The 144,179-nt window shown below is 43.8% G+C and overlaps 1 protein-coding gene and 1 long non-coding RNA gene across 2 annotated transcripts; both read left to right on the top strand.

Moving 5' to 3' along the window:
- The first annotated feature begins 27,911 nt into the window (after nucleotides 1-27,911).
- LOC147632304 (putative ion channel POLLUX) lies at nucleotides 27,912-114,180 on the top strand. Its single transcript, XM_086807120.1, has 12 exons — nucleotides 27,912-29,470; nucleotides 29,762-29,830; nucleotides 29,932-30,564; nucleotides 59,715-59,897; nucleotides 60,007-60,066; nucleotides 60,241-60,444; nucleotides 60,575-60,823; nucleotides 63,050-63,148; nucleotides 63,295-63,483; nucleotides 78,897-78,989; nucleotides 113,074-113,340; nucleotides 113,421-114,180. The coding sequence occupies exons 1-12, from the start codon at nucleotides 28,298-28,300 to the stop codon at nucleotides 113,637-113,639; spliced, it is 3,438 nt and encodes a 1,145-aa protein (XP_086663246.1). The 5' UTR covers nucleotides 27,912-28,297; the 3' UTR covers nucleotides 113,640-114,180.
- A 236-nt stretch (nucleotides 114,181-114,416) lies between these two features.
- On the top strand, nucleotides 114,417-114,922 carry LOC147632303 (uncharacterized). Its single transcript, XR_015267186.1, has 2 exons — nucleotides 114,417-114,553; nucleotides 114,772-114,922. It is a non-coding gene; the product is annotated as an uncharacterized LOC147632303 (long non-coding RNA).
- Nucleotides 114,923-144,179: the final 29,257 nt, after the last annotated feature.

Genomic DNA, 144,179 nt, shown 5'->3' with positions numbered 1-144,179 from the left:
GGTACACCCTTCATCTCCTTGTAATTCCACGCGAAATAATCTTTAAATTCCCTAAGGAGTGTAACAAGCTCTTTTACTCCAATTGAAGTCATGTCCTTAGCAATATATACAGGTCTGGCTTCCTCCCCTGGTGCTGCAATATCAACTTCCTTGACTTCAGTCGGGCATCGTATGATGTGGATAGCCCATCTTCCTCAACCCTTTTTGTCGTTAGTCGGACCACTTTCCATTCATCACAACAGTGTAGGTTTTGAAGTGGTATGGTACTGAAAGCAAGTCTGGTTTATCCTCATTCTCACTTTTTGTTTTAGCCATAACTTTTTTGGCCTCTCGCTGAGCTTCTGCCCCATAGCTTTGTTCCATTTTCATAAGCTTAGGTGTTCCTGGCTCTTGAAGGATGACTTTCTCTTTATGTTTCCCCTCTAGTGATATCTTACTCAATTCCTCACCCCAATCCTTAGAAAATGCATCGTGTACCTTAGTGGCTTCGAGGTATCTCAACCACTTGGGATTCATGGGTTCCCTTTGTAATAGGGAATTTTGTCGGGCAATATATCGTTTCTGTTTTTGCCATCTTCTGAGGCGTTGAGCATTGGTATGGCCTTGTATTACAATCCCTTCTATGCCAGAGGCCTCCTCTTCTGATTCTTCATCAATGGTTTGCCAATTAACCATACAAACAAAGGTCGTGGGAATATTTCCATATTCCACATATTGGGTCCCTCTGGGTTGCATCACATCTATGTGGTAGCTAGCACATGCATCTAGTTTTCACTGATATTCGGAGGAGGAAGTGATGCATACATTTTCATTTCCTCTTCCTCTTTGGAATCTTCCATCGAAGGCTAGCATATTTGTACGGATGTGGTCTGCTCAATTGTGACCAAATCATTAATGAACAGTTGCCCTTCCATGGGGTGTGCTCTCCACGTTCTGAGATCTATCTTTAAAATTGAATCCCTACGCACATACACATGATCTAATGCCCAATCGTGCACCAATTTGGATTCCCTCATGAAGGGTCTCCCTAATATTATGTCATATGAGTCTGGTTGGTGCAAGAAGTCCGTTACCACAAATGTATGATGGTAGCGAAACGTAAAGAGTTTAAGTTTCACATTCTCCAAAAGTCCAATGGGTCTTGAAGATGTTCCGTCAGCCATTTTAATGATTAGATATGCTCTTCTTAGATATGGTTTTCCCTAGTTTTCCTAGCAACGTTTTGTGATGATCCTAACCCCCACCCCACCATCCAGGATAGCCAATGCCTGGTACCCATCATGAGTGATGAATCGAGATTATGGCATTTATGTCGTCACTGTCATAATAAGGTTCCATTTGATTAATTGGTATCTTGACGACTCTGGTTTCCCTTGTGCGTTTTAGGGTTCTTTCTGCCCGAGGTGGCAAAACATCCTTTGTAGTGTTAGCTGGCCTTAGTCCACCTTCTACCCATTCCTTTATGTATGTCCATAGGGTTGGTAAATTGCGTAGCATTTGCCCCAATGGCATTTGCATAGACGTGGATGCGAGGCTTCCTATGTCTCTGGGTTCTCTGGCATTTAAGGGTTCCCTTCATGTGTGTGTATCATATCCATCCCTAGGGAAGGAATGGATGGACTCACCCTGCCCATTTTCCTCAAACATCTTGGACATTGTGTTTGCTTGAGATCCCTCTTCCATTTCTTCTGGAATTGGAGTAGGTACGTCCAATTCTCTATTCCTTGTTGGCTCGTTTCTTGGATACATTATTGTATCCCTGACCCAGTTAGCCGTTAGCTTGGCTTCATGAAGCCGTTAACATTCTTCTACTAAGGCCTTGGTGTCTTCAAGCTTCCTTATCTCCTCTTTGGCATTTGGGTACTCATCGACTTCTTTAGGGGTTGATGGTCTTTCCCTTTACTCCTCTAGGTCAGGCTCTTTGTGGTTGATCCCTTGATCCCCTTCTTATCTCGATTGGGTGGATCTGGTGTCGATCGTATCTTCTTCGGATCCATCTTGGATTGTGACCCTGGTGTCACCCTTACCCACTTTTTTCACTCTTCTATGGCCAATTCTGGAAATGGTCACATCTGCTCGGTTCTTGACCCCTAATTGGACTCGTGTCAGGACATTGAGTGGTGTGATATTTCCAGGCTGCACACTAATGGTTCAGATGGTGGCCAGATTAGAAGTGGAAGTTAAACCACTTGCACGGTATGGAAAATCCTTGATCAAATGATCAATACCACATTTAGTACAAGTAAGTACTGGCATGTCATTGGGCGGAGCAGTCAATTGTTGGGGTTGGTGCGTATGAAGCACATTCTTGTTTGGGCACTTAGTGATTCAATGCGGCCCACCCCAACCAAAACATTGTAGCAGTTCTCTCTCCTCATGTTTGAGTTCATGTTCTTACCCTTCCACTGTACCTTGGTTTGAAACACAGGTACTAGCGTGTTATTCTGTAGACCATAGAATTTAGGTGTGACCTCCACAGCTTCCTTATGGTACTCTCCACTAAGTTCTACTTCACGTACCATATCAATATCTTCAGATGGCTCTTTAATCAATGCTTGGTTGATTGAAGAGCCATCTAAGTTCTACTTCACGTACCATTTCAGATGGCTCTTCAATTAATACTTGGTTGATTTTAGCCTGTGATGGTTGTGGTGGTAGAATAGGTGGTGGTAGAAGTGAAGTGTCATGTACTCGAAACATCCCCCTAAGCAAATAGGAAGAGTTGGGTTGTCCTGTAGCTGCAGTGATTTGTCCAGGTGGTGTTGGTAACACCAATGGAGCTCTAGGTGCCGGCAGCTGCTGCTGCGCAACTCTTTGGAACCTTGGATATCTACACATTGAAGTGTCATGATTCCCTAATTTTACACAGTGTGCACAATAGAGTAGTGGCCTTGCTCTTAACTGTGGACATTTGGTGGTTGTGTGATTCAATCTGCACATGGAGCACCACACTAATTCCCTACGGGGTTAAAGATGGTTATGCCCATGTCCATATTTTTCTCTTCCCTACATTACCTTTAATTTCTCTTCCCTGCTTTACCTTTAATTTCTCTAGTACTACGTTACTGAGCTTATCCACAGTCATGTTTCAGACTTGCTTGCTCTCTCCGAGTTCCAATCTCTTGTTTGGTGACTCGAAACACACAAAGTTGTTGTTTGCCAAAGGTATTCTGACATCTTTCGGTTGCGGCGATTTTAGGATTTTATCTTCATATTCAATTGCCAGTTTTGTAACATGCATCTAGAGTGGCTAGTCGGGCTAGTACCAACTAATCATGCATCTTGTGGTCTCTAACTCCTCTCCAAAAGCAAGGCAATAACTTATCATTAGTTAGCCTCTCCCATAATTTGCACCTTGAATTTAAGTGCTTTAGTCGAGACAGATAGTCTCTCATCGACTCCATTTCCTTTTGTTTGATATTGTGCAACTGTGCCATAGGGCTCCATCTGTCCCCGCTTCTGGCAAAGCTAGGCACAAACACATTCTTGAGTCATGTGAAGTTAACCTTATCCTCGGGTTTGAGGGTTCGGAACCACTAATGCGCTTTTCCTTCTAGGGTCAGTGAGAAAGCATGAATCATTATCACATCACTGAGACAGGCCCGCAGGTTTCACATGTGGATTCAAAAATCTCTACAAGTTGAATAGGATCCCCATCCCCATAGAATTTTTGGACGAGCTTGGGATGTGTGGCTTTATCTGGGAGGGTCGGTATTCTAGAGTAGTGCCTAGTTCCCTGACCATTCCTCAGCTCGTTTCTGCGGCCATATTTAATAGATCCGTCCTTGTGGCTGCATTAAGATCGAGGATTGGATCCACCCTTGGTCTTTGAGGAATTGCTCCAACCCTACCTATACCTCATCCTCTTCCTCTTTCTGTGTTGGCTCTTCTAGGTATCTTCAGATGGTCCTGTCACACTGTACCTTGGAATGGCTCATCATTAGTTGCCTCTATACGCCTTTGCAGAATTAAGAGTTCCATATCCTATAGAGGTGTACAGAGGTAACTAATGATAAGCCATTCCAAGGTGCGGTAGTTGTTGACGGTGTGCGCTGGTTAACAGACCCATGCCCGCAGATTACGCTTCTTCATCATGGCTGGTTTGGAGACTAAAAAATCCCTAGGCGATATCAATGATATCATTGGATCTGGTTGGGGAGGGTGGTTTCTCCTCTTCCCCAAACCCAAAGTACCACAATCCCTCATCCATGGATTTTTCACTACTAGTTTCACAACGGTGGTCAGATTCCTTAAGACACTCAAGTTAGTGCTTATTATACTGAGTGGCATGAACCCACACTTTTTTGATAGGAAGATCCTGGGTTATATCATTAGGTGTAAGGTCATCTCCGATGAGTTTTCCAGACCGTAAGTGCATGTATGTATGATTTGATAAGCTATTTTGTTGTCCCAATTAAGTTTTGATCAGATTTTGTTGACCTGTTTTTGAGGCCGTGAGATTGCAGAGAACAGTTCACGGCGTGAAGTGCCAAAAAACAGTTCACGTCGTGAATTATTTTCTGCACTTTCACCTGTTTAAAATTTTTGCTTTTGGAATCAGCATTCCCCCCGTCACCTTGTTATGGATTTCAATTTTTTCAAGACTTCCTTAGCCTTAATCTGACTATACCAAGTTCATGAGTTTGATTTGATTAAGGCATGAGATTGCAAAAAACGTTCACGCCGTGAAGAGATAAGGTTTCACATCATGAAAAGTAATTGGTTCACGTCGTGAATTAAAAATGGTTCATGCCGAAGAGTTCTGAAATAGTTCATGTTGTGATTTGAACGATTTTCTACACATTCACGATACTTAATTTTGTCAGATCTCGTGGTGTCAAGATAAGGCTACCTATTTTGGCAAGGTAATCCCGTGAATTGCGGCGTGATGCCAGAAGTGGTTCATGTCGTGAAGTTATAGAGAAAACGGTTCACGTCGTGAATGATTTTCCTGTAGTTTCACGTGGGAACTTCTTGTGTCGACTAATGTGATTCTCGGTGCAAAAATACTTATCCAACTGTTTCTAAAATGATTGTGCCATGCCAAAGGAGTGTAATATAAGTTCAAGGCACAGTCAATGTCTCCTTATTTTTTTGATTTTTGTGAATTTTTGAAAAGAAGAAAAAGTAGAATACCAACTTGCTCGTTCACGTTCATGATTCTAGTGATGCAAATATCAAAATTAACTAGAAAAAATAGTGAAGCTCTCTTCCAAGACCACTCCACCACACACATGCACAACAAACACAACCAATTTCTCATGATTTTTTACTTCCACACAAATCTTATCCATTCATTTCCTACACAATGCACTACCAGAATGCAAGGGCAATCATGAATCTTATGCAACAATGGGAGCTGAAACTCTAAGAGGAAGGAAGAAACAAAGGTGTTTCCCCGGCAGTGGCGCCAAAAACATTATGGGCTACCACACCTCCAAGAGGGAACTAAATGCATTCACCTAAAGGAAGAGCAATAGAACATAACTGTTGTAGGGCACTTACCAATGCTTTGAACTTGAGTCCCTTGAGGCATCCAAGGTCACTTGTTAAGCTCCAAACCTCCAAGCTCCACCTCCACGATGTCACTGTAGAATCGCTCACACTGTCGCATAAAGCAATCACTCTCTCTCACTCTATGAAACATACAAGCATAGAAGAGGCACAAATGCTAGAATGCTCTCTCTGAATCTCTCTCAAAACACAAAGAAGAGCTCTCAAATAGCACAAAGGGGGATTGTCTCTTTTTATTATGAGAAAATTACTTATATACATTTGGCCCTTATTCACACTTGGGTGCCCAAAACTTACTTAACTAAGGCCTTGGGGTGGCCAATATCTCATAATGTACAACTTTTATAGTGCCTTTTCATGACACTTATTAATGTCCTCAATTGGAGAAGCATACTTGTTAATCCAAAATGGGATTAACACCAAGTAGGTCGGTTGGCCCTATCGACTAGCTTGGCCAACCTTGTCAAAAGGCTTTTTAGGCCTTTTAATGAGGGCTTTCTTGGCCCTTATAAAGGGCCATTTTGGGCTACCCTTTTGGGCTTGCTTGTCGCACACCCCCTTGCAGGCCAAAAGGGGACCATGAGAAGATGAAGAAGATGGAAAGTGGTTGAAGAGAGGAACATGATGAAGTATTAGGTAGGTTTGGATCAGTCCTTCTTCTCTTCATCTTTTGTAGAGTCTTTTGAGTTTTGGGTTGTACTGGATCAATGCCATAATGCAAAGGGTTTTCATATGCATGAATGCCCATATGGGTTTTCATTCACACATGCATCCCAAACACACAAAAAAAAGCGATGCAAAAGGGTATGCAAGATAGTAAATGCAATGCAATGCAAGATAGTAAATGCAATGCAATGGATTTTCACATGAGTAGTTCCCTCATTGGGTTTTCACTTACTCATGTGCCCTTTACAAAGATGATGGATAGTCAAAATGGTGAGGATGGTCCCCCCTCCCAAGAGGGTGATGGTGGAGGACCGATGTCGATCTATGGGCTGATTTTGATGGACTTTGTAAGAATATCGGCATGGTTGTTCGCCACCATCGGAATGTACTGGATGGAGCCTAATGATACTAAGCTCAACTTGTTCCCTCTGGTAAAGTGGCATGTTGGTACAGTTAGAAAAAATAGGATTTTTTATGAGGGAAAATGCACTCTGACTAACAACATAGATGGTAGTAGGGGTGTCCATGGGAATGTGCATCTCCTCTCAAGAAGCTGATGGAGATACATAGCCTCATGGTGGCATCATAAAGGGCCTCATACTCAGCCTCAACTTAAGAACCTGCAATGGTGTCCTACTTCTTGCTAGACCAAGAGAAAGGGTTAGATCCAAGTGAGTACCCACCATGGGAGTGTTGAGAATTGATATCACTGACCCAACCACGTAGAGTGAATCCATGACTGTAGTAAAGTCCAAACATATAAGTACCTGCTAGAGAGCAAATAACCCTCATCTCACTGAACTCCAATGTGGATCCTTCGGAGCATTGAAATACTGACTTAATATGGATGTGCAATAGGAAATGCTAGGTCTAGAGTTAGTGAGCCATATGACCTTCTTATGAGGTTAATCCAGAAGGGACCAGTGCCATTACCATCAATGTTTTTGAGGTTCCAAAGCCTATTTCTAGGCGGGCAGTTTGATTTCCTCTTTCCACGATGTTGGCTCATCATGCACCACATACTGCGAAAAACATAGAGGCAAATGAGGCATGATCCTAGTGGGCCGACGAGGACCATCCAAGGGCGTATCACTCGGAAGCATGCATGAATCCCACATGATCTATTGGTACCAGTGGGATAAAGGGTCCCTGGTGGTGATTGTGGGGAGGAGGAAGGCTCCTCAAGTGGCAGCATAAGAGTCGACTAGTTGGCTTCATGTGGCATAGTCAGGGATTCTTAATTGAGTGGTACGGGCACAGTGGGGAAGGCGAAGTAGTCTCCCTCGTCAAAGATAATGTGTCGACGAGAACAAAGACCTTGTTTGATCAAAGAATTTGTAGGCCTTTGATTCAGAAGAGCAGCCCACAAAAATAAGCAACTCACTCCTTGGCTCAAGATTGCCTCTTGTGTCATTCGAAGTGTGTGTGTGTGTGTGTGTGTAAGCACGACACGCAAAGACACAAAGATGGGAAACAATAGGTTTATTGGTAAGCTGACATTAAATGCCTTACTCTTGCAAGAAAGGGAAAAATTGATGGGAGGCAAAATCACCAACATTGTCATTGTGTGAGAAATCCCAATCAAGACACCCATTTGGTTAGTGACTAACTAAACCCACGTGGTAAAGTATTGGAAAGCATTTGATTTATGCTTCAGGAAATACACCCACATGTACCTTGAAGAGTCATCTAAAATCAGCATGTAGTAGAGTGACCCGTTCAAGGAGGGGGTTGGACAATGCCCACTCAAGTCAAAGTGAATCAACTTGAGGATACCCTGAGCACGATGAGTAGCATGATGTGGGAACAATGTATGATGATGCTTACCCATTTGACATGGCTGGCAAACATCCTTGGTCAATTTGAGGTGGGGTATGGCTTCAACCAACTGGTTCCTAGACAACTCATAGAGCGTGTCATAGAGAAGGTGACCATAGCGATGGTGCCATAGTCTCGTTCAGTGTCCAAAGGAGCTCTAGTCACATAGGCAGGAACCCAATGAAATTAAGAACCCTAGGAAGATGGCTCATATAGAAAAGTAAACATCTTGTATAAGCCATACTTCTATGTTGCTTAACCGTGCGGGCAACAATGAGATGTATAGTCTCGTTGTTGACCATGGGTAGCAACAAGACCGGTAGTCTTATCAATCACCTCGACAACTCGCTTGTTGAAGTAAACTCTATGATCAAGTGGGGTCGCCAGGATACACAAAGTAAGTTGAGGCCCAAGTTAGCAACAAGATAGACATTGTCCAAGTTGCTTGGTTGGCAGCTTGTGGTAGTGTCAAATGGTATGGTGCCAACAGATTTTATGGGCATCAAGGTATTGTTCCCACATCGAACTTCACCCTTAGCAAGATGCTGAGATATGAAAATGTCGGCATTGTATGCCATATGGTGTGTAGCTCCACTGCCGACTATCCAAGTGACTGGATGGCCACAAGGAAGAGTTGGGTGGGCTTCGATGATTGGCACAGATGGATCATCATGTCTGTGGGAGCAGGCCGGCTATAGTATGGTGTGGAGCATTGATGTATGTTATGATGAATGCATTGATAGTTGAGACGTTGCAATGGTATGTTGTGCAGGGGGTAGAGGCGATGATGATTATATTGATTGGTGTTGAGAGGCAACACGCTTTAGCCCAAGAAAGCTCTCATTAAAAGGCCTAAAAAGCCTTTTGACTAGACCAACCAGTCTGGCCAACAAGGCCATCCGACTTGGTCGGGTGAGGGTCAACACTACACCTTATAGAGGGCCATTTTGAGCTGCCCTTTTGGGCCTGGTTGTCGCACACATACTATCTACTCATCTCATAAAAAACATCTCTTCTTAGATGCATCTCACAAGTGGGAGAGTTATAATAGCTATAACCTTTCTACTCCAAAGCATAACTAATGAAGATTCATTTCTTTGCCTTCTAATCTAACGTTGTTCTCACTTTATCTGGAACATGCATATATGATGCAATACACCCAAACACTTTCAAGTGCGATACATCTAGTTTTATGCCTGTAAACTTCTAATCAAGCATCATATGATGAACAATTGCAGTGGGGGTCCCAATCGCAATTGCTTCTGCTTCTACCTAAAAATAATCTAGCATATTCTTTATAGACATCAAGGCACACGCCACTTCTACAATGTGCATATTTTTCCTTTCTACAACACTATTTTATTTGCAGAGTGTATCTACATCTGAATTGTCTCTTGATTCCATGCTTTCTCAAGAAATCATTAAACTCATTGGAAAATACTTTCCCTCTCCATCCGATCTTAGGCATTTGCTCTATATACCTTTTCCTTCTCGACCAAGGCTTTAAATCTCTGAAAGTGAGCAAACACCTCACTTTTGTCTTTCATGAATAAAATCCACACTTTCCTAGTGTGATCTCATCGATGAATGTAACATAATATCTACAACTTGTAATTGTTATAGTCTTGGTCAATCCCCATACATCCTAATGTATAACATCCAAGGTCCTTGCACCATTGATGTGTTGTTTATGCTGGGGAAAGCATGTTTGGTCTACTTACCAAGCTGGCATGCCTTACATACTTTATGTATATTATCAATCTTAAACTTTGGCAAATTTGTAACAATATTTTGTGCCTACATAAACTTCAGCCCTGCTATCTATTCACATGACCAATGTGCTTGTGCCATATGTCAATATGTGCAATGACATGCGCAAACATGGTTGCCTCACCTCAGGCATGTTAACATGGTTGCTTCACCTCAGGCATGTTAACATCTAAAGTAAACATCCTACCATTTCTTTTACCCTTTACAACCAAGCGGCACTGATATTTGAAGTCTTCCACAAAAATCCTTGAGGATTAGACCTCACTTGCAATGTAATGACATGCGCAAACATGGTTGTTTCACCTCAGGCATTTTAACATCTAAAGTAAACATATTGTCATTTCTTTTACCCTTTGCAATCTAGCGACACTACTCTTTGAAGTCTTCCACAAAAATCCTTGAGGATTAAACCTCACTTGCAAACCCTTCTCAACCATTTTTTTTATAGAAACCAGGTTCTTTGTAATATTTGGAACATGGAGTATATATGGCCAAGTACTTCATTTTTCCATTATGCAAAGATAATGGCACTTAACCAACATGCACAATAATGGGATGCACATAATAATCACCTATTTTCACATATCCTGGTTTTTTATTTTTTGCAAATCTCTAAACCACTCAACATGACTGGTCATGTGGTTAAAGGTGCCAGAATCCACATATCAAATATCTTATGATCCTTACACATCTATTGTGGAAATGAGCATGTACTACATCACAAACAATTGCTCACTTCTATCATCACCATGTTTACTTGATGAATAGTTGCCTTACTACAACTTTCCACTTTTGGTATCATTATGCTTTTTCTATAACAATCCTTTGCCATGTGCCCTAGTTTGCCATAATAATAGAACTCTATGCTATTTACATTTTGATTTTTATAGCAGTCCTTTGCCATGTGCCCTAGTTTCCCATAATAATAGTACTCTATGTTATTTGCATTTTGATTTCTTTGCCCTATGCCCTAGTTTGCCATAATAATAGCACTATGTTATTTGCATTTTGATTTCTTTGCCAACCACCTCGGCCTCTCAAGATACCCTTGCCTCTAGAATGGCCTCTTCCACCTATTTATATAATAGATTCCTATTATTGTTAATGTCCATGATTTTTATTTCCAAAATGGCCTCCACCCCGATCTCTAGATGATGATTTGTGTCTACCTCTACCTATACCCGAGTAGAAAACTTTTTCATTTGAATTTTGAGAGGATAAACCTTCTCTAATATTCATCTCCCCATGGATAAGAAGATAAATTAGAACTTTTATGAAAATCAAGAAAGTTCTCTTAAACTCCAATGGAGGTAGTCTCTGAAACTAGTTGTATTTCTTGCCATGACAATTTAAGGTTACCAAAACCATATCATCATTATCTAGTGGTGATCCAATAGAAGGAAGGGCATTTGTAAGCCCTTTACCCTTCACTAAGTAATCATTTATACTTAGCTTCTCTCTGGTCACATTATACAGCTCTTGCTTTAGCTGTATCTTTCAAGCTTGTGTTATACATCTTCACCAAGGTGTCCCAAGCCTCCTTAGGAATTTGTGCATCTTGTATATGCATAATCATAGAATTTTTCACATTGATAAACAACTAATATAACACCTTTCTAGCTCTTTCATGCCATGCTTTATATGTCTACACGCGTATTATAGTGTTAGATTTTCTTCAACAATCTCTAACTCCTTTTCATCACTTGTGGTGATGAACTCCTAATATCCTTTTCCCATGATAAAATTTGTCATCCTGAATTTTCACACCTGGAAATTATTCTTATCTAGATTCTCACTCACAATTTGTGAGATAAGCTACTCAGACATTTTTTGTCAATAAAATACCAAACAGTTCTTGGAAAAAACAATGTATGCCAAATAGTGCTGGCAAAAAAATAGTGCATACTAAACAGTGCTTGCAAAAAACCTTCTGCACTTTGCAGCAAATCTACAATCTTCAACAATGGTACTATAAACATGTTATACTGCCATGTATATGAACCAATCACATAATAGGTATACAACTAACTCAAAGGTCAAGTCGTTGACAAAGGCCAAAATGTGCCAATGGCATAAGAGCTCAAAAATCAAGTCGCCCAAGGCCAAAACAAGCCTAAGGTATGATAGAGTCTGGCTGTAAAAGGCCAAAACGCTCCCAATCATAATTTCTAATAAGGTTCACATCATTATACACATGAACACAATTGATCTTTCACAAACCAACAAGTCACTTGTATCGTAGAGATGGGTATAAGAGCTCATTTGAGTTGCATATGCAGGATGCAGTAGGCATAAGTCGAGTCTAGTTGAGTTAAGAGAAGCAACAGAGCTAAGTTCATAAAATAAACAAAAGGTGAAGTAGGAATACTTTTAGTGAACCTCGCATATGCAGGATGTGGTAGGCATAAGTCAAGTCTAGTTGTGTCAAGAGAAGCGATAAAGCTTAGTCTAAAAAATACTCAAAAGGCGTAGTAGGGATACTTTTAGTGAACCTTGCATTAGAAGCCCAAAATCCTTTACTCACAACTTTCCTTGCACCGCATGCTTGTTCGGAATGTTCTTTTCAAAGCATTTAGGTGTCACACCTAACTAGCACAAGCATTAGGTACTCCTATATCCATTGATCTTCGAAGCACTTGCAAAATGTCATATCACTCACACACTGAACACTTAGACTACAAAACCTCAACACTGAACACTTAGACCCATACTGAGTGTCTTGCATAGCATGACGAAACTGCATGAAGTATGACAAGGGTGCTCACATTACACGGTGTAGAATTAGGCACAAAAAGTTATTAAGAACCAAGCACAAGCACTTCAAAAGTTTTAAAAATAACTTTGATTAAAACGATTACAAGGGCACTAACATTACATGATGCGGCGTGAGGCACAAAACGTTCTTCAGACCCAAGTATTTGCACTTAAAATTGTTTAAAAATAACTTTGAAATGATTCAACTCTCAAAACGATTGTACTTCACGAATCACTGATCTAACTCTAGGATCACTACCTTCAAGGATCACTCGAAGTTTAGATTCGTCATCATGCATCGAGGATTCTACCCCTCAAATCACCCATGATCTAACTTCTTGAATTGTTGGATCACTTAAAGTTTGGGATCAACCCCACTGATCACTCGATCCTACTCTAAAGATCGCCAATGCAACCTTATGCCACATCATCAATTGAGTAACCTATAGTGATCCAACCCTACAATATAGAGCTCTTATAAATGTACAACCCCACTGCCAAATGTTAGTGTAGAAAACCATCTTACGCTTCACTTCCCCCACACATCCCACCTTCCGCTCGTGTATCCAAGCTAGGCACCCAATGTATTCCTAATTCACATATTTGTTAAGGGTTTCTTTTGTTCATAGTGCACACATGGTCTTCTTGGGAAAGTGTAGGAAGATTTGCAAGTTTTGTGTATGCAACCTCTGAGAGGTGCCTTGAGCTATAGTGGAGGCAAAGAATATACACTTTGCATTTTATAGCATCAGCAAAGTTTCAAGAAAGGCCTTACTTCCCTTCGTGGTCGTATAGACATATGATTGTACAATCACACACATAGTATAATTGCCTACCTTAAGGATCAACAATATGCAAGATTGCCAGGATGGATTAGTTCACTACTAGGATTGTCTGCTAGGTTGCATCGATCCGATTGTAGGTTGGACATGTACAAAACCTTCCACACATTGGCTACTTGCCTTGAAGGATTCAACAAAGTAAAGATCTCTCAAGGGTGGCACATTTGGTATGACAGTGAAGTGTATAAAATAGCCTTCGATTTTACCATCATCTTGAGTCTAGTATATGGCTACTATACGAGTGAGTCTGATACCTCCTATCCCATCGTCAACAAAGGACGTTCAAGGAGTATTTCATGATCGGATTTTTCCAATACGGTATTTTGTAACCTTTCTTTGTAAATCCTCTGCTCTGACATGACACCATCTAGAACTTCTCACTCACACTGCTTCGTCATATAGTAACGCTTTCAAATACAGAAGCTAGACTAGGTAGGGGGTTGTTACTTCTTTTATGTACACTTTTTGTAATCCCCACCCTAGCTTAGATGGCCAAAGGCCTACCTTTGTCTCATGAAAGCCGACCATATAAGGCTTGTATATGTGAGAATATGTTTTGGGTAGTCAAGTGACATGAGGGTGTGTAAGGGGACTTTTGATAATACAGGAGCTTAAGCTTAGGAGCTCCTTCCTTCTTGTTTGTCTTGTTCTCTTCTTAATTCTTACATGCTTTCGTGTTATGTTTGTCTTTGGCTTATTGAGTTACTTGCTTGCATGTGTGAGTGCTTAAGTGTGTGTGTGGTTCTTAAGATAATCTTGCTTGAGAATAGTTAGATGTGGAGTATGTGTGTGTGTGTGTGTGTGTGAGAGAGAGAGAGAGAGAGAGAGTGAGAGAGAGAGAGAGAGTAGAGAGGAAGCTTGCTAGCTTCTCTGATTAGATTATGGAGGTCCAAGCAAAGGATCAATAGAGATTGACATCTTGACCACCCTTGAGGTTTCACTTCTCAGCAATGCGCTCTCACTCGACACTAGACGGGTTTATACTCCTTGGTGTTGGCATGCTTATTGAGAGACTACAATTTCTCTACATAGTTATCATCAATGAATGTAACATAGTACATATAACCTACAATTGTTAAATTCTTAGTCGACCCCCATACATCATAATGTAATTTTCCAATGTCCAGGGTCTCTTGCGATTAGGAAATTCCACAGCAAAGGTCCTATGAGTTCAAAAATTTGCCACCAGAATGGCTAGCTCAATTGTGAATTCCGCACTACCACCATCAACACTAGTGAAGCAACGAATGATTAACCCATCATATCATCCGAATAGACAGAAAATACCAGAAAGTTCAAATCGACAACCAATAGCATTGACTCAATTAGGGTCAGCATAATAGTAATATTTCTTCTATTTAAGAGAATTCCCCAAATCTCTAAAGAGAGAGAATCATGGAAAATGTCAAATATTTGACTAGATCCGTAAGAAAAGTCTTTCTTTGTTTCATAAAAATGTGATGAGCATTGGTTCTTGGTAATCACTAGGAATTCTCCCAAGGTAAGTGTGATTGGGATAGAAAGAACATCACTTATTGTATTGATATTGTATCTTTCTATCTTTTAGGATGGCCAATGACATGTGCTTTTATTGAAGTGATGAGATAGTATGCACTTTGCATCAATCCTTGTGGATATCCATCATATACCTAGAAGCCCCAACATCGATGATCCAAAAATCATCATGCTACATTGGATGTTCCACTTCTCACACTTCTTCAAAAAACCGCTCTATGTATGTACCATGATTGGATTCTTCTTTCGTTTTGAGAGTGTCATTCTTGGCAGTTCTCTAATTTTTTATACTTTCTTTGGTTGTGCCCTTTCTTATCATAGTAAAATCATTTAACCTTTTTATTTTTACCTAAAGAGATTTAATCCTTATCCTTCTTCTTTATGTTAGTGGAGAAATCCTCATCACCGCCATTGAAAATATGTTCTCTTTCGAATTGATGAACTGAACTCTGCACAAGTGAGAGGGGTTGATCTAACTCAAACATACAAAGATATAACCAAAACTATCATATTTAGGTGGTAATATGCTAAGATAGCGATGAGCAAGGGTTGAAGATGTCATGCTCATACCAATTGCAATCACATGGTCTTGGAGATCTTTGATTTTGGTGAGAAACACCCTTCACTGCTTCACCTTTATTCAGCTTCCCTTGTTGAAGTTTACTTTTAAAATTCTAAATTCCTTAATAGATTCATGATCTTGTACTAGATTTGTAATGTACTTCATGCTTATGCCATTTTGTAGAGATGTTAAAGCATGGTCAACACACTATCAATAGCATATGGTACAAGATTTTGTTTTATATTAATGTTGACGACGAGGAGTGAATGTTAACACCAATGACGATATTCCAAAGCTCATAGTAGAACAAAACATCCTTGAGATTAAACTTCCATAGAGGATAATTGGTGTTGTTGGGATTTCCATTAACGCTAGATAGTGGGGTCGGGTCTTGCAAAAGATGCCATTGTTAGACAACAACTAAAGAAGTTTTATACCAAGAAGAATCTATGAGAAAATATTTTATACAAGAATTATACATGCAACACTCACAAGAAGTAAAATCTTTCACAACACATAAACTCAAATTGCACACGTCATATAGAGATAAAGAACAATACTATATAATCGATGTAATAGATTGTGTGATAATAGAAGCTAGAGAGTAAACACACAATAATAATTGATGAACTATATGAAAAAGGGGTTGGTTGTGTCTCTATATAGGCATGTATATGCAAGACAGCCATGACTAGACCGTGTAGGTCTATAGCCATAGTCGGTGCCACAGTACTCCACTCATAAAGAACTACTAGAAATTGCTACACACTTTTCCCATTGCCATCATCCAAGCTTGACTTGGGCCCTACAATGTCCAGATAGGGTCTATCAACTCCATGTGTAAAACCATTTAGGATAATGGTTCACTCTAGCATGGCCTATTCAACAGTGTGCCAAATCTTAGTTAAATCCGTCTCTAAACCATATGGTCTCCTAGGCTACCATCTCATATGAATACAAGGATGTCGAATACTTGAATCACTGGCTACTCCTCATAATGGGGATCGTACAAACATGAGCTAGCTAATGCCTAGACATTATAATAATATAAGGGTGGAGCATTGATGTATATCAATAAAGGATTGACACATCAACTATATCAAAGTTTGTTATGAATTAAGATGTACCTAACATGTGGTTTACTGTTAATCAAGAAGTTGATTAATTCAACTTTATCCATGACTAATGTTGATTAACATGTTGATGTGCAAGGATTTTGTGAGATACTTCTTTCATATTCAATGATTGGAGCATCTGCCTTCTTGTTCTTGTTGATAAAAACTCTTTAAATTCTAACATGTGCACTTCTAATATCATTCTTATTCTTGTATAATAACTATTCTTAAAATAAAAATTAAATTTTTATAAGTATAGGATATATTAAAAAATAATTTATAATACTTTTATATAAATAATATAGATTTTTTTATAAAATAAGTATAATAATTTATTAATAATTTAAAAGTACTTTTTATTATATAAATAGCTTATGAAATAGTGTTATTAGTAAACAATAACTTAACATTAAAGAAGTAAGGGGAACACCTCAAAATGATTTCGAAGCAAGTGCTCACACATAAGAACATTGTAACACAATTAATTAAACTCTTTTGTCCTCCACTTTCATCAATGGAAGTACTAATTTAATAAGAAAATGACATGTTCCCTTATCTTTTTAATTTTAAAAAGAGACTTATGTACCTCCTTGCCATGCCTTTTGTATGGTTTTCTCTCTCTCTTTTTACTCACTTACACAAAAGAAGCACCTAAAACAAGTTATGATAGTAATGAACAATTAAGCACTTTCCCTCCTCCCACTAATTCAACTAATGATTCAAGTTGAATAAGTAGGCTCAGCCTAATCACGCTAAGTCAAACCCCAAAATTGTACTCTTAATGCATGTAAGTGACACCATGTAAATTTTTTTTAAAGGACAACCTAAGGTATATGCTTATCTCTTGGGAGTCCATAGTGAATGCTCTAATCAACTTAGAACCTAATGTAGACTAAGGTAAGAGTGCATTAGAGGTCCTTGTCGATGTAGTTAACTATTCCCTTTCATGTTTACATGTTGAGAAAACTTGGCCTTTCCATGTAGTTTGGCAGCTTTATCTCAATTTCGAAACTAAACTCCTTAGAACATGTAATGAAGGGGTATTTTAAATGCTAAGATTTTAAATAGAATAAAAGGCATTATTAGGTCGCAACTATAAATGTAATGAAGGGATATTTTAAATGCTAAGATTTTAAATAGAATAAAAGGCATTATTAGGTCGCAACTATAAACGGAGCCATGGGCTCATGGTTAATACTTTTGGATCATTTTGTATTTGGACTATGGTCATTCTTGGAGTATGCATGAGTACTACCTTTTGACTAGGGTCATTCTTGGACTATACATAAGTACTACTTTGGGCTTTCATGGGAGCTGGCTCATGATCCTTCACGTGTGGATTATGACATGGATTCCTTGGGTATAACTTAGACCCATATATTTGTATCTTTGATCTTTATCTTGTTCATGCTATAGGCACATGTCATGATTCTTGGCGTTTACATATTTTTCCTATTTTGTGTGATTTCTATAATTTCTTGGTTTTCTTGTGAACACCTTGCTTACATTGGTATGAGAGCCTTGATTTGAAAATTTGATTGATGTCACTTGTTTTTTCCATAAATTCTTGGATCTGTGCATACCTTTTCCAATTTTCTTGAAAAATGACGTACTATTTTCTTAACTAGCTTCTTCTAGAAATTGGGGTTTTCCTCCTTCACTAAATGGAATAACCATATGCTTCTCTACACTCTCATGTACCTATCCAAGAATTGCTCATGTAAACTTACACGTGCATCTTTCATAGTGAGATCAATTTTACTTCTATTATCCCTAATCCATCCTTTTGCATTGGTTGAATCTTCTCCATGGCTGGCAAGCCAAAGGGGAGGCTAAGAAAGATTTCCCACTCCATGGAAGATATGGAGGGTGAGGGGATGCAAGGTCAAGAGTAAATCAGTACTACAGAGGATACATTGGAAGAGCATGGTGATGCTTTGGGACAAGAATCAAGAGTGCATGATGAATAAGTTTATGTGGGAAGTGATCAAAAGTTTACTTCTCATACGGCCAATCCTCCTCCAAACCATTTCCAATGAAATGCTTATTCATATGCTTGTGGATAAGTTAGAATCCCTCAATCAAAGCATTCAAGCCATGAGTGCCAACATCACTATAAAGTTTGATGCAATGAAGAGCAAGATGATTGTACAAGATGGGGCTCAACCTACTCATAGGGATGGCAAGCAACCAACAAGGGAGCCTTCCCACCCATGAGGCTACCATGAAGGTTACTCCACATGTTGGCTTCATGAAAGTCCCATGTGGGAGTTTTAAAGAGTGTTCACATTTGTATGGGAAGCCATATAATGCTCCCAATAACTCTATGGGTAATGGTTTTGGTGAAGCCAAGTGGGTTGCAATGCATGCCAACTCAAATCAACCAATATGCGTGAAAGATGATGCTTATGATTCCATGCAATCCAATTTGTATATGCACATGCAAAGGGTTACTTATGGACATTGGATGGAACTTTCCCTTATCTCAAGATGAAACTTTTCCCTTATATCAAAGGGTTGCTTATAGATGTTGGATGGAACTTTTCCCTTATATCAAGAGGGAATACAAATATTTTGACCAATTTCTATCATCCTACACTCAATGGCAAAAGCATAAACCTAACAACAACAAGGATGATTCATATCTTAACACTCCAAAGGGCATGAAGGACAAGGTTTATTTTCCAAATTCAAGGGAAATGGATCAGCCCCCATAATGAGTTGGAAGAGTGGACTATGAAGATAGACACCTATTTTCAAGTTTACCCTTTACCCAAAGAGTGAAGAGGATAGGCTTCAATTTTCATGCTCATCAATGGTGGAGACACATGGTCAAGGAAGGAAATATGCCTCACTCTTGGGAAAAAGAGATATGAATATGACTTTCATCTCACCATTGGTGCTTGATAGGTATATGGAACAATGGTACGAGCTTGCACAGAAGGGTAAGATGGTGAATGACTACATCAAGAACTTCATGAAACTTTCCATGTATGGGGAAGAGCTGAATGAAGGTATGATATTGAGGAAGTTCATTCATGGATTGGACCATCTCATCAAATTGGATATGTCCGCCCAACACCACCTTCTTTGAATGAGCCTTGCAAAGCTTTATGAGCCCAAGTACAACTAATAAGAGCTTCTAAAAGCCATCTACTACCACATGGAACAATGGGAAGAGGTCTTTTCCTACACAAACCTCTTCCATACGCAAGTTTACAATGGTGTATGGGATTGGATAGGCAACTCTCATGCTTAAATTGATGGCATAAAGAAGCCCTTCTCTCATGACAAGAAGCCGACATACACTCCCAAGAAGTTAAAGTGATTGTAGGCTTCAAAGATTCAAGAATTGAGGGGCAAAAGGCTATGTTTTACATGTGGAGAGAAGTGGAGTAAAGAGCATGTATCCAAGGCAAAGAAGGCTAATGTGAGCATGATTATGTGGATTGCCATGCCTTCTACAGAGAACCATGAGTTTCCATTTGATTTGGGTGTGGCAAATCAGCCAATGTATGTTCTATATTGCATGATTTGCTTGCGGGATGCAAGGGAGCCACTACCTTCAAGGCACTACCAATGGAAGAGTGGCTCATATTTTAGTGGATTCAGGGAGCACACATAGATTTATCAGCTCCCACTACCTTCAAGGCACTACCAATGGAAGAGTGGCTCATATTTTAGTGGATTCAGGGAGCACACATAGATTTATCAGCTCAAAATCAATTAAAAATATGAGTTTACAACCCATTGACCTTCCATATGCATTAAGACTTCAAGTGGCAAACGGGGAGAATGAAGTTGCTACCATGTATTGCCCTTCTACTTCCATAGTTCTCTCTCCCCAATACTCTATACAAGCCAACCTCATCATGTCAGAAGTGGGGCCCATTGATTTGATATTGGGATGTGATTGGTTGAGCACTTTGGTTGAGTTCTCATTGAACTTATCTCGCATCATATATACATGAAGCATGGCTGATTTGCCACCCAAAGCTCTCCCTCATCACTTCCGAGTACATTTATGTGTTGCAACTCATCAAGGATGCTGAAAATTAGGGCGGATATCCCCTTGATAAAGAGATGGCTCAGCTTTTGGAGGAGTATAGGGATGTATTTCAATTCCCTAAGTTTTTGCCTCCCAAAAAGGGATGTTGATCGTGCGATGCTAAACCAATCAACAGACCACCCTATAGACTCTCTAAGTTTGAGAGAGAGGAGGTTGCCAAGAAAGTCCAAGAACTCATGGAGATGGGGTTTGTGCAACCAAGCAAGTCCAAGAACTCATGGAGATGGGGTTTGTGCAACCAAGTTAATATTCATTTACCTCTCATGTGTTATTGGTGAAGAAAAAGAATGGCACATGTAGGATGGACATTGATTTTATAGGGATCTCAACAACCTTACCATAAAAACCCGTTATCCCATACCTAATCTCAAGAGGTAAGTGGGACAAGATCTTCAAGTGGTGGATGAGTTACATCCTTTGGATGAGGAGGGACAGATTCAATCTGGACCAAGAAAGGGTAGTGGGAAGAAGGCATAAGGTTTTGAGGAACTGTACCATTCAAGAATTTCTCGTCAAATGGAAGGGGTTTCTTGAAGATGAATCTACATGGAAGCCTTTAGCTTATGTGCATGAGCATGTGCTTATTCTTGATGATCTTGGGCGATTTTTGTGCATTTATAGGAAATTACGGGTTGTTGGAATTTTTGGGATTCCACCTTTTGGTGGCTTTTACACCCACATTTAGGATGCTTATCATGGCATAATGGTTGGTTATAATGGGTGGTGTATAGATATGTAGTTTTCATTTCTTTTTACATTCACATGGCCTATTACATGTGGATTTCTAACCATGTTTTGGGGTTTTGTACATAAGGAGATCATAGGCATATTTTTTGCTTCTATTTGGGCATTATTTCAGGGTTTTGTACATAAGGAGATCGTAGGCATATTTTCTGCTTCTATTTGGGCATTATTTTGGATCATGTATAGGAAATTGTAGCCCAAGAAGAGTTTATGGAAGAAAATATATGAAGCTTGGAAATACATGCTCATAGATTTTGAAGGAAAGAGGCTCATTGTTCATTGATGGTTGCCATGATCATTGGTATATTGCTATGGTGCTTCATTGGAGGTCCATAATATTAGCATATGGCTATGGTAATAGCTTGTATAGTGATTTTGAGGAAAAAATCATGTGGGAAGGAATGGATTGTAATGAAGGAATATTTTAAATGCCAAGATTGTAAAAAGAATAATAAGCATTATTAGGTGGAAACTATAAATAGAGACATGGGCTCACGGTTAGTACTTTTAGATCATTTTGTTTTTGGACTATAGTCATTCTTAGAATACATATGAGCTTTCATGGGAGATGGCTCATGACCCTTCATGTGTGGATTATCACATGGCTTCCTTGGGTATAGCTTAGACCCATGCATTTGTATCTTTGATCTTTATGTTGTTGATGTTATGCACATGTCATGGATCCATGGAGTTTATAATTTTTTCCTATTTTGTGTGATTTCTACAATTTCTTACTTTTCTTATGAGATTACCTTGCTTACATAACATTAGTTGACCTTTTGGTAGGCTTAGCTTAAGCATGGCTACTAGCTAGTCACATCTTTTTTTTTTGGGGTGAGTGAGGGTACTAAAATACATGTCACAAAGGTTGATTCAGACCTTGTACTTCTCATTTGAGAGGCAAGGGTACAACCAATGCGGGCTAAAGCCTAGAAGGTTTTCAAGATACCACATCATTCAAGCTACCACATATCACTTCATCCTTAAGGTCATCATGTAGATAGAAATGCTGAGACCGACGTTGCCAAGTAGCCAAAAATTGAACCCAAGGCATGAATGTGTAGCTATGGTGCACTTTGATGTTCGTTAACTATCCATCCCTCTCTAGAAAATAGGGCACCAAAAGGTTTTTTGCATTTCCATTAAATAAATTATGTGATTTTTTCAAGAATAAAAGTGTTTTTCTAAGATTTCATGTTAGTATGTAATGGTTAATGCTTGAAAAAGTCAATGCAATCATGAGCCTCCTTGCCCTTTCTATTTGCATGCAATTCACCCATATCCTTTCTATTTGCATGAGCCTCCTTGCCCTTTTTATTTGCATGCAATTCACCCATATCCTTTCTATTTAAGGTCTCACAATTTATTTAGTATGTATTAATGTTAGGTTAGGGTTGCACAGAAAATAGAGACACAAAGAGAAACACAACAGCAAGCACACTCATGAGTGAGAGAGATGGTGATTGATGTCACACAAAGAAGATGGGATACAATGTGTGGAGTAAGTGAGTTGGGTCCACAATATCAAAATACACATAAGTGTGGTGTCCTTTCACACCTAATATCCAAGGCGAAAAACCCAAAGGGAGAAAAGTGCCCTTGGTTAGCCCATGTTTACATGTGACACTTCTCATAGCATATGTGGCGTAACTCATAGCATATATGCCAATAAAATCCCCCTATAGTGGCAATGTGAACCTGTATAAGGTCTTAGCAGATCACTTTCTATAGGATAGTAAGCCTAAAGCTTTGCAAAAATCTTCAAACTTCTCTCGAGGCAATACCTTCATGAACAGATCTACAACATTGTCTTCTCTAGAGCAGTAAGATAATGAGATCTCCCCTGCATGAAACTTCTCCCTAACATAGTGATAATGAATCTCTATGTGCTTAGTCTGTGCATGAAACATTGGGTTTCATGCCACGGCTATAGCACTCTGACTGTAAGTGAGTATTCTACTGACACTCATGAAGATTGGTCATCAATCTCCTCAGCCATACATAATCTATTGTGGCTGTAAAGGGTGCCCTATACTCAGCATCACAAGTAGATGTGGCAATAGTGGGCTGCTTTTTGCTTAGCCATGATATGCATGAATGCCCCAAAAAGAAACAATTCCCATTGGTGGATTGCCGTGTATTATAGTCACCAGCCTAGTCGAAATCACTATAAGCATGTAATGGCAAGATGCCCCCCTTGGGATATTACCAACGCAAGATCCAAGAGCATCTGCTTCACTGCTTACCAATGCTTTATATTTGGGCTGTGCACTACACTGGGAAACCACAAATTGGATATTCGGGCGTGTGTTGCATAAGTATATAAGGCAACCCATTTCTTGGCTATAAACACTCATATCAAAAGGCTCTCCAACATCATACATGCTCAATTTCAGTCCTCACTCCATCGGAGTAGACATGAGCTTACAATCTTGGAAGCCAAATTTGTGCAATAACTTTTGAATGTACTTTGATTGGTGTACATAAATCCCCACATCTGTTTGCACAAATTGTATGCCCAAATAATAATGAAACAATCCCAAATCTGTCATCTCAAATGACATTTACAATTCATCTCTTGAATGCTGAAATTTTATCCATGTCATTCCCAGTTACCAACATGTCATCCACATAAAGAATGAGCATAATCAAAGTGCCATGATCCTCTTTCACATAGAGGGTGCTCTCTGTTGGACTATTGCAAAATCCCTGCATGTTGGAGCTTGTTTGAAACCATAAAGTGCTTTTCGAAGCTTGCACACTTTGTTTTCATGACCATGCATCACACAACCAATGGGCTGATTTACATACACTTCTTTCTGCAAATCCCCATTGAGAAAAGCTGATTTTATGTCCAATTGATATCCATGATGGATAACCAATGCAACAACACATCTAACTATGGCCATACGAGAAGTATGTGCAAAAGTCTCATCATAATCAATTTCTTTTTGCTGGGCATATCCTTTGGCCACTAGCCTGGCCTTGTACCTATCAATGGTACCATCAGACTTTCTTTTTAACTTGTAAACCCACTTTGTGCCAATGGGCTTCTTGCCAGCAAGCAAGTCTACCAAATCCCATGTGCTTTTTTTATGGATAGAATCGATCTCATTTTGCATGGCTTGCATCTAATGCTCATTCTCATGAGCCTCTTCAAATGAATCTGGCTTATCTGCATCACACAGTGTACTCATTTTTGCATGGCTTGCATCCAATGCTCATCCCCAATGCTCATCCTTTTAGTCTCTTCAAATGAATCCGGCTCATCTGCATCACAAAGTGTACTCATGCAAGCAACATCTACGTGAGCCGCCTAGTCCTGCTACCAAGTGGAGCTGAAAGTTTGCCCTCTTGTAAAGTACGGAGCAATCAATGAGGCACAACTCTAGCCTCTTTCGTTGCTGTCCACTCTTGCTCTACTGCTTTCTCCACATTTTGAGGTGTAATGAGCTCATGCATGGGCTGATTTTGAGTACCCAAATGCCATCCATTAGGCAAAGTTGATGGCTGATCTATTGAGCCATCAATTCCCAACGAGCGCCATCCTTCAAACATGTTATGTGGGCCCGAAGGTGGCTGTCCAAAAAATTCAGCCAATGGCTGGTCTGAAGTTTCAACAAATAGAACATCTCTACTGTTCAAAATCCGTTGTGTTGAAGGATTAAAGAGATGGTAGCCTTTACTACCATTGCTATAACCCACGAATATGCACTTAGCTACTTTGTCATCAAGCTTACCTCTCAACTGTTAAGGTACATGTGCATATGCTATACATCCAAAAACTCTGAAGGGATTAAAAAAAGGGATCAACTTTAGGTTTCCTTTTGTGTTAAGCCTTATATAGCGTTATGGTTTTCAATGCTTTGGTAGGGCATCTATTCAACACATGTGTAGCACACATTATTGCCTCCATCCAGAATTTGTGAGGCAAGCCTTTGCCTTTAACCATGCATTTAGCCATTTCCATCAAAGACCAGTTCTGTCTCTCAGCAACACCATTTTGCTAAGGAAAATATGGTATCGTGCATTGATGCTTTATGCCTTTTTCTACCATAAATGCTTTGAAAGAAATGGACATGTATTCCCCCCCTCGATCAGTACGGAGGGTATGCACTTTGCAACCTGTTTGATTTTCAGCTTCTTGCGCCACAAAATGCTGGAAACATGAAAATACATCAAATTTTACCTTCAAGGGATACACCCAAGAAAATCTAGAGTAGTTGATAAAGGTTACAAAGTATAGATGCTTTCCAAAAGATGGTGTCCACATAGGACCACACACATCATTGTGCACAAGCTATAATTTCTGGATAGTCCTTGTTGATCCATCTTTTGGGAATGCATTTCTGTGCATCTTACCCAATATGCACCCTTCACATACATGTTTTGGTGGTAGTTCTACATGGGGCATATCTTGTACCATTTTATGCCTTAGCAATAGCATTAAACTGCCACAGTTCACATGCCCAAACTTGGCATGCCACAATTCTGCCTCATGCATGGCAGGTGTAAGAGTGGTAACCACATGAGTATCATGCTCTCTCCTGTCAAACTTGTCAAGCTGATGTAACCCATGGGACAATGTGCCAGAAGTGACCAATGCATATCCTTTTTTAGGAAAAGAGGAGATGGACAACAAGTTCTTCTTAATCCCTGGCACATACAATACATTTGGAAGACATAATTTTGCACCATCTGTGCTGTTGTGAGAATCATCTCACCAACACCCTGAATTGAATAAGAAGAATTGTTTGCACATGTCACTCTCGATGCCTTCAGGGGTAGCCATAAGCTTCTTAAATAAATCCCTCCGTGAGGTAATGTGTGTAGAAGCACCATTGTCAAAGTACCATGTGTCATGTCTTTCATTGTGACACCACTGAGAGACATATGCTCCAATGATGCATCATAACTGTAAGTAAGAAAAGTCCACTCATCTTGCACAAGATTTACAGATGCATCATCTTTCCTTGCAGGTGATGAAGAAGAATCTATAGCCATGTCGCTTTCCTTTTTCTTCTCCTTTGCAAGCCTCTTTCTACACTCATTCAAGTAATGACATGGCTTCTTGCAGTAGTGACATTTGCCCTTTTTCTTGGGCTTGCCTGAATCATTTTTAGCCTTTTGTGAAGGCTGTCTTGAATTAGCCTTTGGCTGAAAACTGTGTTTGGCTTTTCCCTTGCCCTTATCTTAACACTACAGATTTGTTCTTTCGATTTTGCGCATGTAGTAACAAACCAACCAACTCTCCAAACAAGATTGGTTTTGTGTTTCCCCGCGTAGATAGAGTGAGCAATGTGTGGAAGAGTTCAAGTAGGTTTTTGGCAAAGATGATAGTGTCATATAAACACACTCGTTTTCGGAAATGACCTCATCAATATTGAGCAGCTGCTTCCGAAGATCCTGGATCTTCGTAAGATGATCAACCATACTATCACCTTCATTCATGTCCAAGTTAACGGGCATCAGATGTTGGGGCATCTTAGGTAACAGGCAGGAGCTTCGGAGACGGCAGGCACGCCGATGGGGGCCGACGAGAGCAACTAGGCACTTGGTGGAGTCGGATGGCACAAAGACGGTTGGGGATGGTGAGAATGACAGTGAGGGCTGCCGGACGGAATCGATACAGCGACGAAAAGAAGACCCAAAATTTTTGCAAAATGTGGGCTGTGCCACGTAAGCCACAAGCGTCGTGGAGGTTAGTCGACCGCCCCCTCACTGTGGTGTGAGCTCAGCTTGTGGGCTGGGCGGTGGTGGAAGCCTCCCCACTAGCGTTGCCCCCTTTGGAGGTTGAAATGGGTAGTGGAGGCGAGGACAGCAGGCCGACGGGCGACGCTGGAGGGTAGTCGAAAATCGGGGCGATGGTCGGAATGGGCAGCGAGATGGATGGACTGTGTAAGACGGAAAGTTAGAGTCGATGACGACGGAAGGTCTCTGGAAGCCGGGCGTAGGGAACTGCACGACTGTAACCCAGTTATGATACCACTGTCAGGTTAGGGTTGCACAGAAAATAGAGACACAAAGAGAAACACAACAGCAAGCACACTCAAGAGTGAGATGAGATGGTGATTGATGCTCACACAAAGAAGATGGGATACAATGTGTGGAGTAAGTAAGTTGACTCCACAATATCAAAATACAAATAAGTGTGGTGTCCACACCTAATATCCAAGGGAAAAAACCCAAAGGAAGAAAAGTGCCCTTGGTTAGCTCATGTTCACATGTGGCACTACTCATAGCATATGTGGCATAACTCATAGCATATATGCCAATAATTAATGCTTAGAAAAGTCAATGAGATGATGACCCTCCTTGCCCTTTCTATTTGCATGCATTCACCCATATCCTTTCTATCTAAAGTCTCACAATTCTCTATAAAAAGCCTCAAAGGGCTCATTCTAGAGTAGAGATAGAGAGAGAGGAGGAGGAGAGGGACTAACTTCCAAGGATGTATTAATTAAATGCCATGTAGCATTCAATTAATGCATATCAAAAAGCATTTCATTAATACATATCAAAAAAGTTGTGTGAATATATGCAATCATCCAAGGTGAAATCACCTTTCTATGAGGTAAGGTATCCGTGAAGTTTTCAAAGAACCATTCGACTCATCCTCCAAGCGAGAAGAGCGAAGCTGCAAAAACGTTGGCAGATCGACAATTATTTGCTGCTGTAGATTCACCCGTCTGTTTAGAGGACAACTCGCTGTGGAATCTTACAGGCCGCGTGGGGTTAAGGCGAGTGGACTGGAACAGGAGACAGGTAGCATTTTGCGAAAAACACCTCACTGACTAGCTGCCTGTACGGCATCGAGAAGCAATCCGTACGTCCTTCATTGCCCTTCCGTACCGGCTTTCTCATTCAGCTGGCCAATTGTAAATAAGATCTGCCCTCACAGAGGTCTTTCGTTGTATGGGCTTGGAGAATGCCAAGAAATGATGAGTTGCACAACAAATCGCCTAGAGCCATGGATGACTCCACATTATTGTCATCTTCATCACCACCACCATTGCTAGGTCTTGGCCTGCGTTCTTTCCATGGAGTTGAAGATCATTTCACGCTGGGCAACCATCGCCTGCTTAAGAAATCACGCTCAATCTCTGCCTCCAATGCGAGGAATGACTCGGCCATGCCACGCTTTCCAGGACCTCTGCTTCCCACTGTAAGAAGGCTCAACAGCTCCCCTGCCTCATCGAAGCCAGTGACAAGAGAGATCGGAGATGGAGATGCTGAACCACTTGCAGCTGATACAAAGACCGAACCCATCCATTCTGCTATCGAGATGTCCTTGTCTTACAACTCGGACCAGAGCTATCACAATATTGGCGAAGCTGATGCTTCTGTCCCGAAGATGAGTTTAGCTAGCGCTAGCTCTAGACATGGGAACAGAGAAGATTTAGAGCCGAGGACTCCGGACAATGCCACAGCCTTGATAGATGTTGAAGAGCGTGCTACCCTGTGGGCTAATTCTTCAAACCGTTACCCAGAGCCCTCCACTTTTAGTGCATCAACTGGAGCATGGAAATACAGGGCCAGAATGGAAACCGATGGAAATGATTTCTCACTCACGCCACCTGCCAAGTCTCAAAAAACAACTGCAGATCGCAATTTTAGATCGGATCGTTCCAAGAGTGATCAATTCATGGGTAGTTCCCTGCAGGGTCTGAGAGCTGTACAGGAATTCCATGCACACACATCTCAACGGGAAGCCTTTGTCAATGGGCATTTCTCCGACCAGCATGTGGAGGGTTACTTTCAGCCTCTTAGTAGGCCTCAAGTTGCAGCTGCCACAAAGCCTCCTCAACACCCATCTCCGACCTCAAAACAGTCTGTGGAGAAAGCAGGTTCGAAGTATCTTGATACTGGGTCACCAATCAGTTCGAGACGGAGAAGAATACCAGAGAGTTCGAGCTCAAGGCAGACATCCGATGCATGGTTGAGTGAGATTAGACGGCCGATGAAAACCTGTACAAGTTCTACACAAGGGAGTGGCTTGGCATTGCCTCTTTCCAATCCTAAGCCTTCCAAACTAGCATCCTTTGTTCGATGGCCCTTTGGACAAAACAAATCAGTTTTCGACTATGTGGTCCTTCTCTTGGTACCTTGTTAAATATTGCTTTCTTATTAGGGCATTTGAAAACCTCAAAAGGCTTCAATTGTGTGTGATTTGTGTGTAGACTCTCATGGAATTATGATCACACTATAGTTTATGTTAAGTCTGGGTGCTAACAGGAACTTTCCATTGTGTTTGCATGAGAATAGCAGCCAAGTTTTATCTGCTTTTAAAGAATTTGGTTCTCTTTTTCATTTAAATTTGTACACATGAAATGTCAAGAGGTATTTCCTGCAAGGCTGTAATACATTTTTCCCCCCCTATGCTTTATGGCAGCTTGTGATAATTTGCACATCATCCGTGCTATATTCTGTGGCTGAGCATCAGCAGTTTGTGCTTCTAGAGGTAGGAAGTTGGCATCCTATTTTTGTTGTGCAGCTATCCTCGTTCAAGTTTTCTGGGAGGTTGTTTTATTAAAACCAGAGAGCTGGTGTCTTGGCTTGCAGAGAGAGAATGCCAGGCTTAAAGAGTACATTGTTGCTATTTGCCAAAGGTTTGAAAGTGTGGAGAGCTACTTGGAGTCAACCAAAAAAACAACAGATTTTGAGGAAGTCTCTCCTAGCAGGATAGCGTGGAAGTTATCATTTGTCAGTGTTTTGGTTCTATTGCTGTGTGGGTCTTCTGTAACAAGGTATTGTCTAGTCATCCCATACTTGACAAGAAAGCTGCGTGATAAGAGTCCAGAAGAAGAAGTTCCCATCAGCAAGCGTGTAGCGTATCTCGTGGATGTGCTGTTCTCAACCCATCCGTATGCGAAGGCAGTGGCTCTCCTGTTGGCTACTTTACTGCTGATTGGTTTCGGGGGCATCTCACTCTATGCCGTTGGTGATGAGAGCTTAAGTGGTGCTCTATGGCGCTCCTGGACTTATGTTGCAGATTCAGGAAATCATGCAGACAGTGCCGGACTAGGGCCACGTGTAGTCTCTGTAAGCATCAGCATTGGAGGCATGTTGATTTTTGCTCTCATGCTTGGACTGGTCTCAGATGCTATATCTGAGAAGGTTGATTCTCTACGAAAGGGTAAGAGTGAAGTGATTGAAAGCAGTCACACTCTTATCCTAGGCTGGAGTGACAAGTTGGTAAGCATCTATACTACTTTGACTTGCATCAGCAGCTTCTAGCTAATCTTTCTGTAGGATCACTTTGTTCTGTGAAGAGTCTTAATGTTTTTGTTCTATATTTGCACACGTGTGCACCTGTGCACACTTGTGCATGTGTTCCCACATCCAAGTTGTCATATTGCTATTTCCAATCTATGAGGTGCTCTTTTGCTATGTTACCGCAAGAACTATGCATTGAACCTCTTGAACACTAGGAAATACTTAATGAAGTAGCTTATGTATGGGTATTGACGTAAAGATGAGTGATGCTCTATGACACACAGTGATAATCTACCTATCTTATAAATTATTCATGGTTCTATAATTAATCCCCCCCTCCAAAAAAAGCTCCATATATTAGTAGAAAAACAGAACGCCTACTTGAGAGCGGACTACAAATCTACCTATCTTATAAATTATTCATGGTTCTATAATTAATCCCCCCCTCCAAAAAAAGCTCCATATATTAGTAGAAAAACAGAACGCCTACTTGAGAGCGGACTACAACCCTCTAATCAGGTAGAATGTACAAAATAGAAAAAGAGGGGGAGGCTCCCTCCATGGCTGGCTGCTCTTGGAGGGAGGCTGCAACGGGGGGAGGAGGGAAAGCCACAGCTGTAATGTCACTTGATGCCTGTGTCCCCTCAGGTCATGGTTCTATATAACTTATTATAAAGGCTCTGGAAATCTTATCCTTCAATTTTCCTCTCTTATTGACCTTGATAAGAAGTAGTTTATAAGATTGTGTAATGTTATTTCTGCAGTTTTATGAAAATATATCATTGACTTTTGAAGCATGTGGAATTACTGCAAAGTCTCAATGTTTTGAAGTGATGAACTTCTTTTTGCCTTAGTTATGATAATTTATGGCTTTGTTTTTGTTGTGATCTTTTAGAGGTAAATCGTGGACTTCTTTGAGCTTATGGTGTGACACACCTCTCTTTTAGTCCAGTTTGCACTTCACAAACATGACTGTGGGCAGGGCCCATGCTTGTTGGCAAGAGCAAGCTTGGGAAGACGGTCAGGGCTTGCTCTAATCTGGGCTGGTTGAACCGTCAAGCTTGTGAATGGGATCTGCAGTGAAAATGTGCCTTTGTTTTGCTTCTGCATTGTGCAAATTTATTATGGTATCAAACGACTAGGTCCCTGGTGCCCACTTCTGTGTTTTGCTCCCTCTTTTGCATTTTTTGGCGGACAGTGCTGTGTTTTTTCTACAGTGGCTGTGTTCTCTTCTCCTCCTCTCCCTTCTTGATCAGCGTTTTCATCTCCTATTGCTTCTGCCCTGCGTTTCCTCACAGAGTCCAGGTACAATCTGGAGGGGCTGTGTTGGTTGGTGATTGGTGGGTTGCGTTTTTCTGCTGAACCTGCGTTTTTGGCGGACAGTGCTGTGTTTTTTCTACAGTGGCTGTGTTCTCTTCTCCTCCTCTCCCTTCTTGATCAGCGTTTTCATCTCCTTTTGCTTCTGCCCTGCGTTTCCTCACAGAGTCCAGGTACAATCTGGAGGGGCTGTGTTGGTTGGTGATTGGTGGGTTGCGTTTTTCTGCTGAACCTGCGTTTTTTCTTCTATGCCTCTCCTTCAGCCGTGTCTTCTTCCTGGTGTCCTCCTGTCCCTTGCATTTTCTCCTGCTGGGTTTAAAGGTGCTGTGTTGGAGGTGCTGCGTTTTGCTTTCCTAGCCATTTGCAACAGCTTTTGCGAGGAGTGTGGGCTGTTTTATAGTCAGGTCAGCAACAGGAGGTGGTGTGTTTGCGTATGGTGCAGCCAGATAAGTGGCTTCGACAAATCCTCTCCTCCCTCGGCTTCTTTCCCCTTCCGGAGGATGCTTCTGTCGTCGACAAGGCAAAAGATGACTGCCTCTTACTGCTCCGTAAAACTGCTCTTGGGCGTGAAGTAGATCTCCTCGTGTCCGGATCTCCTCCCCAAACTGAGTCACTCCAACCGTGGAGTTGACTCCATCAATCAATCCCCCTCCTGTGTACAAGAGTCCATGATCCTTCGCATGCCGCAGAAACCACAGGAAACGCAATCCTGCCTCCCAAAGAGTCATCTGCAACCATGAGCTCAACTGCCTCATCAGGAAGCTCCCGTCCAATCTGATATCCATCAACCAGATCAATGAACCATTCTACTTCTGAGTCAAAGAGACATCGCACTGCTCACAAGGATCAACACCTGTTACGGTGCAAAACCAAGTCCTGGAAACCTGCTGAAGACCACGCAATGCTTTCTGTGAAACCTGTCAACCACCCCCTCTGAATCCGGAACCACAAAGCCTGGAGTATGCACCTCCTTCTGCAAATAATCAACTGCCACCTGCCTGGCTTTCTCAAAGGTCCCCGTGGAAAGAACATCCTCAACTACAAGAGGTTCTTTGTCCCGAATACTACGAGACATCAGAGCATAAGTTACCTGTTCAGTTTCCTCTGACTGACGAACACAAGAACCACCAACATCAATACTGGAAAGTTCCTGCCAACTGCTACCATCTACTGGCAAGCTATCCACCATCTGGTCCCGGAAAGCCTGCACTTGCAGCGTATCCACACTTAAGTGGCCATTACCAGACTGCCACTCATCACAAACCTGAGGACCTGAGTGCTGAAAGCTTGTAAACTTCATTCTCCACTCTGCCTTCCCAAACCACCTGGCCTGTTGCTTTGTCTCGGAGAGCAACAAAATGCTCATCAAATTCCACTCGTATGCCAGTCTTGCAAACCTGATGCACTGACAACAGATGAAAACCAAGTGACGGAACATACAACACCTGGGAGGAATGCTTCCTCCCTCTGCCATCTGGAACTATCTCCATCCTGCCCTCACTGTGAATTGCGATAGTGGATGTATCCCCAGTAAGAATGTGACCAGAATACCTGCAGAGATCCTGTAAATCTGAACATGAAGGAGTCATGTGCCTGGAAGCACCATTGTCTAGAATCCACTCCCGAGTATCCGTTGCGGAGAATCCTCCAACCTCCTCCCTGCCTGAAGAAAATGAAACATTGGTGTCCATCACCTCAAGGTGCACAAAAGCCGGAGTCTTCATGATTGCTGCTGAGGAATCTTCACCCTTCTCGGTCTTCCGCTTGGGACACTTTTCTCGCCACAATCATTACAGGTCCTCTCTGCCTTTAGTTTCTCGCGGTCAGTAACGAACTTCTTCTCAGAAGACTTCTCTGATGAAGCCTTCCCTTTGCCCGTGTTACGGCCTTTCGACCGTTGGCCAGTTAAGGCCTCCGAATCTCCACCCTGAGGAGGGTTCGTGAATCGTTCCTCCTGGTCCAAGACCATGGGCACAAGCTCCTTCCACGTGATGGTGCTGAGCCTGCCACTGGTAATCAAAGATGAGTAAAATGTTGAGTACTGAGAGGGCAAGTGTGACAGCAACGTTATGGCCATGTCCTCTGATGATATCTCCTTCCCAGTCTGAAGAACTTCTTGCTGAAGAGCGTGCAGCTTGTTAATATGCTCCCGCATCGTCGATGACTTTGCAAGGCTCATAACCCGCATCTGTACTTCCAAGGAAATCCTCTTCATGGGCGATACCCTGTTGTAAAGAGAAGCCAAATGCTGCTATATATACCTCTGGCCAGCGTCATATGCTTTACATGATTGAATACCTGCGGTGTGCAGTTGAGAAAGATAAACGAACGGACCCTGGCGTTGACACGATCCCACATCTGTGCCTATGCCTCCCGTTCCTTTCGGATCGACGGTAACTCCCCTTCCTCTACTTCTGGCCGTGGAACCCCAACAACGACGAAATCAGCGAGGTTGTAAGACTCCAGAACAGATTCCATCGTAACCTTCCATATGCCGTAGTTGGTCCCGTCCAACTAACGGTCCACGGGGAACGTGGGGAGTGTCGGGATCCTCACATGCCTCTCGGCCATCTCAAACAGATCTGCCATTGTGGGGATGTACTCTGAAAAGGGTGGGTGGGTGGGAGCAAAGAAGAACTAACACCTGCAAGTGGCTGTCCAGCAAATCAGCCCGCCGTCCTCTTGCTTCTTCTCTTCCCAGACAGTCCCAATCAGTCCACCAATCAGCAACACAACAGTCCCCCTCTTGCTCACACAAATCCCAAGAACTATCTAGAGTCTAGGCTTTGATATACGCAGCGGAGATGATGACCAGATCTGGGAACACGAGCAAAATGCAATGTCGAAAGTAACAGCACAAGAGATAGAGAGGTAGAGGCGTGTAACTCTGCTCTTTATACACAAAAGAATCCCGGAATGATACAAAACTGCCGAGGGGTGTGGGGCCATTTTATATGGCCCCAATGATGCAGTCGGCCTGTAGAAAGGCAGCCGACAGGACAAAAAGCTCCACGACTTGCTGATGTGTACAGTCGGTCAGCAGCAGGGGTGTCGGCCAGCATCTGTGAAGTCCACGACTCATGCAAATCAGTCGGCCAGCTCTAGTATGTACATTGATGCAGTCGGCCAACAACAAGGTCCTCGTGCCACCACAGGGCAACCACCCAAGCCAAGAAAAATAGGGAAAAAATGGGGGAAAAATCCGGAGAGTGGGGAAAAATGAGAAAACACCTAATAAGGGCAGGCACACCCACAACAAAGGCCCTGGTGTATATGTATAGATAGGAGATGACTTCTAACAAGATCATCAGTAGCACAAAGGCTTGCTTGCAAAGGTGTGGGTTCCCTCTTGGAGGAGGAATCTCTTCCACGTCTATTGCTTGGTGTAGCAGAGATTATGGATAGGATGAGTTCCAAGTTCATTGTTCGAGGTTTTGGGGCGTGATGTGTTCATAGTCGAGTGGGGGATAATGGGCGCGGTGTGTCCGGCAGCTTATCATTCTATTCTTGGAGTTCACCATAGGTTGGTGTGGGAATTCGGAGCCAAGCAGATTTCTTTGCTGTTTACGGTGGCATTTTGTTTCGATGAGTCAGGTTGGCAGGGGCTCTTTCCGAGGTGTATCTGGTTCTGCGCAATACTGGAGTGTCCATGGTTGCATCTTCATCAGCTTATCTTTTTCAGACTTTTGCACACTATGAGTTGCAATTGGGTGTTAGAAATTGTGCATCTCAGTGTGTTGTGAGGGGACTGGACCTTTTATTGGCACACACATGTATTTTTCACATTTATGCTAGTCATGGATTTATGTTGGTCGTGGGCTGCTGTCGGCTAGCTCCATGGGGACAGTTGGCCAGCCACGAGCCTCTCTATATAAGGTCCCTTTCGCTTCTCACTTGTTTATCATCTAACCTATTTATAGGCACTTGTTCTGTACACGATCTGCTGGTTGGTATTGCCATTGTAAAAACCCCATGCTTGATATTTTGGAGAGTGGTATACGATCTACTCGGAGCTGATGCTATTCTCATGTTTCTATGTTCTTAGTATTCCATGATGAGTTTCCATGGACAGTTTTGTATCACCCCAGTGAGATAGCTATGTTTATGTTTTCTTTCTGTTTTATTTTCCATTCCATGATGAGATATGCCATGGACATTATTGTATCACTTTGGTCTCATAGGCCCATTGGGTCTTTAGTAGACGCTTAATATATCGTTCTTTCTTTCTTTCTTTCTTTTTGTCTCTCTCCCTCTCTCCTTTGTTTTGCTTCCGCATCGTGCAACTTTATCAGCTCTAGAGCACCTGTCGGCCAGCATCAAATCAAGCAATAGCAGGTCGGCTACTGGGCAGGGTGTGGGCCAGGTCTGGGACAACATCATCTGAAAGCGTTGTATTTTTTTGTCCATAAAACAGGCCGATAGCCTCTAGTATAAACCGATCAGCAGCTTGGTAAATATAAAAGCAGGCACCTCATTCCGTCATTATTCATTCAGTAGTTCAGCAAAGTCATCAGCGGTTCAAGCATTAGATAGTCATCCCACTCTCTTCAGGCAATCATTGGAGCACCTCTCTCAGCTAGGCCTACATAAGAAAAACTGCAGATTTTATAGCATTTTTACTAGTCATGAAATGTAGGGCTGCTTGACCAACTCAAGGGAGCAGCCCATCTTCTATATAAATATGTCGAAAGACTGCAAGGGCGATGAGACCGAGGAAATACATTGAGAGTGTATTTATATTATATAATGCACGTTAGCATGAAAACATGTAAAAGAAAAAGGTAAAACTGACTACTTTATAATAGATGCTCAAAATAGTTGACCACCACAGAAGCTAGATTCAATGCCTTGAAGAGAAGCACAATTCATAACCGTGTTTGCTATGCAATAAGGAGAATAATGTGTGGGCAAAAGGACGAAAGAACTAGATGTACGAGAGATCGGAACAAATCAACACAGCATGAAAAGGATGAATGAGTGTATGTATGCCGATGAATGTAATCTTGTACAAGAGGCCCTCTGGTGTGAGGTGACTTTGAGTAGTAGACCGGCGACGAAGCAAAGACGAGGTTGGAGCTGAAGCACAGTCGGCGACGAAGGCTCGCGTTGGTGGGTGCGCGGAGGCACTCCGAGTGTCACGTGCATCCCGCACTTGGATGCCATGTAGACATTTCTGTACAGTAGGTGCAGGACCTGGGATGGTGAACTGGTCCCATGTGAGCCCAGTCCGGGACGAGTCAGCCAGGGATCCATCTCAGTCGTCCGAGGTCAGGTGTGCATTGTCCTGCACATGAGTCCAAGGTCAGGTGTGCACTGTCCTGCACATGAAGCAGTGCCAGTCCGCGCTGTGAGTCTCCCTCTGGAATGATGTCAGATGTTCTGTGTATCTGGTTTGCAACTGGATGCCAGGCCTCTGTAGGCATGTAGGTTTGCATGTAGAGATGGGGCCAGCCCATAGGGCTACCCCAAGTTAGAAGATCTTGCACTTGCACTTGTAGTGTGGGCATGGGGGAGGTGTAGAACCACCCCCAAGGGGCTAGGAGGGCCCAGTGCCCACCAGCCATGGCTTGGGCTGGAAGGGCTGTCGGCCAGCCTTAGGGCCTTGGGACAGCCAGCCGGCTGGGCAACAAGGTCTAGAATGGCTGTCAGCCAAGTGTGGGACAGCCCACACAGACTGCCCAGCAGTACAGTACCCTTGCGCAGGGCTGTCCAGCAGTCAGGGGACTCTTCTTGGTTCATGTGCATGGTGCCCAGCAGCCAGGATGCTGCCCCAGAAGGTTGCGCAGGCTGGACAGCAGTGTGAACACATGCGCAGGCTGGACAGAAGGTATTCATAGTGTGAAAACACTTATTTAATAAAACTCAGTCGTGGAGCTCCCTGAAGCCAGCTGACTGGATGATATGAGAAGTATAAAAGCCCAGCCAAGAATTCATTGTAGTCATCTCATAATTCACCAAGTGCTCCAAGCAACCAAGGGCCAGGACAGCCAAGAACATTGCTAAAGCAAAGGGGTGAAGGACTGAAGGTCAAGGGCAGGTTTTCCAGCCAAGAAAAGGTCAAGTACTTTGTATTTGTTTTCAGATTTACATCATTCTAATAAAGCAAATACACCATCCGTGGTGGGGGCCCTACAGAGGGTAATTGGGACCCAATACTGTGTCCTCTCCATCTCCCCCTTCTCTCTCTATTTTTCTGCACATCGTCTTTCAGTTTTGTGCGTTAATTCCGTCGCGAAAAGAGTGCTGATTTCTGAGTTTTGAAGTACCGATCCTTCTCCGAAGCTTCCGCATATTACAGTGGTATCAGAGCTCACTTCAAGGACAAAGATTCAGCAAAGAAAACCAGAAAATTTTTTCGCTCGTGTGGTTGGTTTTTAGACACCGGTGGACTACCCCTGTCAGAGTGACTCGTGTCCCTCGAAGGACGGTTGGTTTTTAGCCTCCGGAAGCCTCCGGAAGTCTCCCACACAGATAGTGGATGGTCAGATTGCATTCCGGAAAGGAATTGCATTTTCCCGCTATTGCGAACTTTGGCGACGAGAGAGAACCAGAACCATGGGACCAGAGTGCACCAGGCAGCCCAGCTAGGGCACCCGGCTTGAGTGTACAAGACATGTTCCAGCAGATGATGCGAGCAATCGCAGACCAGACAACCAAGTTGGATGAGCAGAAGGCGCGGATTCTGGCTCTGGAGGAGCGTTCTCGCTCGCCAGCGTCGCGTTTTCCATCTCCTCCTCCCTCTCCTTCCGTATCCCAGATACCAGATCCTCGTCACAGGGACCCTCTCGCAGGGTCACAGCCGCAGCCAAGCTCCTTGCTTGAGATGCAGATGCGTGCATTGGAGATTCGACAACGCGAAGACGACGCCATGCGACGAGTGGAACACGAGCGTTACCTTAGAGCTTTGGACGCCAGATTGACACCGGCAGCGCCCGCGAATCATTTTCCCGAGAAAATGAATTTCAGTAAGTATAATGGTAAACTCGATCCCACTACTCTGTATTCATGGTTACATCAATTTGAAGCTTACTTTGCCGCAGTTAGGAAATCAGATATTGACAAAGTGATCTTAGCCAGTTGGTACTTGGAAGGTGAGGCCATTCCTTGGTGGACTCAGTGGGCTCATGCCCACACCAGATCAGGTATGGCAGCTTACGGGTGGGACGAGTTCGTCCGTGACCTTAAGCAGCGGTTTTTACCGCCCCACTACCTTGAGCGACTCGAAGATGAGTTCAGGGGTGCGCGTCAGAATGCGCAACTAGTCCTTCAGTTTGCCAATAAAATTTCGACCTTGTGTCTACAATTAGGCTTATCTGATGCGGACAAGAAAGGGCAGTTTTTGTATGGCCTGGACACGCAAATCCAATGGGAGGTGCGTATGTTTAGGCCAGCCACCTTTGAGGACGCACTCTCGCTTGCGCAGAGTGCAGAAATGAAACACAATGGTGGCAAGCCCAAGACTTCCCAGCCGGCTTCTCCCAAGGCTAACGCCTTGGGGGGCAAAAGCTAGAACCAGACGGGGTCTTCCCCAGGACAGAGCCCGGGTGCCTCTGGCTCCAAGAACTCGAACAATGCGTCTAAGCTTACTCCAGACCAGAAACCGGAGGTAGGCAAGACAGGTGGCAAGTTGAGTGCTGAGGAGCTTGCTCAGTACAGGAAGGAGGGTAGATGTTACTTTTGTCACACAAAAGGACATACTTCTCGGGATTGTCCGAAGAAGCCTCCAAAGGCCGCCGCCGCCTCCACAGCTTCCGTGGTGAGCACAGCTCCTACACAGACCCCAGCGGCTACCCCTAGTTCTTCAACCCCCGGTGCTTCAGTTGGAGCAATTATTAGTCGGGAGCTCGAAGATAAGCAGAAGGGCGCCCATGACCAGGAGTATGAGCGCAATGAATTGCTCAAGTCCTTTGGCTACATAGGTGGCCAGAGAGTCGTTGTCTTGTTTGACAGCGGCAGCACGGAGGATGTGATCACGGAAGAGGCCGCTAGGCGTGCCCGTTTCGGGTTGACTCCGGTGGACAAACAAGTTGAGGGTTTTAGCATAGGTATGACAACGAGCGTCAAGTATGAAGCTCTAGGTGCTAAGTTAGTGATTCAGGGCATAGAGTTTGTGCGTGACTTTATGGTTGCCCCTCTTGTAGGAGCAGACATAACTTTGGGTATCCAGTGGTTTCACAAGTTTCTCCCCGATGTCGCTAAGCGAGCAGTCAGGAAAGGCGCACAGTGTGCGATGATTTACATCCAGACAGCCCAGACGGTGGCCAGTGCTTCCGAGAAGTACTCGGTTCTCCATGAAAAGTTCCAGAAGATTTTTCTTCGGGACAGTCTCCCTTCCCAGCTTCCCCCGTCCAGACCGGAGGATCACAAGATTGACCTCCTCCCAGGCTCGGAACCCCCGAGCAAGTTTCCGTATCGCCTTTCTAAGGCAATGGAATCGGAGTTGGACCGCCAACTCCAAGAATTGTTGCAAGCTGGCTTCATCCGCCCCAGCGTGTCGCCATTTGCAGCACCGATCTTATTTGTCAAGAAGAAAGATGGGTCTTCTTGGTTGTGTGTCGATTATCGTGCACTCAACAAGCTGACTATCAAGAGCAGATTCCCGATGCCTCGAATTGACTATATTCTCGAGAGGCTGAATGGAGCTAAGGTGTTCTCTAAATTGGATTTAAAGAGTGGGTACCACCAGGTTCGGATTGTTGAGGGGGGCATCCCCAAGACAGCTTTCCGTACAGAACGGGCCCACTATGAATTTGTGGTCATGCCATTTGGTTTGACGAACGTCCCAGCTACATTTAACCGCATGATGATGCGTATTTTCTGGGAGTTGATTGGAGTGTGTGTGTTCATATTTCTGGACGACATACTCATATTTTCAGGTACAGTTGAGCAGCATGACATTGATGTGGAGAAAGTCCTTAAGTTGCTGGAAAGCAACGAGCTCTATGTCAATGAAAAGAAGTCAGAATTTTATCTGTTCCAGGTACATTACTTGGGATATATAATCAGTGCTGAAAGCATTCGACTTGATCCGGCTAAAGTGGCCGAGATTGTTAACTGGGAAGTACCTCAGACCGCTTATGACATTAGATCATTTGTGGGTATATGCCAGGCATATTCCACCCACATTGACAAGTTTTCTGATCTCTCGGCAGACCTCACCGATCTGCTAAAGGGAGTGAAAACAAGGAGGCAAAAGATTCGAATGACTCCACGAGCGTTGGAGGCATTCCAGAACCTCAAGGTGGCTTTGTCAGAAGCGCCTTGTTTAGCCCTTGCCTCGTGGGACGAACCATTTCAGGTGATCACCGATGCGAGTAACATCGCAATTGGAGGTGTATTGCAACAGAATGGTCATCCGGTAGCTTACATGTCTGGTAAGTTACTGCCCGCCGAAAAGAACTACTCAGTCTATGATCGTGAACTCCTAGCAGTTATACAGGCCTTGAAACATTGGAAACATTTCCTGTATGGCCGTGACTTCGAGGTTCGCACTGACCATCAGGCATTGCGCTGGATTCAGACGATGCCAAGTGCACAGTGGAGTGATCGACAACACCGCTGGAGTCAGATATTCCAGCAGTTTGGTGGCATGATTGAGTACCTTCCAGGAAAGGCCAATCCAGTGGCCGATGCTTTGGGTAGGAAGGGACAAGTATCTGCGATTCAGACCACTAGACTGGACCTTGTTGGTACAGGACTAGAAGACATGAAGCACACGTACGCGGATTCCGAGGAATTCGGTACTCAGTGGGAACAGGCATTGGATGCCACAGGACCATGCCATTTTCTGATACGCGATGGTTGGCTTTACTACAAAGGCCGACTGTGTGTCATGAAATCATTCCGGGCAGCTCTTCTCCATGATGCCCATGACGCCATTACAGGTGGTCATAGGGGCATGAATTCGACTCTGGAGAAATTAGAACGGCAATACTATTGACCAAAGATGAGGCGTGATGTGTTTACATATGTACAACGCTGTGACATTTGTCAAAAGGTGAAAGCTCCTCGTGGAAAGAAGATAGGGTTGTTACAGCCTTTGCCAATTCCTGAGAGTCCTTTCCAAGACATTTCGATGGACTTTGTCACAAATCTGCCTCCCAGTCCGAGTAAGCGTAATACACAGTGTTTGACTATTGTTGACAGGTTCAGCAAATTTGTGATGCTTATTCCTTGCAGGGCCAATGTGACCGCCGAGGATGTCGCCCAGCTATTCATTCGGCATTGGTACCCGATTGGTGGGATTCCTAGGACCATAGTGTCAGACCGAGATGCCAAGTTTACCAGTCATTTTTGGAGGGCATTGTTTGATAATTTTGATACTAAGTTGAATTTTTCCAGTGCATTCCACCCACAGACAGATGGCCAGACAGAGATATACAACCAGTTGACCTTTGATGTGCTGAAGTGCTATGTCCACGATCAGCAAGGTAAGTGGGAATCGTTTTTGCCTTTAGTTCAAGCTGTTTTGAATGACTCTTTTTCTTCAGCTATTGGCAGGACTCCATATGAGGCAGCGTTTGGAAGGCCTTTCCAGTCGTTGTTAACCAGGACTTTGTCTTCAGTACCGGAGGCGAACAGGGTGACGGAGTCTTACCAGGAGATCCTAGAGTCCGTTAAAGACAGATTGGCTAAAGCGCAAGAGGCCTACACTCGACAGGCCAATAACGACCGAAGGGACATGAAGTTTTCGGAAGGAGATTGGGTATATCTTCGGATTATGAAGCAAAGATTAAAGCAGGTGGGCAAGCGATGCCCAAAGTTGTCTTTCAGGAGCTTCGGACCATTCCCCATCCGGAAAAAGATTAATGAGGTGTCTATGCAGTTAAAGCTACCTCCGAGTTGGACTATGCACGATGTATTTCATGTCAGTTGGTTGAAGCCATATGCAGGTCCACCCCCTTCAGAGGTCAAAGACGAAGCGGAACCAGACATCATTGATGAAGCAGAAGTAATGGTTCCAGAACAGATCCTTCTGCACCGTTTCAAGCATGGCTCAGGCCGAAGACTACGACAGTTCCTCACGAAGTTTCAGGACCGAGGAACTCATGAAGCGGTATGGCTCGACAAAGAATTTTTCGAAGACTATCCGGCATTATTGACGGATTATTTGGAGGCTATGCAGCTTCCGTCAAGTTAAGCAGAAGGGGATGTCACGTGCATCCCGCACTTGGATGCCACGTAGACATTTCTGTACAGTAGGTGCAGGACTTGGGATGGTGAACTGGTCCCATGTGAGCCCAGTCCGGGACGAGTCAGCCAGGGATCCATCTCAGTCGTCCGAGGTCAGGTGTGCATTGTCTTGCACATGAGTCCAAGGTCAGGTGTGCACTGTCCTGCACATGAAGCAGTGCCAGTCCGCGCTGTGAGTCTCCCTCTGGAATGATGTCAGATGTTCTGTGTATCTGGTTTGCAACTGGATGCCAGGCCTCTGTAGGCATGTAGGTTTGCATGTAGAGATGGGGCCAGCCCATAGGGCTACCCCAAGTTAGAAGATCTTGCACTTGCACTTGTGGTGTGGGCATGGGGGAGGTGTAGAACCACCCCCAAGGGGCCAGGAGGGCCCACATTGTGCCCACCAGCCATGGCTTGGGCTGGAAGGGCTGTCGGCCAGCCTTAGGGCCTTGGGACAGCCAGCCGGCTGGGCAACAAGGTCTAGAATGGCTGTCAGCCAAGTGTGGGACAGCCCACACAGACTGCCCAGCAGTACAGTACCCTTGCGCAGGGCTGTCCAGCAGTCAGGGGACTCTTCTTGGTTCATGTGCATGGTGCCCAGCAGCTAGGATGCTGCCCCAGAAGGTTGCGCAGGCTGGACAGCAGTGTGAACACATGCGCAGGCTGGATAGAAGGTATTCATAGTGTGAAAACACTTATTTAATAAAACTCAGTCGTGGAGCTCCCTGAAGCCAGCCGACTGGATGATATGAGAAGTATAAAAGCCCAGCCAAGAATTCATTGTAGTCATCTCATAATTCACCAAGTGCTCCAAGCAACCAAGGGCCAGGACAGCCAAGAACATTGCTAAAGCAAAGGGGTGAAGGACTGAAGGTCAAGGGCAGGTTTTCCAGCCAAGAAAAGGTCAAGTACTTTGTATTTGTTTTCAGATTTACATCATTCTAATAAAGCAAATACACCATCCGTGGTGGGGGCCCTATAGAGGGTAATTGGGACCCAATACTGTGTCCTCTCCATCTCCCCCTTCTCTCTTTATTTTTCTGCACATCGTCTTTCAGTTTTGTGCGTTAATTCCGTCGCGAAAAGAGTGCTGATTTCTGAGTTTTGAAGTACCGATCCTTCTGCGAAGCTTCCTCATATTACACCGAGGTGGTAGATGTTTGTAGCGGGCAGCAGAAATGTAGTGGTACAGGCTTTGGTGACAAGGGTGCTGTGGTACCCGAGGGGTGCAGATTTTGGTGACGAGGGTGGTGCAGTACCGGGAGGGGTGTGAGGCGATGGCTCTCCGAAGGTGAGGTGATGTAGACAAACGAAAACCTGCAGATGAGTGGCCTGCAGGAGAAACACATATTTGAGGAGCAGAGAGGGCAGCTGTCTTGGGCAGACGGTGTGCTGCCCAAGAGAGGGCGAAGAGCAGAGAGGGCTGTTGTCCTGATGTCATTGGTGATGATGAGCAAAGAGGGATGCTGTTCCAAGTCGATAGAGAATGATGAGGAGAGAGGGCTGCTGTCCCAAGTTGATGGAAAATGATGAGCAGAGAGGGTTGCTGTCCCGAGTTGATGTCGAATGATGAGCAGAGAATGGGCTGCTGTCTCGAGGTGTGATGAAGAGAGGGCTGCTGTCTTGAGTCAATGTGATGAGTAGAGAGGGCTACTGTCCCAAGTAGAAGATGTGATTTGCTGCAGGTATCAAGGGCTGAGCGCTGCAGGTATCAGATCAGGGAGTGCTGCTGCTCTAGAGGGTAGAGCTGACAGCTCATAGGTATGAACAGAAACGCAGGCGGCTGTTGTGTGCAGGGGATGGGCCAACGGATGCTGCAGATGATAAACGATGCTGCTGTTGTTGCAGAGGTAGTGCCAGCAATATACTGGTTGATGATATGATGTTGTGCTTTATGCTGATGAAGCGATGCATATATATGGGGTTGGGCTGCTGGTCCGCCCACAGTAGGGGCTGTCAACCAGCAGCACAAGACCAAAAATCCCAAAAAAACTCCCTTTTAGGGTTGGTTAAAATACCATTTTCACACACCCCCTCTCAGGCCAAAAGGGGACCATGAGAGAAAATGAAGGATACCAAGGTCCCACACTGGCACACTGGCAGAAGGAATGTATCCCCCTCTGGAAGCGAAGTCTGATAAGTTCTGAGAGGAAAATCGTGATGGCAAAGATGTAGAGGGTGAGTAGGTGTAGATAGGTTAATTGTCTCCCAATGTAAGAGGGCTCTCCAATGAGTAAGAAGTCCCATCCCCTGTGTGGTCCAAATCTGAGTAAGGAGAATCATCATTTGGTGACAAAGGCTGGTCCTCTGGAATCATGGGTAGACGATCCATGCTGTGTGCTCTCGAGGTCTTCAATCTCTTTGCTCATGATTGCTCTGATACCATGTGAGGGCAAAAGGATGAAAGAACCAGATATATGAGAGATTAGAGCAAATCAACACAGCATGAAAAGAATGAATGAGTGTATGTATGATGATGAATGTAATCCTGTACAAGAGGCCCTTTGGTGTGAGGTGACTCTGAGTAATAGACCGGCGAAGAAGCAAAGACGAGGTCGGAGCTGAAGCACTGTCCGTGACCAAGGCTCGCGTCGGTGGATGCGGAGGCACTCTGAGGTGGTAGATGTCTGTAGTGGGTAGCGGAAATGTAGTGGTGCATGTAACCGTTCCCTACAGGAGGCCTACAAATCGGAAGACAAAATAAGAGCACCAACAATGGACATTATTAGCAACATTAAAACTGAAAATGACCAATAACACTTGACACCAACACTGGGGCCGGAAAGCCCCCCCCCTCCCCCAATACATTTGTATTTCTTGGAGTATTTATATGTACAAGTGTCATGGGCCAATAGGTCAGATTTGTCCTCACATGGAGTGAATACAACTCAAACAATTGGGTACTTGTCGATGAAGTCTGGACAGTCGAAGGAGTCCCAAGTCACAGGCACACTCCCACCTTCATTGGGTGCACACCTGCCTTTCATTGGTCTTCCGGGACCGTGCACCAACAGGCACGCCCGTACTAGCTCAGGCAAAGGGGTACACCGCGGAGGGAACATTGCCTGGTTCTCCCAGATAAGCTTTGCTTCCGGATTCCCTAGTGTTTCTAACCTTCACTGGCTCACGGAAGCTGCATAGCCTCCAAATAATCCGTCAATAATGCCGGATAGTCTTCGAAAAATTCTTTGTCGAGCCATACCGCTTCATGAGTTCCTCGGTCCTGAAACTTCGTGAGGAACTGTCGTAGTCTTCGGCCTGAGCCATGCTTGAAACGGTGCAGAAGGATCTGTTCTGGAACCATTACTTCTGCTTCCTCAATAATGTCTGGTTTCGCTTCGTCTTTGACCTCTGAAGGGAGTGGACCTGCATATGGCTTTAACCAACTGACATGAAATACATCGTGCATAGTCCAACTCGGAGGTAGCTTTAACTGCATAGACACCTCATTAATCTTTTTTCGGATGGGAAATGGTCCGAAGCTCCTGAAAGACAACTTTGGGCATCGCTCGCCCACCTGCGTCAATCTTTGCTTCGTAATCCGAAGATACACCCAATCCCCTTCCGAAAACTTCATGTCCCTTCGGTCTTTATTGGCCTGTCGAGTGTAGGCCTCTTGCGCTTTAGCCAATCTGTCTTTAACGGACTCTAGGATCTCCTGGTAAGACTCCGTCACTCTGTTTGCCTCCGGTACTGAAGACAAAGTCCTGGTTAACAACGATTGGAAAGGCCTTCCAAATGCTGCCTCATATGGAGTCCTGTCAATAGCTCAAGACAAAGAGTCATTCAAAATAGCTTGAACTAAAGGCAAAAACGATTCCCACTTACCTTGCTGATCGTGGACATAACACTTCAGCACATCAAAGGCCAACTGGTTGTATATCTCTGTCTGGCCATCTGTCTATGGGTGGAATGCACTGGAAAAATTCAACTTAGTACCAAAATTATCAAACAATGCCCTCCAAAAATGACTGGTAAACTTGGCATCTCGGTCTGACACTATGGTTCTAGGAATCCCGCCAATCGGGTACCAATGCCGAATGAATAGCTGGGTAACATTCTCGGCGGTCACATTGGCCCTGCAAGGAATAAGCATAACAAATTTGCTGAACCTATCAACAATAGTTAAACACTGTGTATTACGCTTACTCGGACTGGGAGGCAGATTTGTGACAAAGTCCATCGAAATGTCTTGGAAAGGACCCTCAGGAATTGGCAAAGGCTGTAACAACCCTATCTTCTTTCCACGAGGAGCTTTCACCTTTTGACAAATGTCACAGCGTTGTACATATGTAAACACATCACGCCTCATCTTTGGCCAATAGTATTGCCGGTCTAATTTCTCCAGAGTCGAATTCATGCCCCTATGACCACCTGTAATGGCATCATGGGCATCATGGAGAAGAGCTGCCCGGAATGACTTCATGACACATAGTCGGCCTTTGTAGAAAAGCCAACCATTGCGTATCAGAAAATGGCATGGTCCTGTGGCATCCGATGCCTGTTCCCACTGTGTACCGAATTCCTCGGAATCCGCGTACGTGTGCTTCATGTCTTCTAGTCCTGTACCAACAAGGTCAAGTCTAGTGGTCTGAATCGCAAGGGAGACTGTCCCGAAGAAAAATCTTCTGGAACTTTTCATGGAGGACCGAGTACTTCTCGGAAGCACTGGCCACCGTCTGGGCTGTCTGGATATAAATCATCGCACACTGTGCGCCTTTCCTGACTGCTCGCTTAGCCTGCAAGTGGCTTATGAGCGCAAAGTTCGGAATACCGGGCTCACACTTAATGGTCACCGGGGTGTTTGACACATTCCGATTGATCTGGAACGTGTGCTTGTCCCACTTGACATCAGGAAGAAACTTGTGAAACCACTGGATACCCAAAATTATGTCTGCTCCTACAAGAGGGGCAACCATAAAGTCACGCACAAACTCTATGCCCTGAATCACTAACTTAGCACCTAGAGCTTCATACTTGACGCTCGTTGTCATACCTGTGCTAAAACCCTCAACCTGTTTGTCCACCAGAGTCAGCTCGAAAGGGGCACGCCTAGCGGCCTGTTCCGTGACCACATCCTCCGTGCTGCCGCTGTCAAACAAGACAACGACTCTCTGGCCACCTATGTAGCCAAAGGACTTGAGCAATTCGTTGCGCTCATACTGCTGGTCATGGGCGCCCTTCTGCTTATCTTCGAGCTCCCGGCTAATAATTGCTCCTACTGAAGCACCGGGGGTTGAAGAACTAGGGTTAGCCACTGGGGTGTGTGTGGGAGCTGTGCTCACCACGGAAGCTGTGGAGGCGGCGGCGGCCTTTGGAGGCTTCTTCGGACAATCCCGAGAAGTATGTCCTTTTGTATGACAAAAGAAGCATCTACCCTCCTTGTTGTACTGAGAAAGCTCCTCAGTACTCAACTTGCCACCTGTCTTGCCTGCCTCCGCTTTTTGGTCTGGAGTAAGCTTAGACGCATTGTTCGAGTTCTTGGAGCAAGAGGCTCCCGGGCTCTCTCCTGGGGAAGACCCCGTCTGGTTCTGGCTTTTGTCCCCCGAGGTGTTAGCCTTGGGAGAAGCCGGCTGGGAAGTCTTGGGCTTGCCACCATTGTGTTTCATTTCTGCACTCTGCGCAAGCGAGAGTGCGTCCTCAAAGGTGGCTGGCCTAAACATACGCACCTCCCATTGGATTTGCGTGTCCAGGCCATACAAAAACTGCCCTTTCTTGTCTGTGTCAGATAAGCCTAATTGCAGACATAAAGTCGAAATTCTATTGGCAAACTGAAGGACTGGTTGCGCGTTCTGACTCGCTCCCCTGAACTCGTCTTCGAGTCGCTCAAGGTAGTGGGGCGGTAAAAACCGCTGCTTAAGGTCGCGGACGAACTCGTCCCACACATAAGCTGCCATACCTGCTCTGGTGTGGGCATTAGCCCATTGAGTCCACCAAGAAATGGCCTCACCTTCCAAGTACCAACTAGCTAAAATCACTTTGTCAGTATCTGTTTTCCTAACTGCGGCAAAGTAAGCTTCAAATTGATGTAACCATGAATAAAGAGTTGTGGGATCGAGTTTACCATTATACTTACTGAAATTCATTTTCTCAGGAAAATGATTCGAGGGCGCTGCCGGTGTCAGTCTGGCGTCCAAAGCTTTGAGGTAACGCTCGTGTTCCACTCGTCGCATGGCGTCGTCTTCTCGTTGTCGAATCTCTAATGCACGCATCTGCATCTCAAGCAAGGAGCTTGGCTGCGGCTGTGACCCCGCGAGAGGGTCCCTGTGACGAGGATCTGGTATGTGGGATACGGAAGGAGAGGGAGGAGGAGATGGAAAACGCGACGCTGGAGAGCGAGAACGCTCCTCCAGAGCCAAAATCCGCGCCTTCTGCTCATCCAACTTGGCTGTTTGGTCTGCGATTGCTCGCATGATCTGCTAGAACATGTCTGTGACACTCAAGCTGGGTGCCCTAGCTGGGCTGCCTGGTGCACTTTGGTCCCATGGTTCTGGTTCTCTCTCGTCGCCAAAGCTCGCCATAGCGGGAAAATGCAATTCCTTTCCGGAACGCAATCTGACCATCCACTATTTGTGTGGGAGACTTCCGGAGGCTACCGTCCTTCGAGGGACAGGAGTCACTCCGAAAGGGGTAGTCCACCGGCGTCTAAAAACCAACCACATGAGTGAAAAAATTTTCTGGTTTTCTTTGCTGAATCTTTGTCCTTGAAGTAGGCTCTGATACCACTGTAATATGCGGAAGCTTCGGAGAAGGATCGGTACTTAAAAACTCAGAAATCAGCACTCTTTTCGCGATGGAAATTAACGCACAAACTGAAAGGAGATGTGCAGAAAAATAGAGAGAGAAGGGGGAGATGGAGAGGACACAGTATTGGGTCCCAATTACCCTCTGTAGGGCCCCCACCACGGATGGTGTATTTGCTTTATTAGAATGATGTAAATCTGAAAACAAATACAGAAAACTTGACCTTTTCTTGGCTGGAAAATCCTGGCCTTGACCTTCAGAAGTCCACCCCTTTGCTTGGCAATCTCCTTGGCTTGACTGGCCCTTGATTGGCTTGACCACTTGGTGAAAACTGAGATGAATGATGGGATTATGGCCTCCACTATTTATACTCCTCCTGAGGAGCAGTCGGCCAGCTGAAAAAACAAGCTATGTCCCACGACTGGTGAAATTCAGCAATAAATGCTGAATTAAATCACAAAAAATACTACCTTTTTTCCTAACAGGCTGAAAGTGATGCGCTTGCTTTTGATTGGCTGGACACCACTTTTGTCCACAATCCCAAGGCTGGGCAGCCTGTAGGGCATGTATGGGGCAGCCTGTATGGGCTGCCCCATACATGCCCTACAGCCATATAAAGGCTGTAATCTCTTGGAGATTGCCTTATCTGTGCCCTAGGGCTGTCCTACAGCCCCTCCATGGCTGGTGGGTTTAGCCTGAGTCTGCCTGGCCCTCATGGGGGTGGTTCTACACCATTCCCATGCCCACACTCAGATCCGGGGTAGCCCTATGGGCTGGCCCCTTGTCCTAAACATAATCTACTCAGTGATCTGGCATCCGGTACCATACCAGATACACAGAACCACTGACATCATTCTAGAGGGAGACTCACAGCGCGGACTGGCATTGTTTCATGTGCAGGACAGTGCACACCTGACCTTGGACTCATGTGCAGGACAATGCACACCTGACCTCGGACGACTGAGATGGATCCCTGGCTGACTCATCCTGGACTGGGCTCACATGGGACCAGTTCACCATCCCAGGTCCTGCACCTTCTGTACAGAAATGTCTACGTGGCATCCAAGTGCGGGATGCACGTGACAGCATTAAGAAAATTCAGCCTATCTTGAGTCAATACATCCACATTCACATTACTTTGTTCAATTTTGTCATGAACAAAAACCAAGTACGCGGAATGACTCTTTTTCATTGCCTTATTAATTTGGATGTGAGATACAACTGGGATGGAATCCCCTTCCTTGCCCGCATCAATAACATGCATGCAGCCTCTATGCATAAATGTGATCCTGTTGGTTTTATATTCTTTACGAGGCTCAAGCTGATGATGCCAAGGCTTGCTAAGTAACACATCACATCCATTGAGTGGGGCAATCAAGAAATGCTCATGATCCAAATAACCCTGTATATGAATGCGTACCTTTCCAATAAGAGGCGTGACCTGCACCTCTCTACCAACAAAAGCTGCCTCTGCTTCAATTTGGGGTCCCATGTTCCCAACCTCTATGCCCAAGGCGGCTGCCATGTGTGTAGAGATGAAATTATCTGTTGCACAATCATCAAACATGAATAAGGCGGACTGATCCTTGATTTGTCTCCAAGCTTAGCATACCACTCTCTTTTTGCCATCATGCTCGGTGGTGCCCTGCACATGGGGTATGGCATGCACATTTGCCTTTGGTGGCTTGTCTTCATGCTTTTGCTTGCGAGTAGGACATTGCTTAAACATGTGCTCTTTACTACCACAAGAAAAGCATTTCCCCTCTTTGGCATATTACTCCCTTTGCTCAGGGACCCAGGGTCAAGCCAAACTTGTTCTTCTTTGGTGCAATGTCTTTGGATGGGGTTCTTTCAGCTTTACCACCCTTTTGGGCTTCTTGAAAGCTCTTTTTAGGTGGCTGTCAACCTTTTTGTAGGTTTGGGACAGCTCTTTCTTTGCCCTTAGAACCTCCCTGATCTTGCTTAATTTTAAGCACCAATTGCTCTATAGCAAGTGTAGATGCTATGAGCTATTGAAAAGTGTGTTTCGGGTGCAATTCAATGCCCGAACGATAAGCTGTTTGCAATCCGGAGCGAAACTTCCTCTTTCTTTCATCTTCAGAGAGTTGCATAAAGAGAGTTACCTCAAGCAACACTTATTAAAACTTATTGACATACTGCTGCACACTTTCATTGTCTTTTTGCTTAAGTCTATCCCACTTTTGGGTGAGAGTTTGCTGCGCATTAGGAGGCGAAAATTGGGCATAAAATCTGTTCTTAAACTCTTTCCAAGTGCAAATGGGATCTTTCGTGGTCTTTTCAGTGATCCACCAATGGGCAGCTGTCCCTTCTCGAAATGATGCAATGTCTCACCACGAGACAACTCAATGGGCAAAGTCTTTCGGCTTGCATGCCGACTACTCTCTCCATGCACAAGGTCATCATGTCGCCCACTAGCTTCAACATGCACATACTTGTTGCCTCCTGTCCCATGAGGAGTAGATGCATAGCGAGAAGTGACTGATACCTCTTCCTTGTGTATAAAAGACCTCAACCGTTGAGATGCTGGGTCTCCCTACTTCAAACGAGGTGGATTCTTGAATACTAACTCTCCATCCTCTCCTTCCTTGAGATCACCCTTGCGGATGAGATAAGAGAGTGCCAACTTCCTTGGCTTCTTGCCCACTTCACGAGCCATGGACTCAAAGGTCATATCCACCATAGCATCAGCTTTCCTTGCTTAAATGACACTTTGTACATGGGGCTTTTCATGCAGAAATTTCAGCTTTTGCTCCTTTGTCTGCAAAAGCTTCTTCATGTGCTCCAATTCAGCCCTCAAGGCATTGGGCTCATCCTCATGCAGAGACTCTTTTCCACGGGATGGCTGTCCCATGAATGCACTCTCATAACCTCTCTCAAGAGTCTTGTGCCTTCCAAGCAATGCATTAGAATCACGTGAAGCACATGATTGACCTCTTGAATCTGGCACCTCCAAAGGATTGCCTTGGCTGTCCATTGAGTCAAGTGTCCGTGTATGCTTTCAATCTCAAAACATCGTGTCTCCTCTTGACTGTAACCGCTCCCTATAGGAGGTCTACAAATCGGAAGACTACACATTTTTAGAGCACTTAACTAATACCAACAATGGACATTATTAGCAACATTAAAACTGAAAATGACCAATAACACTTGACAACAACACTAGGGCTGGAAAGGGCCAATCCCCCCCCTCAATACATTTGTATTTCTTGGAGTATTTATATGTACAAGTGTCACGGGCCAATAGGTCAGATTTGTCTTCACATGGAGTGAATACAACTCAAACAATTGGGTACTTGTCGATGAAGTCTGGACAGTCGAAGAAGTCCCAAGTCACAAGCACACTCCCACCTTCATTGGGTGCACACCTGCCTTTCACTGGTCTTCCGGGACCGTGCATCAACATGCATGCCCGTCCTAGCTCAGGCAAAGGGGTACACCGCGGAGGGAACATTGCTTGGTTCTGCCAGGTAAGCTTTGCTTCTGGATTCCCTAGTGTTTCTAATCTTCACTGGCTCTTAGAAATTTTGAGAGCGCAGTTAGTACTACCACTCAGGGAAAAACTAACCAAACTAGAAAAGCTTCTTGAGTATGGTTAGCATAAACATGCTTTGTTCTTGCTCTCTGTACAAAACTTAAAGAAATCTTTGAACTTAATTTAGCAAATTTTAGTTTTACACAAATAAGAAATACAAGGCACCTGGTATAGCTTGTAGCAGGAGTCAATGGAGATGCATTCCTATCACCATGCAGTCAGGTCCACCTAGTACAATAAGTACAGGTCCTGGTATGGCAAGTTGAGGCCTGGTACAACAAGTACAAGCTTGGTACAGTTCATGTACAGTAGGGTACAATCAAGTACAACAAGGTACAATTTGGTATAGGCTAGTACAATCTGGTACAAGCTAGTACAACAAGTACATCTTGGTACAATTTGGTACAACAGGTATAAGTGCAGTCTGCAGGCAGGTATAGGGCAGGTACAACACACGTGTGCAGGTACAATAGTAGTACAACACACGGGCAACGGGTACAGGCAGTCGTAGAGCAAGTACAACAGCACACGGGCAGTAGGTACAGGCAGTTACAACAGTCATACAGCAGCACAGGTACAGGCATGTACAGCAGTCGTATAGCAGGTACAACAGTCGTACAACATGTAAAGCAGCAGGTACATCAGTCGTACAGCAGAGGTACAGGCAGGTACACCAGTCGTACAATAGGTACAAGCAGGTACAGATTGGAGGCGGGTACAGAAGGGGTGTACAACAATTGGCTTTTTCCTTCAACCAACCCCTTCCACCATCCAGAATTCCTCCCCATGCAATAGTTGCTTTAAGTATTATTAAACTTTAATCAAAGGTTAGTTTATGGGCACCCACACTATAAAGTAAATGTCCAGTCCAAATTTTAAATGTGTGAACACATTTACTAATAATATTAAAGTTAACCATAGCTTATGGATTTTACATTTTAAAAGGGCCGAAATGGTAATACTTACCACCCGTTCACACGCCACACCAATGTGTCAGCAAGTAGCACTCCCACGATACACTGGGGACGTTCCCGTCCAATGTACTGGCACGGCAAAACAAGCAAACACACGCAAACAAATCATGCGAAAACAAATTTATGCATGCAGTCATAAATGCATGTGCATATGTAATGGACGAAATTGTCAGAATATGCAGCGGAGATGATGACCAAATCTGGGAACACGAGCAAAAACGCAGGTAGAAAAACAGCACAAGAGAGAGAGAGATGTAGGCGTGTAACTCTGCTCTATATACACAAGAAGATCCCGAGGAATGATACAAATGAGGTATGGGGACTGAGGACCTATATATACCCCCCTAGAGGGCAGTCGGCCAGCATAAGGAAAAGCCCACGACTGATAAAAAAGTCCACGACTGCATAAATGCAGTCGGCCAGCAATCTGGTGCCCAAAACTGATCAAAACCAGTCGGCCAGCAGCAAGAGTGCCCACGACTGATAAACACCCAGTCGGCCAGCACTGTACTGCTCTTGGCACCCTCTGGCAGCCCTCCCAAGCCTCAGAAAAATGGAAAAAAATAGGGGAAAAATACGGAGAGTGGGGAAAAATGGGAAAACACCTCATAAGGGCGGGCACACCCACAACAAAGGCCCTAGTGTATAAAACTGGACAGGAGATGACTTCTAACACCCCCTCTCAGCTCCTGGCTGTGTAACCAACCACTGGGAGCTGGGGTGCCGCCTGAGCAAATCCTGAGAGCGACTTCGTGAAGAGGTCCACAGTACTGTCCTCCGTCGAACAGAACTCCAGCAAGATGTCATCAGCAACGATCTGTTCACGAACAAAGTGCCTCTGGATGACCATGGGTTCCTCCAGTGGAAGCCCAAACCTGCAATGTAACCTCCTCCTGCTGCTTCGTAAAACTGCTCCTGGGCCTGAGGTAGATCCCCTCGTGTCCGGATCTCCTCCCCAAACTGAGTCACTCCATCCGCGGAGTCGGACTCCATCCAACAATCCCCCTCCTGTGTACAAGAGTCCATGATCCTTCGCATGCTGCAGAAACCACAGGAAACGCAATCCTGCCTCACAAAGAGACATCTGCAACCATGAGCTCAACCGCCTCATCAGGAAGCTCCCGTCCAATCTGGTGTCCATCGACCAGATCAATGAACCATACAGCTTCTGAGTCAAAGAGACATCACACTGCTCACAAGGATCAACACCTGTTACGGTGCACATACAAGTCCTGGAAGCCTGATGAAACCTGTCAACCACCCCCTCTGAATCCGGAACCACAAAGCCTGGAGAAACCACCTCCTTCTGCAAGTAAGCACCTGTCGCTTGCCTGGCTTTCCGAAAGGTCCCCGTGGAAAGAACATCCTCAACTACTGGAAGTTCTATGTCTCGAACACTGCGAGACATCAGAGCATAAGTGACCTGGTCAGCTTCCTCTGACTCATGAACACAAGAACTACCAACCTCAGTACTGGAAAGTTCCTGCCAACTGCTGCCGTCTACTGGTAAGCTATCCACCATCTGGTCTCGGAAAGCCTGCACCTGGAGCGTATCCACACCTGAGTAGCCATTACCACACTGCCACTCATCACAATCCTGAGGACCTGGGAGAGAGAGTGTTGAAAGCCTGTAAACTCCATTCTCCACTCCGCCTTCCCAAACCACTTGGCCTGTTGCTTTGTCCCGGAGAGCAACAAAATGCTCATCAAACTCCACCCGTACGCCAATCTTGCAAACCTGATGCACTGACAACAGATGAAAACCAAGTGCCGGAATATACAACACCTGGGAGGAATGCTTCCCCCCTCTGCCATCGGGAACTATCTTCATCCTGCCCTCACTGTGAACTGGGATAGTGGACGTATCCCCAGTAAGAATATGACCAGAAAGCCTGCAGAGATCCTGTAAACCGGAACGGGAAGGAGTCATGTGCTTGGAAGCACCACTATCGAGAATCCACTCCCGAGTATCCGTTGCGGAGAATCCTCCAATCTCCTCCCTGCCTGAAGAAAATGAAGCATCGGTGTCCATCACCTCCAGGTGCACAAAAGCCGGAGTCTTCATGATTGCTGAGGAGTCTTCACCCTTCTCGGTCTTCCGCTTGGGACACTGCCTCCAGTAGTGGCCTTTCTCGCCACAATCATTACAGGTCCTCTCTGCCTTCAGTTTCTCGCGGTCACTAACGGACATCTTCTTAGAAGACTTCTCCGATGAAGCCTTCCCTTTGCCTGAGTTACGGCCTTTCGACCGTTGGCCAGTTAAGGCCTCCGAACCTCCACCCTGAGGAGGGTTCGTGAATCGTTCCTCCTGGTCAAGGACCATAGGCACAAGCTCCTCCCACGTGATGGTGCTGAGCCTGCCACTGGTAATCAATGACGAGTAAAATGCTGAGTATGAAGAGGGGAAATGTGACAGCAGCGTGATGGCCATGTCCTCCGACGATATCTCCTTCCCAGCCTGAAGAACTTCTTGCTGAAGAGCCTGCAGCTTGTTAATATGCTCCCGCATCGTCGACGACTTTGCAAGGCTCATAACCCGCATCTGTACTTCCAAGGAAATCCTCTTCATGGGCGATACCCTGTTGTAAAGTGAGGCCAAATGCTGCCATATACCTCTGGCCAGCGTCGTGTGCTTTACATGATTGATTACCTGTGGTGTGCAGTTGAGGAAAATAAACGAACGGACCCTGGCGTTGACACGATCCCACATCTGTGTCTGGGCCTCCCGGTCCTTTCGGGTTGACGGTAACTCCCCTTCCTCTACTTCCGGCCGTGGAACACCAACAACGACGAAATCGGCGAGGTCGTAGGACTCCAAAACGGATTCCATCATCACCTTCCATATGCCGTAGTTGCTCCCGTCCAACTGACGGTCCACCGGTAACGTGGGGAGTGTCGGGATCTTCACATGTCTCTCAGCCATCTCAAACAGATCTGCCATAGCGGGGATGTACTCTGAAAAGGGTGGGTGGGTGGGAACAAAGAAGAACTGATACCTGCAAGTGGCTGTCCAGCAAATCAGCCCGCCTTCCTCTTGCTTCTCCTCTTCCCGAACAGCCTGAAACAGTCCACCAATCAGCCACAAAACAGTCCCCCTCTTGCTCACACAAATCCCAAGCCCTACTAAAGCCTAGGGCTCTGATACCATGTCAGAATATGCAGCGGAGATGATGACCAAATCTGGGAACACGAGCAAAAACGCAGGCAGAAAAACAGCACAAGAGAGAGAGAGATGTAGGCGTGTAAATCTGCTCTATATACACAAGAAGATCCCGAGGAATGATACAAATGAGGTATGGGGGCTGAGGACCTATATATACCCCCCTAGAGGGCAGTCGGCCAGCATAAGGAAAAGCCCACGACTGATAAAAAAGTCCACGACTGCATAAATGCAGTCGGCCAGCAATCTGGTGCCCAAAACTGATCAAAACCAGTCGGCCAGCAGCAAGAGTGCCCACGACTGATAAACACCGAGTCGGCCAGCACTGTACTGCTCTTGGCACCCTCTGGCAGCCCTCCCAAGCCTCAGAAAAATGGGAAAAAATAGGGGAAAATAACGGAGAGTGGGGAAAAATGGGAAAACACCTCATAAGGGCGGGCACATCCACAACAAAGGCCCTGGTGTATAAAACTGGACAGGAGATGACTTCTAACAGAAATCTTCCTTTCATGAAACTTGTACAAAAAGTTCCTGTCGGGCACAAAACTGGCGCGACAGAAATATGAATATATGTCTTGGTCTTACTATGGAGTGACAATCCCCTAGGTAAGACGCCATCCTGGCCATACATGGGTGGCACCAACAGGCTCCCGTCCATACAGCATGAAGTAGGTCACACATGGATGGCACAAAACTGGTTTCCGTCCATGTGACACAGTACTGGTCACACACGGGTGGCACGAATCTGGCTCCCATCTATGTGACACTAAAAGATTGGCCCTTTCACATGGACACCGGCGTGGCCCCATGTGAACATGGCACAAATCTGGTCGCTCTATGGAGTGACAATCCCAAAGAAGTGGCTCTTGAAATGGAGATGGACCAAATGGTGACAGTGCAGGCTCTGGTGACAAGGGTGCTGCAGTACCTGAGGGGTGCAAACTCTGGTGACGAGGGTGGTGCAGTACCTGGAGGGGTGCAAACTCTGGTGACGAGGGTGGTGCAGTACCTGGAGGGGTGCAGGGCTGGATGTTGAAGGCACGTGTCGATGTGAGGCAATGGCTCTTCGAAGGTGAGGTGATGTAGACAAACGCAAACCTGCAGATGAGTGGCCTTCAGGAGAAACGCAGATCTGAGGAGAAGAGAGGGCTGCTGTCTTGGGCAGATGGTGTGCTGCCCAAGAGAGGGTGAAGAGCAGAGAGGGCTGCTATCCCAAGTCGGTGGAGAATGATGAGCACAGAGGGCTGCTGTCCCCAGTTGATGTCGAATGATGAGCAGAGAATGGGCTGCTGTCCTAAGGTGTGATGACGAATGATGAGCAGAGAATGGGCTGCTGTCCTGAGGTGTGATGAGCAGAGAGGGCTGCTGTCCCAAGTCATGTGATGTGCAGAGAGGGCTGCTTTCCCAAGTAGATGTGATCTGATGCAGGTATCAGATCAGGGAGTGCTGCTGCTGTAGAGGGTAGAGCTGACAGCACACAGGTAAACGATGCTGCTGCTGTTGCAGAGGTAGCACTGGCAGCAGACTGGTTGATGATATGATGTTGTGCTTTATGCTGATGAAGCGATGCATATATATGGGGTTGGGCTGCTGGTCGGCCCAGAGTAGGGAATGTCGGCCAGCAGCACAAGACCAAAAATCCCCAAAAAAACCCGTTTTAGGGCTGGTAAAAATACCATTTTCACACAGAATAGGGCAGTTATCATACATGGCAGTGCCAATAAGCCATAGCTAAGTGGATGGAGCAGTATAAGGCTGTAGAGCTGTGGGTGATCCATCTTGTAAGTGTAGTGCAAAATGATGGGTTTGAAGTGATGATTGCAACTATTAGTTAATCTTGTGGCTAACTCTTTGGTTCTATGAGAACGGCTTTGGCAACAGGTGTTTGTAAAAATCAAGGATGTCTGGCAAAACGTTATGTCATTGTGATGTGGTGGCAGACACACCATGAATATGCGGGTTTGGCCATATAAATAGGGCTACCATGCAACCATGTTTTTGCATGTATCTTTGTTTATGTTTTGGGTTTTTAGATCCCTTTCTTTTGAGTGGCTGAAAATCGTTTTCTTTCTTTGGCTTTACTAGTATGGATTGGATACAATTCAGTGTTTGGTGGAACATTTGACCTCTCTTTTCAACCTTCTTTACTGAGAATTGAGTGACGCTATTTTTTTTCAGGTTTAGTGATTCAATCATTTCCTTGCAGGGATCCCTTTTGAAGCAGTTGGCCATTGCCAATCAAAGCTTGGGTGGAGGTGTAGTTGTGGTGCTTGCTGAAAGGGACAAGGAGGAAATGGAATTGGATATTGCAAAGCTTGAATTCGACTTTATGGGAACATCCGTTATTTGCCGCAGTGGCAGTCCTCTCATTATGGCAGATCTGAAGAAGGTCTGCTTCATCCCAATAAGCCAATTAAATAAAGTGATACAGTCTAACTTTGAAGCTGTTAGCCACAAGGATCAGTTACATATATATAAATATATATATTTAAATGCAGGTTTCTGTTTCAAAGGCTCGCTCTATAATTGTACTTGCTGAGGTTGAAAATGCCGATCAGGTAATTTTCATACTTAGTATCAATAATAAATAGTTTGGACATATGGTATGTTAGCAAGAATGCTATGGTTTTCTGGATTTCTTGTGTGTGCATGGGTGTTTCCGGTAGCACTTGTTCATCAGCTCATCATGGAAATTCTTTGACAGTGCAAGATTGTGCTATTTTCTATTGCAGAGTGATGCACGGGCTTTACGAGTAGTGCTAAGTTTGACAGCCGTGAAGGAAGGTCTGAGAGGTCACGTTGTTGTAGAATTGAGTGATCTTGATAATGAGCCACTTGTAAAGCTTGTTGGTGGGGACATCATCGAAACTGTTGTTGCACACGATGTTATTGGTCGCCTAATGATCCAGTGTGCCCGCCAACCAGGGCTTGCTCAGGTCAGCAGCGTTTCCCTCATCTTTGCTTGCAGCTTCCATGGTACATCACGTATGGCAGACTACACATGTATATGAAAGCCTTAGTACATAATCACTTTGAAGGAACGTTGATTCCTTTTTGGGGTTGCAGATTTGGGAGGATATTCTTGGATTTGATAATGCTGAGTTTTATCTCAAAAGATGGCCATACTTGGATGGCATGCGGTTTGAAGATGTTCTTGTAAGCTTTCCTGAGGCTATACCATGTGGAGTCAAAGTTGCTGCTGAAAAGGGGAAGATAGTTTTGAATCCTGATGATGATTACACCTTAGCTGAAGGAGATGAGATTCTTGTTATAGCTGAAGATGATGATACTTATGCTCCTGCCCCCCTTCCACAGGTCTTAATCTTCACATATGCTCAATGAGATCTGAACTTTATCACGCCCTTGATTAGATGTATATACGAATTGGATTGTCAGAGAAAAAGATTGAGAGTGCTTTGACTTTTTGATTTTTGGGTTATTTATAATGTAAAGAAGAAAAAGAGAACTCGCAAAAGTTATTAAATGCTATCTCACGTGGGCAGGAATGTATACTTTGTCGCTTTTTTCTTTTGTTGCTGTCTAGGTGTGTGTGCCTGTGTTTTTTTGTTTGGAAGGGGAGGGGACTCGGGAGGGAGGAGGGGGGGTGTGGCTTGGGCAGCTCTTTTGATGCTTTTTGGAGGAGACGAAAGAGAAGGGAAAGGGAGGAACAGAAAAGAGAGGAAAGAAAAGGAGTGGGAGGTGCACAGGAGGCAGGTGTTGGGGAAATGGCTGTGAAGAGGGAAACGGTTGAAGGGGGGAGAATGAGCTAATTTGGAAATGGAGACCGCTGAAATGGTTGGACCCAAGGACTCTTGTAACGGGTCTATTAGTCTGGAGACCCTCTGTTTTTTGGTGTTTCCCAATTCTAAGAAATGAGCACTTTTTGTTATGCGTTGTCTCAGACTCTTATGGCTCTTGCACAGCAGCCTTCTAAGTTCATGCGGCTCTTTGAAAACCAGAGATCCTTCTGCTCTGTCTTGCTTGTTTTGCCTTCTCTTTAAGCATTACTGATTTTGTGCATCTGCCAAGAATTTCATTTAGAATCTTTTGGTACCATACCTTTGGGAAATTTCAAATTTTTGCTAGGCAAAAGTACTCTGCTCATGCCTTCAGCAAAGTGCTTATGGAAGACAGCCCAAGTTTTTGTCCTGTAAGAGTATGAAGCCATTTGCCATAACTGGTTGTCCTGTTGAAGCAAGGATGGAAGAAAAGAAAGAAAGATTTTATTAATGAAGGGTCTAGGAGACCAAAAAGATGTTACATAGAACACAAAAAAGAAAAAGAGTTAGGAGAGAAAAGAGAAGAATATATAATTTAGCAGGTTGAGAACTTCTTGCATAAAGGAAAGTGGGAGGCTGGATTGTGTTAGCATATGGGTGTGCTGATGTGGTAGAACTTAGGATTTTTGATGATAGGGCGAGTTGAAAACCAACTACTTTCTTTGGTTTAAACACTTGCTAAGCGATCGATAGAAAAATACAAAATTTACAACAAATTTTTTTTTTTTGGGTAAAATTGAGTGTTTATTGTTGATGATTGTTTACTCAAGGTCGAAGGTGGCTGCTCTTTGTGCTGACCTCTGGTGCTGCTCAATCATTGATGTTGTTGCCTGAGAGGCTGGATTTTTAGCTGCTTTTAATGTCTTGTTCAATTTGCCTCTGAGCCAGCTCCTTATCAGCCTTAGAGTGAGGATTCGTTCTTTTCTTGATTGTGCAAACAATCCGTGTGCTTTTCCCAAGCCTTACATCACTCTGACCCTTTCATGTGTAACTAGGCTTATGAGAATCGGGCATTGCTATCCTAGAAGACCATGCCACAGTACATCGGAGGCAGTAGTGGATGTGTGAGAAAATAACCTTGTGTTCCTTGACTTTCTTTTTGGAATCAAGCTCACGACTGGTGAAAAGTCTAACCAGTGTGAGCGTTCAGGAGTACTCAAATCTGGGCTGCATTGTGGTGGAGTTTTCTGATCAATGGGTGGGAGAAGAAGTGTGAGACTGAGTGCATAGCTTTTCTTTTCTATTAGAAACAAAGCTACTCTGTTAGGCTATTTGAAGGCTTGGACATATCTCTTAAATAAAAACCTTTCATGTATCCATTTCTTTCACTTTCAATGTGTGTGCAAACTGATCTTTGCTTTAGCTGTTGCCAAGAGTGGTTTGAGATGAAGAAATCCTATAATAAATTGTTTCGTATACATCAGAAGACCTATGTCTAACAAAGGACTGCTTCCAGCCATAGCTAGGAAGGATAAGAGCCAAAAGTCTGAGCTAATTACCATAGAAGCATTAAGATCATGTGCTCTTGGTTGAATTATGTCTGGCTGAATGGTGTGGATAAGCTCAGGAAAGATGTTACATATAATTGTAAAAAGCTCAAGCTCTACAGCAGGTAGAAGCTAGTGAAGGAGGTGGAGAATGGAGTGCTAGCAGCAGGATAAAGGGCAGTGTGGCAGGTTTGCATGGATAAGGTGTAACCCAAGAAGAAGTTCAACCTCTTTTGTTTATGGGGTTCCTACTGTTTGTTGTTTCTTTTGTGCAGATACGGTGTGGATCCCTGCCCAAAGTTATTGTTCCCCCAAAGCTTCCTGAGCGGATCTTATTCTGTGGTTGGCGCCGGGACATTCATGATATGATCAAGGTGACTTGCAACATTGGTTATGGGATATAATTGACAAACAACTTGTGGAAATATAATCTTATCATATAGCTTCTTGCATGCAAGGTTTACATGTGGTCTCCGAGTTTTATATGCTGTCTCAATGATTTATTTATTTTACCCCACAGGTTCTGGATGCCTTTCTTCCAAATGGCTCAGAGTTGTGGATTTTTAGTGATGTTCGTGTAGATGAGCGGGAAAAGAAGCTTTTGGAAGGCAATCTTGATTCCTTGCTGAATATAAGGCTTGAACATCGGGAAGGCAATCCAGTCATTCGACGGCATTTGGAGAGTCTGCCTCTGCAGACATTTGATTCGGTTGGTGGTTATTTGGCTTAATCTTCTTGAGGGATAGTGGTAGTAATTTTTAACTTTGACAATCAAACTTTCAGGTTATTTTCTGGACCATAGATTTAGCTCGAGACCGGCATGGTCTTTCAGTTATGTATTTGGTCCCATAGGTCATTTTGGCCTCCTGCAAATGCTAATATTACTTACTTTCTTTCTTTCTTTCTCTCTCTTTTGTAAAGATGTTTCTTTTTTCATGTTTTTGACATCCAGTTATTCATCGATTATGTGCTGTGAGAATATGTGAATATGAAGCGGGAGCAAGTAGAGATCAAACAAGAGAAAGTAGACAGCCAATATCTGAAATGTATTGAATTAATTATGAATGAACAATGTCCATGCTTATATACATATCTGTAGAGCCAGTCCGCCTGTAGGGTTGGAGGACAAATGTCCACGACTGATAAAAAGGCCTAAAATATGGAAAAAACCCCTAATTACATCGGATAAATATCTGGATAAAAATGGAGTACAATGGGCTGGAGATGACATGTCCAACACCTCCTCTCAGCTCCAGCACGGGAGTCCAACTCCCATATGGGTAAGGAGCTGATCAATAGTATCTCGAGGAAGAGGTTTGGTGAATCGGCAAGGTTGTTATGAGAAGGACAATACTCTAGTGTAATGATGCCGTCGGCGACCAGCTCATGAACGAAGTGAAAATTACAATAGGGGCTCGTTGTTTTGTTTGGCGGGATCGTTGTTCTGTTTGGCGGGATCTGCAACAATGTTTGAGGTTAGGAAAACCAGGTTTTCTCATGGAGGATTTTAATATCTGCCCTTCTGTTGATCAAGCTAATTCGCCTCACTCTATAATGGATAATGTGGAAAGGCGGGTTTGGGACTCTTTTATGTCTCTAGTCCTTAAGCAGGACATTTGGTCTTGGCTGCATCCTTATGATTCTGGCTTTACTTTTTAGTCTCGTCAGTATCCTGGTACTTGGAGCAAGCTGGATAGAATGTATGCTATGCACGAGATATTGAAAGTGGCTGTATGATTTATTTTTGCCTGAGATATTGAAAGTGGCTGTGGAGAGGCAACATGTTCTTTCGGATCATTTCCCAGTGGTCTTGGACATAATGCATCAGTTTGTGGATGTTTATAAAACTTTGCTTGGGAGGCTGCCTTTGCGCTTCAATCACAGCTTTCTTGATCATGAGGTCTTTCATGGATACATGTTGCAATTGATGGATAATTTTCAGCTATTTTTTTGTATAACAGGGAATGTCAGCCTGGGATTGCTTTTTGTCTAATGTTCAACACCTTGCTCGTAAGTATGGTATTTATCAGGCCTCGAAAAGGAGGCAAGAGCTGACACTGGTGCAATCTTTACTGGGGGCCTTGCAATCGCAGGCGGCTATATCACCAGGGAATGATAGAGTGGATACTGTTGTTACTTGGCTCTCTCGTAGAGTTGCTGAATGTCAGAAGGCAAGTTATACGAGGGCTAAGTTATCTGCTCGATTGGAGGTCCTTAAGGATAATAATTGTCAAACACATTTATGCTCAGTTGCATCCCTCTTATGCTAGAGAGAATATTGTGAGGCTTGAAAATTCATTGGGAGATGATTTCAGAGCCTCATAGCATCATTGATTTGTGTATTCAGTTTTACCAGGAGCTGTTGGGCACTCCTTAAGTGCTATCTAATGATGTTCATCAAGCACGCGCTAGTATTCTAGCATCGGTGCAACATCAAGTATCTTTGGACTCGGCCAATATTTTAGATGCTGATATTACAGAGCAGGAGGTTGGCTTTGTGCTTGCTCATTTGCCCAAAGACAAGAGCCCAGGTTGGGATGGCATTACTAATGAATTGTTTCCAAGTATGCGGATCAGTTGAAGGATCCAGTGACATCCATTTGTCAAGAGATCTCGCAATCTGGAGCTATGCCTCATTCTTGGAAAGTGGGGGGGATACGGTTGTTGCCAAAGGTGCGTTCTCCCTTTGCTTTAAAACATTGGAGGCCTATCTCTTTGATGGGTTGTATGCATAAGGTTTTCTCTAAAGTCTTGGCAAACAGATTGCACGAGTTTCTGCCAAACTTGATACACCCTGCTAAGTATGGGTTTATAAAGGGGCACACTATCTTGCATAATATCCTTAATGTTCAAATAGGCATTGATTATGCAAGGAAAACAAAGCAGGAGGTGGTGAAGTTGTGCTCGCTGAAGCTCTCGCCGTCACCCCCCCTGCTCGCACTGCTCGCCCCTCGCCATCCCTCCCTCGCGCCCTGTCCCCCCCCTCCCGCATGCCAGCGCTTATGCGCCCCCCCTTCTTCTTGCCATCGCGCCCCCCCCCCCCTTCTCCTCGTTTTCTCTCCCTCTCTCGCGCTGAAGCGCCCCCCCCCCCCCCCCCCCCCTTCAGTTCGCCTTTGTGCCCCCTCCCCTCGTCAGCGTCCCGTCCCCCCCCCCCCCCTCCGCCAGCCCTCTCTCCCGCCACCGCCTCTCCTTTCAAAAATAAACCAAAAAGATTTTTTTTTTTTCCGAGAAAAGATCCTTTCATTAGTTATATAAAACGCCCGTAGGGCTACAAAAGATCCTCTCTGCTCATAAGAAAACAGAGCAGAGAACAAAGCAATGCAGCCTGGGAGACTCTCCCTAGGTGCTGGAAAAAATACAAGTATCAATACAAAGAACTGAGAGGCGATATCATACAATAGGAGGGGGGAAAAGCCAAACAGGTGGCCTGTAGTGCCAACGGGGGGACCCCGCGTGTAGGGTATAGAAGGGGCCGCTACGCCAAGTGGTGTGAAAGGCCTGGCGCCGCAAGATCGCCTCATCCGAGTCGCCCCGGATGCGATCATACTGTCCTCGCAGGGTGTGGATCAACTCCTGCCAGATCCCCCGAACAGTCTCTGTTGGTGGCTCCAGTCTCCTCTCAAAGGCCCTGAAGCACCGGGCCCTCCAGGTGAACCATATGGTGAGGCTGCTGAGGAGCTCCCATCGTAGATCCCTCTCTTGTGTCCAGCTGGCGGACGAGAAGTCTGGTGAAGGAACAAGGCGAGGCTGGCCCCTAATGAATCTGATGGCCTGGCTGTCCTGCTCTGTCTCATGGCCCATAGCAGGCCCTGACGAAGTTGACCAAGCAGTGACACCCCACGTGTACATACCCTCTGGAGAAAGGGGGGCCAGAATGTGCAGCATCCGCAGCCAAATCTGCTGCGCCTGAGGGCAGTCCCATAGGCAATGTCTCTGTGTCTCCCTAGGGTGGCCGTATCGGACGCAGGCCACCGGAAGACCGCTGTAAACAAGCCAGGTGCCAACTGCAGAGCCCGTGTGGGGGCGACCAGTCCCACTGGAAAGTCGAGATCCTGCGTGCCTGTCGACTAGCCCAGATCTTGGTCCAAAAATCCTCCAGGAACTCCTGAGAGAGTCCCTGTAGCCGCCAGTGCCCTGATGCAACTGGAGAGACCATCCTTGTAAAGCCTTTATAGCTTTATTAACATGATTAAGACTTAATTAACAAACATAAGACAAATGCTGATAGAAAGATTGAGATGAGATGAGTTATTTGCATTGAGACAGGGGCCTTTCTTAAATAGAGGCCGAAAGGGTACAAGTGAAGAGACACATCCCTGGGAAGGGGTGTGGCTCTTGAGTCAACGGTTATGTCCTTTGGACTTAGGGGTGTGCCTTTTAATGAATAGACATGTCCTTTGATAGTGACCCATGTGTAAGGGTGTGACCCTTCACAGGTGTCCTTTTAGTTAATAAGAGATTAATGAGTAATTAAGGAGAGATTAAGAGAGTAAGTCACAATCGTGACATTCCCTCCCACTTAAAATAAGATCCAGGGGTAGTTGTTGAGCCTCTGGAAGAAATGATTGAATTGCTTCTGCATCCAAAGCTCTAGCTGCTAGATCCCATGTCATGGCATTATTGTTGACCATAACAATCTTGCATATACCAAACTGAATATTAACTGCATCTGCAACTTGTCTCATCTTTACCAAAAGCATGAGAATCATATCTGTAACTTGAGTAGAACTTTTTTTAACATCATTGGTAACTTCGAGCTTTGTCCAAGAAAAGACTGAATCTTCGTTTGCCTTTAGAGAAACCATAAGCAAACTGTCTTGAATTTCCAATATCAAGGATTGTGTCACCAAACTTTGCATTTGGTTAGTGACCATCATTCGGAAATCTGAAAGGGATTCCATTGGCTTGTCTGTAACATGGATGTATTCAAGGGTTGTCGTAGATGAAGAAGAAATATCTTCCATATGGTTTTCTTTGCTTAGAAAGTTGTTCTCGGGACAAGTTATGTCCAAAGATTCATTTGCAGCGACTAAAGTTATGCTGCAAGAGTCTGCGTCTGATTTATCCTTTGCACCACTGAAGGTAAGGACTGGAGTCTTCATTTTTGAAGAAGAATCATCATTCACCACGGCGTCAGGTATCTGGTCAGAGACAAAGACTCCGTTTTGCACGGGCGGTGACGAGGCTATTGCTTCTGCCTGGGTCACGGCAAGAAAAGGAGTTGTGGACATTGTATTTGTCACACATGTACCAGAATCTTCTGAATCTTCAGCTTTCTCAGCAGGTATTAAGGCTTCCAATGTAGAAGGGGGAGGTTGAGGTTGTTTGCGCCTCTTAGACCTCTCAAGGATCCTCTTGCACAACGTGAGAATGAGTAAGTCTTCAACACTGCCACCAAGAGCTTGCAAGGACTTGAATGTAGGGCATTGCTCGCGAGGGGAAACTTGTCCAACGTCGCGGCGTTCACGACCGAGTACTCGACTAGGGTCGGACACACGTGCCACTAAGTAAGCCCATCTTGATATGGCTGATTTCTTTCCAAGATGTGATCCTTTGGAAGCTTCATGTTGCTGCTTCTGTTGCTGATGATTCCAATAAGAAGTTGGTTGCTTAGAACCGTAACATTTCCAAGAATATCCATGTTGAGGCTTGCGTTGCTCGCACGAAGATACTTTGTGTCTAGTTGTCTCTGAAGAACCATGCTGAGGGTGAGAGAATTTTTGTTGAGAAACATGTTGAAGCTCATCGATACAAGCTTTTCGTTGTTGATGGAACATGGCTTCAAACCGCTGGAATGTAGCTTGTTGCTGTGAATGTCATAATAAATAGTTTTGCTGGAGAAGAAGCAACAAGGTCGTAGTCGTCAAGCTGCGGAAAACACCGTCATAGACCGCAGGAGCCTAGCAATGAAGAAGGCTGTTTTCGAGGAAGGGAGGCGGCAGCAAGTTGGCGCGCAGAAGACCAAGGCAGGCGCCATTTCGTAGGAACCCGTAAGTGTATGGGTTTTTTTTAAAAAAAAATGCGCTGAAGGCTGGCCGTCGGGTTCTGTCTTTTTTTTTTCCCCCTTAATGCGCAGGTCGCTGGCTGGCCGTCTCTTCTTTTTTTTTTTTTAGTGTGCGCTGGTCAGCGGCGGCTGGGTTTCCTTGCGCTGGCGGGTGGCCGTTCGGTGCTGGCGCTTCACGTACGTATATAATAAGGCTTAATTATAAGCCTTAAGTTATAAGGCTGCTTGTTTTTTTTATTTTTTAGATGATCCACGTGGCAATGCACGTATTAATGTTGTGTATTGCTTTTGTTTCTTTTTTTTTTTGAAGGTTGACGCTTCGCCGACTGGAAGGATGCGCCGCTTCGAAGATTGGATCACGTCGCCGACTGGAGGGTGCGCCTCTTCGAACAGCGCCTCTTCGAACAGTGTGCGACCTGCAGTCGCTGCATATATTAAGGCGGCTCACAACCGGCAGCCACTCTCAGCGAACAAGAGCACCCGTTGGCAGCAACCAAGGCGAAGAGAGGGGGGGGCTCCATATGCAGCAGCGAAGGGGGCAGTTCCTGCCATGTTGCGAACGCCGATCACCACCGGTCAGCAGGGAGGGAGGGTATTCCGGAAATACAGCAGGGGGGGTCCCTCTCTGCTATACACAATATACGTGTGTATGGGTGTGAGACCTTGTGTGCTTGTTTACATTACTGCGAGCAAGGATTCACGCCAAGTCCACCATCGCTCTGCTTCTTCCATACAACACCGAGAGGAGAGGAGAGGTGGATGAGGGAGTACCGCGGAGAGGGTGAGGGCTTCACAACCCACGGGTAGCAAAAAATTTTGCTCTGATACCACTGTAAAGCTTTTATAGCTTTATTAACATGATTAAGACTTAATTAACAAACATAAGACAAATGCTGATAGAAAGATTGAGATGAGATGAGTTATTTGCATTGAGACAGGGGCCTTTCTTAAATAGAGGCCGAAAGGGTACAAGTGAAGAGACACATCCCTGGGAAGGGGTGTGGCTCTTGAGTCAACGGTTATGTCCTTTGGACTTAGGGGTGTGCCTTTTAATGAATAGACATGTCCTTTGATAGTGACCCATGTGCAAGGGTGTGACCCTTCACAGGTGTCCTTTCAGTTAATAAGAGATTAATGAGTAATTAAGGAGAGATTAAGAAAGTAAGTCACAATCGTGACAATCCTCCTCGCCGTCAAAATATGTCGCCCCAATCGAACAGTATACTGGAAAAAGGTGATCTCTGTGGCCTCAAGGGATGCATAAGGATCATGCCACTCGTACTCACCTAGGTCCCACTGGAGCCGGGCCAAGGGGCGCGCTGCATATGCCCATATGCGCCAATCAGAGTCCACATCTGCAAGGTCTGGGTCAATATGCCACTTCCGAGAAGCGGCGGCCACCACCCATATCCTCTGAAAGATGCACTCTGCAACCAAAGGCAACTCCACCTCCACTCTCTGAAGCCTGCCCTCATCTTGGATCTCATAGTAAAGGCATCTGCCATCCTCAGTGCAAGCTTTGACAGCAATCAGGATCTCCAACTGAGTAAAGGCTCCACCGTGGGGCCACAAGCTCGAGAGGCGTGAACCACTCCTCTGTGAGTGCCTCCTGAATGTCATCCCTCATAATCAACCCCCCTCTGAAGTGACTCAGCCTCTCCACCTGGATCTCCTCTGGGAGACTGCAAAAGGCATGCCAATCTCCAAAACTACGTGCTGGGCCTGCCGCCAATGGTCCCCAGGCTAGACGAGGTCGAGAACCCAACATATGACCCTGCACCCTGCTCTGTGCGAACCGATGGGCTCCAGATGAGCGGCTGTCTGGCCCGCTCCTCATCACAAGAGGGAGGTCTCTGAGAGAGCCCCGGTCTCAGCAACTACCAAGCTCTCAGGATGCTCAAGGCAAATCTGTCCTCCCATCCTCTACTGAGGCCTGTCCTCCTCATCTCTATGAAGATCCATCGTATCTCTGGTGCCCAAGTGCCCCCTGCTGGGGGAGCTCGAGCAGCCTGCAGCCGCTGCAAAAGCAGCTCTTTCCAAGGCTCAGCGCACCTGGAAGCAGCCCCCGAACAATAAGCTTCCCCAATAAAGCTCTACTCTGATCAACTTGATCTATAATGCCCAAGCCTCCCTGGGCCAACGGAAGTGTAATAACTGCCCAAGCAACCTTTGCCCGGGCTGGTTGACCATCCCGCCCAGACCAAAGAAAGTTCCTGATCAGCCTCTGTACCTGGCTGATACAAGAGCTCGAGAAGATCCAGCAAGACGTAATGTACCACATGGTCGCTAAAAGCACCTGATTTGCCAGCACCACCCTCCCAGCCAAAAGCTTCCTCCGAATGCTCAGAAGAAGCGGGGCAATCTGCTGCTCAGGTGACAAATCTAGTCCAATCTGGCATCCCAAATATCGCATTGGTGTGCTTGGAGGAATCCATCTAAAACCCGGGTTTGGGCTCCATGTCGGAATGGGAGCGCTACTGATCCAAAAGGCCACTGTCTTGCGCCAATTGATCAATGCTCCCGAAGCTGCACTAAAAACCTGGAGCGACTGCTCGGCCCGCTGAAGATTGGCCTCCTGGCCATGCAAAAATAAGCCCGTGTCATCAGCAAACTTAGCATCAAGCAGGTCTTCCCCCCGGACTGGGAGCTGAAGTCCTCTCAAACCAACCTCCTCTGCCGTCAGATACATGCTCATAGCCTCAGCAAAGAAGAGAAAAAGAAACGAGGCGAGAGGACACCCCTGACGGACTGATCTGGTCAACTCAAAACTCGGCCCCCGTCCTCCTGCAATCAGCACGTGGCTACGAGCTGTGGAATATAGTGTCAAGGATACTACGCTCCTTGACGAATCCTGTCTGGGTAGCATGAATCAACTCTCCCAGGAAGGGCTGGATCCTCAAACTCAAGGCCTTTGCCAAGACCTTGTAGACAGTATTGAGGATCGTAATAGGTCTCCAATGCCGAATATCATCTGATACTCCCTCCCCCTTGGGGATAAGAAAGATCAAGCCCTCTGAAAAGCTCTGTGGCATCATCCCAGTGTCCAAAACATACTGAAAGCCCCTGCGGAGGCCTGGCCCCAAAAGGTCCCAATAGCGCATAAAAAAGGCAAGCGTCAATCCATCCTCCCCTGGGCAACTATGGCGTGGAAGGGCCCTCAAGGCCTCAGCAAGCTCAACCTCTGAGAGAGGCTCACGCAGAACTGTACGCATACGATCTGTGACCCTCCTCTGCACATGGGCCCACACAGTCTGTCTGCAAGCATCTCGAGCCTCAGTGGCTGGCTCCGCTGCAAGCAGGTCTCTATAGAACCCAGTGGCAATGGCTCTGATCTCCTCAGGCTCAGTAGCTACCGATCCATCCGGCCTCCCAAGCTGGTGGACTCTTGCTCGAGCATGGCGGGGCCCAGTAATCTCAAAAAACTCCCCAGTCACTCTATCACCAAGGTGCGTGCATTGAGAGGCCTGGCGGCGATAGTAAAACTCATGTCTCTGCTCCTTTGCCTCTCTAACCTCCTGGCGTGCCTGGCTCAGCTGGGATGCCACCCACTCACATGTAGGCTGTTGCTCCTGAAGGCGCTGAAGCGAAGCAAGGCTACGTCTCAGCCGACGCTCCCGCTTGCGAGCCTCTCCTAGCCGTGTCAAGGCTGCAGTGTGCAAAAAAGAGCTGAGCTCGATGAGTCCCTGGGCACACTGGCCTGCTGCATCCTGGTCAGAGCTCTGACTATCATGCCATATCCTCTCAATGTCCTCAGCGAGACTAGGATCGGTAAGTACCCTCTCTGGGATCCTCAATTGCAAGCTGGTCTCCCGTGTCCTCTCCTCAAGTGTCAAAATAACTGGCGCATGGTCTGGAAAAGAGGTGCTAGCGAGAATGCCAACAGAGCCCCCTCGCTCCCCTAACCTGTCGCCCACATAAAAGCGGTCAATCCGTGATAATTAGTCCCTCCCTGCTGGCGATCCGACCGAGAGAAACTAAGACTGTCCTGAGAGCGGGGGAAGGCCTCATGCTGCCATGCATCAGTGATCCTCAGTGTCATGCAAAATCGCTCCCAAGCTGCAAGCTTCGTACCGTGCACTGTAACATGACTGCCTCCCACCCTATCGGTCGGGTCCTCAAGCATGTTGAAGTCCCCCCCCGACACACCAATGTGCGGCCTCTGGCAATGCATCCGTAACCTGGGTCTAGAAGTCTGCTCTGGCACTAGCATGGTTGGGCGCATAGACATTGAGCACGCCAAAGTGCTCATCATGCGTCCTCAGAATGACATTCTGTGCTCTACCAGGCACTATGATCCCCCGATCCACAATGGCCTGCCGCCATACATCCGCAATGACCATACATACTCCTCCCTGCCCACCCAAGGGGCCAAACCCTGCAGACCAAAAGGTGTCCCATCTACCAGGCATCACCGAACCATATCTCCGGATCCTGCTCTCACCCAAATGGTGCTCCTGCATCATCAAAATAGCAATACTGCCCCCAATCAGGCATCTCTGCAGCTCCTGCCTCAAGCATCCACGATAACATATATAATGTGCACCGCCAAGGCCTTGTACATTCCATGAGATGATCCTCATGGATGACCTGCTGAGGTGGATGCTGTCTCAGCTGTGCGCCGGGCCTTCGCAAGCGGCTTGGATGGAGAATAGTCCCCATCCGAGCGCTACGAATCTGCCCATCCGGTGTGCTGCAAGAATCTTGGATCAGGCGCCAGTGGGCTGTGTCCCATGGCGACTGCCTCCCGCTCAGACAGAGCACCCTCGTGTATGCATACATATCCAGGGTCCCGTGCTAAGTCTGCCACTAAAAAAATGAGCCAACTCCCATAGTCGGCCTATCACATCTGTCATCTCCAGATCGCTCACATGATGAGAAAACTCAACTGCCTGAGTCTTAAAAGTGCTAAGAGCGAGCTCCAGAGTCCACTTTCGGTCGCATGGGCCCCAAAGAGGGAATGAGAAGGCCACCGCTGAATCAAGTGCCTCCTCCCCGCGGGCCGGAGGTATCACTACATGCACTCTGATGGGTGCTGGCTCATGGGGGCCCTCTGCTCCAAAGAGCCGTGTGAAGGAGTAATCAAAAGCCTCCGAGCGCTGCCTAGTTTTGAGACGACTCAGCCGACTGCGGATAGAGGATATCCGTGAAGCCCGGATTGGCATGGTAAGTCTCCTCTGCGGTGCTCGAGCAAGGTCGGTGCTCAAAGCCCTCCGGACTGCAGGTGAACGCCAGCGGACTGCCAGGGCCTCCCGAGTAGCTGAGGCGAGCGGAGGGGGGGGAGAAGGGAGTGGGGAAGGAGCTGCTGCCGAAGCCGGAGCGGGGACGGGTGGAGGCGAAGGTGGAAGCGAGGAGGAAGGGGGGGACGGGGGAGGGGGGGCGGGGGCGAAGGAGGGGGTGCTAGCATCTCCTGGTCCTCAGTCGGCACTGGTGTCTCCTCCTGGAACGGAGCAAAGCTGTTCCTCACGGGAACCCAGTGATGCTGAGACTGTGGCTGCTGCTGCATCGGTCTCTGGGCATGCTGCTGGGGCTGTCTCCCTCGACGGCGCCCCTGACCAGGCTGCCACTCCGAGGTCTCTGTTGGCTGAGCAGGTGTCCCGGAGGCTGCCTGCCGAGCCGCATCTGTGGGCGGGCCATCAGGGGCCTGCTGTCTGCTGCGGTACAGGTCGGGTCTCCTGCGAGGGCAGGCCTTGGCCAGGTGGCTGACCTGTCTGTAAATAAAGCACTGGTTCGGGAGCCACGAGAACTCCACTCTCTGATCAATCCATCCCCCCCTATCCGAGGTAGCCGAATGACCGTCGGAAGGGAAGAGATGTCAGGCACCGACACTCTGACCGAAGGTAGCCCAACTGCTCTAGCCACCACTGAAGCGGCAGTGGGGCCAGTCTCGAGCACTGAGCCCACCAGTGCTCCTAGCCTCGAAAGGAGCGGAAGGTACTCGCAGCGGAGTCCAGGGAAGCAAACTGTAACATGGAAGAGGCGCTCTCCCTGCTCGGCCGCTGCTGGGTCAAAGCCCTGCCAAGGTCTGAAGAATGCCCGAGCGCCCCTGATGTCAAGGGGACTCATGGCTAGGACCTGGGCCACGCTCTGGGCAGTCTCGAACTCGATCTGGTAGTGTCCACGGCCTAGTAGCTGAACGTCCAGGATCTTGCCCACATCTGCAAGAAGGCGGGCCTGGAGAAGATCTCGGATCTCCCCTCTGTTGGGGCGAGTGCCGACTATACGGCAGATGGTGGAATGTGCCTGGAGACGTTCCACCTCTGCGGCGAGGCTTGCTTCCTCTTCCGCCGAAAGAGAAAGCCTGATGGGGGTATCCTCAGGGGCGGTCGAGGGGGCTGCAGAAGAGTCCCTCTGTGGCGGGGCGAGAGGAGCCTCCATTAGAGTCTGAAGCTATGGCGAAGGCAGAGTGAATGCGGAGAGACCTGCAAGAAGCTAGCTGCACACAGAGGGTGGAGGGGGAAGGCGGAAGGTTAAACAAAAAGGGAAGAACCCCCTGGGGGCGGAAAAAAACCAGGAAAAAAAAAAGGAGGGGGGGAGGGGATAAGGCTGCGAAGAAAGGAGAGGAAGGGGGAAAGAGAGGGCTGGCGGAAGGGGGGGGGGGAACCCCTAGGGGGTGGGGGCAGAAGCAATGCGAAAGGAGAGGAGGGGGGAAAGAGAGGGCTGGCGGAGGGGGGGGACTGGGTGCTGAAGAGGGGAGGGGGGCGCGATGGCGAGAAGAAGGGGGGGCGAGCTTCAGCGCGAAAGAGGCAGGCAGAGGGGAGGCGCAGAAGCAAGGGCAGGCGGGGGGGGGGGAGGGGGGTGCGAGGGAGGGTGAGGGTAGAGGCGTGCAGGCAACGCGAGTAGGGGGTGGGAGTGCGGGAGCTTCAGCGAGCGCTAATCGATTTGAGTGAAAAAAAGATAGGAACACAATGATGTTTCACAAAAGCAAACCAAAAAGAATTTGTAGTGCTTATGGAAGGATTAGGCACTTGGAAGAACATTGCTACTCCAAACAGAATCAAGAAAACACCTATGTGGAAGATGGTTATTTTGTGGCAAGAAATAATGCCTCTAGCTCCAAAAATCTTCTCTAAAATCATTGTATATTCTACCCTCTGGCACCGATGATGTAGCTAAGGTAGAAGAAATAGCCAAAATTTTTAACGCTACTCTTAGAAGAGACCTCTAGACCTCAAAGATAGGTCAAGTCTCTATCAAGGGGGGATCTCACTCTTAGAGTTGACCTCTAGGCCTCAAAGATAGGTCAAGTTACCAACAAGGAGGGGTGTTGTGACATGTGAGCTAGAGAGAAGAGTGGAGACTTATCCCACATTGATGTACAAGAACAAGAATGTACCTTCTCATAAAAAAGGGGACCATTTCAAGCAATGAAACATGAAGTAAGTTCTCAAGCCTCTTTATGAGTACAAGTCTCAATCTTGTAAATAAATTGTGCTTGAGTCTTAAGCTTAGTAAGCATAATCTTTTCATCATCATTATGTTGTTAATTAGGTTGCACTCACCATAAGATTAGTGTTTCTTAATCACAGTAATTAGGATTAAGCACACCATAGCCATGCATGGTGAGGGTTCATCTTTTCTGACAACAACATGCTAGAGGCGAGTGGAGCAGGGTGGCGAACATGTGTCGGTGGCAATAGTGGAGGAGACCAAGCGGAGCAGTGGCGTTAATGGTCTTTGAGCACTCGCGCTGTCAACAAAACAGGTGGCGATGGTGCGCGCGACACTAGTGCTGCCCGATTTTGGCGGCGAAAGTGGCAGCGCATGGCACCAACCAACAGGTGGCTCTGAGGTGGTAGTGCTCCACATAGGCGGCAACAAGATGAACTGGCTTTGATACCATTTGTAAACTTTAGGATTAGCAGACCAGCAGCTATGGAGGATGAAGGACAAATGTGTAGCTCCCAGCTCTAAGAAATGTCTCCCATACACCATGACCTCCTCACGGTCCTATGATGATCTCTATAACTCCACGTCAGTGATGTCCAGCTCTTGTAGTCTAATAGGGTCGTCTAGATCAAGTAGTGGGATTTGTTGACTCCCATCCCCGCGCGGTGAAGTCCCCAAGCAAGAGGACTTCCCCCAGCTGTGAGAACATAATATCCCCAATGGTAAGTACGGTGACTGGCCATGCTGTGCGGTGTAAGGGGAGTGGCTCGGTGCAAAATAACGCACAACAATGTGGTTGACTCTGTCTGCAGCGGTCAGCTGTAGCCGCACCCAAAGATAACCATGCATCCAACTGAGATTGCCAATTTTGGCAACAAGTATTTGGATGTCGCACTTATCTAGGTTATAATTGTTGTTCTAAATCTGAAACACTTGCTACTAGCCAAGGTTTATTGCTTATGTTGCTCCCAAAGCAAGAGGGAAATTTGGGCAACAAAATATGGCAAAGAACCACCTGGGATGAACTGACTTGGCTGGTGTGGATGGTATGGCTAATGGAAGATGTGGAAGCTTAGTTGTCCACTTAATGAGCCACACCATTGGAAATGTGTGCACTGCATTTGGATAACCATTTGTGTCACCTGAACACTTTACCCCAGCTAATGCGATGGGTATGATTTGATATTCTTTTGGTGAATCTTAAAACGCGTCTTTCGATAGGTCCACTTGATGTACTCAGCTGCTGAAGGATTTTCCTCAAACATCATTGGGGGTGTTGATACCATACTTGATGATGTGACAGGCTCTTTTGTAGATACCATGGATTCTCATCAAGGCTGTTCTTCAGACACTTGATTTGGAACTTTTGATTTTTCTAGAACTTTTGGTTTAATAACCACCATATTCACTAGTGTGGTGAACTCAAAGACTAAGTTTGGTTTGCCTTTGCTCTTGGTGTTACTACCGAATCATGGTTTTGGTGGATGTTTCCTGAGTGAAACTCTACAGTCCAATATAGCAGATAAGGCACCGTAGCTGACAGTTTCAGTTAATCAAGTGGGTGTAGGCAATGAACGTGATCCCGTATGTGATGGAAAAATTAACCTTGGGCCTTCAATTTCAGGTGTGTCAAAAGACAAGGTAGCTTGGCTTGCTCAAGTTAAATTTGTCTCTTGAATATTGCAAGCTTGTCAGCCCAAGCTCACGTATTTGCAGTTGCTTGCTCTGCTTTTGATTGCTATGCTTAAAGCGACTCTTCTTCCGTTGTTTCTTCTAGGTGCAAATTGCATTAGTGAATATTGCTTCTTCATGTGCGGTATCATGTGCCACTTTGGAGACATTGGATGTTGCTGCTTAATCTGTGTTCTTTATCATGTGCGAGATATTCCAGGCTGCATGGATGGCATGAATTGCATTTGCTGAGTTTTGCACACCACGCTTTTCTGTAAGCAACCTCCACTTTGTTGATTCACATGTATTTATGATATCAAAGCGACACAAGAGTATTGAGTGACTTGTCTGGAGGAACTTAATGCTTGATTTATTGTTAGAGCTTTAACAAAGGCCCGAATTGAGCTCAAATATTTACACTCAGTGAGTGCATTATGAACCTCCAAATGATTGTAGAAACCCTCTTTGTCACCGCAGCTACTTATGAGCTTAATGACATGGTGTGTTAATGGCTCATATATTGTTGATAGGGCTTACACGTCCCTAGTGATTAACTAGCAGAGCCAGTTCACATAACCCTGAAGTTGAGTCACGATGCCATATGAATATTCATGTGTGTTTTTCTTTAAATTGTGGAAGTTTTTTCAGTGTGTAATCCTAGCTCTAGCCTCTTGCATTTTTTACGACATGCTGTGCATGAAACATGCATTATTGATAGGGCTCCAGTTCAATCAACAAGCAGAATTACCTCAGCCCTCATCGTGTTGAAGTGCAATCGTGGAGTCTTATGAATGCCTGTATTTGTGTCCCTTAAACTTATGGAAGTTATTTCAGTGTGCATTCCTAGCGGCCATCATTTCTTCAAATTACAAACCTTCTATATCCTTGCCAAACAAGCAATTTGTTTCTCCATCTCTTAAAAAATCATTTATGTTGGAGCTAATGTTCGTTGCATAACCAGGATGCATGTAGAGCTACCAATATCATTGTTGAGCTCTTGATAGCAAGCACGATCATGTTTCAGGGAAATTCTTCTAATACTTTCTTGTTTTTGATGCTAGATATTGATTCTTGCTGATGAAAAGCTGGAGGAAAATGTTGTGATTGCAGACTCTCGTTCCCTAGCAACTCTTCTTTTGATTCGTGACATTCAGGTTCCTTTTGTTGCTTTATGTATTTGTGTGAAGTTTCAAATTACACAAACACCATGGAATCGATTTATGTATGTACAATGCTTTAATAGTCAGTATTGTCTAGGTTTTGGTGTATATGTGTGCGCATGCCCACGGGTGTAGAACTTTGAATCCCACATAAGCAATCACATACTAAATGGCTTGAGTGGTTGAATTCATGCTTTACATCTCTAGAAGAGGTTGGATACTTTGAAGCTGATCAATCTACTATTGAACTTCATCCGTTACTTAGTCTGGAGAGCTAAGGCATGTGGATCATTAGATTTGCAATCCCCATTGGAGCGTTTCTTCCCAGCCGAGGACAGAACAACTTGCACTGCATGGTAGATATGCACAACAGATCTTAGTGTAGATCATGGAACTCATTGTATATATTCATGTTTTGGCAACATTAGTAGGTTAGGTCTACAAAGTCTTCTCTATTGTGTGTTTTGCTAAGTAGGACTATCGTTAATCTCAGCTTTGCTTATCGTTAATCAGATCATGCTTCCACATGCATGCTACATTGGTATCAAAGCATCTGGGTTCTTCTTAGGCAATGCCTTTTGCATTGAGGTTTGCAGGAAGTGTATTCATACGGCAAATTTTATTGGTATCAAAGCTCTAGGTTCTTCCTAGGCAATGCCTTTTGCATCAAGGTTTGTAGGAAGTGCATATATACGACAAATTAGGGTTTTTGTTTTGCGTTTGCAATCAAATTAGGGTTTGAATTTTTGCATGTGCAGCCAGTTTTGTGCATGTGCAATAGGATTTCCCCAGTCAAGCTAAGTCTAGATTTGTGGGTTTGCAGGCAGCCGCGTCAGCATTAGAGCATGTGTTTGGGTATTTGGCAGCCAGATCGGGTCATAGGTGTAGGGTTAGGATTAATGCATGTAGTTTGGTCTTAGGTAGGCAGATTCCTCTTGTTGACTGAGAGGACCGAAGAGTTTCAAGCATGGAACAAACAAGGAGTAGTTCCTGATGGTGTCTTGAGACAGATACCCAACATCTTCGAAAAAATCTTGAATCGATATATGTCTAGTATGCAGCATTGGTAGGTACCAAAGTGGAGTCAGGATGGGTTGAAGAATAGCCCAAAACTGAGGGTGTTGTCTACTATACGGCAGAGCTTCCAAGACCAGAGGAGCTCCTGGAGGATGCTCTCACACACAGTGATGAGGTGCAATTGTCCAAGATGTGGTTTCCACATTCAGATTCATTTTCAGGTGCAGTTGCAGAGTTAGTATCTCTGGTAGATGTACTATTGAAGGTAGAGCCAGTGTGCTTGGTGATCGAAGATCCATTAGAGGTACTATTGGAGATACAGATGGTGGATAAGGAGCACAATCTACAGATAGTCCGGATCAGAAGTGAAGCAAAGGTGCATGATCTGCTCCACTGCTCCAAGTTTAGTAGGAGGGAATGCTCTTTGCATGCCCGCTCAAGGATGCCCATGGTCGTGTGGTACTAGTGTAGCTGCCTTTTGGGCAAGATCAGAGACCATGTTTGGGTATATGGACTGGAGTTTTGGGCAGCGAGATACTTGACAACAGGGCACCCAAGGATGAGCGAGTGTGGACAGCTTTTGGGTTCATTGTATCTAGTCATGCACAGTTGGCCCACTTGGCCGGCCAACCAACCAACCCTAGCACTTGACTAGCCCTCTAGCCACTCCATAAGGGCAAGTTGAGGGTCATTGTAGAGCATCATTCAATGTCTGTGTCTGGAGTGCTAAGGCATTTGGATCGTCATATTTGCAGTCCTCATCAGCATTTCTTAGCCAGAGAATAACACGACTTGCATTGCATATGGTAGATATGCGCCATATGTACGACTTGCATTGCATGGTAGATGGAACTCATTGTATGTATTCATATCTCGCCTCTATACAATAATTTAGGTATACATGGTCTTCTCTATTGTGTGTTTTGCTTAGTAGGATTAGCGTTGATTAGGTGTCACGTCTGCCAACGTGTTACATATTCTCATGGCTGAGACTTGAGTCCCCTTGGATATTTCGACATCTCAAGCTGCCCCCCGCCCCCCCCCCCCCCCCCCCCCCCCCCCGGGTTTTCCTGGTGCTTCCTGCCCACTCTCCTCCTGCTCCTGTCCTCCTCCTGCCCTTTCCCTCCTTCGCACAGCCCCCCTCTTGCTCTGTGCAGCCTTTTCCCGCCCCATGCCTCCCTCTTGTTCGGCTCCCGCATCCCTGCACTCTCCTGCCCCTCTCCTCCCGGATTTGGTCTCCTGTTTTGATCTGCTGCTGGGGCCCTCACTTAATTTTCATTTGGCATTGGATTTCGATTTCTGGTTTTACCCTTTCGGAGGACTCCATGGCAGCTGCTTCACCTTTCCCTACAGACACTGTCCTCCATTGCCAGTTATCTGAAGGGTATCTTGTCAACCAACATTGCCTCTTTGCAAGCCTCTTAAGTGGTCTGCAAGCTCGTCAGTAGCAGACCAGCCAGGGGCCTTTTTTGGACCTCTTGCAAGCTGCTTTGATTGAGCTGGGACGGATCTTTGATATCCAGTTCCCTTCCTGGGGAAGCACTACATCTAAGTGGAGTTTGACCCTGCTGCCTTGGCGGACCTTGCTGCAGAGCCCGGTTCGTTATGCAATGCGCATGCCTACTGTGCTCGATGGCACCACGGCTTCTCGCACGACTCTAATCTTGTGGCATCTGCGTTAGGTTTCCCAGCGAAAGTTTGCTTCCTAGGCTGGGAAGCCTTGGTGCCATAGAAAGAACAAAGGGAACAGCCCAATGTCGTGGGGCTTTGCCCAACCACACTCGGGAGCATAGAAAGCTCAATCGATATACCAGTTTACTGTGGCCTAGCACACAAATGCATAGTCGGGGTGTGGCACTCACCTTGTGAAAGTTGGTTGCTCGGGATTCTTGTAGGAGACAATGTTTTCGTGCAGTTTGCACCCGAAAACTCCATTCCGCCACTGCTAGTTGCCGCCGCACTCTAATGGAAGCTCAACCCTCCTCACCACTCAATCATATACACTCACTCTACATAAGAGCTCAAACAAGCAGAAGGCAAGCAAGTAATAGTACAGGAGAGTATAGAAGAAGAGTACTCTATTAGCTTATACATAAAAGAATGAGTGGTGAGAGTTACATTTTGCCTCTTATGTGTAGCTACTAGGGTTTACACTCTTGGGTGCCCAAAGTTGAAAATTAGGTCCTAGGGCTCATTCGGCCACTCTAGCTTGTGCAAACACCTAATCCACAAATAGTACTCTCCACCTAAGATCTCATGGTGTGTCTTTAATAGACAAGCGGCGGCGAGCACATACGTAAAATATACAATACATGGCTTCAAGTGAATTCCGGCCATTCCGGTGCTTGTGGCCCAAAGGAGGTGAAAATGATACGGTTAGTTGGCATTGACGCCTTAGAGGTCTCTGGCAAGGGTTAACATGGAAATTCCCAAAGAGAACCACAACCTTCTTCATATCGAGTTCCTTCCCTGGTGGGAAAGAGGTACATCTAGGTGGTATTTGACTATGCTTCTTTGGTGGACCTTGCTACAGAGCCCGGTTGCGTTATGCAATACTCATGCGTACTTCGCTCGCACCACGGCTTCTCGTCTGACTCTAATCTTGTGGCATCTGCATTAGGTTTCCAAGTTAAAGTTTGCTTCCTAGGCCTTCCCAAAGAGAACCACAACCTTCTTCATGCGCTCGGCAACACCTTTGGGTAGGTCATTGAGACTCCGCAGACAGCAACTTCGATGGTCGTGAGGGCAGCGGTCTACTGTCCATCCGGGTGCTCATAGCCTCGCTTGAGAACCTTTCCTAGTTCCTCTTGATTCCTTGGCTCGAGGGCTCTCGTTTTCAGCAGCGGGTGGAGTTCTTTGGACTCCTTGTACAGTGTTTCATATGCCATCAGATGGGGCATCAAGTTTGGACCTACCTGTGCGTAGAGTGCCGGCCATGCACCCCAAGTGACCCTGCCCCGGACCACCCCTCAGGCCAGGGCGACCAACCAGGAGACTGCCCTCGCCTCGGGCCACAAGATGTGGCGTTGCCCCGTGGCCCCAAGAGGTGTATGAGGATGCATCTTACCCACGATGGCAGATGGGGGATCTACTCCCCAGCAGGCTCATCTGTAGCAGTCGTCCTCCAAGCAATGGTGGCAGCCCACCGGCGGCCGGCCTTGACAACAATGGAGCCAGTTCACATGGCCAGGAGTCACTTGGCATAGGTCCTGGCAAGGGCCCCGAAGGTAATGGTGTTCCCATTGCGAACCATTACTCGCATTTGCCTCAAGATCCAGACGTAGAGTCAACAAGAGATTCGACGGGCCAGTCAGTAACCAATTCAGTTCGAGTGGGACCCTCCTTCCCGGCGCATAGAGGGCCCGTAGCCTAAGGTGTCACATGCATCCTGCACTAGAGTGCTATTTGACACACTGGCTCTACATCAGTGCAACATGTATACAATAGGATTACCTTTTAGGAATATTTGTCATATCCCGTGACCCCATTGTGAGCCCTTGTCCGGGACATGTAAGGCACGAGCTACATAGGTGAGTCTCCATAGCCATAGAGAGTTTGCATGTGTTGAGTTCTCTTACCCACTTGGAGAATTTATCAGATAGGTTCATGTAGAAGTCAACCTTAGCTTTAGACCGTGCATTAGCAAGCATGTAGAAGTTTACACATATAGATGCATATGAAGCATGCCTACGGGCCAGCCAAAGGCTAGCCCATGCCCATGGATGGCATAGGCAGCCAGTCGGCAGCCTACATGATCCTCCATACAACAGTCGGCCAGCATCAAAACTGGCTAGGGCAGCAGGTGTGAAGTGTTGCAGTCGGCCAGCATTGGCAAGGCGCAAGGGACAGCCTATGCAGCATTAAATGCTAGCATAAAGGCAGTTTTGTCCCATCAAAACAGGCCGACAGCAGCTATATCGGTCAACCAGCAGCATAAAGTCATATATAAGCAATCTCCCAGCCCACATCATAAGTCATCATTCATAAAATGAGTCTATAGCAGTACAAGAGGAGTTACGTGTCTAGACCCTACGGCTTCTTGAGCATAAATTCAGCATTCAGCACTTGATTGTGCTACAGCCCCAAGGCTTCTGCGAAGAGCATTCTTCAGCATTCAGCCAACATATGTGCATCCCTCAGTTCAAGGTTTGCATAGTGGTCATCGAAGAGCTATTCAAAGGAGCTTGGACAACATATGGTTCAGCCTGCGTTCGGTCTACTGCATCCTTGTGTTTGGTAGACCTCGGTCATCTTTCATATGCATTGTACAAAGTTCTCCAAAGAAATATAAAGCAAATACTCTTGCTTGCAGGGGAGCCCTTCAATGGGTAATTGGGACCCAAAACTGTGTTGACTATCTATCTTCTCTCTCGCTCTTTTGCATAAACTCATGGGTATAAAGAAGGCTTTGTTGCACTTTACGACGATCAACCTATTGCATGCTACATTGATATCATAGCTGTAGGTTGTAACCCAACTTGGCTACCCTAAAGTGAGAGTATTTGGTGGATGGTAAAACTGCGGTCAGGAAAAACCAAAGAAATAAAAGCTAAGGAGGAGGCTTGAAAAGCCAAAAAAGCAGCTGAAAAGCCAAAAGAGCTCTCATAATTGTAGAGAAAGTGAGTGGGCTTGAGAGAATTCATGAAAGGAGATGCAAACATGCAAGGAGCTTCAAAACGTGTGAGGGAGAGATAGAGCCTTATCCAACTCCAATGTTGAATTACATTAAGGTTCCACTCACTTCAAAATGTGAGTCTACTTATATACATAGGTTTAGTATTAAATGTCCCCAACTCCAACCCACTTACACACATTACATTGGTTAGCTTGCACATGCTTTGCCAGGGCCACACACACATGTAAATGTCTGCTTACATAGATTGAGGAGTTCCAACACCCCCTCTCAATGCCAACATGTGACACTATGATGAGCATTGCACAATCATCCTCCAATAGCATACAAGACTAGATTGTTTGTGTAGAGCACATGTGTCCAAAGCCCAATGGTTCATGCATCCATGCTCCTCTTCCTGCTAGAGGAGTCCATCCTTGTCATCCTGCGAAGTGCTTGCATAATTACTCACATCCCGTGCAAGATGGCCAATCTCTCCACAAGTGTTACACTTCCTGAGTGATGGATCTTTCAAGAAGCAACGAGCTTCATCGTGACAATCTTCTTACAATAGGTACACTTGATCAAGCTTGAGACCTTCTTACCATGACCCATGGATAGGGCTTGCCCCGAGAGGATGTCGATGACGATGCTGTGTCTCCCCTCTTTGCCTTGATGCTCCTCTCCTCATCAAGCAAGGCACTAATGATGCCGTCCAGTGTAGGATCGGGAAGATGCTTCAATTTTGTGACTAGGCTCTCATACAGCTCGGGCATGCTTTTCAAAAGCACTGCAATTACATCCTCCTCTTCCACCTTTGCATCGGTGGAGGCCAGCTGAGTGGTGATGCTATGTAGCTCATTGATGAAATCGCTAAGTTTCTCCTCCTCGGAAAACCGTAGGCCAAACAACTTGACCTTTAGAGCAATCCGAGAGTGCTTGGCTCTTGCTCTGTACAGCTGCTCTATTTCATCCCATGCCGCCTTTGAGGACATAGACCCTGCCACCAAGTGAATAAGCTTGGGGTGCAAATTCAGGGCTATGACAGCCGTGGCCTGCTCATCTGGATCCACTTCATCCGTATCACTCAGATCAACTTGCTTAGTGCCCTTCACATAAGGCCACAATCCCTTGTACATCAACAAGTACTTGATCTGCGTCTGCCATGTGTGGAAACTCTCTCCATCAAAGGGCTTAATGGTACTTAATGATAGCTCCTTTATTATGCTTTGGCGCACAGATTGTCAAGTTCCTGCTGCTTGAGGTTGTACAGAGAGGATAGAAAGAGAGAGATAAACAGCTGCACCTCTTTCATAGACAAAACTAAAAAATCACAAGGCTGCAAAATACCTTGTTAACATGTTCTCCTTGCTGAGTTGATGCTGCTTCATGTTGTTGCAGGCCCACACAGCTTCTCAACTCTCACATGAGTTCTCCAGGCCCTTCACAAAGACCTTGCAGGCTGTCTTTAGGCTTCATGTCGTTTTGCACGAAAGTTGCAGGCTTTCAGGCCCTGCTTTTTGCTGTCCAGGCTTGTTGTGCGTCTTGGCAGGCCCACACATGAGATTTATGCTGCTTTTAGCTCCCTTGAACCTGTGCTTCTCACAAATGGCTTCTATTGCGCAGACTGCTTTGCAGAGGGTGCACTGCTGGCTGCTGCTGCGCTTGCTCCACTTGCTGTTGCGCTGCTGTTGTAGCTTTGCACTATTTAGTTTGTTGCTACTGTGCTACGCTTGTGCCAGCTTTGCTTGTAGTTGCTACTCTGTAAATCCGAATGGCTCCACGTTGCTTGCTTTTGCTACTGCTACTCTGATTCCTTAGTTGCTGCCTGCTGCTTCAGCTTCGTGTTTTGTGCTGCTGTAGACATTCGCTACGCTTTTTGATGTTGCTTATCTACTACACAAACTGCAGTGCTACTCACTTCGTTTGCTGCTACAGGCGTTTTTTAGAGCAGATTCTTCAAGATCTTTCCAACTGCTACTGCTCTGCTTTGCTAGTATATTTGTTTGCTGCTCTGTTCTTCTTCGTTGCAGTGCGTGTTGTGCTGCGGGTGCTTTGCTACAGGTACCGCTACTTCGATCCAGCCCACTGTATACTACGCTCCTTCTACTGCAGGTATTCTTTAAGGCTCTGACTGCTGGTCACTCAACAGTTCGCTGATTCATGACCTGCTGTTGCCACAGCCTCCTTTAGCAGCAGATCGATGACCCCAGCTGTTCACATAGGTGCTCCACATAGTCTTCTTGCAGATCAAAAGATTTGAGCGGATTTCTTCAACAGCTCCAAGCTTCTCTCCACGTTGCTCTTCAAGTAGGCTCCATCTCCACACAGATCCAGGGATTCCAAAATCAGCAATTCTTCACCACACAGATTTGCTCCAATTTCATCCACAAATTCTCTATCTGCTTCTCTCTTCATCAGGGTGCTCTGATACCATGTAGAGAAAGTGAGTGGGCTTGAGAGAATTCATGAAAGGAGATGCTAACATGCAAGGAGCTTCAAAACGTGTGAGAGCCTTATCCAACTTCAATGTTGAATTACATTAAGGTTCCGCTCACTTCAAAATGTGAGTCTACTTATAGTCTTATATACATAGCTTTAGGGTTAAATGTCCCCAACTCCAACACACTCACACACATTACAGTGGTTAGCCTGCACATGCTTTGCCAGGGTCACACACACATGTAAATGTCTTTCTTGCATAGATTGAGGAGTTCCAACAATAACTAGAAAGATTGTTCCTCATCATGGAGCAAGAACGGCAAAAAGAAGACACCAAAAAGGTGAAAGAACGACGGGCCAAAGAAGCTTGACGTGAGGATGCTAAATGCAAGGCTGAAGAAGACCAAAGACAGGCAGACCAAGCTACGTGAGTAAGGCTTGAACGTGATGCTATGCAACTCCAAAACAAGTAGTTGATAGCTGGTAAATATGCTATCTTCTCCCCACCTTGGTGCACCATGGGGCAAGTTCCTCCACCACCCCAACCACCACGGAGCATGATCAACCGAACTCCAGTAAGTATGATGGTAAGTCAATCATGGTGCAACCATGCAATTCATTCATCAATTTGTAGCATATTTTCCATTCCCTAAGCTTTCAGGTCTTCAAGATCGAGTCCACCCGGCGGCATCTCACCTTTCCGGGGAAGCAGTCACCTAGTGGCAGGATTGGTGGAGTCTACATGTAGACCCGTTAACAAGGGCTCCATAGTATGTATGGAACACCTTTGTGTCCGACCTCAAAAAACAGTTTCTACCTCCACAAAAATGGCTCACCCTTCACTGACATACTCTAATAGAGTAATCACGTCAGCACAACAGTTAGGTATTTTTGAGGAGGATAAGTTGAAACAGTTTATTAGAGGTCTGGATAATAACATTAGGTTTACTGAAGTAATTTCAAGTCACAGTCCTATGTTAGGGCTCTCACTCTTGCTTAGAATTAGGAAATGATGCTGAAAGGAGGTAAGCTCAAAGAGATCCAGGCTCCTCAACAGCAGTCATCTACCACGTGACAGCCATCATCTCAAGGGGGGAAGGGAGCTCAGAATAGCAAAGACAATAAGAAAGATTCGTAGAGCATCTCAGGAGGCAAGAAGGATAAAAACTTCACGCGTAAGAAAACACTTGACGAAAAGGCCAAGGAGGGCATTACTGGTGGATATCTCCAACCAGAACAGAAAATGCGGTATAAGGGAGAGAACAAATGTTTCTTCTGCCACATGGTGGGGCATGGTAAGAAAGACTGTACCAAGTGGCAGGCTGTACAAGCCTCCAAGACCTTTGCCTCCACAGTAGCCACCGCCATAGCTGCATCTACACCTCCCACATAGGCCACCAATGCCATGCAACTCTTACCTACCTTAAACGCAGTACCCACAGTGGTATTTGACGATAAAGAGAGTGAGGTTGAGGAGGAGAAGAAAGTCCTCATTCATGCTTATGGCACAATGAAGGGACAACAATTCATTGTCCTCTTCGATATGGGCAACTCTGAGGATGCCATTTCTCCTCAGTTGGCTAAGAAGATGAGTTGTACACTTGTACCCCATCATTTGGACGTAGACGGGTTCACACTCGATGTTCATATTCATATATCTCATAAGGTTCAACAATTTGCATTCATGATTCAAAAGGCCACATTTCAGCAAGATTTCATTCTCACCTCTTTTAGGGATTATGCACCCATTCCTGATTGGAGGCAAGACATTTTCACTATTGTTGATGGTGTTTCTGAGCCTATCTTGATTCGTGCTGACGTGAATCCTTCTAGCTGACACCGAGCCGACTGCAAACTAATTCGGGAGGCTGACACTGACTCCGGTTGGAAATATGTCCTCTAGGCTCTTTAATTGTCCTCCAGCTTCAGATTACCTCAACCCCAAAACCACGCTGAACACTCTCTTGATGCTCTGCGGACCTTCTGCTGACATCTTTCCGTTTGAACTTGTCAGATTCAGATTTTGCTGACAGACAGATCTAGCCGACTCAGGTGTCATAATTAAATCAGAAACTTCTCTTTTTTGTTTGCTGACTCTCCCTGACCCTTAGGTTGCTCAAACCTCAAAGAGTTATTGATCAAAAACTCTTTGTTGATTGTAGCTGACACTTATTTGACTGGTCTGATTGAACTGATTTCTGACAGCTAACGATTGACAGCTGACTCAACTAGATCAGACTTCCTTAGCTTTGAGTCCTCTAACACCTCTAGTCCATCTAAACACTCAAATCACAAAAGAATTCCCCCCTAAAGACATTCAACTGATTACAATCAACTTGTAATTTACTCTAAATGATTAATCAACCCGCAAACCCGACTGTCTAACTGCTGACTTCTATCAGTCTCCTGACTGTCAGACTTGACTCAAATCTACTTCCGTTGAATCCAAAAAGATTATAACAACCCTTCTATCTCACCAGTTGATCCCCCTAGATGCACAACTGATTGTAACTGACATCCCTCTGATCCTTTCCGACACAGAATCTGTCACGACCCTGTGAATTTGTGTAGCGTAAGTGTGAGCATGGTGGTCGGTGAGCAAGATATATGTTTAAGGTTCATACTTGGGGCAAATGTTTTATTCAAATAACCCCATGTGTGGAGGGGACAAGGTATTTAAATAACCCCATGTGTGGAGGGGACAAGGTATTTAAATAACCCCATGTGTTGAGGGGACAAAAGGGACAAAAGGAAGGGGGAGATGCGGTGAAATTTGACAATTTAGTGGGGCCAAAGACAGGCTCAAGACTCTTACCTTTTTACAATAGTTCGATGCTGCTTTTTCTGGTGGAAATTACACAGAATCCCCGAAAGTGAGAAAGGTTGCGATTTTCTCAAGGGCAATGCATTGCAATGGTGGTCCACTCTTCTTTTACAGGGCATAGCACCATTTACTTGGGTACAGTTTAAACAGGTATTCTCTTCCATGTGGCTCCATTTGAGGTGGATGTAATAACAGCATGGCATAAGTTGGATGCATCGAAATGTGAGAATCTTGAGAATTACAACAAGAAGTTTTGGGAAGATTTACTCCCAGTTACTTCTTATCGCGCTGTAAACCGGCCTTCAGAGAGCAAAGGGCGGTGGAAACAAACACTCGCACATAGAACACTTCAACACCATTGAGGACCTAGAAAAGGAAAACAAACAGGGGGAGCTAGAGTGCTCCTGCAAATAGTACACGGACACCGATTGGCCCCAAATCGCAGTGGCGCCCCTTGCGGTATTTCTTTAATTGATTAAAAGAGCTTTGATTACAATATAGGGCTGGGAACTCAGCCGTCGCATTAGAACTCGTGAAGCCTGCAAAGAACCTGCATCTGGCTTCTTGTCCACACGGCATCCACAAACAAGTCCAGCCATTGTTCACATCGAAAGACTCTCTCACATTGAGTCTGCATACAGAAGCTTTCTCCCATGATCAAGGCTGCCACAACCATCCATAGCCTCTCACACTATGAACAGCATCACACCCTGACACATCCAGTGCTCCTGCATCACAACACAGACTCCCAAACTGTCTCTCAAAAGAGTATCACAGCACAGCATACCATACCGTTGACACACCTGTACAAACCCTCTCTACCATCCAAGGGTACTATCCATCTCTGTCATGGATTCCCTGTCCCCTGTCCTATCAGTAGCAAGGCTGTACTAAACATGTGTCCACTCCTGTACCTTATGCCTGCATGTGACCTTTCTCCTGGAGAAACCCAAAAACATGTCTCTTCGAGAAAACCTACGACCTGTTTCCACATGAAACCCTTAGGCCTGTTTCCCTTTGAAACTTCTGTCCTGTTTCCATACATCTAGTTACCTCTTCCCTCATGAAACATCTGGCAACATAGAGATGCCCATAACTGTAGGTCCCACTGTTCCTTTCTAGCAAGAGAAAAACAATCTGCTCTATGAGCATGCAGCCATGCGAGCTTGCTTCACTCCCATGCCAAGAAACATAACCAAATGACCTGTGCTTGTAGCCAAAAACCCAAGCACATAGCTGAATTTGCAGCCAAACAAAAACAGCCCATAATCTGTCCCAAAACAGTCCCGAACCAAAGCATAGAGAAGCTGAAAGTTCCATCAGTTGAACGCCATCGGCATGATGTCTATGTTCATGGAAAAACAGCCCTTGTCCACCTTTGTGTCAAGAGAAACCAGCCCCTTTCCACTCAGGAGAAGAGCACGCAACCCTGAGCGCCTGCAGTCTAGCCCTCCTGAGCACCAAGCGAGAGAGAGAGAGAGAGAGAAAAGAGCATGGGCCACAGCTTCAGCCCAGTCCTCCGCTTTTGCACCAAGAAAAAGATAGAAAAGTGCCTGCAGCCATGCGCTTTTTCTCCTATCAATAGGTGCCCTGAAAACTGCCCAAGCAACACACAGTCCAGCCTCCTGTATGCTGCGCCTGAAATCCAGCCCACCTGGTGGCAAGGAAAAGAGAGAGAGAGCACGCCCAGCTCTGTGCGCCTGCTGTCCTGCAGCCGCCTGTAGCCTCTGTATCTCCTGCCCCGCCCTCAACACGAGCATAACAGAGGATGTTCAGCGTGCAGCTCTGTGCGCCCAGCCAAGCAGCCCGCTTTCCAACGGAAAAGCCAGCCCATGGGTCTTCAGGCGACCAGCCCTTCTTAGCGAAAAAGCACACCCCCAACAAGAGTTAGGCGCCTCTCCTCCTGGCAGCCCCTCCTTTTTCCTAAAAAGCACACGTGACCCCAAAATAGCATAAGGGCCACGATTATCTTTAATGAAGGGCTTTTTAATAATTTTTAAAGGTTTTTAAACCTTTTAAGCTAAAATCTCTTTGCCCCCTTTCACACATGGGGTTATCCACACATGGGCTTCCATCTTCACTCCCACCTGATGCCATTCACACTGTCCACCATGTCCTCGTGCACACCTGCATCTTGTCCAGAGAAAAACACAGGGTCGTGACATACCCCCCTCTTGAAAAATGGCAAGCGTCCTCGATTGCACTCAATGGCACAGTAAAGCATCTCATGAGCAAAGACACCCCATATGGCAAAAACAATGGCCTTCCAATGCATCTGGATGATAGAACAATCATCCTGCACAATAAGCCACACTGTCCTCTTGCTTGTTCCTTCAGAACCTACAGCAAAAGTCTAAAACCAAATGGAAACACGTTAACTGTGTTAGCCAAAAACAAAACCATGCATCATTCTACATATGACAAACATATGCATGACACATATATGCATTCGCAAACAATATGGTCCTCAAAATGCTCTACCTACTCCAAAGTAACAGTCTAAGGGCTGCTCGCAAGCCTTACGCCCATGGGCATCCCGCAGGACCCACGACTGATGGTACAACATGAACATATGCAAGCACTCAATGCATTCAAACACTACATCCAGTAAGTACTTTCCCACATATGTCTCATGGCCATCCCGCAGGAGTTACACCCATGAACATAATAAAGCACTTGATGTATCATACCAACATACATGCAGCACTCAACACAATGCAGAGTATTTCCCAATGTATTCCCAATGGTACCAGGATCCAATGGCACCAGAATACAAAAATACCTCTACCTCAAAAAGTGTATGCATACATGCACAAATAGAGTTCGATCCATATTTCCATGAACCAAACCAACTCTAGGACTGCTCGCAAGACTTATGTCCTCCATAGAGTTATCCATAGTTGAAGTTAGAGTTCAAGGTGCGCGCGACTGTGAACCATACCCAACTTTACCATCTCATGTGTCTAGAACACAAGATCATAGAAGTCCCATAAGCAGATGTACTGTCAGCCTCAGTACCTTCGGGTGAATACAAAGATGTCACCAAGCGACTCCTAGATAACAAATGAGCCTGTCTGTAACAACAAGGGAGCGGAGGTGCTACCCCCCTCTTGAGCATCAGGCAATGCTCCAGACCTATGCTCTGCTGAACCTGAATGAGCCGTAACAAGAGTCGACTCCAACTCATAGGCATCAGGATAAAGCTGCAACTCCTGAGGTGAATGTGCTAAGTCACCCTCGTCCATCCACTTCGCATCCATCAGTGAACCTCCTCCATCCACTTCGTATCCATCAGTGAACAGCTCTTGAACTTCACAGGATAGCGACGGGAAACCTTACCCTGTACCTTTCTTTCCTTATGTGCCAGTATATGCTCAGGAATAAGAACCTCGTCAAGTTCCTCCACTTCCATCTGAGCCTCATCTGATACATCCTTAGGCACGCAAAACCTGCTTGCACTCCACCCAAGTGGTAAGCACAAGTTCTCGATGAAGCATAGTAAATCACCACTGCTAAACATAGAAAGAAACTGTCTTCCGAACCCATGAAGCCTCTATGAAGATACCACTGGTGACAAACTGTCCAAAGCCATAGCCTTCAACGCATCTCCTGCACCATAACACTTCAACTGCTTCTAGTTCCTGGCCGACTACTTCTTGTCCTTAGTGTCTTTTCTCCTGAACTTCATCTTCAGCTCTTGCTCTTCACCTCATATAGGCAAAGACACAAAATCCTGTACTGTATCCTGCACTTCCTTTTCACTTTCCTCATGTTGAAGCTTTTGATGTGACTCTCATGAGACAACCACGAGCTTGCCCCCCTTAGGAAAGTTGGCGATTGTCCCGACCAAAGCAACCACGGACTCGCCTCCTTGAGAAAGTCGACGATGTGTCCCGGCAACGGAACCTTGTAAACCGGCCTTCAGAGAGCAAAGGGCGGTGAAAACAAACACTCGCACATAGAACACTTCAACACCATTGAGGACCTAGAAAAGGAAAACAAACAGGGGTAGCTAGAGTGCTCCTGCAAATAGTACACGGACACCGATTGGCCCCAAATTGCAGTGGCGCCCCTTGCGGTATTTCTTTAATTGATTAAAAGAGCTTTGATGACAATATAGGGCTGGGAACTCAGCCGTCGCAGTAGAACTCGTGAAGCCTGCAAAGAACCTGCATCTGGCTTCTTGTCCACACGGCATCCACAAACAAGTCCAGCCATTGTTCGCATCGAAAGACTCTCTCACATTGAGTCTGCATACAGAAGCTTTCTCCCATGATCAAGGCTGCCTCAACCATCCATAGCCTCTCACACTATGAACAACATCACACACTGACACATCCAGTGCTCTTGCATCACAACACAGACTCCCAAACTGTCTCTCAAAAGAGTATCACAGCACAGCATACCATACAGTTGACACACCTGTACAAACCCCCTCTACCATCCAAGGGTACTATCCATCTCTGTCATGGATTCCCTGTCCCCTGTCCTATCAGTAGCAAGGCTGTACCAAACATGTGTCCACTCTACCTTCTGCGTGCATGTGACCTTTCTCCTGGAGAAACCCAAAAACATGTCTCTTCGAGAAAACCTATGACCTGTTTCCACATGAAACCCTTAGGCCTGTTTCCCTTTGAAACTTCTGTCCTGTTTCCATACATCTAGTTACCTGTTCCCTCATGAAACATCTGGCAACATAGAGATGCCCATAACTGTAGGTCCCACTGTTCCTTTCTAGCAAGAGAAAAACAATCTGCTCCATGAGCACGCAGCCATGTGAGCTTGCTTCACTCCCATTCCAAGAAACATAACCAAATGACCTGTGCTTGTAGCCAAAAACCCAAGCACATAGCTGAATTTGCAGCCAAACAAAAACAGCCCATAATCTGTCCCAAAACAGTCCCGAACCAAAGCATAGAGAAGCTGAAAGTTCCATCAGTTGAATGCCATCGACATGATGTCTATGTTCATGGAAAAACAGCCCTTGTCCACCTTTGTGTCAAGAGAAACCAGCCCCTTTCCACTCAGGAGAAGAGCACGCAACCCTGAGCGCCTGCAGTCTAGCCCTCCTGAGCACCAAGCGAGAGAGAGAGAGAGAAAAGAGCATGGGCCACAGCTTCAGCCCAGTCCTCCGCTTTTGCACCAAGAAAAAGATAGAAAAGCGCCTGCAGCCATGCGCTTTTTCTCCTATCAATAGGTGCCCTGAAAACTGACCAAGCAACACACAGTCCAGCCTCCTGTATGCTGCGCCTGAAATCCAGCCCACCTGGTGGCAAGGAAAAGAGAGAGAGAGCACGCCCAGCTCTGTGCGCCTGCTGTCCTGCAGCCGCCTGTAGCCTCTGTATCTCCTGCCCCGCCCTCAACACGAGCATAACAGAGGATGTTCAGCGTGCAGCTCTGTGCGCCCAGCCAAGCAGCCCGCTTTCCAACGGAAAAGCCAGCCCATGGGTCTTCAGGCGACCAGCCCTTCTTAGCGAAAAAGCACACCACCCAACAAGAGTTAGGCGCCTCTCCTCCTGGCAGCCCCTCCTTTTTCCTAAAAAGCACACGTGGCCCCAAAATAGCATAAGGGCCACGATTATCTTTAATGAAGGGCTTTCTAATAATTTTTAAAGGTTTTTAAACCTTTTAAGCTAAAATCTCTTTGCCCCCTTTCACACATGGGGTTATCCACACATGGGCTTCCATCTTCACTCCCACCTGATGCCATTCACACTGTCCACCATGTCCCCGTGCACACCTGCATCTTGTCCAGAGAAAAACACAGGGTCGTGACATGCGCACTGCCATTGTCAGAGCAAGTTGAGAAGTATTGTTGTGGGTTGCCCAAGGAAGTGCGTGACTATTGCATTAAGACTCGAGTAACAAATATGTCGCAGATGATAGAGAATGCCATGACGGCAAATGCGTTACTCACTGGGGTTTTAACTGGATTTAATGGCAGTAAAAGCACTGGCAAGAAAATTGAAAAGTCAGGGCATGCATTGCGTGATGCAACAGTGCTTGCAGAGAAGTGGCGTAAGATGTTACCAATGCCCAAGAGAACTCCCGAGGAGAAACAGGCTTTGTTGGATGCCAGGAAATGCTTTTTTTGTACCGAAGAGAGACATATGCCTTTCAATTGTCCCAAGCAAAAGTCCAACAAGGACTGTGACACTAAAGGGGAGCCCAAGTCTAAGAAAGCAAAGCCTTCTGCAGGGTTAGTTCCTGATCTTGTTGGGGAACAGCCAGGTGGTTGAGGAGACTGAGTTGTGCAGGGCATGAGGCAAAGTTAGAGATCAGAATGCTTTGATTTTCTTTGACACAGGTGCTAGAGCCAACTTTATCTCATGAGATTTGGCTGGTAGATTGGGGATCCGTGCAAAGAAGATGGGGCCTTTGTATGAGGCTAATATGGCTTGTCCTGGGTATGCAGAACCCGCTACCCCTATTATTGGGAAGCTGAGGCTTCATGTGCAGGGTTATGTGAACAGTGAGGAATTCTATATCATGCCACTTGATGGGTGTGATGTTTTGTTGGGTATGCCATGGTGTCATAGAGTACATGCAGTGGTGTATACTGACAACATGAAGATTACTTTGACTTATAGAGAGAAAGAGCATATTTTGGATGTAAGGCTTAAAGGGGAATTTATTCCTATTGTATCGGCTTCGACCATTTCATCAGTAATGAAAAAGCATCTTTCCGCGTATTGGGTTTTTGTAAAGGATGCAAAAGAAGATGAAGCTCAATCTAATTTGTCTATGCTAGATAAAGACGGGATTGATTTCCTACGTGAGTACCAAGATTGCTTTTCCGAGTCATTGCCAAGAGAACTTTCTCCTGAAAGGCTAGAAGATCATGCTATTGATCTTATTCCGGGAAGTACCCCACCAAATAGGCCACTGTATCGCGTTAGTGCAGCCCAACAAGAGAAAATTATGAGCCAGGTACAGGAGTTGTTGAAAAAAGGGTTGATGCAACCTAGCTCATCACCCTTTTTCTCACCTATGCTCTTAGTGCAAAAGAAAGATGGTTCTTGGTGCATGTGTATAGATTACAAGGCGCTAAACAAGAACACCATCAAGAATCGATTTCCTATTCCGAGGATCGATGACATATTGAACCGCTTACAAGGCTCCACAGTCTTTAGTTGGATAGACTTGAAAAGCGGGTATCATCAGATACGCATTAGACCCGAGGATGTGCATAAGACAACATTTCGGACCACCTTTGGGCTATATGAGTTCTTGGTCATGCCCTTTGGCTTGACAAATGCTCCCGCCACCTTTAACAGGATGATGGATAGATTTTCCGGCCTCATAGAGCGTTTGTGGGCACATTCTTTGATGACATGATTGTGCATTCACGCTCAGAGGAGGAGCATAGGGAGCATTTGGCCATAGTGTTTGAAGAACTCCGGAAGCATAGGTTGGTCATAAATGGCAAGAAGAGTGAGTTCTTCTTGGAAGAAATATACTTCCTGGGGCATATCGTGTCTAAAGATGGAGTCCGTATGGATCCTTCGAAAGTCGAAGCAATTCTCAATTGGCCAGATTTGAGGACCGTGCATGATGTATGCAGCTTTTTGGGATTGTGTTTCTATTACAGGCCGTACATACGGTATTTTGCTGAGATTGCTTCGCCCCTTCATGCTTTAACAAAGAAGGGAACTCCGTTTCGATGGGCTGATCGAGAAATTGCAGCCTTTAAAAAGCTTAAAGAAAAGCTTACTTCGGATCCCGTATTGGTACTACAAGATCTCCAAAAAGCTTTTGTTGTCCAGTGATGCATGTGGGAATAGCATTGGGGCAGTTCTCATGTAGGAAGGACATGTGATAGCCTATGAGAGTCGTATATTACAGAATGCCGAGAAGCATTTACAGGTCTACGAGAAAGAGATGTTGGCTGTAATTCATGCTCTTTCTACATGGAAACACTATTTGCTTGGGGCTGATTTCACCGTGCAGACAGATCACCAGACCTTGTGTTATTTCCTCACGCAAGCTAAGCTTTCTGAGAAGCACATGAGATGGGCCAACTTTTTGTCTATGTTTCACTTTCAGATTTTACATGTGGAAGGCAAAAAGAATGTTGTGGCAGATGCTTTGTCACGCAAGCCATAGGTCGTAGCAGTTTCACTTGCTTATCATCATGAGCTTGATGAGATGAAAGAGCAGTATGCCCAGGATGAGGATTTTGGTAGGGTCTATGATTAGATGTCTGAGGGTCAGTGGCATGATCATTATACTCTCAGGGATGACTTCTTGTAGAAGAACTCTGAGAGCACACCGCCAATGCTGCTGTTGGGGTTTGGATGAGAAGGAACTCAATAAACTGACTGCGAAGCATATGTCCAATCGAGAGTAGGTCAACCATACCAAACAACCGACGAGAACCCGATACTGTCCCTGATCAGTTCCTGGAGAAGCATCAAGTGAAGAAAGCTTCTCACCAATATCCATAGGAGAAGATACTGGTTTGCACCCAGTCATTTGAAATCTGTTGAGAATCTCCCCAGTGTACTTCTGCTGAGAGAAGAAAATGCCCTTCGAGGTCTGCCAAATCTCAAAGCCAAGAAAATAATGCAAGAGGCCAAGATCTGTCATCTCAAACTCTGTCTCCAAAGCATCCATAACAGAATGGATCCGCACAGAATAAGAACCTGTAAAGATGAGGTCATCAACATAGACCACAATAATAACAATCAACCCCCTCTCAAGGAGGATATAAAGGTTCGAATCTGCATGAGAACGGCGCAGGCCGAGCTTCTGAAAGAACTCATCAATTCGCTGGTACCAATGTTGGGTTTTATGCCGTGTATGCACCCAGAGGAGTGCTAGTGATCATCAGTAGATTACTGGGGCACTTTTTACTTCAGTTAGTGGAGGTTTTTTTCCCCAGTTTAGCTTAGTTTCACTTATAAGCAGTTTATAGGTGTTTTGGTCCACCCGGCACATTTTATGGCCGGACATGTGAACACATCTCTTTAGGTCACTTATTATGTGGCTATTGTACTTCACATTTTTTTATCATCTGGATATACAGAAGTCGTGTTCTCTCTCTGTTGCTCTCCACGCCTGTTTGCTGCTATCTCTAAACCCTAACCCTAACAGTGCATAGGCCTTCATTTGGTATCAGAGCTGAGTAGGCCTGCCATTGCCCAGCTTGTACATAGTCGCCTTCTGTTTTTGTCTGTACTGCACTACCCGTACAGACTCGCCAGCAATAGCTTCGCCTGCAGCTGCCGTACCTGTTCGCCGCCCGTCAGCAGGTGTACTGAAGCTTTCCGTACAGGTACCTGCCCGTACATTGTGCGCCGCCTACAGCACCTGTCAGCGCCGACTGTACCTGTCAGCACCGACTGCACCTGTCAGCTGTCAGCGCCGATTGCACCTGTCAGCACCCTTCGTACTGTACCTGCCTGCCCGTATACTGTACCTGGCTGCATACAGTCGACTGCACAAACATACGACCTATACTACCAGGTGTACCTGGTCGCCCTGCTCCATACTGTGCTCAGTACAGTAAACGTACCTGCACAGTACCTGCTACGAATATCCATCTGCAGTCTCCTTCTGCTCCGTACAGTACAAGTCGACTGTACCTGCACAGTACAGTCAACTGCACTTGTTCTTTTGGTGGACTGTACCTGCATATGTTCATTTGGTACCACAACCTACTCAGTCAACTTGTGGTAAGCAATACAAATTTTGTTTTTTGGGCAATTCTATTTTCTTTGTGAAAATCTACAGGCACTACAGGCAGACTTTCTTGCAAAGAAGTCTACAGGCTTTTTGCACAGTTTTGGGTGCAGTAAATTTGGGCATTTTTGCGGCATTTTGGCATTGTGTACGCCATTTTTGCTACTCTACTCAATCATTGGTGCATTGAGCTGCACATTCAGAGGATTGAGAGTGCAGGCATATTTGGGTGAACTGTATTCAGTGGAGTACAGTTGTTTTCAGGGTTCTTGCTATTGGGTTTTTTGATACACAGGTACAACATTGTGCATAGGCACAATGGCAAATCAACAGCAGAGTGATGTATTCACATATTTGTCTAAGAAAGACAAATTGGACGGCACGAACTACTCTTTGTGGAGTTTTATGCTGAAAAATGTGCTTGTGGCAAAAGGTCTTTGGGATTTTGTTAGTGGTGATGAACCACGTCCAGGTCCATTGGCTCCAGAGACTCCTCCCCAAGGGGGTGCTCGTGGACAAGGACAACAGGTACAGGCTCGAGGGCAGCCATTGCCTGTTCAAAGAACAAATGCTCAGAAGACATGGGATGCCAGGGATGCACAAGCTTTGTCACTCATTGCATTGTCAGTACAGAGGTCTATTATACCTCATATTCGTTCAGCTGGCTCTTCACAGAATGCATGGGTGACTTTGGAGTAGATGTATGCTACTCGTAATGAGGCTCGGATCTCATTTTTGAAAAGAGAGCTGGAAAATCAGAAAATGAATGAAGGAGATGATATGTCTAGCCACTTAAACAAGCTGCAGGATTTGAGAGAGCAACTCATCAATGTGGATGAGATTATTCTTGAGACACAGCTTGTGTCCACCATCTTGCACTCTTTGCCAAGATCTTACTTGGCTTTTCATACCTCTTTGAACCTCAGCATGAGGAATGCTGTTGAACCCCTTAAGTATCAGGAACTTGTTGCTCTCTTGCTACAAGAAGAGCAAATGAGGAAGAATATGAATATGAACACAAGTGCTGAACAAGCACTACAGGTCAAAAGGGGAAAGGAAAAACTCAGCCAAAGAGTTCAAATCAGAATTCAGGTGATGGTGGTTCTTCTCAGGATACCAAGAAAGGTGATGGACAGCCCAAGAAGAAGGGCAAATGTCACTACTGTAAGAAGCCAGGTCACTACATCACTGAATGTAGGAAGAGGATTGCCAAAGAGAAGGCAAAGGAAGCTGGGATGTCTGTTAATGATGCTTCTAAAGCTCCTCCAGAGACTGCTTCTTTTGTTGAGGACAGGGATTACTGTTTTTATACATGCAGCTATGATGCCTCTTGGTCTTCACAGGCACTCAGTATGACAGAGCATGCATGTACTTGGTATTTTGATAGTGGTGCCTCAAAGCATATCACATCTCGCAGGGATTTGTTTTGTCATGTTGGCCCTGCCCCTGTTGGCAAAACTGTTCAGTGTGCCAACAATGCTTCATATCCAGTTCGTGGCATTGGGGAGATTCAGCTCACAGCCATTGATGGCTCCATTCTCCGCCTTACAGATGCCTTATATGTACCAGGGATAAAGAAGAATTTGTTGTCCATTTCTTCTTTAGCACATTGTGGTATGCAAGTCCACTTTGATGATGATAAATGCATGGTCAGAGACAAAGCTAATGCTTTGACCTTGATGCTTACTGGTACATTATGTCATGGACTTTATCAGTTGGATGCATTTCAGCCAGTGGATCAGTCTGCTTATAATGCATTCACTCTTACTCCAGCTATGGTTGATGCGGAGTTATGGCATGCTCGCATGGGGCATGTAAATTTTGGTAGTCTTATGCTTATGCAGCGACATAACATGTTTACAGATCTACCTCTCATGGAGAAGCCTCCAGATCACATTTGTGAAGGATGTATTTTGGGAAAAATGCATAGGTTTTCTTCCCACGTGATCAAGCTCTACGAGCAACTGCAAAGTTGCAGCTTATACACAGTGATCTTTGTGGTCCCATGCAGACGAAGTCATTAGGTGGTTGCTTCTATTTTGCAACATTTATTGATGACTTCTCTCGTATATGCTGGGTCTATCCTTTGACACAGAAATCACAGGTATATGATGCATTTTTGGCCTTTGTAGCACTTGCTGAGACCGAGTCAGGATGCAAGGTCAAGACTCCGTTCTGACCGAGGGGGGGAATATATGTCACACATGCTGAATTCCTTTCTTGGCAGTAGAGGTATAAAACATCAGTATACTACTCCTTATACTCCACAGCAGAATGGGGTTGCAGAAAGGAAGAATCGGTCACTCATGGAGATGGCCAGATGTATGCTAAAGGCAAAAAGGCTACCACATATCTTTTGGGTGGAAGCTGTCATGTGTGCTTGTCATATTTTGAATCGATGTCCCACAAAGGCATTGGTTTCCATTACTCCTTTTGAGGCTTGGCATGGCCGTAAGCCTTCTGTATCACATTTTCGTATCTTTGGGTGTCTTGCATATGCACACATACCCAAAGAGTTGAGGAGGAAGTTGGATGATAAAGCCACAAAATGCATTTTTGTTGGGTATAGCGTGAGAGCAAGGGCTACCGGTTATATGACCCACTATCCAGGAAGATATTCACTAGTCGGGATGTGTTTTTTGATGAAAAATCAGAAATATCCATGGCTGGTTATGATGCAAATCAGGCTGAAAATGATGTGTTTGAAGGTCTACTACCTATGGAGTTTCATTCCACGTTGGTGATCCAACTCATGAGGGTACAGGACAGCCAGCAAATGATGAAGGTGGTGCAGAAATTCACCCAAATATCCGGAAATGAACAACGGAGGGCTTCTCACCATGGAAAGCCTCATATGGAGTTTTGTTGGGAAGAGCAGCAGTAGGAGACCTGTTTTGAATGGAGACAGTAGTGGAAGCCGCCTCAGCCCAGAAACGTCGAGGTAATGAAGAATGCTCAAGCATAGCACGGGCCATTTCCATAATGGTTCTATTCTTCCTCTTGGAAACTCCATTCTGTGATGGAGTATATGATGTAGTAAGCTGTCTCAGAATGCCATGTGTCTTGCAGTATTGCTGAAACTCCTGGGATGTAAACTCACCCCCTCCATCGGTCCTGAGAGCCTTGACCGAGTGACCGGTCTCTTTTCCACCTCAGCTTTCCAATCACAGAAGTGATGAAAAGTCTCATCCTTGGTCTTCAGAAAGAAAACCCAAGTATATCTGGTAAAATCATCCACCATCACGAGCATGTACAACGCCTTACCCAAAGACGCGGTACTCATAGGACCACATAAGTCTGCTGCATGAATGAGAGCAAGTGATGTCGAAGATCTGTGTGTCGCCTCCTTCGGAAAGGCGGCTCGGTGTTGCTTCCCCTGCAAACAAGAGGAACAAGCAGAAGACGGAGCCTTGATGGTCGATAATCCGTGAACCAACCCATCCTTCGAAGCTTGCTGCAGAAGCTGATAGCTCAAATGGCCAAACCGAGCATGCCAAAGAGCAGAAGAAGCACTAGAAGAAAGCAGAGCGGTCAACTTGTAGAGACCACTATCTTGGACTCCCTGAGCCAAGATGCTACCAGTCGCCTTATCACGAATGGTAATCTCATAACGAGAAAAGATCACCTCCGCACCCTGAGCTGTAAGAGCACTCACTGACAAAAGGTTAAAAGCTAAATCTGGAATATACAGAACGTCAGAGAAGTACCTCTTGTCCTCGTCAGAACGGAAGATGGGGATAGTGCCATGACCATGCACTGGCACAGAAGAAGAATCACCCAGAGTGATCTCGCCTGATCTGGCAGTGAAGTCCTTGAACCAATCTCGATGGGGTGTCATATGAGCAGTAGCACCGCTATCAACAATCCAAGACCGTGATTGAGACGTCACAAGAGCAAGTATACGCCGAGTACCTGCTAAGAGAAGAATGCCATCATCCTTCTTGGGTTGAGACACCGCCGTTGAGGAAGAGTTCTTTGCTGCTTCATCACGCTTCTTCTTGTGACATTGGGGTGATTTATGACCCTTCTTGCCACAATAATGACATTCAATGTCCTTATTCTTTGAAGATTTGTTGTCTTTATCCTTGTCGGAATCTTTGGAGTTCTTGTCAGAACCCCCTTTTCCTTTCTTTTGTTGAGTCTTCCCTTTATCTCGTGCTGCCAAAGCTCCATCAGGGCCACCAGAAGTGCCAGTCCGCTCCTCAAAGCGAGACTCAATTTGCATAACAGAGGGGAGAACTTCCTCCCAAGTAACTAGAATAGGACGAGGAGAAGAAACCAGAGACTGAAAGTATGCATCAAACCTCTCTGGAAGTTTGGAGGGCAGCCGAATAGCCATATCCTCTGTGGAGATGTCCTTGCCACAAACAACAAGCTCGTCCTGGAGATCTTTCATCTTCGAGATGAAAGCAGATAAAGATGGAAACGCAGAAACTGATAAGTTCGTAAGTTGCTTTTCCAACGCCAAAATCCGACTCAGAGACTTAATCTCATAGAGATCTGCAAAAGCCTTCCAAACTTCATGTGCAGCATCTCCTGTACGCACGAGAGAGAACAACATCTTGACAGCTCAACATCAAGAAGGAGAAAACGCGTCGACTGCCAAATACCAATCTGTGCCTGAGTCGCACCACCGGAAGCAAGGGTGGGAGGGGTGGCATTGGTTGGTGTTACAAGCCAATCCCAGAGATCCACGCCACGCAAGGCCGATTTCACCTTCACCTTCCATAGGGTGTAGTTGGAACCATCCAACTTGGTAGACTCAGCAAACATATGAAGAGAAGTCGGTGCAGCCATCACAAAAGCTTGGGCTCAATCTCAAAAAATGCACAAACTCTGAAGAAGTGTCCTCCACAGGTACCAAGAGTGCCACCAAAGCCTGCAACACCACAAGCCCCCTCTGCAAAGGGGAAAGGGCCACTGGAGAGGAAAACGCAGCACAGAAGGCTGCTGTCCTGTAGAAAACAGGCCGCCTATTGTCCAATCTCCAAGTGGGAAAAATGCTGATCAGAAACGGTAGATGGCTGCAGTTGGAGAAGCCAAAACTGGAGGAGAAGAGACCAGAAGTTTCTGTCCAGAAAAGGCAGCAGCAAGGGCTGTGGATCTGGGAGAAAAACGCAGAGGAGAAGGTGCTGAAAACAGGGCTGAATCTGGGGCAGCAAAGTGGTTGATAAACTGGGAGCGATGATACCATGAAAGAGTGCACAGAGTGGAAGCAGAGTGGCACTAGAATGTGCTGAACAGAGAGTGCAAGAGAGAGAGAGAGAAAGAAAGAAAGAAAGATATGTTAACGTCTACGAGAGGCCAAAGTCGGCCTATGAGACAAAAAATACAACTGTGTTCTTCCGGTCATCGAAAGAAAAGGAAAAGAAAGAAAAGAAAAAGTGTGCATATGTCTGGATACAACTGTGAATCATCATGGATCGGTGGAGCCCATATACAAACAATATAAAGGGGAGTGGGGAAATGAAATGATATATTAACGTCCTCAAAAGGCCAAAATGACCTATGAGACCAAAAAAGTTACAACAATTGGTGGATCTGATACAATGTGTGTGTGAGAAAAGCTAAAACAACTAAACAACAACCTGAAACTGAACTATGCTGAATATACTGAAGCAAAACAGTCCCAAGCAAGAGACACAAATAGTCTCATAAGTGAGGGAGCAAAATATGTACAAGACTGAATGAGAAAAGAGAGGCCAGCACCCAGTATTTATAGTAAGGGAATGCTGGCCGACTGGAGCTGATAAACAGGCCGACTGGTAAATGCCAGAAAGGCTCGGAAAAATCCCAGAAAAATAGTAAAAAAGGGGTGGCCAGCCCACAAGCAAGGGCCATGCAAAAGGGACCAAATGGGCACCATAAAAGAGCTCTGAGTTTCTGTCAAACCTTCGGAGATGCAAGGCAGACTCTAATGAAGCCTAGCACTAAGGGAGGTAGTAAATAGAAAGAATTAGTACAACAAATAATTAGTTGATAGGGAAAATGCACCGCTAAAGATAGAAAGAATTAGCACAAAATCAATTGGCCGCAACTCGGACGAAAACTTCACGATGTGAAATCTGCATGTCTACTAATACGACTGAATTCATAGTTGTTTCTCGTACCGGTACGAATGGGTTCATACGGTACGGTTCGTATGGTACAATACCGTACGATATACGGTACGAGTTTTTTTTCCCTCCCCAAAAAATTATTTTTCCTTGAATTTTTTTTTTCCAAATGCTTAAAAAAAATATAGAAACCCTGCTTTACGAAGATCCCAAATGCTCGCAATACTTCGCAACTTTTGTGTCCACTCAGTATTCCATATGGGGTTGTTGAGAGACCTAAAAAATCTGGCAAGGTAGACTGGTAGTGTACACTTGATTGGTAGGATGAGAGAATCTTGCTACATCACTTGGGGATCCCTGGTATAGGTAGGCTAGATAATTAGATTCTCGAGTTATGTACGAGGGAGAAGATTTGGACATGGCCATTTTGATCTAGAGAGGAGTCCCTAAACTTAGCACCCTAGATGCACTCCTCGTATTTGTGCAAGGACGGTCCCTTAGTCATAAACGCTACACTGGGAGACCTTTGGTATTGCATTACCCATCCAGGTTCTTTTTTGGAGACAATCGGGACAACCGGGAGGAGTCCCTAAACTTAGCACCCTAGGTGCACTCCTCGTATTTGTGCAAGGACGGTCCCTTAGTCATAAACGCTACACTGGGAGACCTTTGGTATTGCATTACCCATCCAGGTTCTTTTTTGGAGACAATCGGGAGATTCAACCGGGAGAGACACACTGGGAGACCTTTGGTATTGCATTACCCATTTTGATCTAGAGAGGAGTCCCTAAACTTAGCACCCTAGATGCACTCCTCGTATTTGTGCAAGGACGGTCCCTTAGTCATAAACGCTACACTGGGAGACCTTTGGTATTGCATTACCCATCCAGGTTCTTTTTTGGAGACAATCGGGAGATTCAACCGGGAGAGACACATATCCATGTTCTGGTTCCTCAAGCATTGTAGACTCCTCCCCTCCCAACCTTCCCTCACATTCAAGCTTGAAGCTCCTTAGGTTGTAAGTGTAAAAAATAAAAACCGTATTTTATCGTACGGTATCCGAAAATTTCATATCGTACCAAAAATTCCCGTACGGTATCGTTTTTTCGTACCGTGACAACCATGACTGAATTATATACCTAGATGAATCCAAGAACATTGCCAAATTCACCTTTTAGGAACGTGCATGTTATATACTCATGATAGTCAACCCACAAGACTATATAACTATCAACTCCATTACGCATAGTATGGACTAGATACTACGACATCCCCACTAATGTCATCAGTGTCCAATAGTGGGTGTAGAACTCTGTATCAAGATATGCTCTCACACATGCACTCCACACACACACACACACAGACACGCACATAAGAGCATATATTCACACAAAGCCCTTCGTATTGAGTTTCTGTCAAACCTCCGGAGATGCAGGGCAGACTCAACCATAATGAAGCCTAGCACTAAGGGAGGTAGCAAATAGAAAGAATAAGTAGTTGATAGGACAAATGCACCGCTAAAGATAGAAAGAATTAGCACAAAATCAATTGGCCGCAACTCGGACGAAAACTTCACAATGTGAAATCTGCATGTCTGCTAATACAGCTGAATTATATACCTAGATGAATCCAGGAACATTCGGAACGTGCATGTTATATACTCTGACCATAGTTGTTTCTCGTCTGAGTACGAACCCATTCGTACCGTACGGTACGAGCTAAAAAAAAATATAGAAATCGTGCTTTAAGAAGATCCTAAATGCCCGCAATACTTTGTAACTTTCGTGTCCACTCAGTATTCCATATGGGGTTGCAGAGAGACGTAAAAAATTTGACAAGGTAGACTGGTAGTGTACACTTGATTGGTAGGATATGAGAATCTTGCTACATCACTTGGAGATCCCTGGTACAGGTAGGCTAGACAGTTAGATCCTCAAGTTATGTACGAGGGAGAAGATTTGGACATGGCCATTTTGATCTAGAGAGGAGTCCCCAAACCTATCACCCTAGATACACTGCTCGTATTTGTGCAAGGACGGTCCCTTAGTCATAAACGCTACATTGGGAGACGTTTGGTATTGCATTACCGGTTCTTTTTTGGAGACAATTGGGACATCCAACTTGGAGAGACACATCTCCATGTTCTTGTTCCTGAAGCACTGTAGACTCCTCCCTCCCCAACCTTCTCTCACATTCAAGCTTGAAGCTCCATAGTTTGTAAGTGTTAAAAAAAAACCGTATTTTATCGTACGGTATCCGAAAATATCATATTGTACCAAAAATTGTATCGTATTTTCATACCGTGACAACTATGCCTCTGACAAGCAGCTGACGTGAATCCTTCTTAGCTGACACCCAGCTGACTACAAACTAATATGGAAGGTTGACGCTGACTTCGGTCCGAAATATGTCCTCCAGGCTCTTTAATTGTCCTCCAGCTTTAGCTTACCTCAAACCCTCAACCCTAGAACCACACTGAACACTCACTTGATGCTTTGCGGACCTTTTGCTGACATCTGTCCATCCGAACTTGTTAGATTTAGATTTTGTTGACAGACAGATCCAACCAACTCAATTGTCAGAATTAAATCAGAAACTTCCTCTTTCTTGTCCACCGACTCTCCCTGACCCTTAGGTTGCTCAAACGTCAAAGAGGTATCGCATCAAAAACTCTTTGCTGATTGCAGCTGACACTTATCTGAGTGGTCTGATTGAACTGATTTCTGATAGCTGACTCAACTAGATCATACTTTCTTAGCTTTGTCTCCTAAACACTCAAACCACACAAGAATTCCCCCCTAAAGACATTCAGCTGATTACAATCAACTCGCAGAGCAGCTGACTCTGAATGATCAATCAGCCCACAAACCCGACTGTCTGAGTGCTAACTTCTGTCAGTCTCTTGAGTGTCAAACTTGATTCAAATCTACTTCCCTTGAATCCAAAAAGATTATAACAACCCTTCTATCTCACCAGTTGATCCCCCTAGATGCACAACTGATTGTAACTAACATCTCTCTGATCCTTTCCGATGTAGAATCCTCTTAACTGAAGATAATTGATTCAGCTATGAGTCAGCTCTGACTATCAGACATACATGCACAGTTGTTCTATCTCAACAAATTCAATCAAAATAACACAAACAAAGCTCTGTATCATAAAATCTCATCAATCACAACACAGATTCAAGCTTTGAACTCTCAATCTTCTTTACCAAAACAAAGACAGACCTTGTCTCAACACCCTTGAGACATGAGTTTCAGACATAACAGGAGAAAACACTAAAACTTGGGGATCCTTCATAGGCAGATCCCTGCGACTATTCAAACTGCAATGAATCTACAATCACAAACTGTAGGTCTTTCCCAAATAGACGCAAATCAGCACTTAGTTGACTGACAACAACTACAATTGAACAATTTCGACTAAGTCATGTCTCTAACAGATTCGCCACACAGAAATCATAGGGAAACCATGGTCGACCTCCTATCTGATTCTTTGGTCCGCGGCACATTCTCTGCTCTGGCTTAACCAATTTCACCTCTGTAGCAATGAATTTCACTTTTGCAATCTTCGAAAACTGGAAGACCTTCTGTTTGTAGGTAGTCTCTTCACTGTAGTCACTTTACACACTCTCCTCACTCACTCTTCACTATCTTGCTTCTCTCTTCTATGCTCTCTGTACTCTCTTTTTGAAAATCTTCTCCTTTCTCCTTCATAGGCCCGTCGCCACCTTGCCTTTTTCCAGAAATTTGTGTTGCCCGGTTTCCTTGTTCTCTCATACACCTTCTATTTTCGTTTTTTTGCACCTGCGCTTATCCACTTGGCCACCATGCTGTCTCTGCCACCTAGGATTCCTTTCACACCACTCTACATACATTACATGTTCCCATACACCATGTTTGATTTTAGTTCTAGACTCCTCTCACAACGTTTAACAAGATGATGTCTTGGGTATTTGTGGAGCTTATAAAAAGTGTGTGTTCATCTTTTCAGTTAACATACTCAGCTTTTCTGCTACTGCAGAGTAGCATGAGCAGGATGTTGAAAAAGTCTTGCAAATTTTGGGAGACAATGTGCTCTACATCAATACAAAAAAGAGAAAATTTGGAGTAGAAAGTCATTTTTTGGGTTATGTTATCAAGGCGGATGGGATAAGTCTCGACCTTGATAAGGTAAGGGCAATCCTCGAATGGGATGTTCCCAAAAATGCTTAGGAGATCCACTCTTTTATAGGTCTCTACCTTGCATCGAGTTCACATATAGAGACAAATTTTCTGACCTTGCAGCACCTCTTATAGATCTGCTCAAGGGGGTGAACACACGTCGACACAGAGTATCCGTTGGGGGCAAGGTACTTGAGGCAACTTTCTTCATTGCATGGAATGCCTCATTTCGCGGTGACACTATACATCGATGACCTCCGACGAGAGAGTCATGGGCATCATGAAGAAGTGTCTGTCGATTTTCCCTAAGTATGCGTAGCCTGTTCTTGTAAAATAACCAGCCATCAGGGATGGTATAGTGACCCGGTTTTGACTGCATGGCCAATCTATACTAAGTCCCAAATTCCAAAGCATCCTCATACTTAGCAGCATCAGCAACATGGTTATTTGAGCCAAGAATGTATTCTATCATACCACCAAACCGTTGGAAGATCTAACTCCATCTGGCTTGTCTGTCACTCCATTTGGCACTAGGCATGATTTGCAACCATTTAAGTGCCTGGTGATCTGTCTTAATTGTGAAATATCTCCCAAAAAGAAAATGTTTCTAATGCTTAAAACTTGACATTACACCCCATAACTTCTTGTCATACAACAAAATAGTTCTTTCCTGCATCATTTAATTTCCGGCTATAATAAGCCACTGGGTGCCCTTCCTGCTAGAGGACAGCTCCTATGGCTAAATTGTTGGCATATGTAATCACCTTGAAAGGATCATCCCATGAAGCCAATTTCAGAACCGAAGACTTTCTTGGCTCAAATAACCATGTTGCTGATGCTGCTAAGTATGAGGATGCTTTGGAATTTGGGACTTAGTACAGATTGGCCATGCAGTCAAAACCGGGTCACTATACCATCCCTGATGGCTGGTTATTTTACAAGAACAGGCTACGCATACTTAGGGAAAATCGACAGACACTTCTTCATGATGCCCATGACTCTCTCGTCGGAGGTCATCGATGTATAGTGTCACCGCGAAACATTTCAGCCTTGAAACATTTCACCTTCTGACTGCTTCAGCGAGGATGCGGCAGTAGGACCTCATAGTACTACTCTGAAAAAGCTTATGATAGGTGGATTGGAGCTTTCTAGAGGGCATGATGAGCCGGATGGGGTTCCCCGTGGAGTGGATTCGTGGGGTTTCAGGACTACTCAGCCTCCCACAACTAGGTTCTCATTGAGGAAGTCCGTGGCAACAAATTCCCCTTTTTCCGCTTGGTACGGTAGGGCTGTCCTCTAGCACCTTACCTTTTCCTTTTTGTCGCCGAGGCCATGAGCAGTTTTCTCTCAGCCCAGGAGACTGGGCTTTAGGGATTACGTCTCCCCCTCCATACTCTCTCTTGTCTTCTCTCTCAAGTAAAGTGGAATTGCATAAACTCACGGGTATAAAGAAGGCTTTGTTGCACGCTATGATGATCAACCTATTGCATGCTACATATGCGTCCCCCCGCTAGCCCTTTGGAGGAGGTCCGGCCTTCCTCGTCTCCCCACCATCTTTCCCTTGACATCGGCTTCTCACTCTCATAACCTTCCCCATCCCCCTTCCCCTTCCCCTTCCCCTTTCCCGCCTCCCTCACCCCACCATCGTCTCCGCCTCCTGCACAACACCCCCCTCCCTTAGCCTCTTCATTGCCGCCGGCATCATGCAGCACCCGATCCATCACGCTAGAGTGGACTAGTGGTGAACCTCCTTGCAATGTAGGTACCCATAATCCTGGGTCACACAGAAGATGATGTGGAGAATGACGAAGCGATGTGCCTCTATCCCTTCCACCTCAATGGATCCGCAGTCCATCCTGCGGCCGGAGCTGTCAAGCTTTGTCATGGCCAGCGGCCATCACTGGCCAATGGTGTCAACCAAGCGAAGGTCACCGAAATGGTGAGAGAGGTCCATGGCCTGATCCCAGATGGCCGAGGCAACCAAGTTGTGGTCCCCATCGCGGCCAGGGGTGACATAGAGAGTGGTGAAGGATCACACAAATCCAGATAGGCCACTATCTCCGAGAAGGAACTGGACTACTCCTTTCAGTGCTTGCTGGTGGAGTCCACCAGATGTCCCATGATCCATGGGGTACCTCCAAGGGCTACAATTGGCGAAGCAGCAATGATTTCATCCACCACCAAGTCAGAGTAGTGCTGAACTAGTCGTCGGACCTGGGCATGCCCGAGCGGAGTGGGCCTATCTAGATGGGCGGATTCGTGCCCACTTGGAGCGTCTCCGTACTCGGAGAGACTGTGATTACTCGCCCTTCAATCCAGTTTCGAAATCCTCGTGAGGTGAGTGGGACTCAAGCCGAGTCCACAATCTCTCCTTTGAGACATGCAGCTACGCAGCATCATGGAACGCCTGTGCCTTTGGGGTGCCCAATGCCACAGGCAAAAGATTGTCCGAAAGGGGCTTTAGCGCACCTTAGTTGGCTGTGTCATCGTCATCCTACTCATACGAGAGAATCATCTCACAATGGGCCACATTAGCAGGTCACATTCGCCGCTGTGAGAAGACTCTCCGGGGGTGCAGCTACACTTTTTGGTCTCCGGCTATGGGTCCCCATGGGAACTAGAGCGGTCTGTCAGTAGCCAGCTTTAGGCCTTGGGCCCAACTTGGCCTGGTTGGACCGGTTCTTTGCTGATGAGTGGGCCTGTGACCATGGTGGCACAGTTTGGCAATTTAGCAGGCATCACCTTCTCTGATCATGCCCTGGTCATCCTCCACCTGGGTGATCCGTGGAGTCAGGGCTGCGAGCAGACCGCTCGCATTCTGGATTGCTTTATCTAGGGCTCAGAGATCTGTTAGAGCATTGAGGCATGGGAGGCTTATGCTTGCAGCCACGCATGCCCAAAAGCACCCAGTGAGCTTATCAAAATTGTGCAAGACGGGACTCAAATGGTTGACCTGAAGAGCTCTTTCTTGCAAGACAATATATTTTAACTCTGCTATCATTGTTTGAAAATATTTATTTTGTATGCCAAAAGAGTTTCGAAAAATCCAGGCAGGAATTGAACTCATCAAATGCAGGTTTCATGCTTTGTGGAGGGACTATTGTGAGAAAGCTGATATTAGAATGCAGAAGTTAATTCATCAAATGTATAGCTGAATCTTATAGGCTGTACATAAGACATTGACGTATGGGTGTAAAGATTCTTTGTATGCATATGCTTCTTTCAGTAATAAGTCAGTGTAGGTGAGTATGAAATGTGAGTTTTCTCTTTGGTGCAGTCAAAACGATTACCCATCAGTTCTTCAAAAGTGACTCAAGTAAGGCGACCAGGCTTCATGCACAGTTCTTGGATCGGTGAAATGCAGCAGGCTTCCGACAAGTCAATCATCATAAGCGAGATTCTAGATTCTCGAACAAAGCACTTAGTATCTGTGTCACAGATTGGTGATTATGTACTATCGAATGAGCTCGTGAGCATGGCTTTAGCTATGGTTGCTGAGGAGAAGCAAATCAACCGCGTTCTAGAGGAGCTTTTTGCAGAAGAGGTAAGCTAAGCATTGAGAAGGTTCAGACCAGTAGTTTCACATTGGTTTGAAGGTGCTGAATGAATGGTGTTTTGGCCCAGGGAAATGAGTTGTACATAAGGTCAGCAGAATTCTATCTCTATGACCAGGAGGAGCTCAGTTTCTTCGAGGTAATGATTCGTGCTCGGCAGAGACAGGAAACTGTGATTGGCTATCGCAGATCTTCTCAACAAAGGGCCATCATAAATCCTCCAAACAAGGCAGCTCTTCAGAAATGGTCCATAGCAGATGTTTTCATCGTCCTTGCATGGGATGAGTAGAAATTTTCAAATCATTTATGGAGGGTTGGGTGCAAATATCATCTGGTAGAAACCTTTCCAAATGAGGACACCAGAATTCAGCAATGTTTGCTTTTGTAGCTCACTTATCAGCCCCTATCAAGCCCTTCCTCTGCACTAGGCTTCATGCTTGTTTGTGGTCCCATACACATGTTGGATATGATTTCGGGACCTTAAGCAAGTCTACTGCGGTGATGATCATCGCTGTTCCAGTTTTTGGTATGAAAGTTGGCAATTGGCAGACATTTATAGCACCATCATAGCTTGGCAGGGATGAGGGATGTCATTGTATCGATTCTATGGAGATTTGGCATGCACTTATCGTAGGTCAAGGCAGTCATCTCTCTGCTTATTGTTAGCACTGTCTTGATTGATGCTCGAAAGGTCTCTCTTGTAAAGACTTTCTTTGGAGCATGGTGTGGCATTTCAACCTCGTCATTGGAGAAAGGCTATTTGTTTTGCTCTTTGTAAGTTGATTCATGCTTGTCTCATCTCAACAGTTCCACAAGGTCTTATTTATCTCGACAGTGTGAGCTGATTATTTTCTGCTTTGAGATTCATGCCTAGATGGATCAGCCTCAGCTGTTTTGATGCAATGCTGGAATTTAAAATAATGGCCAGGGTTGCCAATAGTGGCTTGTATAGCCCCACCCCAAAGTGGATCATGGGCTGCGAGAACATGTACTGACAGTGTGCCTAACATCACGTTTTCTGTGTAGTGAAAAGTGGTAGGCTGTCAGCGGGCACTCCCTTTTCGGGGGGATGTAGCCAAGCTACAAGCTACACCACGCGCACACACTACCCTACGGTGTCAAGGCTGGAACCCACGACCTCTTGGTTAGGGTGGGCCGTGATGAGCTGAGCCACTCAGGCAGGCTTTCGAAAAAGAAGAAGTGGTAGGCTGATTCTCTTTCTTTTTCCTCGCGTTTGTTCTGGTATATTTAGGTCATACAAGTTCTTCTGTTGTTTAAAGGGAGAATGGTGGGTTTTGGTTGGAGGAAACAAAACTTGATGATGACTGCAATATGAGCTGCATGCTCTAGTGTCACAGCAATGCAAGGGTGTCACAGTCCACCACCCTTACAGAAGTAGGACTAATGCATATCTGTTGCAGGCCAGAGTATTGGTGTGCAAGGAGTCTATGCCACAGAGCTGTGAAGTTGACCTAGGAATGCACATTCTTCCTAGCATTTGCGAATTTTATTAAGAACAAAACCAATCTTTTGGATCTTAATTACTAAAACATGAAATTGGAAGTTTGTGCTCAAGCGTGAGCAGTGTGTAAATTGATATAATCAAGCCAAACTTGGAACCTGTCAGCTCTTCGTTAGGCTTAAGTTGAGAAGTTTGAAGTATGGGGGGGCAGAGCCCTTCAAGATTTTGTGGGCTGGGATTTTTAGATGGGCTTTCTTGGGTGGATTGCAGTCTTGCCACTTTCTCCTTCACACTCACCTCCATGAAGAAGATTGACATGCCTCTTGTCCTGCATCACAGCCTTCTTGAGATAGAGTTACTCCACTCCTGCTAACCTCTGATGGCTTATGTTTTTGGTTAGGTGTTTGGGCTTAGGTTGTTATGTTTATAGTAAGTGGAGCAGCATGGAAATATTTGGTTTGTTGAGTGAAAGAAAATATGATTGCTTAGGCAGCGATGTAGTGTTTGGTTTCTCGTGTACATTTAAAATGTTATGTATGGAGATGTGAGAGTATGTCGACATGTTTATTGAGGCATGGCATGGCTAGCCTAGTCATTTGAATCACATACAAGGCTTTGTTGTTCAATCACATTGTATTTGGACATCACACAAGCCTTTCTTGATTGATTCATACACAAGGTCCTTGTGAAACATATTTTTTATTGCTTGTTAAGATGGAAGTAAACATGGTGTGATCCGTCTGGTGAAAAGCTACCACAATTGGTTCATGATCCAAGTACTCACAAGGCTCTATGAGAATGCCATTTGAGTGTGGATGATTCGTTCTAAATCTGGGACGTACTAGCAAATATTGAGTGACTTGTTTTCTTTCCTTGTATGGAAACACAACCGTGCCTTGAGCACGTCTCGAGCACTGAGAAGATGGGCTTGCATTGGCACAACCATTGTCTGTACAACTCAGTCATGGTTGACCATGCTTAAAGATGAAGGTTTGAGTGATATTTTTGGTTGATACAGCTCTTTGTTTCGTTCTTGCTCTTCTTGGTCACCTTGTTGAATGGTAACATTGATGTAAACCTAAGCATGCCATTTATTAATCATCCTTTTGAGAGCAATTGTTGGGAAAAAAGCCTCTCACAAGCCTTGCACATCATCAAGTCATTAACTTTATTAAATGACGTAAGATTGTATTTGAGAAATAATGATTTTGATTGGTCATCAATAAACAAGGATGCTATTAGAGGTACACTCTTGAGAGTGATTGTTAAGAACAAGGTGGATGCTTTGATTTATTGAATGTAGAAGAAGCCTCTCGCAATCCTTGTATACTAGCATATTAACGATCAGCCGTTGATGGAATAATTGTTTTGAGTCTAGCATGTTAAAGTATACTCATTTGGTGGGCACTCATATTGAGGTGTTCCCCTTGCCTTTTCGATGTTAATTGTTATTTAACAATGGTAATATTTAATGATCTATATATACATTGAAAAGTATGTTACTTATTTGTAATTCTTTATAATATTTATATAATACTACTATAAATTATTATAAAAGTATATCATATTAACACATGAAATAACACGGCTATAGTTCGAAACATTAATCTTGATTGCTTATCATTAAAAATTAGTTTTGATTGCTAATTAGTAAGAAAACAAGGATGCTATTAGAAGTGTATTTATTAGAATTTTGAGAGTAATTGTTAGAAATAAGGTGGATGTTCCAATTATTGAACTTACAGTCCTTGCACATCAACATGTTAACTGACAACAATTATTGAAAAGTTAATCGTTTTGACTACAAAGGCGCTTCTTCTGTGTAGGTGAGTAAAAAGGAAAAAAAAGTTATTGCATAAGGCATGGCAAGGAGGTAGCACAAGTCTCTTTTTTAAAATTAAAAAGGTACGGGAACGTGTCATTTTCTTATTAAACGAGTACTTCCATTCATGAAAGTGGAGGACAAAAAAATTACCAAAGAGTTGAATTAATTATGTGTTACAATGTTCTTATGTGTGAGCACTTGCTTTGAAATCATTTAGAAGTGTTCCCCTTGTCAGAATACGCAGCGGAGATGATGACCAAATCTAGAAACACTTGAGCAAGAACAGTGCAGAAAAACAGCACAAGAGAAGGAGAGAGATAGAGGCGTGTAACTCTGCTCTATATACACAAGATCCCAGAATGTACAAGATACAAGATACAAAAGTGGCAAGGGGTGTGGGGCCATTTTATATGGCCCCCAAGTAGCAGTCGGCCTGCTCCAAAGGCAGTCGACAGGAGCATGTCCACCACGACTAGTAATAAACAAGTCGGCCAGTATTGTGTACAGTCGGTTAGCACCATGAAAGTTTCCACACAGTTGGCCAGCATCAGTAAACACATACAAGTGCAGTCGGCCACATGCTACGATATCCTGCCACCTCAGGGTTGCCACCCAAGCCACAGAAGAATGGGAAAAAATATGGGGAGTGAGGAAAAATGAGAAAACACCTACAACGGGCGGGCACACCCACAACAGAGGCCTTGGTGTCTGGTAAAGATAGGAGATGACTTCTAACACCCCCTCTCAGCTCCTGGCTGTGAAACCAACCACAGGGAGCTGGAGTGCCGCCTGAGCAAAGCCTGAGATAGCGACTTTGTGAAGAGGTCCACCGTACTGTCGAACAGAACTCTAGCAAGATGTCATCAACAACGATCTTTTCACGAGCAAAGTGCCTCTGGATGACCGTGGATTCCTCCAGTGGAAGCCCAATCCTGCCATGCAACCTCTACAACCTCACCACCTCACAAGCAACACCACAAGTAGCCCGATACTCTGTCTCTGTCTCGACGGCGGCAAAAGATGATTGCCTCTTACTGCTCCTGGGCCTGAAGTAGATCTCCTCGTGTCTGGATCTCCTCCCCAATCTGAGTCACTCCACCCATGGAGTAGGACTCCATCCATCAATCCCCCTCCTGTGTAGTAAAAGAGTCCATGATCCTTCGCATGCTACAAAAACCACAAGATACGCAATCTTGCCTCCCAAAGAGTCATCTGTAAAAACCATGAGCTCCTCCCCAATCTGAGTCACTCCACCCATGGAGTAGGACTCCATCCATCAATCCCCCTCCTGTGTAGTAAAAGAGTCCATGATCCTTCGCATGCTACAAAAACCACAAGATACGCAATCTTGCCTCCCAAAGAGTCATCTGTAAAAACCATGAGCTCAACAGCCTCACCAGGAAGCGCCCGTCCAATCTGATATCCATCAACCAAATCAATGAACCATTCTGCTTCTGAGAGTCAAAGAGGCACCATACTGCTCACAAGGATCAACACACAGTGGGAAGCCAAGTCCTGGAAACCTGCTGAAGACCACGCAAGGCCTTTTGAAACCTGTAAACCACCCCCTCTGAATCCGGAACCACAAAGCTTGGAGAATGTGCAACAACGACCTCCTTCTGCAAGTAATCAACTGCCACTTGCTTGGCTTTCCAAGAGATCCCTGTGGAAAGAACATCCTCATCTACAGGAGTTTCTTTGTCCCGAATACTACGAGACATCAGAGCATAAGTTACCTGTAAAGTTTCCTCTGACTGCTGACGAACACAAGAACTACCACATCTGTACTGGAAAGTTCCTGCCAACTTCTGCCATCAACTGGCAAGCTATCCTCCATCTGGTCTCGGAAAGCCTGCACCTGCAGCGTATCCACACTTAAGTGCCCATTACCAGACTGCCACTCATCACAAAACCGAGGACCTGGGAGAGAGTGCTGAAAGTTTGTAAACTCCATTCTCCACTCCGCCTTCCCAAACTACGTGGCCGGTTGCCTTGTCCCAGAGAGCAACAAAATGCTCATCAAACTCCACCCATATGCGAGTCTTGCAAACTTGATGCACTGAGAACAGATGAAAACCAAGTGTGGGAACATACAACACCTGGGAGCAGGAATACTTCCCCCCTCTATCATTGGGAACTATCTCCAACTTGCCCTCACTGTGAACTGGGATAGTGGATGTATCCCCAGTAAGAATGTGACCAGAATACCTATAGAGATCCTGTAAATCTGAACGGGAAGGAGTCATGTGCTTGGGGAAGCACCACTGTCTAGAATCCACTCCTGAGTATCCGCACGGCGAGTCCTCCAATCTCCTCCCTGCCCGAAGAAAATAAAAAATCGGTGTCCATCACCTCCAGGTGCACAAATGCTGGAGTCTTCGATTGCTCTGCTGAGGAGTCTTCACCCTTCTCGGTGTTCTGCTTGTTGGGGACACTACCTCCAATAGTGGCCTTTCTTGCCCCCACAATCATTACAGATCCTCTCTGCCTCTAGTTTCTCGCAGTCAGCATATCGGACTTCTTCTCATAAGACTTCTCTTGTGAAGCCTTCCCTTTGCCCTTGTTACGGCCTTTCAACCGTTGGCTAGTTAAGGCCTCTGAACCTCCACCCTGAGGAGGGTTCGAGAATCTTGTCTCCTGGGCCAAGACCATGTGCACAAGATCCTCCCACGTGATGGTGCTGAGCCTGCCACCACTGGTAATTAAAGATGAGTAAAATATTGAGTACTGACAGGGAAAATGCGACAGCAACGTTATGGCCATGTCCTCCGATGATATCTCCTTCCCAGCCTAAAAAGAACTTCCTGTTGAAGAGCCTGTAGCTTCTTAATATGCTCCCGCATCGTCGACGACTTTGCAGGGCTCATAACCCGCATCTGTACTTCCAACGAAATCCTCTTCATGGGCGATACCTTGTTGTAAAGAGAAGCCAAATGCTGCCATATACCTCTGGCTAGTGTTATATGCTTTACATGATTGATTACTTGCAGTGTGCAGTTGAGGAAGATAAATGAACGGACCCTGGCGTTGACACGATCCCACGACTGTGCCTATGCCTCTCGGCTACGAATCGATGGTAACTCCCCTTCCTCTTATCTTTGGCCGTGGAACCCCAACAATGTTAAAATCAGCAAGGTCGTAAGACTCCAGAACAGATCCCATGATAACCTTCCATATGCCGTAGTTGTTCCCGTTCAACTGACAGTCCAGTGGGAACGTGGGGAGTGTTGGGATCTTTACATGTCTCTCAGCCATCTCAAGCAGATTTGCCATTGCAGGGATGTAACTGAAAAAGGGTGGGTCGTTCGGAACAAAGAAGAACTTAACCTGCAAAAGTGGCTGTCCAGCAAATCAGCCCGTTGTCCTCTTGCTTCTCCTCTTCCCGAACAGTCCCGAACAGTCCACCAATCAGCAACGCAACAGTCCCCCTCTTGCTTACACAACTTCCAAGAACTATCAAGATCCTAGGGCTTTGATACCATGTCAGAATATGCAGCAGAGATGATGAACAAATCTGGAAACACTTGAGCAAGAACAGTGCAAAAAAACAACACAAGAGAAGGAGAGAGATAGAGATGTGTAACTCTACTCTATATACACAAGATCTCGGAATGTACAAGATACAAGATACAAAAGTGTCAAGGGGTGTGGGGCCATTTTATATGGCCCCCAAGTAGCAGTCAGCCTGCTCTAAAGGGAGCCGACAGGAGCATGTCCACCACGACTAGTAAAAAACAAGTCGGCCACCAACACCAAGAAAGTGTCCACACAGTCGGCCAGCATCAGTAAACGCATACAGCCGCAGTTGGCCAGCATCAGTAAACGCATACAGCCGTAGTTGGCCATATGCTAAGACATCCTGCCACCTCAGGGCTGCCACCCAAGCCACAGAAAAATGGAAAAAAATATGGGGAGTGAGGAAAAATGAGAAAACACCTACAATGGGCGGGCACACCCACAACAGAGGCCCTCATGTCTGGTAAAGACAGGAGATGACTTCTAACACCCCTTACTTCTTTAATGTTAAGTTATCATTTAGTAATAACACTATTTTTAACCTATGTGTATAATAAAATGTAGTTTCAAATTATTATACTTATTTTTTAAATATAATTTATATTATTTGTATAAAAATAATTTACATTGTTTGTATAAAAATATCATAAATTATTTTTAGAAGTATATAAAATTTATATTTTATTTTGAGAAGTTATTATACAAAAATAAGAATGATATTAGAAGTGCACATTGTAGAATTTAAAGAGTTTTTATCAACAAGAACAAGGCAAATGCTCCAATCCTTGCACATCATGTTAGAATCATTGAATATGAAAGAAGTCTCTCACAAAATCCTTGCACATCATGTTAATCAACATTAGTCATTGATAAAGTTGAATTAATCAACTTTTTAATTAATAGTAAACCACATGTTAGGTACATCTTAATACATAACAAAGGTACATCTTAATTCTCGTAACAAACTTTGAGTTAGTTGATGTCTCAATCCACATATTGATCTACATCAATGCTCCACCCTTATATTATTATAATTTCTAGGCATTAGCTAGCTCATGCTTGTATAGTCCCCATTATGAGAGGTAGCCAATGATTTTAGTATTTGACATCCTTGTATAGTCCCCATTATGAGAGGTAGCCAATGATTTTAGTATTTGACATCCTTGTATTCATATGAGATGGTGGCCTAGAAGGTGATATGGTTTAGAGATGAAGATGACTTCAATTAAGATTTGGCACATTGCTGAATAGGTTATGCTAGAGTGAACTAGAATGCTTGGGTACCCTTAGCCTCTTGATTGCTTGCACTTGTGTGTTGTCAATGTACTTTGAAAGAACGTGTGTCCTTCCGTTCACATATAAACATCTTGAAGCGCTTGAATGAAGATGGACACTGCAACCCATACCATTTTTGCAACACATCCTCTTCGTATGCATGTCTTTCTCAAGTTTATATGAATAGCTTATAGAGCTTGAACGAGCATGAATATCAAGGCTATGATTATATTTGATGTGAGGAATCGATGAATAATGACAGAGATCTCAGGGTACATCGCAAGGTTGATAATTCCAAATTCATTACCACATTTGAATCTGAGTTACACGTCATTCATCAAGTCATAGGATTTTCGTGCTCGTTTATGTGAGTGAAGGTTAAAAAAAAAACCATACATAAAGTATAGCGGGGAGTTGGTGAAAAGATGCATGGAAGAAGGGAGCTTGAGCTGTTGCAAGCACACACACACTCTCACAAACCCTAGAAGAGAACACATAAGGTGAGAGACTGAAAATTGTTCTTCTTCTTCTCCAACCAAAGAGGTCTATAAAGGAGATAAAGTGACTAACACACATCCTAGAGTATATACAAGCGGTCCATAATGTGAACATGCTAAAGTGGAGTGGGTAGGTGTGGACTAGTCAGTGTAGTCCAGCTTTAGAATCTCTGGCGAAGGTATGTCGGTGCCAGCTACCAAACCCGTCAGTGATGTAGATGTCTAAATGGTCACGCAGGCGTCTCGTGAGTGTCAGCTCATATTGAGCTTGACATCTCAACACTCCCCCTTAAGCCTAACTCTACCTCGTGAACTCCAAGTATATCTCGAAATCTGCGAAGCTTCTCAGCTCCCAAGGTCTTCATGAAGATGTTAGCGACCTGATCTTGTGTGCTGATGTAAGCCAAGTCGATGTCGCTTGCCCAAGACTCTCTCCTTGATGAAGTGGTAGTGTACCTCAATGTGTTTCGTCCGTGCATGGAAAACTAAGTTCCTGGTCAACTGTATACTGCTAAGATTTTCACAATATATAACAACCTTTCTCTCCACATACAACCCCAAATCAGCAAGTAGCTTGCGTAACTAAGCTACCTCACATGCTGCCACTGCAACTCCTCGGTACTCTGCCTTTGTACTTGACAAGGCAATTGTGGGATGCTTCTTGCTGCTCCATGTCTTAGGAGCATTCCCCAATGAAAACATAAATCCACTGGTAGATCTCGTGTCTGAGGATGCTACCTGTCTAATCTGCATCTGTATATCCATATAGCTCCAATGGTACACCTACTACATAAAACAATGCATAATCAATAGTGGCCCTCAAATACCGAAGTGTGCGTCGCACATTGTCATTCACGATGTGGTTTGCGCGAAACCTGCATAAAATGACTCTTTAAGCCAACAGTGTAACTCAAATCTGGCTTGCTGATCATGACATAGATTAAACTCTCCACAATCGTCGGGTACATAGGGGGTCTTCCAACACATAACTTACATTTGCACTAAGCTTGCCATTTTGATCTAATGGTACCGAGATTGGCTTACGACCACCCATCCCATACTTGGACAATATGTCCAATACATATTGTCTCTGTGACAACCAAATACCATCAAGTGTGCGAATGACCTCAATGCCCAAAAAGTAGCACAGATCTCCCAAATCCTTCATGTCAAACTTCCTTTTGAGAAGACTTTTCACATGCTCAATGTCTTCTAACTTGTCACCCCCAACAATAAGATCATCTACATAGATGGTGATGATCACAATACCCTTATCACTCTTGCACACATACAAACAGTGATCTGTATCTACCATATGAAAGCCAATAGTGACAAGATACTCATCAATCTTGTTATGCCATGTTCGTGGAGCTTGTTTTAGTCTCAATAAAAGGCCTTACGAAGCTTACATACATACTTTGGATGACCTGTATCCTCAAAACCAGGTGGCTGATCCATATACACTTCTTCTCGCAAGTCACCATGCAAGAACACATTTTTTACATCCATATGATGTAAAAACTAGCCTTTAGTTGCAGCCACTCTGCAATCACAGCTCTAACAGTTGCCATCTTTGCAACCGGGGCAAACTTCTCCTCATAATCAATCCCATGTATCTGCGCATGTCCTTTGGCTATCAATCTAGCCTTGTACCTGCTTATGCTACCATTACTATTATGTTTCACAAGGATCTAGAAGAGTCAAAGACCCTGTGCAGAGGTTGACTTACGTTGGCTATGTGGCACATCACTATGCTTACATGAAAAAAGTTGTGTAGGTTGTAGAGTCCACATGTTTTGATGAGGCTATTGGAAATGTGTATTGGGAGAAAGCTATGGATATAAGGAGATGGATGCATTGTATGGAAATGAGACTTGGGATTTGGTGCCATTGCCTGAAGGCAAGAAAGCTATTGGATGTAAGCTACCAGGTGTCCTCATTGCTAGAATCCCAAGCTCCTTATCAGGGCTCATCTCCAAGCCACTAGACTCTCCATCAACAAGAGAATGCCTTGCAAAAATATCAGGCATACCAAGGGGCTCAATCACTTTATCTTTGTCTTTATGTGATATACTAACTACATTTCCAGGATTGGTATTATGACGCACCCTATTGCCATTTCATGGTCTATCAAAACAGAACCGCTGCATGAGGACTCTCATGGTCCACTCAATGACAGTGATTGTTGACTTGTATTCTGTGCAACCACATTTCAACTTACATCAGTCCCAACATCTTTTTTAACAGCATACCAGCTACTCATCTCATCAAATGGAACATCCTTGCTTACCCTCAATTCACGTGTAGCAGGATTATAACATCTATATTTCTTTTGCTCAAGGGAATACCCAATAAACACACATTTTTTTGCCTTTAGATCCAACTTAGTAAACAACTCATTTGGCACATGCACATATGCAATACATCCAAAAACTTTCAAGTGAGACAAATCAGGTTTCTTGCTAGTAAACTACTCTTCTGGTGTATCATGTATGGCTGCAATAGGAGTCTTGTTCATGATATAAACTTTCAAGTGAGACAAATCAGGTTTCTTGCCAGTAAACTTCTCCTCTGGCGGCGTGGCTGCGTATCATGTATGGCTGCAATAGGAGTCTTGTTCATGATATAAACTGTTGTAGACACAGCCTCAACCCAATAGTTATGCGGCATATTCTTCTTTGCCATCAATGCTTGTGCTATCTCTGCAATGTGCCTGTTTTTCTGCTTAGCAACTCCATTTTGCTGCGGGGAGTGTATCTATATGTAAACTGTCTCTAAATGCCAATCTTCCGCAAGAAATTAGAGAACTCATTGGAGAAGTATTCTCCCCCTCCATCTGACCTTAGGCACTTCACATGTTTTCCTGTTTTCTTTTCAGCCATCACTTTGAAATTATAAAAATGAGTGAAAACTTCACTCTTCTTCTTCATGAAATACACCTACACTTTCCTCGTATGGTCACATCAATGAATGTTATATACTACTTGTAGCCACGTATATACATAGTCTTCGGAGAACCCCATACATCTGAATGCATAACATCTTGTACATACTTGCTCACATTTCTGTCATGTGAAAATACATGCTTTGTTTGCTTTTCAAACTGACATGCTTCATATACTTTCTGCATACCTTCAACCTTAAACTGAGGCAGCCTTGTCACAATTTCTTTAGTCTGCATAGACTTCATTCTTTGCACATTTACATGCCCAATTCTCTTATGCCAAATGTCTGTATCTGCAAAAACTCTTGAACCATTTGTAAACATTGCAACACTCACTTCAGGCATATTTACATTCAGTGTAAACATTCTGCCCACTCTATTCTCTTTTACAACCAACATGCACTTATCTTTCAAGTCTTCTTCTACATAATCAGGGTTGAACCGCACCTGTAAACCTTGCTCAATCATTTGGCCAATAGAAACTAGATTCTTTGTAATGTTTAGAACATGAAGTACATCTACAAGGTACTTCACCTTACCATTCTGCATATATAATGTCACATCTCCAACATGGGCAATCGGATGAGCAGTGTCATTCCCAGTTTCAACAAAACCTGGTCTTTTAAGACTCTTCATTTCCTTGAACCACTCACCATGACTTGTTATGTCGTTCAAAGCACCTGAATCAACATACCATATATCATCCTTACATGCTGCTACATCATACCATCATACATCATCCTTACATGCTGCTACATCATTTCCAGACATAGCATCAACTACATGTTGCATAACAAATAACCTCTCATTATCCTCATTATTTCTACTAGAGGACGCATAGTTATTTTGTTGCACTTTTCCATTTCGCATGTCATTCTACTTCTTATAGAAATCTGCTTGCACATGTCCAAGCTTACCACATTCAAAATAACCTCGCGTATCATTATGCTACCTTTGCCAATTACCACGATCTCTTTGACTTCCCCTGCCTCCTCTAAACTGGCCTCTTCCACCTGTGTGTTGTTGTTGTTGTGATTCATGGTACTGTTGCTATTACTGCTGATCATAATTCTGATTACCTATTCGAACACCACCTTGGCCACGTCCACGACCTCTACCTCGTTCTCTACCTGAACTTTTGTAGAAGGCTTGCTGCTTTAAACTGTTTTTGCTTGATCTTCACCCAAATTCTTCTCTTCAATGATTAGCATTGACACCAAATTTATAGAGTTGAAAATGATTTTCCGAGTCTGAATAGACGTTTCGAATGCCTTGTATTGTAGCCCGAGACCACATAGACATACTTCCACCTTATCATCATCATCAACAGAAACACCAATAGATGCACGGGATTCCACAATACCCTTTATCTTCAGGGCATAATCAATTACATACATGTTTTTCTTCTCCACAATATGAAGCTCATTCTTCAACTGAATCTTTCGTGCCTTGGTGTTAGTTTCATACAACTTCACCAAGGTGTCCCATGCATCCTTGGGTGACTTGGCATCTTGTATATGCCCAATCATGGTGTCCTATAATGCTAATAGAAGGTTAATACATGACTTTCCTTTCTCCTTGATTCTAATCCTTATGTTCTTTTACATTTGCAGCAGTTGGATCAATCTTTGATATCTTTGGTGCCTCCTCATGTTCACCTTCAATGGATCAATCTCTGATATCTTTGGTGCCTCCTCATGTTCACCTTCAATGTAGTCCTTTCTCCTTGATTCTAATCCTTATGTTCTTTTACATTTGCAGCAGTTGGATCAATCTCTGATATCTTTGGTACCTCCTCATGTTCACCTTCAATGTAGTCCCAATAGCCTTTTTTCATCTCAGAAAATTTTTCAATCTAAACCTCCAAGAATGGAAGTTATTCTTGTCAAGCTTCTCTGCAATAATCTGGTTAATTCCATCATTTGACATCTTGTCTGTAACACAAACTCACCAAAAATAGCACTCTTGTTTGACTTGTACTACAAATTGATGTATTCTTTGCAGCAGGACTATGCTACGCCCAAATTGTCATAACCAGTGACCTCAACTTGCATACATACATTCAATAGAACCTGTAAGATCTCTTTGTAGTACATAGTGTCTGCACAACTAATTACCCTTCCTGCAGTACCAAAAATTTAATTCTGCACAGAATCCAAACTTACCCGCAGGCAATGCCCCCGTGAACGCTTATGAACTGAAAAATGGAGGTCCACATGAGCTTGAAATGTGTTTTTGGCTTGAAAAATTTTATCCAAAAGGCTACATAGTTGCCCTTAAGCTTCGTTGCCGTGCAATGAAAGAGCTTTCGACAAGGGTAGAATTTCTCTTATGCATAAAATCCATTTATGATGAAAATCTCACTTTTAATATAAAAAAATCTTTTATACATACAAATCATTTATGATGAAAATCGCTCTTTTAATATAAAAGAATTTATTTTATGCATCCAATTTATGCATAAAATCCATTTATGATGAAAATCACGCTTTTAATATAAAAAAATCTTTTATGCATATGTTTATGCATACAAATCATTTATGATGAAAATTACTCTTTTAATATAAAATAATTTCTTTTATGCATCCATTTATGCATAAAAATCATTTATGATAAAAATAACACTTTTATAATCAAAATAACAATTTTAATATGCTTCCTTCTATGCATAGAATTTAATTCTAAAGAAAGTAACACTTTTTTAATAAAATATTTTTAGTATGCATTTTTCTATACCTAGGATGAAAAATAACACTTTAAGAATACATATACGATGGGAATTACTCTTTTTGAATTTAAAAAAAGGTAAAACATATTTTACACAATTTTAGAAAAATTTCACCATAACCTCCTTTGTATGGCTAACCATTTTTCAATTTTTAACTCTCTAAAATTAATTAGTATTTCACCAAGAGTATTTAAATCATTCTAATGTAAACATTTTCTACTTATTTAAGAGAAACATTATGAAAAACTTGATTTTATCCACCATTAATCATTCATCTAGGATAAAGAATGGTTGGATTTACTAAAGAAGAGAGGGGAATGCCTTTTTTTTCAATGAGGGATAACATCATAATCATTTTAGAGAAGACAAAAATCATAAAAACCATTAAAATTAAGCATAAATGGAAATTTATATATTTCCTTACTACCATTCATCAATTAACTTCAATAGCATTAAAAAGCAATTCCAATTAAGCTTCTCAAGCTTGAGAGGGGTTGAGAAGAGAGAAACATTGAGAAATTATAGAAAAAGATCAAAATTCACCCTTTACCTTACAAATTGCTTGATTCTTTGATCACGGTAGAGGCCCCCAACCAATCAATTAGTTTGGTATGTTACTGGAGTCACCAATGGAGATTGAAGAAGGAGGGAAGCTCCAATTTCTTCAATTTGGAGAGAATTTTAGAGAATAGTAAAAATTATCATTATTTCAGCATAATTCTGGCATAGTATAATTCTCCTATTTTTTTACAAAGGGCTCAGGTTCTATTTATAGGAGAGGGAGGATCTAACTAAGACCAATTGATTTCTAGAATTTTTCAAATTTAGTTTGATTGAATTTGGACCAGATTTGGACCTAGTTTGGTTCCTTTTGATTCGGTTTGATCCAAGAGAGAGGAGAGATAAAATATCACATTATTTTTTAGTTTAAAACTCATTCAAGCATGTGAAGTAGGCGCCTCCTTGAAGGGACTCCCCTTCCTTACACATGTGTCAAAATGGAATCATTATACCCAAAATATCTCTTTTTTTAGTAATACTCATAGTTTTTTTACTAATAACCCTTGTACATAGTCAACTCTTCATCTTTTGTGAGCATTTACTCATTTTTGGTTATTTTCCTTTTACAAATTGGATTTATCTCCTCCCCACACATGGATTGATCTTACTAGCCCATAGGAACCTTAATTTAAAATTTCGAAAAAATCTTGACCCTTAGGATAAGCCCTCTTGAACAGATTTTACTTGATTTCTAATGCACCTTCTGAAAATCTTTTTGAACTTCTGTTTCGGGGGAACTTATTTTAATAAGAAGAGATATTTTTCCATCCAAAAATATTTAAAAACTGAATTACTGCTCTTTAGAAGATTCCTCTCTAGGCCAAAACTGGTAGAAATAAGATCTTTTATATTTCTAAAGAGGGATTTGACTACAGGGGAAGGTATTGGACATCCTGAGAGGTTGGGGAGGAATCTTACATTCTACCCCACTTAAAAAATGCGAGATGTCCTCATCTTGCAGGTGGAGTATGATCTCTTTCATCTTCTTCTTCTTCTTCTTCAATCACTTCCAGTGTTACTGCCTTGGAAGTGGATGGCCGATTTGGGAACAACTCTCTTTGACTTCCTCTATTCTGAGGTGGAGGTCTTACATTACTTTGGATTGAAACTGCAGGTTGGATAGAGAGTCTACCTCTGGGATTTCCCTGATTTTGGCGGATAGAACCTTGATTACTCTGGAAGGAAGGGGCTGGAGTCTAGAATCTTGATCCCTGATTTCCCTGCGCTGAAAACCTTGATCCATACTGCGATGTCCAATTCCTTGACAGTTATAGCATTTCACTCTCTTGTTCAAGGGTGAAACTTCTGAAGTTGAAATCCAGGGGATTGAGGTTCGGGAAAAGGACATTTCTTCCATTCTGGAACTTCCCATGTCTTGGGTTTGACCCTGATATCTCTTAGACGGAGGAAGGTTGGAATCATCTTTTGGGAATAAAAACCTTTTGAAAGGTGATGGTGCTGGCTTTGGTGGGACTTTGACATCAAAGGCTTTGGCGAAATCCTTCACCATCCGAACTACTTCGGCTAGGGAAACTGACTTGGCATTCTTTACTAGGATATTCAAAGGTTCGTTTAGTCCCCGAATGAACCTGGCCCCCATCAACTGTTCTTCATCCAACGGAGGCGAGTATCTGAGGAGGAGGGCGAATGCTTGGTGATATGCTTCAATAGTTATACTCCCCTAGATTAACTCTAAGAATTCATTCATCTTTGTTTCTAAAAAGCCGAGAGGACAAAACCTCGTCCTTAGGTAAATTTGGAGATCAGTCCAGGTTTGGGTATTTCGGTCACGGTTTGTCTCACAGTGGTTTCTCCATGCCACTCTAGCTATCTCCACTATCTTCAGCCTTGCAAGAGCCATTTTGCTCTTCTCATTGTACCCAGTGACATCGAAGTATTCTTCCATTGAATCGATCCACTTCTCCACAGCCTCGCCCAAGTTTTCCCCTTCACCCTTGAAAGGTCCAGGCTGCAAACTATGAAGAGTTTTACGAACATTCAGGTCGAGCTCTTCTTCATCGAGTTGGGGGTTAACATTTCTACCACGACGACCTCGATCCATGTTCCTATCAATACGAAAATTCTTGTTAAGTCTCTTTATTTATGATTCAATCCGATTTTTGATTCAACTGATTCTGGGGTTCTCTAATATAGAACGCATTATCAGTTAATAATTCATTCAGAATATCTCATTCATATCTTTCACACAATAATGGTCCATCAGACTAATTTTTTCCATTTGAACAGTCCTTTATGGGGATTTCAATTTTCCATCTGAACAGTCCTTTATGGGGATTTCAATTTTTCAGATTTTTAATTTATCATCCCTTAACTTGATCCACTGGACAAAAGTTAACAATAGCAATCTGCCACCAGCATAATCCACTAATCTCATAGTGATTGGCTGAAGTCATTAACGTCATTCCAATTAAGAACATCATCACAGGGACTCGTCCCATTCATCCTCATTGCGGTTTCACTAAGCTTATTACATTTCAACTAAATTTCAGGGATCATCATTTTTCAATCAGAATCCAAATCAACTCATTAGTTCTCAACCAGAATTTAAAAACCATATCAACCACATTCGAATTCATCATCTGGATAGCATTAATGCTTACAATTTCAAGTCTTAGATTACTCGTATATACTGCCAGTAAAGAGCTACAGTTATACCCTCGGTATATACGGGTAGTCATGGTTCCTGGAACTATAAGGTAAATACCATCATGTCTACCATACAATTGCGGTACTTCCATTTGAAGACCCAATTACTAATTTATGAATTTCAATTTGAATATCAAATTGTATGAATTTTATCACACAATTACAACCTTTTAGTGCTTCGTGATAAATTTTTGACATATTTGGCTTCTCGGTTGATCCACTTTAGCCAATTCGCTTTGATACCAGCTATAAGATTCCCGTCCCCACTGCGCAACAGATTTGAGGTGCTAGCAGCGAAAGTAGCACATCTTGCGCGGGGCAGGGTCCCACACTCGGGGCCTTGCCCCCACGGATATCCGGACAGGTGACTAATTCCTCGGTTCTTCCAAAATTGAACTTGGAAAAAACTTCCCTTGCCCGGAAAGCAAAGGTGATTTCTCCAAGATAAAATTTTACTCTAACATAGTCAAAGTCATTACTGACCAAACTGATCCGACCGAACCTAAAGTCATTACTGACCAAACTGATCCGACCGAACCTAAAGTCACTTGGTTAGATCAAGGAAGAAACTTGCACTTGGATCATAGAGATCAATGCTTTTTTTCCCATCGAGAGGCACAACCGTTGATTTCTTTTTCCATAGAATAATTACTATCCGAGATTTACTTCATCTAGCGTACTATAATAGAAATTGAGTCTCATTTTATGGATCTATCAGTCCAACCTAACCCCATCCAGTCCCATGGGTTAGCTAACCACCCAACCACAGTAGTGATGGGATCCAATTAGGAATTTGGTTAGGTTTTGTCCCGGGTACCAGGGAAAAGAGTTCCCAGGCCCCCTAGCCGGATGTTCATACAAACATAAAACTAGTCACACCACTTACACACCCAATATGAAATTACCTTTTTCTCAGCATCAGCTATCTTTATAACAATCCTTTAATGAAACCATTGTGTTAGTGACCACAATCCTCAAAATCTCTGGTTGGATCCTTATTTCCAATCATTCCTTCATCGGTGTACTTATGGCATCATTGGCAACCAGAACGCTCACCACCTGTCCACACAGGGGCCTTTTCGATAGTTCCTAGCTCATAGTAACCGGCAATATATTCATATAACAAAATGGAATCTCCGTGGAAGATCAGCAAGATCAACCAACAGATCCATATAAAAGAGTCATGGACTGACCAGCAAGGTCAATCAACCAAATCCATGCCCGGTTTCAGAAAACAACTCTTACTCCTTGATTCAATATCTTCCCCCGACGTACTTGTGGGCATCTTTGGCAACCCAGAGCCCGAGCACCGTATGGTCAGCACCCTCTAGGGTCCTTCGTCTCGCAGGTCACCTAGCGCTTCACTCATAGGCTGCTTCCTTGGTCCCTCATCCACCGTACCGAAAGCTCACCATTTAAATCGAACCGAGGTTGGTCGGCCGACCTTGCTATGCGAGACGTCCTCCATTGACTCTCTGTCAGCAGTTGTAACTTTATCATTTAGGTCTCCACAACCTTAATCACAAGACGGTCAAAATGCTTCCCCAGCATTCTTGTTGACATAAAATAGTCATTTATAAACAGGTCACAAATACAGTTTCTATAATGAACTCTCATCTTCCCCAGCATTCTTGACATAAAACAGTCGTTTACAAACAGGTCACAAATACAGTTTCTATAATGAACTCTCATCTTTCCACATTATCCCTCATCAGTCCACATTACTTATTCCACATTCCATTCATATGTGTACTCATTCTCATCCAATCACATCATTTTCCATCTCATCACCTCATATTCATTCACATCACATATCATTTATTCACATCCCAATTCACATGTCATCACATCTCATCCATTCACTCATATCGACATCACATCATTTCACATACACATTTGCATTCATTATTCTACATACACATACACATTCGTACATCCACATCATACATCCACTTTCACATCTGCATTCATACATACACACCCATATCCACATCTATACATCCACATCCACATTCATACATCCACATCCATACATTCATTTCCACATCCTCATCCACATCCATACATCCATTTTCACATCCATATCCACATCCACATCCCCATTCACATTCATACATCCATATTTCACATTCACATTCATACATCCACATCTACATTCATACATCCATGCATCCATTTCCACATCCACATTCACATTCATACATCCACATGCATATCTACATTCATACATCCACATGCATATCTACATTCATACATCCACACATCCATTTCCACATCCATACATCCATTTCCACATCCACATCCATACATTCATCCATCTACATCAACCCACATCATTCACACATCAAACCACATCATCCATTCACATCCGATTCACATGCCGTCTCATTCATTCACATCCCTTATCATTCATTCATATCACGATTCACATTCCTTCACACATCCATTTCCACATCCACATCCATACATTCATCCATCTACATCAACCCACATCATTCACACATCAAACCACATCATCCATTCACATCTGATTCACATGCCGTCTCATTCATTCACATCCCTTATCATTCATTCATATCACGATTCACATTCCTTCACATCCTATACCATTCATTCACATCCTAATTCACAGGATATCACATCCATTCATCCATTTTTATTTATCTGATTCATATCACTTCCATCCATCCATACAGAATGTAAGAGAATTCTAAATTTTTTGTTATAAAGATTCTTTACGCATCTAATTAGGCATAAAGACAACTTTAGTAGGAATTATACTTTTATAAAAATCCTTTTATGCATCTATTTAGGCATAATTTTAATTTTAAGGAAAATAACACTTTCAAATTAAAAATAAACCTTTTATGCATTTTACTATGCATAAATTCCATTTTAATGAGAATAACACTTTCAAAATAAAAAAAAATCTTTTATGCATCTATCTATGCATAATATCAATTTCAATAAAAATAATCTTTTTATGCATAAACTCAAAATTGATAAGAATAACTCTTTTGGATTAAAAGTAAAATTCTTTATGCATCTATTTATGCATAAAATCAAAATTGATGAAAATAACTCTTTTGAAATAAAAATAGATTTCTGTACGCATCAATCTATGCATAAAATGAAAATTGATATGTATAACTCTTTTGGAATAAAAATAAAATTCTTTATGCATCTATTTATGCATAAAATCAAAATTGATAAGAATAACTCTTTTGGAATAAAAATAAAATTCTTTATGCATCTATTTATGCATAAAATCAAAATTGATGAAAATAACTCTTTTGAACTAAAAATAGATTTCTTTATGCATCATTCTATGCATAAAATCAAAATTGATGAAAATAACTCTTTTGCACTAAAAATAGATTTCTTTATGCATCATTCTATGCATAAAATCAAAATTGATGAAAATAACTCTTTTGGATTAAAATAAATTCTTTATGCATATTTCCTTGAATAAATCCAATTTAGTAGGAATTACACTTTTAGAATAAAAGAATTTCTCTTATGCATCTAATTTATGCTTAAAATTCATTTATGATGAAAATCTCACTTTTAATATAAAAAAATCTTTTATGCATATGTTTATGCATACAAATCATTTATGATGAAAATAATATAAAAGAATTTCTTTTATGCATCTAATTTATGCATAAAATCCATTTATGATAAAAATCACGCTTTTAATATAAAAAAATCTTTTATGCATATGTTTATGCATACAAATCATTTATGATGAAAATCACTCTTTTAATATAAAATAATTTCTTTTATGCATCCATTTATGCATAAAAATCATTTATGCATACAAATCATTTATGATAAAAATCACTCCTTTAATATAAAATAATTTCTTTTATGCATCCATTTATGCATAAAAATCATTTATGATGAAAATAACACTTTTATAATCAAAATAACAATTTTAATATGCTTCCTTCTATGCATAGAATTTAATTCTAGAGAAAGTAACACTTTTTTAATAAAATATTTTTAGTATGCATTTTTCTATACCTAGGATGAAAAATAACACTTTAAGAATACATATACGATGGAAATTAATCTTTTTGAATTTAAAAAAAGTAAAACTTATTTTACACAATTTTAAAAAAAATTTGCCATAACCTCCTTTGTATGGCTGACCATTTTTCAAATTTTAACTCTCTAAAATTAATTACAAGAGTATTTAAATCATTCTAATGTAAACATTTTCTACTTATTTAAGAGAAACATTATGAAAAACTTGATTTTATCCATTAATCATTCATCTAGGATAACGAATGGTTGGATTTACTAAAGAAGAGAGGGGAATGCCTTTTTTTTTCAATGAGGCATAACATCATAATCATTTTAGAGAAGACAAAAATCATAAAAACCATTAAAATTAAGCATAAATGGGAATTTATGTATTTCCTTACTACCATTCATCAATTAACTTCAATAGCATTAAAAAGCCATTCCAATTAAGCTTCTCAAGCTTGAGAGGGGTTGAGAAGAGAGAAACATTGAGAAATTATAGAAAAAGATCAAAATTTACCCTTTATCTTACAAATTGCTTGATTCTTTGATCACGGTAGAGGCCCCCAACCAATCAATTGGTTTGGTATGTTGATGGAACCACCAGTGGAGATTGAAGAAGGAGGGAAGCTCCAATTTCTTCAATTTGGAGAGAGTTTTAGAGAATAGTAAAAATGATCATTATTTCAGCATAATTCTGGCATAGTATAATTCTCCTATTTTTTTTACGAAGGGCTCAAGTTCTATTTATAGGAGCTAACTAAGACCAACTGATTTCTAGAAATTTCCAGATTCAATTTGGTTGAATTTGGACCAGATTTGGACCTAGTTTGGTTCCTTTTTTATTCGGTTTGATCCAAGAGAGAGGAGAGACAAAAATATCACATTATTTTTTAGTTTAAAACTCATTCAAGCATGTGAAGTAGGCGCCTCCTTGAAGGGACTCCCCTTCCTTACACATGTGTCAAAATGGAATCATTATACCCAAAAGATCTCATTTTTTTAGTAATACTCAGTTTTTTTACTAATAACCCTTGTACATAGTCAACTCTTCATCTTATGTGAGCATTTACTCATTTTTGGTTATTTTTCTTTTACAAATTAGATTTATCTCCTCCCCACACATGGATTGATCTTACTGGCCCATAGGAACCTTAATTTAAAATTTCAAAAAAATCTTGACCCTTAGGATAAGGCCTCTTGATTATACTTGATTTCTAATGCACCTTCTGAAAATCTTTTTGAATTTCTGTTTCGGGGGAACTTATTTTAATAAGAAGAGATATTTTTTCATCCAAAAATATTTAAAAATTGAATTATCACTCTCTAGAAGATTTTCTCTCTCTAGGCCAAAACTGGTAGAAATAAGATCTTTTATATTTCTGAAGAGGGATTTGACTACAGGGGAAGATACTAGACATCCTGAGAGGCTGGGGAGGAATCTTACATGATCTTTAACATCTAATAAGAGAGAGCAATAGTTGTCCACTTATGCATTTTTGAATGGGTGCATACGCACTATCTAGATCAATGTGCAGATTGTACGTTCTCTTAATGCTTTCATGATTGGACTCTTCAATAGAATGAGTGTGCACATGGTTGTTCTCCATTGGAGTGTTCTAGGAATGAGTAAGTATACTATATGATGCAGGGTGAAAGAATGGGACTGGCTATGGTGAGAGAAGGCTTGTATTTGTCTTTTGAAATTGGAGATGAAGGTTCTAATTTCCTCCAAACTGTCTTCCGTGCAATAATATCCTCATTAACTAACCTTATTCTTGCAGTTTCTAATGTATCATTTCAAAGAAGGTTCCAACAAACTTTAAGACGGCCACCCGGGAGAAAATTTACCTCTAGCTCAGAGACTACACTTTTATGACTTTTACATTCTCTTTATTTTAATATTTCAAGATTTTTTCTAGAGAGAGAAAATAAGAATCGACCATTTTCTTACAAAGCCCTACGAATGTCCTCCAAAATGTCCTAATGAACTTAGACCTTACTTCAACATGATCTATATAGGCAGTATCAAGAGTCTCTCTTGCATATGCTCTCTCTTGCTCAAGAGGAGTACGCGTAGTTCCAGCAGATCCCTCGGCATGTGCCCTCTCCTACTCAAGAGGCTCAGCATGAATACTCATGTTTTCTATTCTGTATGCTTAGCCAAAATTTTGTATGCCCAAAAAATTATCCTTTCTTAAGCAGAGAAAGAAACCTTTACTCTGATACCAATGTTACAGGCAGGCACGTGAATGTAGAAACCATTGGCCCAAATCTTAGCATACATTTAACATCCATCACAACATGAGCATGAATAAATACATCTATCACATGAGCATGAATAAATACATGAGCATGAATAAATACATCTATCACATGCATCATAAACATATGCATCCTAAAACCACATAAGATAATCTTACACATGACACAACACTAGTAGGGACTGGAGTTGGGGCCAACCTCCCCTTGAGGTATCTTTATTACCAAACATAGTATTCTCTTGTACAAGATGTGGGTGTTCCACTCCTCTCCCAAATCCACTCACATCTTATCACATCACATTCACATCTCATCACATCCACTCACATCTTATCACATCACATTCATATCTTATCACATCCACTCACATCTTATCACATCACATTCACATCTTATCACATCGCATTCACATTTAGTACCGTTTTCTACTTTCGATACCGATGGGACTTTTCTAAATTTCTGTCAATTGCTTAGCCTAGTTAAAGATACTTTTTCTCGATGGATATTTTCATATTCTTTCTCAAATTTCTCAAGTGAAATATATTCAATATTCTTCGTTTTGAGTAAAAGATTTATGGGATTTACAAAAATCAATTCTACCCATATTTTCCAATAAAATTAATAATGCTCAAAATTCCACTTTTGACAAATACTCATAATTTTAATAATGAGTATTTTAAAATAATAATAAAATTAATAATGCTCAAAATTTTACTTTTGATAAATACTCATAATTTTAATTATGAGTATTTTAATTATGCCAAAAATTCCTCTTTTACCATTTAATTACTTAGATCTCAATTATCATGGAAATTCCTCTTTTTGCATAATTTTAATTTTTTGGCATAATTTTAATTATGCCAAAAATTTCTCTTTTACCATTTAATTACTTAGATCTAAATTAGCATGGGAATTTCTCTTTTTGCATAAAAATAAATTTACCAAAAATTCATCTTTTACCATTTAATTACTTGGATCTCAAATATCATGGGAATTCCTCTTTTTGCATAAAAATAAATTTACCAAAAATTCCTCTTTTACCATTTAATTACTTGGATCTCAAATATCATGGAAATTCCTCTTTTTGCATAAAAATAAATTTACCAAAATTTACTCTTTTCTCATAATCAATTAATTATACATAATTACAAAAAAATTTATTTCCATGAATATGATGAAAATCATTCTTTTTGCATAGGATGTCCAATCCTAGAATATGGTAGGAAGTCCTCTTTTAGCATTATGCATAAAAATAAGATATGTATTATTTTCTAAAAATTTTACCATAGCTTCGATACTATTACTGATAATTCTCAAATTTTTTCTATTGAATAAAAGCTTGTAATGAAAATATGATAGTAGTTCCTCTTTTATGCTTAAAATCAAACTATGAATTCAAATCATAATTTTAACCATAATCATAAACTTAATTATAATTATCCCACTAAATTAAGCTACCATTATTTCTCTTTTCTCAAATTGATAGGATAATCTATTTTTCATTTAGAATCCATCAAAGTAGTTTTTAACTACTTTTAAATAATCTAAAAGAATTAACCATTATTTTATTAACACAAAATCATAAAAATATCATTTTCATAATCTCTAGCTTATCAAGCCTAGAGTTTAGCTTTAAATTAAGAGACTATCATTGAGAAGCATCCTTTTTCAAGGGATTTAGCCCTAAAGATGGCTATTCTTTTACAGAGAGATTTACTTAAAGAAAGCATTACAAATAAGTATAAAGATTAACTTAATGCTACTTAAATATTAAGAAACTTAGGGAAAGCTTGATTTGAATTAAAACAATCTTTTTGAAAGCTTCTCAAGCATGAGAGGGGTTGAGAAGAAGAAAGTTATTGAGAAAATTAAAAAATACCCATAAAATTTGATTTTACCTCCAAGTTTGGCTTGATTCTCTAATTGCAGTGAAGCTCCCGACCAATCAATTGGTCCACCAAGAGAAGAAGAGTAACTCCAAGAGTTATTGTAGAGAGAGAGAGCTCCAAGCTCCCAACAAGAGAGAGAAAAATTTAAGGGATAATAGAAAATATGATTATTTTAATATAATATTGGCATAGTATAGCTCCAATATAAAAATACAAAGGAATGATGGTCTATTTATAGGTGAGGGAGGCCACTAACCAAGTCTAAATGGGTTCTAGAATTTCCTAGGTTCAGTTTGAATAAATTTGGATAAGATTTGGACCAGTTTGGCTCCCTTTTTTATTTAGTTAGATCCAGGAGAGAGGAGAGATAAAAATATCACATTTTTTTGAATTAAAAAACCCTTCCACACATGTGAAAAAGGTGCCTAACTCAAAGGTCCCCCTTTCCTTACCAAGGTGTCAAAAATGCATCATTACTCCAAAATATCTCATTTTTTAAGTAATATCTCTTAATTTTTAACTAATAAACCTTGTACTCAAATCAACTCTTCATCTTATGTAAGCATTTACTCATTTTTGGATATTTTCTTTTATTATTTGGATTTATCTCATTCCAACACTTTGATTAATCCAATTGGCCCATGGGAACCTTAATTGCACCATAATCCAATTTTTTTTGAAAATGTAGACCCTTAGGCTAAGGTCCCTTATACCATTTTCAATTAATTTCTAATGCACATTGGAATGTTCATTTTGAACTTCTGATTCAGGGAAATCTATTTTAGACACTAGGAGAATTTTTGTATCCAATGAAATCTCAATTTTAAATTATCTCTCTCTAGGCCAAAACAGGGTAAAACAAGATCTTTTTCCATTTCTGGGGGGGGGGGAATAATTACAAGAACAGAAGAGGAGGTTCTTACACCTTTACACCTCAAAAGCTAGAGGGAGGAGTCTTACACAATAAGTCGACCAACCCTGCAACACGCGTTTATGCAGTCGACTAGCTATCTTGTATCAGTAGGAGCAATCGGCCAGCTTCAAATATCTCCTCCCTACTATCCAACAGCCCTATGCCCTCTCAAGGAGAAGTCAACTTTCTCTTCTTGCCTACCCTGGCTTGTTTAACACTACATGCTCCTAGAAAAGCAGCTTATGTACCATAAAAATACCTCCTCAGCCACTTTTAGCAACTCGTGGGCTTTTGGTCTAGTTCTTGGGTGCTGATTACTTATAACTGGTCCCGATACATTAATAAAGTCCAACCCGACGTGAACTCTCTTATAATTAATAAGTTTGTTCGCCTAAACTTTAATGAGTTTGAACCTACAACCATAAACTTTAGTAGACAAAGGAAATAATTAAATAAGGTTGAGTGTGCACACTTACCACCTACAAATCATATAAAATCACTGCCTTAGTCCCAAACAGGTGTGCACACACATGTCCACGGAGTGTCTAGGTGTCCTCAATGCTCGTGGGACATTGATAGGCAAAATACAAAGCAATGTCGAGACAAACAAAACAAGTCACACATGCAAGTGCATTTCACAGGCAAATACTTGTGCGCAAAGTTTTGAATTAAATCTCCCAACTTGCCATCTTGTTCTTCAAAATAGTCGTGAACAAGAACACCACACATGCTAGATCCAAATATTGTACTCACTAGAGCAACTACCCTTGCATGAGTCCAAATAACTCACTAGGGTCACCAACCCTTCCATGAGTTCAATACTCACTGAACAGGGTCATCAACTCTTTCATGAGCTCACATACTCACTGATCAGAGTCACCAACTCTTTCATGAGTTTACATGCTCACTAGGGTCACCAACCCTTGCATAAGTGTATAGATTCAGCAGTCAGAGTCACCAACTCTTCTTACTAACTTAAAGTCACCAACTTTATTGGCACCCACGCATTCTTGGTTACTTTGCTTTGGGGTAATTAATTTCTAAAGAGGGACCCATTTGTTCTTTTTATGTCCTATCCTAGTTTTGCCAGTTGGTTTTCTTGTAGTCATCATGGGATGTGATCCGCTTATGGATTGATGGTTGAAAAACTACGATGCAAGTAGTGGTTTGATAACCAACTCGAGGACAAGTGTATGGATGTAGGCACGACATGGTGTTGATGTTTAATGGAAACTTAAGTACAAAGGCCAAGGTCCCTACCAAGTCAAGAGAAATTGCTTCTTAAGGTGTGGTAAAGATAGAGACCCGAGATGGGATTGAGATGGAAGGGGATACTTCAATGGTAGAAGCAAGCTGAAGCGCTACTATGGGCCTCTCACTTAGGATATGCTCTTCCAAATCCATAAGAAAAAAAGATGAAAAACAAGAGGCTGATAACAAAAAATGGCGGGCATGCTTGGCTACCTGACAAAAGAAGGCCCAAAGAGGTCGTAGACCCCCAAGTGTACAAATCTTTATACATGCAACCAATCTCCACAATGTGGCCAAAATAAAAACAAATGTGGAACCCCTCCACGTGGCTAGAGTTCCCACAAGAAGACCATCTAACGGTGTGACTAGCCTTGTAGATATTGGGGCTAGCTACAATGTTTTGTCTTTGAGAAAGAGAATCATCCTTGAAAGGGGATTGATCACAACCACTGATTGCATTGCGTCAGTTGGCAAAGAAGGACTCTAGCACACTTGAGCTCCCCTTTGGAATGGTTATACCGTTAACCTCTCACACCACACATCACTCTTGCCTCGTACATACATACATACATACACACACACACACAGGGAGCTCCCCTTTTATTTTTCAAAACCCCATCTTTTTCTTTTCTTCTTTCTCAATTTATTTTGAAAAACAAAAATGGTTAATTAAGTTAATTAATTGGTTCAAAAATTTAAATAAATAAATAAATAGAAATAGGAATAAAAATTAGTTAATTAATAAATCCAAAAATAATAATAACAATAAGAAAGAGCCGTGCGTGTGGAGAGCGTTGCTGCCACTCCCGCCTGCGCACACAGCACCGCGCATCAGCAGCAAGGCCAGAATCGCGTCAAGGAAGCTTAAGCTCGCTTTGTTGAGGACTTCAGTCCCCAACCTGTGGGATCAGAGACGAACTCTTGATGAAGTCTATCTCTGCCTCTGTCAGGCTGGTGATGGCCCTTTGATTCTTGGTGGCGAGCAATCCATCTCATTCCCTGTTGTAATGGTTTTGCTCTTGTAATTACATGTATATTTTACTCATCGGTATTCTTTATTATGCGACCCCTACCCCTCTATCTATGGCTCACTTGTATCGCATTCATATCCTAACGCTTGGCCATTCCATCAGCTCCCCTTAGTCTGTCTCGCTAGAACAATTCTTATGTAGGAAAGGTGAATGATTTCTCTTGGTGTTTTCCCCTTAAAGTCTCAGAGACCAGGCAATATTTATTGATTGGCTCCCTGAGGCTCAACCAGTTGCCCCGACTCCTTGATAATGAAAGTGATTCTTCTGTCCTTGTTTATGATTGCCAAACTTATGCGTCCATGTGTTTCCTAAAAACACAAGTTTGTTTCATTTTGTAGAAAGTACTCTTAACTTAGGTCCACCCGACTGCCCACTTTCCACCAATGTTTATTTCTTTTTCTACGCTCAGCCCAACCTTGTCCAATCCTATCGGATTAGCCTTTTGCTCTCTCCACTCGACCCATGGAGCCGTTGTGAACTCACACACCCATAATTAGAATTGCCACTTTACTCACATACAACACGATTTAAGATAAGTTCACACACCATAATTGGAATTTCCACTTTACTCACACACACACCACTTAAGATAAGTTCGCACACCACTTTGCTCACACACACCACTTAAGATAAGTTCACATGGACTCCTTTAAAAAAAAGTCCTTTCAAAAGAAAAATAGTTCTTTGAAAAGAAAAACATAGAATATTTCCATATATACATATATCGTATGTCCATATCATATATCACAAGTAACACATCAATGTCACATCATCATCATAAATTTCCTTGCACCACAATCGTGATCCTTAGACCAAGATGATATGCACCAATGAGCTTACACCAATGAGCTCGAACACTCCTAGACCACCGTGATAATTGGAGGAGCCCTACCTGTCTCATATGAAACTTAACACAAGTGCTAAAAAATCATAGGAGTCACTTCTATTGGTCCTCAATTATCCCAAAATAATAAGAGCCATGTATATCTAGTACTAGCACATATACTTAGCCACCATGCACTTCCTCGCCCGTTTTACTCGAAAGCTGCTTCCTATGCATCATAACCAATCATGCTAGGAGCATACCCACATTTGGTTGAGGGGATTCAAGGTATTGAACGATCACCTTTGTATACCCCATGGATAACACCCACACACAACGATCTATCAAACTATGTGGTACTTTCGTAGGCTTCCAGAAACAAACACATATACATCACGCGAATAAAGTATCTAAACAATAAAGTATCTATCAAACTATGTGGTACTTTCGTAGGCTTCCAGAAACAAACACATATACATCATGCGAATAAAGTATCTAAACAATAAATCATAATTTCAAACAATATCTAGCCACACCATATCTTGGTGAGGTCTTCTCAAGATTTTCCATTCCTTGTTGCGACTTTTAAGTCTTGATTCAAAAAGTGAATCCATTCAACTTCAACTAAGGTCCTTTGCATATAAATAAGGTCATTTATCTACTTCTCTTATTCAGGGCTTATCTTTATGTCAAAAATCTCTAAGGGTATTTAGTCATTTTAAGGACTTCCCCTTCCTTGAAGGTTCCTTAATATATATTCCAATCTTGATTTCTTGGATTCATTTTCCTTGATATCATTGGGATGAGTAATCCTTCACAAAACTTAAGAACTTGGTCTCTTTGAATTGAGCACATCCAATCCATGCTTTTCATAGCCAATCCATGCACCAAAACTTTTTCTCTCTAGAATTCGTGATTATCCTTTCACCAAAAATTTAAAAAAGAATTTTAAACGTGAATCTTAAAAATCCTTGATTTATATTATATTAAACTAAGATATTTATCTTATCTTAGTTCTATTTTTCTTGCTTGAAAACCTTATCGTACTTTCTCTCATCTTAGTACTATTTTTCTTGCTTGAAAACCTTATCGTACTTTCTCTCATCTTAGTACTATTTTTCTCTCTCAACATCCCTTATCCTACATTCTCTCTCTC

The sequence above is a fragment of the Cibotium barometz genome, chromosome 13, assembly GCF_041138505.1.
Source record: "Cibotium barometz isolate CiBa-2024 chromosome 13, ASM4113850v1, whole genome shotgun sequence".
Lineage (NCBI taxonomy): Eukaryota > Viridiplantae > Streptophyta > Polypodiopsida > Cyatheales > Cibotiaceae > Cibotium > Cibotium barometz.
The sequence above is the reverse complement of the archived record's forward strand: the minus strand, read 5'-3'. Positions and strand labels throughout refer to the sequence as shown.

Excerpts from the sequence above, each read along its gene's own strand:
- LOC147632304 (XM_086807120.1), top strand. The coding sequence starts at position 28,298 with ATGCCAAGAAATGATGAGTTGCACAACAAATCGCCTAGAGCCATGGAT. Across the intron at positions 30,565-59,714 it reads TAGGCTGGAGTGACAAGTTG|GGATCCCTTTTGAAGCAGTT; the intron begins GTAAGCATCTAT and ends ATTTCCTTGCAG. Across the intron at positions 60,067-60,240 it reads AGGTTGAAAATGCCGATCAG|AGTGATGCACGGGCTTTACG; the intron begins GTAATTTTCATA and ends TTTCTATTGCAG.